General features: G+C 37.8%; 1 protein-coding gene across 1 annotated transcript; it reads right to left on the reverse strand.

The window, feature by feature from the left end:
* Positions 1 to 890: 890 nt before the first annotated feature.
* Positions 891 to 69043, reverse strand: LOC121365227 (hedgehog interacting protein). Its single transcript, XM_041489233.1, has 13 exons — positions 68777 to 69043; positions 61584 to 61779; positions 54356 to 54512; positions 53330 to 53531; positions 19996 to 20147; positions 19382 to 19555; positions 18422 to 18565; positions 17422 to 17543; positions 15241 to 15364; positions 14756 to 14886; positions 14081 to 14162; positions 4419 to 4567; positions 891 to 2031 (listed from the first exon to the last, which is right to left on the reverse strand). Exons 1-13 carry the CDS (start codon positions 69041 to 69043, stop codon positions 1838 to 1840), a joined length of 2094 nt encoding a protein of 697 aa, XP_041345167.1. The 3' UTR covers positions 891 to 1837.
* Positions 69044 to 144179: the final 75136 nt, after the last annotated feature.

Genomic DNA, 144179 nt, shown 5'->3' on the forward strand with positions numbered 1-144179 from the left:
GCAAAATTATGCATGCACTTTTTAATGCAGACCATTGTTCTCTGAGCACTTAACCAAGATTTCTCAACCAATTTCCATTGGGCATGAGGTCACTCGAAACCCAGGCAAACATATATGGAAGGCAAATGTAATTAATTGTCTGTTCCTCGGTGCTGGAATGTGTGAGACACAGAAATGCAAGTATCAGTTATGCTGTAATTTCAGATTTAATACTCACTAAATGAACACTGACAAATTCCTATAAAGGAAAATTTGTTGCATGCTGCTGCCCTGGAGAGATGATTTTACTACTGGAATGTAACATGGTGAAAGTCTTTTAGATCTGTTTGGCTAAAGTGTTGTCAATCTTTGACGCATGAGCAGCTGCTTCTAAGGACCACAGGATGTGCACACTGCGGCTGCTCTGCTTTCTTAGGCAAGATTTTGTAAAAGCTGCAGTAGGTAGTTTGCAGGTAGTGCAAAGGAAACCTGATAGCTGGTAAGCAGTGAACAAAGAAACTGCCAGTAGAGCCAGAGATAAGAGGGCACCAGTTCTGCAGATACATCTAATTAATTAATACCTTAGAAAACCTGACTACAGCACGTACACCACATTTACTGATACATTTACAAAGACTTGGTTTTCTGCTGGCTCTCCAAGGAACACTTGGAACTGCAATAGGCAAGAGCTGCTGTAGGTTTTGTACAAGTGACACGACGTACAGGCAGCCCGTGCTCATGCGAGCCCTCGCCCCGGCACGCCCCTGTCAGTGTGGCATGGGCAGAGTCTGCCTGTGTATCACCTCTTGCACTGTCCTGCTACAGTGAAAATCACTTCATGCACACTTGAAACACATGCTGCAATTTTATTGTGGACGGTGGGCATTTGCTTTTTTTTCCTCATCCGGTGTAAATGAACACAAAGTTGACACAAGGGTACATTTCTAGATTAGATCCACAACACATTGAAGCGTGTGTGTGTTTGCTCTCTCTTTCCCAGTCTTTCCAATTACCTTGGTGAAAAATGTAACTTTAGTATTTTACAGGACATGGTAAAGCTGTCTCATCTAGGTGATGTCTATATTATAAAAATAAAATAAAATAATATAAATATGTAACATGAACCCAGTGCCCATCGTTAAATAAAATATATGATAAAAAGCAGACCTTCTAGGATGACTGGTTTTGAAATATGCGAATATAATTTAATTATTAAACACTTGAAACAATCTTGATATTAAGCTGCGATAACCAGATTTTTGCATCTATGCTAGATAAAGAAATAACATTCTGTAATAGAGTTACATTGATGAAAGTGAAGGTTACAGTCTTACAATGAATTGCCTAGATAGGAATGCATTAAGCAGTTCTGAAATATTGTCTCATGATGGAGTTCAGTCTACCTCAGAAACTGTTACAACTGGATTTTATTAAGTCCAGCAGTTTATACAGCGATGTTTGGAAACTGCTTTCTCACTGCTATGATCAGATAGGTACAGGAACGAGATTTCTGGGATGTCAAAGAATCCATTAAGACATCAGGAAAGTCCTTTGACAGAAATGTGTTTTACAGTGGAATTGCTTTGTAAACTATTTCTCATGAAGAAATAAATATTAAAAAAGATTCCACTCTCTGCAAAACCGTATTTATGATAGCGGCTGCGTGTGTATGTGTGCACGTATTGCAGGAATATTTACACACATACAGGGGATTTTTCTGCACATTGGTGGACATTACACTTAAATTAATAAAGTAAATCAAATCACCGGTGTTTGTTGCAGGATAACAGTCTTTCAAAAATGACAGGATTCAAAACAAATGCCCGTTGAAAGTGGAGTTTCCAAATAGTCCCAGAAGCTATACAATGTAGCTGGTTAGATCCAGCAAATAGGATGTCATGTCTAGAATCTGATCCAGAATACCTGCCCTTGTCACTCTTCGGATGTTTCTGTCCACTTGTTCACACTGGGGGCCGAGATAGCCTTTTTTACATAAGCATTTGTTGGGCCTTACACAGACACCTCCATGTCGACAGGCTGGGTCACATTTTGCTGTGGGGGAAAAAAACAGCGATTTTCTTTTGTTTAGACCATCACAAACCAAGAAAAGTACAGTACACATTCATTTAGAGCTTTTCTAACCTTGTAGTGATAAAGCATATAAACTAAAAACAACATAGAAAGGATGAAATATTAGGAGTGTTGAAAGCATCTTTTCTAAAGTTTTAGAGTATTAGGGGGAGGAAGTAATTTCGTATATCTGTGAGGACATTTCCTGGGAAAGACTGATAAACTCAAATAACAGATTTTTTTGAAATGTCCAATTCCCTTATTCAGGTTTCATTTCAGAATCTCAGGCAAACTCCTTTGTATACTCAAGAGTTCTGCACTACACACGTGCCTTAGCAAGGCATACTACACCTGAGCAGTGCACCCAATGCACTCCTTTGGCTTTTGAATCACTTAATGCTGGGACCAAAATTCCTTTTGGAGAAAAAAGAGCCAGAGTGTTTTTATTTTTATCAGTTATATAAGTTTCAAAGTTTTCCCCTCTCTTTAGCAGACGCCTGACGATTTATCTATAGAATTCTAGGTTAATCAGCTTGCTTCAGTCTTTCAAATATAGCTCCTATTTTAAATTGTAGCCAGTGTTAGCAAGATTAATAATCAATAACTTTAGTTGTGGAAGTATTTTCTTCTGGAGTAGTCACAGGACTGTGATATATATAATGTACATAATATATCTTTCTTTTTCTGCAGGTGTTATGCTGCTTAATATCATCTATTGCAATGAACTTTAATATGGATTTATGGATATTTATACTACTCTAAAGAAATGCAGGTTTTCTTGATTCTATCCAAGAGTTTCTTAACTACATGAAAAGGAAACTCTTATCTTGTAAGGTAATTTTTCTTATTTAAACTATAATAGCATCTTGAGGTTCGACTTTGACCATCCCTATTAACTGTCGTGTGGGATACAGGGAAGGAAGATCCTCAGCCTACGTATTTTCTGTGGCTTTCTTGCTCATTCTGTCCATCAAATCATCTATCATAAAGCTGTGATTTTTAAAACAAAACAGGTTATTCAAGACCAATTTATATTCACGTTGGAGGCATTTTTAACTTTTATGTTCCACTTGGACAAAGGCTGTAGAATGAGCCTCATTCTTTAAATGCAGGACGGCTCTGGAAAGTGAGGACAATTGAAGTTGGGATGTTTGGCCAGATTAGCTCATCCATTTCTCTAACTGCCTTCATTGCTGGGTTGTAGATGGTCAGCTCATGAATCTTTGTCAGTAAGATACTTTATTAGTGCTTTATTAATTTCATTCCAAAGTCACTTCTGCTCATCACTAAAAACCTGGAGGTTGCTGAAATTTACACTCCAGCCTGTAAGGACTTCATAGCTGATACTGCTTCACCAGAGCCCTCCTAAGTGCCCTTTCAACCTGAATTATCCATGATCCACTGTGGGATCCTTGTTTTCCCTTAGTCCTTGCTATTTCTTTGAGTTCTACTGCCACAATATTAACTATTAACATCTCTTTGTGTGGGCATCTGGTCAAACTCACTGACCAAATACGCCCAGTCAGGGGACTCTGCTGATGCTGAGGAATAAAATCTTTGTAATAACATCTCCTGGTACCCAGGCTGGCTCTGGAACATCTGCATGGGCCAAAATGACACAGCTCTGAGACAGAACCACAGCCTCTGAGATGGTGATGGCACAGCTGTGACACTCTAAGCTTGTTCACCTCATCCCTTGGCTGGCACACCCATCATCTTAGTTCAGTCACAGTCACTTTTCCAAGTGACTTTTAAAAGCTAAAGCAACAAGATGGGACTTGATGAAATCACTGTAATAATGGATCACATTAACATTGATTATTTGCTGTTTTGTGATATGTTGTACAGAGAATTCTCTTCAACAAACTGGAGCCATTTCGTTTGGTAGGATCAAAAACAAGAATGTGCCAAAACTAAAAAATATGCATTAAATTAGTGATGTGCAAAAGACGCAAAGGAGACCTACAGTTCTTCTTTACCATCTTTTCTGCCAAGTCACCTCTCTTTGACACTGACAGTGATAATAGTGGAAGTGGAAGGTGAATGTCCAAACACAGGACATGTAGTGACTGCATCTACTTTCATTTGAAAATCTTGGTGGAAAAAACAAGAATATTTTTGTCATGTTTACACTATCAATTGCATTCTGCACAGGCTCACAATGCATTAGATGTTTTAGCAGTTGCATTCATCTAAAGACTTACTGTTCTCCTGCACCTCATGAAATAAGTATTTTCTAATATTGTCTTACAACTGAAGGCCAACATATTGGTCAACATATACTGAAAATTTCTCTGAGCAAATAATTAAAAGCCAATTATGACATGTCACTGCTTTTTTCACTTGTTGCTGTGAATCTGTATACAAACCAGTTCTGCAGAACTCTCCTTCCCAGCCTTGATTACAGCAGCATTTTCCTGTGGGAGTGCAGTGCCCATTCCGACAGTGCCTTGAGCATTCAGATGTCAGTATCTGTGCAGGCTGAGCTGTTCTTTTGCATTCTTCGGGGACTAAAGGCCTGGAAAAAACCATGCAAACCAAACAAAGAGTTAAAAGTTGTGATCAAAAAGAAAAATTTTGATTTTTAAATTAAAGGCCTGATTCTCTGTTGTATTATCAGTGGGAAAAATCAAGAGATTTTTTTTTTTTCTCAGAAAAAGAAGTAAGCCCAAAGATGATATGTTACAGGAAAATACAGTACAATTTGCTATTATTTTATGTAACTGCCTTCAGAGATCTTCCACAAGATTAAGCAATAGTCCTTGAGAATTCTTGAAGCATGAACCTGCCAAAACCAGCTAATTGAATAGGAGCATCATGGAAAATTAAGTTAATTAATGACAAATACAAAATTACTCATTCTGTAGGAAATCATCTTAACTACTGCATACATATTAAGCTTGAAATGAGTAGAAAAAGATTCTAATAGTTTAGTGGAGAGCTTAGAGAAACCTTGGCTAAGTGTCCAGCTAGAATCCAAACAAACCAAAACAAAATTCTATGAGAGACTAGAATAGAATAGAATAGAATAGAATAGAATAGAATAAGACATTGCTCATTATACTGACATCAGTACTAACACCCCAATTTTATGCAAATAGCTGGAATAGCAGCTTGTGCACTGATTACTCTGTCACATATTAAATTCCTAGACTGATACTCCTGTGCAGAGGAAAGGATAGTTTTTGGGGTCTGAGAAAGAATGGGTATGATGGAGGCGTACAAAACGGTGACAGAAGAGAAAGTGGAAAAAAATTTGGCATTCTTGTTTATCTCCCATTTCAACATCAGAAGAAATATAAAGGGAAAAAATAAGCTAAAGAAAATAAAATTAACTAGCTGAACTTGTGACTACTAAGATATCAAAAGATAGATATCTTAGATGATGCCCATGTTCTACTAGGATTTTAAATAGATATTTCTGTGTGCAATGGCATCATTCAGAGTAATATTAGATAGGGTAAAAATAATTTTTTAAATATAAGCATTCATAGCTAAGTCCCTCACTAGCTGACTGGGCTTACATTTTCCCCTCCCATTTCGACATGCATCTTGTTAAAGGTTCACTACAGGGTTTCTTGCATTTTTCCTTGAAACAGAGTAAAACAGTACAGACCCACTGGTTTGTTTCAGCACAGCACTTTCTCTGCTCAGTCTTAATTACTACCATGATTATTTAAACATCCACAGACAAGAACTGGTTCCCCAAAGATGTTTAGGACAGAAAGAATGTGTAGGTGCTTCTTTAGCATAGCACCAAGTCCTGATTTCCAAAGCATTTCTGAGAATCAGACTGAAGGTTCTGTATTATTTAAGGGCTTTGAAACATATTTTGACACCTTTGGTGCAGCATATTTGAAACCCTTTCAGTTTTACTGTTTACATATTTCCACAGCTGTCTTTTAAATAGAATGCATTATTTTTTTGACCTGTAAGGAATTCCAGTTCTTTAATGAGCAATGAGTGCATTACATATGTTCTGGTTAAGAAAGTTCCTACGCTTAAAAAATTATAAGCAATATTCACAAGCAATGCTGTTTTGGAAATGATTCTAGAAAATAATATGATTTTCAGTGGAGACTTGTTCAAATTTAAGGTAAAAAGATCTGTCTTCTAATTCCTACATCTGGAAGAAAAATCTACATTTGAAATTATTTCTGTATAGCCAACTGCACAGGATGCAACATTCTTTATCTGTCACTATTTAAAGCTCATTTATTTCAAGTTACTTTAAATGGGAGGCTTCTCTTTCTCTTGCTCAATCACAAGTACAGTACAGTGTTTAGCAGGAAACATAACCTCAGGCTCCTTGGAGCATCTCTTGGAAAAGAGCTCCAGTGGCATATCTTTAGCAAAGAATGACCCTTAAGTCACAAAGGTACTTTACTTGGGAAGATAATGATTTATTTTATTAATAGATGTGCAATATTTGTCTATGATAGTGCTATGATACATGGTTCTTTTATGCAATTAGGAAGGCAGAAGTCACACTTTTTTGTATCAAGCTGAGCATGGCTGGTCACTTTTATGATTTAAAGTTTTCTACGGCTCTTGGTACTTGTGAATATAACCTTGCCTTTTATTCTACCATCAATCCAGAACCTGCACTCATCAGCCTTGGATAATATTTATTAATGGTGGGGTGGAGTAGAAACAAAGATGGAAAAAATTCCAGTTGGCAAGGTGCCTTAGGAGAAGAGGAATACAAATGCAGCTGCAGCGGAATCCTTGCATGTGAGAATCGCTGGTTTTCCTGAGCTGTGCTCTGGGAAAAGCCACACTTCTTTCTCAGGATTCGAGTGCTGCTCTGGGACCAACACATGTTGAGAGAAAGCCTCTGCCCCACAGCGCTCACACTTTGCATTCTTAGGGCTTGGAAGGGGTGGAAACGTTCAGGCTCAGCACAATGGAAGTGAGTCTCACAAAGATAGCGTAAGTCCTGAAACTGACTGTTGGGACTTGATCTCTCCCGCACTTAGACAGGACCATGATTTTGTTTATATAACCAGTGCTTCGCTGTGTCTCCTGACGTGGAAAATGGAGGGGAATAGATGGAGCCACACTCCAGGCTGGAGAGAATTTTTTTCCTTGTATCCCTCAATCTATAAAACTCTAAAGGGTACAGCTTGATTACTCTTACAGTAAGCACTATTTGGTCCGCAGAAAGTCAGCCAAAAATGTAGCTGATAATGACTATTTATATGGTCTGTACAATTCTAGTTATCTTAAAGAGCTGTTCATATATACAGTACAGTACAGTATATCTTTCTTGTTAAAACAGGCTTTCATGAAACTGTATAACAACTCTAAATGTATGGAACATGGAGGAAAAGTTGTACTGGGGGCTGGGGCCTCGCTGGATCCCTTCGCTGACGTGTGTAGTAAGCCGGGAATTCTTGACTGTGCAATGTGTAAAATAATTTTTGCTGCCTTACCATAGCTAGTAGTAGTAGAAGAAAGCTGCCTCTACTTTTTAGAGGCATATAAAAGTCCAACATGCTTTAATAGATTAAAACTCATTCTGGCATAGCTCAGGACTTCATGCTTTCATGCATCTCTTCACAGCTCCACTAAACACACAGAGTGAGTTAGTTGCTGTATGTGGTATCTGTTACTCAGATGTGCATAAATCCATGCAAATGCAGGGGCAAGCTCTGCAGTAAAATAATGGTACTGAACAGAAAACAATTCCTCCACCAGGCTTTTGACACAATATAAAAATTCTCTACTTCCCTACTAAAGCGAAGGAAAAAAAAAGGCATACAAAATTCCTGGATGTTCAGATTTCAAAGAGGAGACACTACTGTAGAAACCTTGATATAAAATATATGGAATGGTATGTTTCAATTACCTGCACATGAGATTTAGGTATTAGAATGATACTTAAGTATATCACCAACATTTGTGCATCAGTTGTTGAGGTTTTTTCCTTTATAAGGGAAAATGTCAAGAAAAAGTAATTTTGTTTCACTCCTTGTCATAACCTGAATTTACTGCTTGTCATAGAATAAGCATAGCATCTCTTCAGGTACAGCTTCTAAAATTAAAAAGTATACCTTTAGTCCTGGGAGAGATGCCAAAAGCTCGTTACTTGTCTCCAGATTTACTACATGGGAATAATGTGGAAAAAACTCACGGCTTTTAAGATTTAAACTCAGCAGCATATCAAATTTATTCTTATATGGTATACTTGTTCATGACCTCTAGTCTTAAGAAATTCTGTCATGTTTGAAAACTAGTCCCTAGTGAAGCCTGTATCAATGTTAATAGCTAAGAGGTCAATGCAACTGCTAAACAGTTTGTATTACTGTCAGGGTGGTCATGAAAACAACACCTGCTGCATGAGCACTTGGCAGCTGGGTCAACAGGCACTGTGGGAATTTATCAATTTAGGGGGCCACTTGCATAACACTTTGACTGATGAATTGGGAACGACTGGCTTACTGGGCTAAAGCTGCTCTATTATGTGTGACTTTCTTTAGGATGGCAGAGGCTTCCTGCAGGCACCAGAAAATAAGCAAAAGATAAACTCAGCTGTTTTTTTCCTTATACAGCGATAAAAAGTGAGAATTCCTTAAGAGCCAATGCTAGAAAGACTTTAAGAAAAGGGGAAAAAAAATATAAAACCAAAACAAAAACTTTTACAGTCAGTGAGCTGTGATGTGATTGAAAAAAATCCTTAGGTTTTTCCATCGTGGCTACAAAGGAGTTTTTGTGAAGTACTTCTGTAAAGTGAAACTCTCTAGACTGGTATTTGCAAAAAGCTCTAATTTCTCTTTAGTGTCTCTTGTGGGAATAGTAACTGCATGTGGGTAGGTAAATGAGATAAGACTTTTGCATGCTCCGGCTAAACTAAACATAATTAGACATTAATTCTGGCTTTCCATTCCATCAAATGACTTAAGGGATAGTAACTTTCTGAACAGAGAGAAATCATATGGCCCACCTGGGTTGGTGAGGGCATTCACCAGCAAAATTGGCTCCTTCTACAGAGAGTTTCCAGTAGGAGCTTTGGAGTTTATCTATAACCCATCAGAACTGAGTGTCTTGATGCAGATTACTCTAAAACTGTGTGTTTCCATTTCCACAGGAATTGAAGGCTCAAACAGAGCTTCACTTTCATAAATGCACTTCTTCTGTCATACCACCAAACACTCCTGACTCACGTTAAAAAATCAAATCACTAATGGTTTTCTAAAGAGCCTGAACAGTGTCAAAATGAGGTATGACCTAGATATTGTCCCTTTGTGTCTGAAATCAGTCTGTTTGGAAATGCTTTCCGACAGCGGAAATCCCGGAAGGTGATGATGGAAAGGATGATAAGTGGAATTATATACTCTGGAGGGGCATGAAAGAGGAGTGAGATGGTTTGAATCAAGTTCAAGTTTCAATCCAACGGGAAGCGGCTATTCCGGCTGTTGATATGAAACACATTGAAATCCAGATCTATAAGGTGTTACAAGGAGAGGAAGAGGAAATCTTCTTCTGTGTGCAGGAACACTTGCTCAGGCTCTGCCCTCCTTCATAAAAATCACCTGCTGGTTTCAGTGAGCCATCCTGGTCAAAAGTTACTCATCCCCTTTGGAATCACTGTATGGATGGTGGCAAACTCTTAAAGCTTCACAATTAAAGCTTCATAGCACATCTTTTAAAAAGAAAACTTTTGCATTGTCTGCCACTTCTAGACGCTTCTCTGGACATCTTTCCTTTTATCTGTAATTTCCTTAGAAATTAAAGTGGTCATATTGTAAGTACTCTAAAAGAAAACTTACAAAGCCTCTTTATGACTGTTCTTCCACCATACAAAGTTTATTTTCTTACTTCTTGGTCTAGTAATAATGTTTAAATTACAGAGTGTATGGACCTATCAACAGATCTTACTTATTGAAATATTAATTTTCGCAGTTGGTTTTCTCCTCTCATCATGCTAGAAAAAGGATTGCTTTTTCTTTTCTAATGGGTTTGTCTCATATTTTCTCTATTATTGACTAACTGGAATCTTTTGAGCTCTATACATTTTCTACATCACTGTTTACTTAGTTGATTTTTCTTTTCAGTTCATCAATACTTTTGTGATTGATATTAGTATGTATTTTTAGAAACAGAAAACATGACAGAAAAGTTATAAAACAGAAAGTAGAAAACTGAAAAATAAAGAGGTTTTGGTGTTTGGTCACAAAAACAATTTATAAAATGCTAATATTTGCATTGACCTTCAGGATATCTGACTAACCCTACCTTTTAGTTGAGAAGAACATAAGTCTTTCTCCCTGTATCTCCTCACTAGTTCCAATACCTGGAAAGTAGTAGTAATGGGTTTTTTTTATAATGGTCAAACAGTGGAAATATTTTTCAGAGACAGTTTTAACTTAAGAATGTCTTTTAACTGCCAGTTTAACTAATGTGCCCAATGTTAGTTTTATGTGCCTGTAATTTTTAATGTTTCCCACATCTCCTCCATCTTCAAAGCTAAATATGCTATTGGCTATACTCATTTGTCTATGGGATATTTTTGGTAATATGTAGTACACCTATATACTTCACATGCTTAGGACTTTTTTTTAATCACTTCATTGTCTGTGACCTCTCAGGCACTAATGTATTATTATAACGACCTTTTTACAAAGAGAAGGATTATTTAACTCAGTGCTTTTAGTGGGGGTCTATTTAGTTATTGATATGAAGTATTTGGAAGAACTGAACAAAAGTTTTACTGTGGTACCTGGAATTCTGTATTTCAAACTGCTTTGATAATTGTGGGATTCAGAACCTCTGTGTTGATCATGTTCATTAATTTGTCATATTCACCTCAGTTTAACACCTCATTTCTGTTACACTTGAAGGATTCTTGTAGGATGGGACTTTCCCATTGCTGAGTGTTGAAGACTAATGCAAAGAGGTCTCTGGATTACCCTCATCTTCTGATCTCCTAATGTTTTAACCTGCCCATCTAATTTGATTTCTTTCTGTGTCCAAGTAATAGATTTCTGTCTTAAGCTACATTTGAGACAAGAAAAATAGGAGTCATGATTATGTTTGATTCTGCAGTAGTTTTCTACAAGGCAAAAGGACATGGCCTCAAGCTGTGCCAGGCGAAGTTCAGGTTGGAGATCAGGAAGTATTTTTTCACTGAAAGGGTTTTTAAGCATTGGAATGGACTGCCCAGGGAAGTGGTGGAATCACCATCCCTGGAGATGTCCAAGAAACACCTGCACATGGCACTCAGTGCTGTTTAGTTGACAGGGTGGTCATCTGTCAAAGGCTGGATTTGCTGATCTTGGAGGTCTTTTCCAACCTTAATGTTTCTATGATTCTAAAAAGATCAAAAGAAATAAAACCCTGCACCTTCATGTAACATTTATTTCTTAAAATAAAATAAAAAAATTTGTAAGCTTGCAGCAGCTTACGAATGACCACTAGGAGAAGAAGGTTGGGTTTGCATGGAATTGTTAATTTCCAGCAAGCGACTTCTCTAAGGCATGATAATTTTGTTCTTCTATACTGCCCCAGACATGGAAGATTCTCTTTGCAAATTAACAGGTCTGCAAGAGACCACCTCTCACAGGGGTTTTTTAGAAGTAATGAATTTATAAGACATGACAAATCAATAGTTGCATGATTTTATTATTACCTGTAGCATCTTTACTTTGTGTTCTATGAAGCTTAGTGTGGTAGGGTTTATGTGAATATTTGTTGTATTGGTGTGGTGCACACCACGAGGCGAAGCAACAAAATATTAACATGGAAAAGAATATTATCTTATAAACAACAATAGTTTTTACTAAAACTTTACATGAACATTTGCCAAAGCCATGGAATTTTTAAGTTTGCATGGGTGGTATGAACTTAGCATGGAATGGTAAATACATCTGCAATGCTCCGTTGTGGAAGTCACTCATTATCCTTCTCTTAAAAGCTGCAGTGGTGTGAGACTGAAAGACAGCAAAACTCAAAACTTTGCCTAAATGAAAATTATCCTGTGCTTCTGAGAAGTGTTACCAAAAATTACATCCCTTTGCCACAGTCTGTTTAATTTCAACTGTGTGCCAATTTACAAAAGTATTTTATAGTTTTCTGGTTACTTTCACCAGTAACCAAACACAGTCTTGACCCTTTTCCATGCACGAAAACAGCCAACCATGAGTGCAGCAATGGGAGGTCTGGCCTTTCAGGTATGTCAGCTGAAGACCACCCTACTGGAAGAGGTAACAAGAACAAAAAGCTGAGGTCAAAAAAGGCTGTCCCATGTAATTAGATACTAATAGTGGATTTAGGGTGTAAAATTCACTTAAAACCATACACCAACAGACTAAACAATCCCAGAAAGAATGGGAAGTTTTGTTCTAAAAAAATGTCTTCAATACCAGAAAGCATAAATAAAACATACATAATAACCTTGACTGACAGACAGCACCAACCTGCAGTAACATCTGCTTCCAAATTATTTGTTGTAGTTTTGGAGTAGTACAATTATAAAACACTGGAAGTCCACTACCCCTGAAATTCTACTCTAACCTATAGAACAATGTGCAACCAGTGTCATCATTTTCTTGTTGTATTCCCTTGTTATCCCACTAACAATGTTTAGAATTTAAGTCTGACAAGAAAATAAATTCCTCCCTTAAGAGCAAAGCCAAAAATGAAAGTTTGACTGTATCTGATACCCATGGAAGAATATGCTGAAGAAGATGCTGAACAAATAGGCAGCTGCTTTTGTAGGGTACGATGGGGTCAAAGAAATGATAAAAAATAAACTTCACTTCTGTTGGCTGTCTCATTGTGTGTTGATTTCTGATACTTTTGCAGGATGGATGTGCTATTTTTACATGTCAGAACCTGGTCCGATAGAGCAGCAAGATGCATCATGAAGAACGTGGTACTTCCCCAGCTAAAGTGAGTATCTATCTGCTAGTCATCAGCTCTTATTGCTGCTGGGGCCCTTGGGGCATGTTGGGAACTGGCATTTTGCAGTCCTTTCAGATTCCTTAATATTTTCATACATCCAGCTGCTCTGCAAAGATCATGCCTTGAGGAACTTTGGCTTGATAATTTTCATTTATCCTCATTTACAACTGGTAAATTAGTCTGAATAATTAGAGCAATCCTATTAATTCCATGTCTTAGAAGTCACTTGAGTGAGATTTGTAAGCCCTTTGGAAGCAGTTCTTTACGAAATTTAAAGAATTTTGTGTATTTCTGGCACAGAGTCCAAGGACAGAGGATTTCCCTCCTTGGTGCTCCAAGCTTGCTAAGGGAGAGATATGTAATAGAAGGGGTATGGAAGGAGTATGTTCGATATTAATAAGCAGTGACAACTCACACCTACTGAAAACTGAGTTCTCTCTGTTATTGTTCATTGGTGGTATCTCCTGTACAACAGAAGAGATATTTGGGAAAGAATGAATGAGTCCCTTTGAGCTTACTGTGGCCAAACTGACCCTGGCTAGGACTGACAGGTTACTTTCTGTAGTTGCTTTTTAGTACACAGAACAGGTTTTGTCACCCAGTGCTGATCTTTGGAGGCAGCTCCTGTTGTGCCTTGTTCCATCACAGTGGCAGGTGAGGAAGCAGCAGCACTGGGGAGAATTCCAGCATCTGCCTTCCACAGATGCTGCATAACTTTCTGTGGTACTTACAAATCATCTGGCTACAGAACTACCAGGAGCATCTTCTAACAGTAAATATGGTTCCATATTAAATAGGTCTACTTCTCTATGGAAACATGCTAAGAATATACATCTAGGTGGGAAAATGGGCAGCTTTCAGCACAATGTCAAAGTGTAAAAATTCCCAGAAGTTAGTGCTGGTTACCCATCTGCTGTTCTGACATTCACTTCCTAGGAGACAGTGAATCTCTTCTGCTTGCTGCTGCTGGAACATTTGCTTTTAGGAAGCCCCATGCATCGGGAATTTTCCTTTTTATTGAACAACAGCATTGCATAATTCAGCCACAAGAACAGAACTGCAGTTACCTTCTGGTTTTTAAGCTACTGAGGGAAAGGCTGATCCCAAAGAAGGGTGCAATACTCACCTTTTTGGGTCAACGATCTTGTAGAGTTTTCCACTGTGAGGCTGTGTCATACTTTTACTGCTTGATAATATGTAAATCTCACCTGTTAGGGAAAACAGTGCAATAAATTACTTCTCCTTTCCTAAGATGTTAAATACATGACTTTTGTGATCTGGTTGTATTTGCCAAATGAGATTTTTAAAAACTTCAGAAGAAGCACTAAAATATACAACAGAATCATTTGCTACTTGAAAATTTATATAAGCACTTTCCCAAAATTGATGCTAAAATGTGAAAAACATTCTATCATGAGAGTTTTTTTTTTCATATAGTATGGAATTGATTAAAAAAATTAAAATGGTGAGGAAGGGAGAAGAGGGGTCAGTGTGCTCATGCAATATCTTTGCCCTTTAATTCCGTAATGCTGGAAATAAAAGCAAGTATTTTATACATTGTGCCATAGTGAGTGCCACAGTTCAAGCATGTGAGACACACTAACGATTTTTGCCCCTTCCAGCAACACATTCTCTTCTCAGTTCTTCCTACAAGGCTGCTGAGGATGTAGCTGAGAGCACTGTAGACAGCATTGGCAAAGGACAAACAGGCTTCTTTTCAAACATTTACTATAATTATGAATACTGCTGCAGAAATTACTGATAAGCCTTATAAATTAGGAAAAATTCTTTTAGTACTTACCCAATTCATCTTCTCCAAATCCCAAGACAGGGCCTGAAAAGAAGCCTCTACATGAGCCAGTGTTGCCAAGACAGAGGGGTTTCTCTTGCCACTGTTTGGTTGCAGGACTCTGTTGCAGTGTTAAAAAATTTCTACATTCACAAATACATTAAAAAAAAAAAAAAAAGTTATATTACATTTTGAACAGAGGGTTTTCATTGTCCAGATAAATAAGTAAACACTTCCTGCAAGTAGCTTCATAGATACATCTGTGCAGTTCCTTGTCTTACGACTTCCTTTTCCCAAGGATTAGGTATGTTCTGTATGTCACCATTCATTAGAATGCTGTCCTATTTTATTCCCAGATCTAATCTGCATTACCACGCTGCTAAACTGGCCAAGTGACACAATATACAGGACTGTTGCTGTGGCTTTATACAGGCAGCTGAGTGACTAAATCCACTTCACAGGCATTTCTGTTTAGGAGTGAGCTGTGCAACACCTACCCATTGCGGTCTCCAAACACATAACTTCCATAGAGCCTCTCCGACTGGCAGCCCCGATACACAAATCCACCAACCAGGGAGCCGCTGCTAAATGGTTTGAATTCTAGAAGGGAGGGCTCACTCTCTGAAAAGGAACTACCATAGCATTAGATCACATGCATTTTCATATTGATGCACATTTAGGAAAATGTTACTGCTTCAAGAAAAGAGATTAATTCCATTTAAAGATTCTTCAGAATTCAAGATGTTTTGCCAGAAATGAGATGTTAAAAAAAAAAAAAAATCATAAAATTACAACAAAGACTGTTTGTGAAACAATCCATTAGAGATTTCAAAAGGCCCTAATTGCTTTCTTCTATGCGCACAAGCTGGGAGAATAAAACTACATAAAGATTAGGCTGGACTTCCACTGAAACCAGTATGATTACTGCTATTAATTTCTACATGTCAATCCAGTCTGCAGACTGGATCTCCTGAACTTCAGGAACAAAATAACCCCCATTTACTGTAGAGTCCAGTGCAGAAATTCCAGTGATTTTCAGTAGAATTAGTTTTGAAATCCTTTCAATGGTTTGAGAAACTTTCCAAGGCACAGTTTTAAACATGGTATGTGTGTTATATCCCATAAAACACTACTATTACTGGCTGTACCTTCTCATGGTAATTTATTTTATGTTGCTATAGTAGTTGCAATTCCTATACTTTCTCCCCCGCTTTTTTTATTTCACAAAACCACAGAGTTTAGTCCTATCAAACAATTCTTCAAGGAAGTTCCAGTGTACATGTATCCTACTGATGCAATCAAATACCACTTAGGGTACAAGCAGACTCCATTTGACATGCTAGTTGCATAATTTTAAAAAAAGCCACAGCCAGTCAACCATTTTTAATAGGATTTTTTTTTTTTTTTTGGTCAGAGGGCTATCTGCAAGCCTTTGATAAATGCATTTCCCAGATTGTTCTACATGAGATACAGCTGAAAATTTATGGGGGAGAAAAAGACGATGAACTCTTTTTATTGTAGCCATTGACCCACAGCCTAGTATTAATATTGGCAAGCTGCTGTGGATATACACAATATTGCTTAGTTTACTCTGCAATAAGGATGCAGTCAAAATTCCATTGGAGCAGTGGTTAACCAAATATTATTCTTTGGTTTGGCTTTTATAAAATGGACACAGAAAATCCATGCAATAACTGCAGTAGTTCAATTGCATTATGCTGTTGCATACTGTTGTGCCAGCCAGCACAGCTGCTTTGCTTTTAAGGGAAGTACAGGTGGGAGAACCTAAGGATGTGATTAGATAGGGAAATGCTACATTCCAGGAGACAGGCCAGTTCTCAACGCCTTTACACACCGTTGGCATTTATCACATGTTACCATCAGGAATTTACAAGCTGCTAAATGGGCATTCAAGGCAGGTGATAGCTCAGAGGAAGTGTCACCTGGCTTGCCTGAACTAGCAAGGGATCTTGGTGAGCACCTGAGTTAAACATCAAATTGAAATTGTGACTGGTAATCATACTGATTCAGAGAGAGCATGAAGCACTTTAATATTCTAAAGTCCCTAATTGAGTGTATTTATCTTTTTGTAATCTAATCTAAACTAGTAATTTATTCTGAAGTAGCAGCATAGTGCCTTTTTCTAAGTTTTTTATTTTTAGTAACATTTAAACAGAGCTCAGTCATTTCCCTGTTTGGTTGTGGTCTGCTGTTGTCTATCTCACTTTTTCCATTATAAGAGGCACATTACATGAGGTTTCCATTCTCTGTCTCAAAAGGTTATTTGTGAAAGACTAAGAATACGTTTTCATCATTTCCTGATATTCCAAAATATTCTCTTTATGAGCCAAAATATGCAGCAACAGTGAGATCTTTGACAGACTAGCAACTGTCAAATTTGTTAAATCTTATTTACATGATACTCTACACCAACAAGAACAAAGTTGAGTCATTTCAATTTGGTTTTGGCCTGCATCTTTTATCCGCTTCTACATCGAAGATTTCTTTTGAAAAGATAGACATTTCTCTTCTATCTCAGATAAGTTGTCTATCCTATCTATGCTGTAATTTTCCTATCATGGCTATACAGGCCTTTACATATTCTCTTCTACTTTCTGTTTATTATTCCATGGAAATAGAACCTGACTGTTGCCAGCTTTAACCTGGATAGAACTTACCATAGTCTTTGCCCTTTATTATTTGTAAGATCCTTGCTGAAGATCTGTTCTTTCCATTTGAATCTGAACAAAGTATAGTTAAATTGATGTTTACATCTGTTGGGTGCCGGTCCACAGCACACCTTTAAAACCACAAAAAAAGAGAAAATCCATGAGTTCATAACATATAACTATCAATATGAAGCATTACATTTTAAAGCATTATTATTTCTTTGTGGTACCTATTGTTTCATTTGAGGGACCTATTTCATACTGAGCCAAAACACCTGAGAAATGCATTGAACTTATATACAGGAGATAGTACAAGTTTCCCATTCCCACACATTTCTGTGTCATGTGAAATAAAACTATTTTTCCCTAGTGATGTAATGTAGTCTGCAATATAGCACCTGAAAAGAATAATGCCTTAAGCTAAATGAACTTATATGGTGTAGGGATTTTGGGCTGTTAAAAAGTCCTATAATCAAGTCCTTATCTGAACAACTTGGCTTCCTATTTTTTTTTCAAACCAAGACTTTAAAAGTCACTTCAGTACTACCACCCACCTAATTTGCTGAATTATGTGTTGTTTAGTTAAAGCATTGTTCTCCTCCTTGCTATTGTTTAGATATCACCAGATGTTCTCATTTGTTTTCCACGTGCCTTTTTTCCCCAGTCAAGATTTCCATTTAAGCTGTACTTTACCAACTTTCTGCTTTTTTAAGCTTTTTCTTTCACAAAGGTAGTAATTTTATTACTAATTAAAGCTAAAAATTCTGTACTTTGTTTCTGTCATTTTGGTCTTGACTTGTAGTAGTTTTGCATGCTCTTCTCTTTCCCCTTTGCCAATGTACATTTGTTTCTAACTGTGACATGTGTGGAGGTGGAGGAGTGGAAGATTCAAAAAGTTCACGAGTGCTTTTATTATTGAAATATTGCCACCTATCTGAATAAAAAAAAAAGCCTTGTTAAAAATAGTGTCTGCTCCCGAGTAATTTCAGTTTAGTTGAAACTTACTTACCGGCCTGGATTGTGGAGTCCATGTGCAAAAATCTCAGGAGGTTGGTTGGTGCTGTTGAAGTGTGGGTTGCTCCGTGGGATGGAATAAGGGACATTGCACAGGTCAGTATTGACATCAAGGCGCAATACAGAACCTGTAAAATCACTGAGAGAGTTGGAGGGTAAAATAATTGGGTTTTTAAAGGTGTTTTACTGGTAGATTTAATCCACATAATATTAGAGTGAACCAGCAAAATAAATGACCCACTTTACTGATTAATCATGTAGAGATGGATTTCATGGTGGATGCAAGTCCAAAGAAGTGTAGCAGAGCCTTTCAGAGATTCACTTTGGCAAATATCTTGCCTTGTTATGTGCAGACTAAAATGCCTCTGATCATGTTGTTGGGAAGCAACTTGATCATAAGAACAACTTTCCAAACACCAAAATTGTTTAGGGCCTCAAATATAAGGTAGTAACTCTTTTATACTGTGTGTCATCTAGAGTAACTGGATATAGTCACTTTGTAATTACAAAGTGCTTTTTGCTCACACTTTGGATCCTACTCTTGAATTCAATGATTTCTAGTCACAATACAATCCAAAGACTAAGTCTATAGAAAGCAAGTGAGAAAAATTGGTATTGTTTGAATGGAGCTTACTTTTTTGCAAATATTCAGAACTTTCTTATTACATGAAACAGGAGAAACTAAAAAGTTTTAACTTACATTGGTGATTGGGATGGAGGAAAGGAGAAGTAGAAGAGCACACTCTTACCATAAACATGGAATGAGGTGATGTTGAAATTAATTCCATTCCATAAATTTAAAACCAGGTACTACAATTGCCCTCTGGTCTGGGTTTTGAGTATACCCTTGTACTTAAAAAATATTTTAAAAACCACAGGAGCACCTGCAATTCTCCTGAGCCAAACAGGCCTTGGAGCACAATAATAGAAGTTTATCCACTGGTAGTTTTTGTACCTTAAACCATCCATCTCCTCCATGTCATCTAGAGTGATCATGCCATCTCCAAGAAAAATGTATAGGAAACCATCTGGGCCAAACAGCAGCTGTCCTCCTAGATGTTTTCTATGTAGTTCTGCTACTTCCAAAAACACTCTTGCTGTCCTCATGTCAACTTGGTGTGGATTTTTCCTGCAAGTTAAAGATATGAACATAGTTTTCACAGTTCACTATCATTGTTCTTCTTTCTGAAAATACACTTGACTTATTCAAATTATACTTTGAGATGTGGATGTTGTAACTGGGTGGAAAAATGCCTAACAGTTATTTCTGAGAAATTTCAATTTTCTAGCATTCACAAACAATTACTTTGCTGCCTATACATAATAAGTAGGAAGTAATTATAATTAAAAATGACAGAATAACTGAAAAAATCTCAAAAAGAAAAAAAACCCCAAAACTCTGCACTTACTGTCATTCCAAAACTACTAATAAAATCCACAATAGTTTTTCTGCAGGTGCCCAAGTTTATACATTGTAAACCTCATATCCCTTTTAGAAATCAGAAATACTAGGGTGCAGAGGTTGCTGAGAAATACAGAGTTTGTTAATTTTAGACTTCTTACTGATACCTGGATACTGTGTACTCTACGACCCTAAGGATGTGGTCATGAGGTCCAATAGCCCACCGTTCTTGGTTGGTGGTATAAGACACATAGAGCTTTCCATTTTTCTTGTAATTGGGGTGGAATGCAAGGCTTAACAGTCCTCTTTCATCTCCTCCCTGCAGTCAAATGAAAAACACAAAGAATTGTGAAGTTAATTATGTTCTTTATTGTGTTTCAGCTGGAACCCAAAAAAAAAAAAAAAGTTTCTTTCTTGTGGATAATCTTTGCCCAAACTCTTTTATTTCTTTCCTGACTACTGCACAAAAAGGATTATAAAACATTTCACTTTGGGGAAGTCTTTAAGAGTTAGAACAAGACAATTGCCTTATGTAGTTATCTATGCACAAGTCTGCTACGCCACTTTTGTGGAGTGATTTGTGTACGTAATCTTTGGGAAGCCATGAAGACAAGTTTAAGTGCTGTGAAGGATTCTTTGCTGGGTTACTAGGTTGCTTGTAATTCGTAGAAGACGAATAAAAAGGTCTATAATCAGCAGTCACTTCTAATCCAAGTATCCAAAACCTAAAACACAGTGCTGGCTGCCAACTCCCACTGTCTTGGCAATATGTTTAGAAAACAGTTAAATTGCTTGTGTAATATGTAAACCTTTGTTTTACCCTGGAGGCAGCAACATCAGTTGTCACAACTATGGTGGTCTGTTCATCATAGCTGGTGTACTGTAGGTAATAAGCAGCCTTGGTCTGTGTGCAGAGAAACCATAGTTTTACATGTGGTCCTTCACTGGAAAGGGTTTTTGGGTTGTTTTTTTTTGTTTTTTTTTTTTTTTTTTTTTTTTTTTTTTTTTTTTTTTTTATATAGAAATAGAAAAATCTCAGAACAACTTGCTTTTGTTATTATGTTTGCCATGAAGATAGTACAGTTCTATATTAAACATCCAATCCATGTAATGTACTGTGACAATGCAAATACCCTGTCAACTTAAATAGAAGGCTGTTTTCTTTATGGCTACTAAAAAGCTTCTAAAAATGTATGTACTATTAATATGCCTGAAACTGTATTTGTATAAATGAAAAATAAAACTCAGAGTCATTTGTTGCTCTTGAGGCAGTACAGGGAGCGAAGCTGAGGCTCGGAAATAAACACAGCACATAGTTAACAATTCAAATTCAATTGATATGTGTGATTACCCACAAGGTGATAGATGTTTTGGGGTTTGACTCAGGACTTGCCAGCCCTTCAAAACTAGAACCAGTGACTGTTGTAGATTCAAGTTCTCCAGCTCTGCACCCATAAGGAGACAACGTTTTGCAACTCTAACCACACCCAAGATAAGTAATTATGAAATTTGAAATTATAAGATAAAATGAAGCTTTAAAATGTATTTGCACTTCAGAGTGATGGATGGGCCTGTCTTCCTGTTGAAAGTCATCCCACAAAGGGCCTAATTGGGAAAGTGCACAGCTTTAATTTATTTTAATTCAACATGATTGCCGTACTTCCTTTTTAATCACAACCACCAAAGGGAAACCTGAGTCAGAAATGGAGATGTAAATAGGTCAAGAGATTTCCATACAAACAGATTTGTACAATGAAATCTGGATCCTGCTAATTTAGAGGCAGACAAAATTTGCTAGTTTGTTTGCTAGAAAAATTTAGTTTCAGGGGGTTATCAGAGAGGTTAGTTTTGAAAGTCTAGTGAGAGCTGCCAAATCAGTTGCAGTCATCATGGATGAAGGGACTGCCAATCCAGCTCTTTCTCCTTTACGAGCCAAAAATAATTCTGCAGCTGAGTCTGAACTGATTGTAGATATTATTGTTTGAGTTTCTAAGAGCTTTGACCAAGTTGCTCTGATAAAGTCTGAAGCAAAGGGAGGCAAATCAGTTGCTTTGGGAACAGGAAGGCATATTTCAGAGATTCCTGAGGAATGATTCTATCTGTTGTGCCCAGACAAAGACAGTCCTATTTCTTCTCCTGAGAGATGAGTTCAGCTCATTTAAGGGCCCAGGAATGTCAGTGAGTCACTCTAGGTCTGCCATGCAAGGTGAGTTATTGAAAGTATTAGTAAGAAAAGATCTTTTTGTTACTGAGCTGAAGATTTTATTTAGTGCTTGATGCCATGGCAGCCATCTCAGTGTGAAAGCGAAGCTGTTGAAAGCATAAACAGGTGAAAATTAAATTAAGAGATTTTAATGAAGCACACATGAAGCAAGAATTTGAAAAATGAATGAAACACAGGACCTGCAAAGTAGTAACTATGGCAAGCTGCATTCGTAGGATCAGGATCATGACTTTTAGTCATTGCTGTCCTCCATGATTGTTAGAGAGCAGTGTGTCACTTCATAGATTGTTTCTATTGCTTCTTGAAAAGTCACACTGCAGTTTTTCAGAGTCAGATAGACACATTTTGTTCTAAAAAGTCTATTTACTCATGCAGTTAATAAAAACTTTGTGAATATCCCTCCAAGATACTGAAATCAGTGCAGCATCAAGCCATTAGTTGGCTCATGTTCAAGTAGAAATCCAGATGAGTTTTTCCATATTTAGTTTTCCTGGTTTTGGAAACTGATTCTTCATATGTATTTTCAACTTTATCACTAACTGGCAAACCTGTTCTTCCCAACCAAATCCCTGCCACAACTTCCATAGCTTTTAAAATGCCCTCTATGTGCCAGAAAGTATATAGTTTTCTGTAGTGTTGTCTCATATGCTGCGTGGTAAATGGAGAGATAACCCAGCAAAATCCCTTAGGAGTAGTAATTTTAGTACTATCAAATGGAATAATTATGAACAAAATCTCAGACCTTCTCTATAGAATATTCCTCTCTTTTATTTTTTTATCAAAGGACTTTCGATAGGAAGCCAGCATCCCAGGCTTTACACTCTTTCCTGTGGATACCATGTATCAAATCGGTGTATCTTTTTCTTGGCAGCTTAAAAGGTTATTGACATCCTTTTCTTTGAAAGCTTCCCTTTAGACGAAACCAGCACCAACAAACTGTAGATGACAAACCAGCTTGTATGAGATTCTGCACTGCACTATTTGATGGAATAACCATTAATGTTTGTCAGTTGTATAAGGAAGGGCAAGAAGAATGAGACAAATCTTTGTATTCCATTGGGATGTCTGTTGAAGACAAAGAATGATGGTTGGCTGAAATGAGTATTAATTACTTAAACATACTGTGGACTGGGGCCAATGTGAAATCTGTGTCGTAACTAAATCTGGCAGCTCCCACTTTTGATGACTGCCTGTGCTGCTCTGTAGCTTGAACGCTCCCCTCTCCTGTTCGTGGCTGTGACACCCTCTCTACCAAGAATACAAAATCAGTTTTTCCAAAACTGATTTCCTTGGGCCAGGAACCTCAGACCTTTAAACCCCAGTTTGGTTTAGTTTAAGACCACAGCCATGAAAATAATTTAATCATAATTCCATAAAGTCAGTATAAAGCCAAGTAAACATTAAAACAAAGTGTTTCTGTATTTTTCATTTTTAAAGGGCTGTTTAGCTACGTTATGTCAGTTCTGAAAGTATATTGCAGCAGTATGTATTCTCAACTGAAGGATATTTTTGATAGTTCTTTTTGCATTGTAATTTCTGCTATAATATATTTACACTTGTAAAAATGTTAAATAAGTGCACAAAATTATCCACTTCGTATTTTGACCTAACACAAAGAGAAGTAACTTGCCTGTGAATACTGGATGTAAGGCATGTGAATACTGGATTTTTATAGAATGGTGCTATTTTCATGTAACCACTCCTTAGTTGGGCTCTGCTTCCAATTTGCGTGCTTTCAAATGTACTCTGGTATACCTCTGGTATTATAGACAGAAGTTTTATTATATTATTAAGACATTATACTTTTTCTATAATTCAGAAACATATGCTGCACTTATTTTTAAGACATGCTGCCATTTAATTATGTCAATATATGTGTTATTACATATAGTAAACACAGAGAAACACACAGGAATGCTTTAACTGGTATTTTAGATTATTTAATTTAAAATAGATCATATTGTAAGTATGACCCTTAATTACACATCCTTAGTAGTAATTAATGCTAGTAAGCAAAACCAGACGTGACCATTTATTTCCATTACTCTGTGTGGTTTAATAGTAAACAATGTAGGTAGCATATTCCAAGTTTTCCTTTAAAATTGATTTTGAAATGCACTCTTTATATAATACTTGTAAAATAATGGTATTTATACTTAACAGTATTAAGATGATGGGTGTGTATATATATATAAATATATATATATATATATATATGGTATGTAATGGTATTTATACTTCACTTTTTGCCTGGACAAACTCACTCTCATGCTGGAATGGAGTAACAACTTTTTTAAAAAGGGGTTGTGCTTAAAATACGCAAATTCAACACCCAATATTTTAACTCTAATATCTTTATATCTTTTTATTTTTTTCATCTATTCTTATAGCACAAATGCTGGGTAAGTTGCTGAAGTAATATAATCACCTTTAATTTAGCTTATTTCCTATGTAATAAATAACATAACCAATATACCTTACCAAATGTTTGATCTTAAGGAGTTTTATTTGTAAAAAGCATGGGTGAAGGGTAAAATCTCTTATCAGGCAGCACCATCTGAACTCTTCAGAACGAGATGCAGGAGGGCTCAAGATCAGTGTCAGGTATTCTTCTCAGTGGGAAGTGTTTGCTTAATTGCCATGTTTTGGAAATTTGGCCCCAGCACAGGACAGAAACGTGACTCCAGCAGAAGCAGAAGCCTGCCCAGGTCTGCCGCAGGGGTACAGCCTGCCCTTCCAGCTGCACCACCTATTCTGAGCTCCACAAGAGGGAATTGCCCCTGACTGGTGGAAATACAGCAAACAGGGAATGAAAGGAGCAGAAGCTGTCTGGGCTGCAGGAGCAGAGCTCCGATGAGACTCTTGGGTGTTGAGGACTCCAGTGCTTTGCTATCTGTGGGGCCTGAGGCCTCTGGCAAGGGAAGGATTTGTAACATAAGACATTCACCTTAGGGGAAAATAATTACACTGATGTCATGGCTCAGTATGGGCTACATACTAGACCCTATCTCCAAAGCATTTCCTTTTTCCTCTTGTGTTGCAGAGCTTCACTTTTTTCCTTGTTGATAAAGGGCTTTGCAGTTATCTAAGGATTTTTTACAAAACATTTTAATTATTTTTTACGGATTTCAACAATGCACTATTTTAATACTCGACTTTAAAATAACTTTAGGTAAAGGAACGCCTTACAATTAACTTTATACATGAGAAATACTTAAAGGACTGTACTCTGGCTTGGAATTTAAGCACAAAACCTACTGAAGTCAGAGGTGCTTTTTATTCAGTTAGGTGCAGGGCAGGATTTAGCTCAAAATGGCCAAAGTGCATCCATCACAAAGTTTTCTGTTCTGATGTTTGACAGCACTAGAATTTAAAGCCTAATTCTTTTTTTTTTCTTCTTATTTCTGTTGCAGCAAAGACAAAATTTTGACATGGGGGGATAATTTTTTCTTTTCCTTACCTTCACAGTCCTTTGAAGATACCAGTCACTAAATGCAGGACCTTTCACTTCTAGTCCTAGTCCTCTGTACTTATTTTTTTAATTCCTCAACTCCAGATTTTGCTGTTCTGCTGGGCAAGTCTTTAGTTTAATCCAAATGACAATCCTCGTCCCCTGATAATACAATTCTTTCTTCCCGTCCTCCTAAAGAAAGTACATGAAACTTATAAATGCAGATGCCAACCCAACACAAACCCACAGCTTGCCTCCTTCACACTCTCCTGGTACAACAGGAATCCTGCTTTCCCAACTCTCCCAGTTATTGGTTGGGAACAGCTGAAAGCTTTGAGACTGCCCAGAGCCAGCCAATAATTGAGAGGTTTTGGGCAGAGTGACACAGGGCTGCGAGTGTGCTTGCAAGGAGGTGGCCATGAGCCCATGTGAGGTCTGCATCTGGACTGAGAAACTTTATGTACTGCACTGCTTTAGGAGAATTGGAATAACAGAAGACAGTGGAAATCAGTCCCGGAAGAGGGAGATTCAAATAAAGACCAGATGATTATTGCATTCAGTAAAGCTGGCTCAGGAAGGTGTGAATTACACACTTTCCTGCACCACAGAGGCCTCTTGAGCTGTAAGCAGCATTTATCCTCTGGGAACACAGGTGGTGATTCCACCTCTGTCCCCAGCTGGATTTATTTTCAAGGAAGCTTTACATTCCACCAGCAACTCAGTGAGTGGTTCACCAGCGGAGGCCACTATGGGAAGGTAAAAAATAAGTATGCTCCTTCTCAGTTCCCTGGCATGCCTCCACATTCTGGTCTTTTATTTATTTATTTGGCATATCTGCTCTCCTACACTTTTCCTCTTCAGCATTCTTCCACAGCAGACTGTCTTTCCCTGACAGGTTTTCTGCTGCATTGGTTTGAGGTCTATTGTGCTGCAGAATTGGCCTTCCAGGAAAGCAGAGAAAGCTTCCTTCCAGTGAATGAGAATGCAGTAAGTGTTCAGAAATTTACTGACCATGAAAATCCTTCATTAATAGGGGAGAATAGGCTTGATGACCTTTGTATTTTTTCCTCCTCTTTTCTGTTGCTCTGAAGCTTTACCCACCTTTCCACACCACTTCTGTGACAAAGGCAAATTTAAAACTCTCTTTCAGTAGGCAGTCCAATAAAATTGGCTCAGATGATGCCCCACAGAGAACGGACTACGTTCCATCAACATTCACAAATACATGACATGATGACAAGACACCAATAATACTTTTTCCCAGTCACCAAAGCTTTACCTCTTCCAATCAAGAATGACTTTTTAAAACCTACACCTGTTTTGATGCTATCTGACTTAATTTTTCTGTAAACACACAAACAACACAAATTAATCTTCTTAGTGACTTGCTCTTCTTCCAATGCTCAAATTTGACCATGATCCTTTCAGCCATCTGTTCTGGCATGGTTTTCTCATGCTCTCCTTCCCTCACTATGTATATAAAACTTATATTTATTTTTCAGTAGCATGTTCAAATACAATTTTGCATTTTGTTTAAAATACAGATTAATGGCGGAGAGTTGTCAAAAGACTCTAAGAATTACAATTCAAAACATAAGTTGCTTTTTTTATGGCATGATATTTCAGCCAAGCACTGCTGTCATTTCTGTCCTTCCTATGGATAAAAATATGCTATGGAAAAATAAAAATCCTACTACCATGCAAAGATCTTCTTCAGCTGCTAATTTTAATAAATGTACACAAAAGTCTACAGCACTTTAAATGAGCTATAAGACTTTTCTGCTGAGAGAGGGGGAAAAAAGGATGTATAGTGACACAGAACAAATTTGACAGTGCTTATGTAAAATGAATGAACCTACAACAAATTCTATACTCTGATAATCGAAAACAAATTCATGCTGTTTTACCGTGACCACTTTATATGGAAATTTAGGGATATAATTCAGAACAGAATAACAGTAATTTTCATACTCTCTGCATTAAATTAAAACCAGAAATGTTGATCTGTCTAATTGTAGGCATTAAAAATAATTAGTTTCAAAAAAGAGGGATGCAAATGGGAATATGCCATGGTGACATTACCCTTACAAACAATTCTGCCTTTCTCCTTTGGCTCCCAGTGCTGAACTGTCACCTATTAGAGCAGGTATTTGCTTTTTCTGGTTGCAAAAGGAACGGAACATTCACATGAGCTATGTATTTAAATACTGTGGGGCTGGGAGAGAACACAGAAAACCACAGCCAGCTTGGAGGAAAAAAGCTTTAGATTTCCACTTAGATTTGTCTCCATGTCCTTACTGTTGTCTGTATGCTAATGGATATTGAAACTTGCTCAACAAGTACCAAAAGTTGCTAACAGTCTGCATCTTGCAAAATAAATGGTTAAAAGAATTTTGAAAACCACCCCTTCAACAGGATACCTTTTGCCAGAAATTAATAAAGGGCTAGATACACTTCATTCAGTCCACACCATTTGTATTTCTTTGCCTAGTATTACCATGATAATCAAAATAACCTGAATTAAACTGTGGCCTTTATGAGCTCTGTCATTGTTTTGAGAGAAGAGGCAGTTCCATGGCTTATCAAAATGATGCTCATCTGTCCTGTAAATATAAAGGTAATCTCCTCCATTGAAGGTTATTTCTTAAGCAACTTTCTGGCTTTAGTCACTAAGGCTCTGAAGGTACTTCGGAAAGGCTTTAAAGTAATTTCTGCAAGATATTTCAAATCTCCTTTTCTTCTTATTGTAAGAAACTGGAAAATAGCACTGTCTGAATGGATTTTAGTAGGGGAGTGGGAGACAATCTGAGGGATAGATGTTCAAGTAGCATAAAGAACACAGGAGAGAGACAGGAAGGATAAAAAAAGGTTTACTGCAATTGGTGCCTATACAGCACTTATGATCTTGTCTGAGGTTCTCTCCTAAGGGCAGAGACCCCACGTAGAATGTGAGGCTTTGCCTGCAGGCCTGAAAGATGGGAACATGTCACTGTTTTTCAGTGGCCAAAAAATACGTGTGCAAATCCTAGCAATAAAGCAAATGCAATTCTGCTCTCTAATATCCAAATAACTTTTGGACTCTGGACGCATGGAAAGGCATATTTCAGCCTCTATTTGGCATCAGCATTCAGCATAGTTTTGATAATAATGTGTCATATCTTCAAAGCAAATGCTGGTTGCATGTGTTGCTGGCTTTCTCAGAAATTATTAAGCTAAATATAATAGGCAAAGTCAGACTTTGTATTTAGAAGCTCTGTAAATGTTCTTCAAGATTTTACCAGCAGACATACAACAGCACTACTAGGATGAAGGCTAGGCCACTCTGCTATGCCTTCTTAGTCCAGTATTGAAATTGTTTATGCCTACATTCTTTGTCCATTCAGCTGTTCCAAAAAGTAAACAGTTTTGTCTTATTGGCACAATGCAAACAGAAAACCCATTTAGATGTTCAGTATCTGCTACTGAGTTTTAAGTTTCCACATGTGAGTGTGAGCACTGGAACTCTGTTATCTAAAATCAAACTCCTTGAAATATAAGGACTGTCCTGGTACAAATGCATCCAAAAATAATGAAAAAAAGGCTATGATTGCATTTTTTCAACAAAAATCATGCATGTGCATCATGTTTGTACCTGGGTCAGAAACACATTTAAGCATTGAACCCTCACATTTCTGAAAAGATACTGAGTGGCAGCTGGGAAGAAAAATGCGTTTGCATTCTCTGACACTGCCCAAGGATTTTTCTTCCCAGTTCTCTGCCTATCCCATCAACCTCCTAGTGCCCCAGAAGCTGAGCAGCCCAAGGGCAGAAAGGCCAGTGAGCAACTTACCTACACTGCTGCAGTTAAGCTTGGTTTTAAATACTGCCTTAAGCAATCAAATTATTTTAGTTCTTTCAGTAAGTCTTAAGAAATATATGTATTTTGCCAGCTACCTGAAAATGAGGAGTAAATAAATCCAGAGATATCCAGATTTTTTCCACAGACATTTTGTGAACACCAGAGAAAGTTAAAATAATCAAGTATTTGTTTGTGGATCCCTCATACAGGTCTTGTCTTTACCTCTCAACTAAAATAGTGAGAAAAAATATTAATATTTTGAAGAGAGACATGAATATTTTTATGAAATGTGCCAAGTGGAAAAACCAGGGCGGTGGAGGATATACGGTTTGCTCTCCATGACTAGAATCTGTATATAAGAGGAGAATGATGGCAATCCGCAGCCGTGTTGACAATTCAGACATACAGGAAATACCCTTGTAGGAAACTAATACCATCTGGGTTTGGCCCAAGATGTGTGAATGAGAAATACGTTTCTTGTTGAGAATGCAAAGATAGTTTTGGACATTGCAAAGAAGGAATGTGTTAAGCATGCTCAGTTGTAAAAATGAAATAGGGTGAGGCACTGCATGCATATGGAATAATTGGAGGAATATGTTTGTGTGTGTCAATAGCTGATGCAGACATAGAACTTCAGAACTCATTTGTCCTAAGACAACCAGTAAATTACTAAGAAAAATGTCTTCAGTACAAAAGGCTGGAAGCTCTCTCAGTAAAGACAGCGTTGGAAAATGCTGATTTGTCCAAGCCCCCGCTTTTCCTCATGGAAAGGGAGGTTTGCTTGTCACACATGTTGTATTTGGGGGGCAAAATGTGAAATAGTTCTGAAATTCTTGGAACATCCAGTTCTAATACGTGTAAAAGTGGGAATTTTGATTATTTCAGTGAGTTGTTTTCAGTTTAGAAATTAGTTTTAGTTAAAAGAATGTCAACACTGAAATGAAATATTTCATTTGGCCCTTTCTGAGAACCTTTCAGTCCACACTTGGTGAGAGTATGTTTTCGAAATCTCAGAATATTCTCACTCCTCTCTATCCTGTTCTGGCACTAACTGTCTGAGATTTTAGTGTCTGTTCTTGGCATAGGAAGGCTCTCTGGTTTCTAACTAAGCCATTGCCAGCATTCTGAGGTTCCTGAGACTCGCTGCCTGCGGGATGGATTTTTGCCTCTCCCTTGACACCCTCATCTACTTGTGAAAGCCCCAGCAGTGCTGATTTTTCTGTTATTTGTGAGGATAATGAATGCCTTGCATGGGTAGGAAAAAGTTCCAGGCTCTCTTTTTGGTGCACATTTGCCTTCTGCTCCAGACTAGCCTTGAGTACTATCATCCTTCCTCTAAGTTCAGGCTCTAAATGCTCTTTTTGAAGAAAATTATTGAGAAAATAAAAGGTTTGCTAGGCTTTCATGTCTGTCAAGGTTCTGGATTAACCCTGTTCCAGGCTCAAAGATACTAATTTTACAAATTACCTGTTCCTTCACTGGGCAGTGCTCATACAATGGCAGTAAAATGGCTGTTATTGTATTTTGGTCCTAATTCGGTTTTGAGCAGATTTTTTACATGTCTGATTTCTCACTGTTAAACACTCCTGGAGATATCTATTTAACATGTATTAATTGTTTTAGTGCTTATCCAGAAGTCTGAATGCAAAAGAGGGAAAAAAGAATTTTCATTATTTCATTTTCAATTCTTTTTTAGTAGGGATTGAACTTGCATAGCACCTGAGACCTTTAGACAGAATGACCAGAGTCAATTGAACCAAAAGTTACTAAGACACTGCAGGCACACCACTGGGTATCTTGGATTGATGGGCAACCTGTGCCAGTGTCTCTTCACCCTCACAGTCAAGAATTCCTTCCTCATATCCAATCTAAACCTGCCCTCATCCTTTGCCAGGCTGGACACACAAAGCACTGCTTTCACTTGCATCTCCTGTGGAACGTGCACATCTGCCTTGCACATCTGCTTCTCTGGGGAGGATTTATGACTGTGCAGGGCTTGGATTTTCCAAGCTGTTTATGCTGATGTGTTATGCACATATTCACTACATACACTTGCGTCCAGCATTTAGACAAACACAGTTTTCCTTGGCCTTGTTGGTTAAATTCTCATCAAACGTCATTGGTTTTGTAGCCCAAAAAGTGGAACATGAGTGGATATAAACAGTGCACACATGCTTGATTTGCATATCTTAAGGCTTAAATAAATGGTCTTTGAACTATCTAGAAGGATTTATTTTATAGTAAAGCATAAACTAATGTTGTTATGCCTGCAACATTCAATTCCACTGTTGGGGAAAAAAGGTTTTGAAAACTGCACTTCATGTATGTGCCCTGTGTATTTTTAAAGAACTCATTAAATTATGGTTGTACTACGTATTTTAAATATTGACATTTCTGAGTGGGGTTTAATTTTTATTCTGCCAAGTGGTGTAAATTCCTGTTTGGATTCTGAGGATTTCAGTGGAGGTGGAAAACCACTAATAATTTCTTCTTGTTCACGCAACTTATATTCACTTGCATGTTTTAACTTGAGGCAGACCTTTTCTGTTGATGCTGATAACACTGCTTTGAGTGTAAACCAAACTCTTTTGGAGTAGGAAACAGTACAATTTCCTCTAAGTAATGGCAATGATCATTACCTTAATATAAAATTTTGTTTCATAAGGCCCTAATTCAGCAAGTATTTCGGCACATGCCCAAACTCCACTGATTTTTTTTTTCTAGTGCAAAATAGGTTAACATGAGGTAGCCAATTCTCTCCGCTTCAACATTTACTTGATTTTTGGTGTCAGTAAATGAGATCTGATACAATGTTGATGAGGCAATTTATCAATCAAAAATGCTTCTGATTGAGGAGGAAAAAAATTACTGGAAAAAAGTGGATAATTTTCTTATAATTAATCTTACCCTGAGATTTCATAAAGATTGTTTTATGGTCTGTAGCTAACGTGGCGGTTATGCAGCTAAAGGCATTATCTTCACATCATTATAATGAAACATAACACTCGTATCCTTGACTTTATTAGCCAGGCTTCATTGGTATCTGACATATATATTTCCTATTATAAATCTAAATAAGAACTTACACTGACCTGCATTAGACCAAACATTAAACAATTTACTAAGATTACAACTTTAAAAAAAAAAAAAAAAGAAAGAAGTCTTTTAGACCACCAAGAAACAACCATAAATTTAAGGAAATATGAGGTTTCCACCATGTGACTTCCCCTGCAGAGTTATGCAACAGACTGCTGTTACTTAAAGGTCATACATAAAAAAATTTATGGTACATTTTTTAAGAGATTTATGGTGTTTCTATTTATACAACTTATATGTCAACAATTTAAAGGTATAGTATACTAAAATAACAAATTAAACTCTAATCCCTTTGAATCCTTGGATAAAATAGAATGCTTTAACATTAAGTCATATATGAAAGGGGTTTAATAAATGTACCTGTATTAACTGATGTGGTATGTGTGATGTAATGATTAGCTGTTTATTATCTATTACAGATCATTTGCTTGTTTTTATCTTGAAAATCATTTGTGAATGGGGCTGGTTAGGGGAGCATTCCTTGGAGCATACACCCATTACATGGTGGTGGAGCTCTCTTAAGAATTGCTCTGCAAATCAGTCTCAGAACTAACTTTCCTTTTGTGCTGAGCTGAATGATGCCATTGATACAACCTACACCTCTTGTTTTGGGATATCTCTGAACTCACATACACAACATTTATGGAAGATGTTGCTGGATTTTCTGGAAGTAAAACTTTGTAATGCTGTATGACGGTACCAAGCCTTATTTGCTTTGCACTGGAGTTAAATAAGAGCAGTTAGACACTCACTCAGCATTGCTAAGGCAAGAGGGTGGCAAAGACTGAGAGGGGGCAATTTCTCAAAAGCTTTACCAGTGCGACTTTAACTCAGCCACGGGAGTCACATTGTGAACCTTGCCTTTGCACACCTAATGTAAATATATCCATGTGGGAGTTGAGACTGACAGTGCATCGCTTTATGCCAGAAGTCAGAGCTAAATATGCAGATCTGGAAGGATTATTGATGCTAAATTCATCCTTGAATTTTACATATTAAATTAATTAATGAATATGATGGCTCCATTGGGACACAGCATTTAAAGTTCCCTGAAGTGTGTAAGCACTGTGATACCATAAATATTAATTTCTAATGAAAACAAGCCTTCACAGATAAACAAAGGTCCTAATATGTATAACATCTATGAACATGGTGAACCATAAACACATTTATAAGACCATTGCCTTTGAGGTCAACCATAAACACAGTGCTGAATGGGACAAGAGCATTTGGAGAAAGATACTAATATGGTCATGGAGATTTGTGGTGTTGTGGCCTCATCTTGTCCTCAGTAAAGAGCCCAGGAATGCAGGCTGGTGGTACTAAGTTCCTAAAAATAGGGAGGGGAATTCTCCACAATTCCGCTTGCTGTGCCACCCACCAGGTTTTAGCTGTGGAGTCCCTACTGACTTGAATCATCATATCTCATCCCTTGATGACTCTCACAGTATTCCTGTAGGGATGCCCTTTGTCTGGGCTTGAGGAACGTTCCTTGCCTTGCTGTGGGAGACACTGTTTTATTGGTGTCCTTGGCTGCTGCTGTCTCCAGCTCTGAAGATAACAGAGTGCCTGAGCAGCCCTGCAGAGCTGGAGCCCATCCTGTAAGAGGTCCTCAGCAAAATGACCCAACAGACCTTTGCAAAAAGTACTTATGCAACCCTGCATTACCGGGTTTCTTGCTGTAAAATAGAGCTCTGTGGGTTCTGTGGATTTTGGAAGTTTCCGAAGTTGTGGCACCCTGTGATTTGTCTTTGCTGACTGCAGGAACATATCGCTATTCCTAAGCTGGTCATCACCCCTTCATCAGCATAATTCATTCCCAGAGTAAGAAGCTGTTGTAAAGAAATTAGCTACAAGTCTTCCAGCAGAGTTTATAGGTTCGTAGGCCAACCCAAGCGACAATTAATTTAAAAGAAGATGTGATCATTTCCTATCTTTTATGAGCATCAAATAATTTTTTTTTTCTTTTTGACAAAAAATATTTGACATGTCAAAGGAGTAGAACAAGAGCTGATAGTATCTATGGTATTTTAAAATACTAATATCTTTTATAAATAAGAAAATCACATAGTGTTAGAAAAGAATAACAGATATGGCATTTTAAAAGCTGTTTTTCTTTATAACTCTAAGTGTAGAGTTTCAGAGAGAAAACACTAATAAAAATTAGTCAGTCATCATTATGATGTCATTCTCATAATTTCCCTTGAAGTAAACTAGCAAGTACAAATAATATTTGTAATGTCTGACATCATCTATGTAGCTTTCCATATGCTCAGACTTTAGGTTAAATTTAGTGATGTTTCCCATTTGTTAGAGAGAACACCTTCTGGGTGGAATGGATTTCATTAAGAAAATCTCTCTGAAGTTAAGCCATCTTTTGTAACTTGTTTGAAACAAAACAAAACCAAACCCCAAACAGTCCAGGAATGATAGGAGTACAGCAGTAGCAATTTGTCAAAAATGTGATTGTCTGTAAGAACCAAAGTTTCAGTCCCAAGTCTTAGGTCTCACATGAAGAAAGGAACCATGCACTTTGGTGTTGCTCTCTCTTAGAAGAAATAACCATCATCATAATTCTTTTAGGTAGGAAATAATTTTCCCTTCCATGTGACAAGTGCACATTTATCACAGTTGATCTGCAAAGGTTTCTTGGAATCAAACTTAAAAAAATTTTAGAGGAGTCATGGACTCATTTTTTGTTGCTTCAGCATGACTGGCTCAGCAGCATCCTTGTCCTTAGACAAATATCTGCCAGTTGAGTTAATTTGTAATGGAATTATCAACTGGGATTATATCTTTCAAGTCATCTTTCAAAGATATGCAGTACACAAATGATGTGGACCCATTTAATCCAAAGACCCCTGACAGCTTTTTCAAATAGTCCATTGCATTACTTAATATAAACTTGAAATTTAAGTAAATATTATTCATTATTCCTGATTTTGTTGTTGTTGTTGGAAGACTTGGGCATCTGTTTTAAATTATGTCATTATTTACACTTTTGCATTTGTATGGACATTAGCTAAATGTGACAGTTATTCAAATTCAAAGTAGAAAAAATTACTGGAGTTGTCAGAATATTGTAATAGGCTGATATATTATTCCTTCATTAATGCCAACATTTTATATTACCCTCCCTTCCCCCTGCAAAAGGAATAGGAAATTCACACATTTGCAATCTATACTTAAGTGCTGAATGGAACAATTCCTGAAAGAAAAACAGCTAAGATAAACATAATTTCTTCTTTAGAAATATGAAGTATGTAATAATTAGTAGAGCCTCACTAAAGCTACAGAAACCATATTCCCTTAGGAGAAAAAGAACAGTAACTTCTGAAAAAAATGACAGGCTATACACAGTTTGCTATATCTGAGGAATAAAAATGTAACTGCTTACACATATTTAAAAGTGGTAAATTCACTTCCTCTAAAAATTCATAAACTCAGAAATATTTCCTTGCAATTGTTCTTGGAACTGATAGAGGAAAATCTCCCAGGGACACACCAAATGTAATAAGTGTAATATGAAAATTGGCCTTTCTGCTCTGAAGATTGAAACAAAGCAGATATTCTCCAGAACACCACCAGGTTCCCCTGCTCCCTGCCCATATGGGCTCTTCCCACAGTCTCCCTGCATGAGGGACTTATGAGCCTTGTCAAAGCTGACTGTATGGAAGGAATGTGGGCTCAAACATTTGCAGGCATGCCACAGAGCCTCAGCAATCCAGTCTCTGTTAATTACAACTAATATTTCATTATGTTGTGGAATTTTCAGCTACATAGCTGTGTGCACACATCTTAGTATGTCGTGTAGCCAACGCTTGCAATTAAATTACAAGCCTTGCAAAGTATAAGAGGTGTATTGAAAGCTGAAATTAGTAGAATAAAGCACTGCAAGTAGGTTTTCAGCTTTTTAATTTGAAACCTTCAGACTTCTTGATTGCAGGAAGAAGTCTGAGAACACAAATCAAACTAAAAAGTAAGGGGGCAGTGAATTTCCACTCCCCCTGTTTTCAAATGAACTTTTTAAGCACGTGGCTTTTAAGCCAATTTCATGATTTTGGAGTCTGCCGCATGCGTGTGTGTACGGACAGGACTGAAGGTACTTTACATGGCTTATTTAAAAATAACATCCTAACCCAAGCTATAAATCACAATAAGTATTTAATGCCTTACGTATATAATAAATATTCAAGTCTAAGTATCTGGTTACAGCAGTGATTAAGAGATCTGAAAATCAACCCCTTAAAGGACAGTCTTCAGTGGAAATAGTGTGAGTGGCTCTTTCACACCCTTCTGTGCACATCTGCAGTTCACAGCCATTAAGTCAGCAACATCACAGCATCTGTTATTTCTGAACTCTAATGCACATCCATGCACTTGGCAAATTTCATTTCAATACTGCTGTTTGAGGAATTAAAGTAATTCTTAAGACAAAGAGGAGCCAGCCTGATATGAAGTTCTAAACTTTACAGCGTTTAAAGCAGCTTGATGGGTTTTATGGTGGAAGAGGGACTGGAGGAAAAAAAAAGATATCTTGGGGAGGCTATCTCTGGATTCTAGTTTTTAAACAGAAACCTTGACCTTCATTATGCTGGGGAAGAACTACCTCTGACTGGATAGTCCAGCCAGCAGGAATGAATCAGAACTACAGCTAGAGATTCCTGCAGACTTTTTCTTTTCCAAATCCCATTACATTTGCAACAATGCAGGCAGGGAACTGACTGGCTGGGGACAGCTCTGCTGAAAGGGAGTGTGGGGTCTCGGCAGACAGGGAATTGAACATGAGCCAGCAGAGCCCTGGCAGCAGAGAAAACTGGGCTGGGCTGCTTAACAAGAATACAGGCAGCAGAGAAACCCTCATCCTCCCTTCTCCCTGCACTCAGGAGGCTGCAGAGAGAACACTGCACCTGCAGTTCTGAGTTCCACAGCCCCTCAGCACCAGAGTGGTGTCACCACCACAGTGTGAAGGGAGCTGGAGCATTTGCCCTCTGTGGAGAGGCCACCAGAGCGGCCTCCTAGACTTTAGACTCCTCTAAACTTGTTCAGTCCAGGGAATAGAAGGCTTTGGGACCTCGTTCCACAAGAGGGGTAGTTAAATGTGGCAATGAAATTAGACAATGACAGCCCCAATGTAATTGTCCTCTGTGAGAGTCTGTGACTCTTATGCTTTTTGGCAAAACATTTCTGTGGCAGGTATTGCTGGAAAACCCTAATAAATTAAAAAAAAAAAAAACCAGTTCAGGCATCTAACCTAAAGATTTAACCTCTCAAGCTACTTGTTATGTTGTTAGGGATTTTTTTCTCCTTTTTTCATTTTTACTAGAATTTTACTAGAATTTCTGCTCTGGACCTGAGAAGGTTTCCAAACAACCTTCGTAAGGATCAGGAGTGGAATTCTGCACTTGATACATGACAGGGACTACAATCTTTTATTTCCATATCCGGGATAATGCCCTTGATCTATATAGAGCAATGAGTCCCTTTTACCAAACAATATTTAATTTCATGCAATAGCACAGCAGGTCTCTGTGAGCAAGGGCCATATACCTTTTATGTGCCTCTGAAGCTGCCTCTCTGAATTTAATTGCATTATTGTATATTGTGTCAAATATTTTGTAATTTTGTAAACTTTCCCAGAAGTGTATCTTGACAATTCCTAGTTACTGTTGGAAATGCTTTTTATTGCATCCAGGTCTGATACAAACCAGCCTGTGCACGTGAGCCTGGTAGCCTAAATGAGTTATCAAGTCACCAAGCTTTGCAGCATACCTCAAGTTTCACACAGAAGCTAATTTTGAGATGCTTGGTTCTGTCCCACGCAGGAAACAAGAGCTAACACAATGTTATTTCTGGACTAGAATCTGAAGCAAAGATTAAAGGTGATTGTTCAACAGGCTACCACATCAGCAGACACAGGACCTACCTGCACCCAGTTTTAGTGACAGATGGCCTAGTTCCCTATCAGGAAAACTACTGGCTGCTGTGTTTTTGTAAACAATTGGATAATAAATTATGGTAGCAGAAAAGCTACAGGCAAATACTTCATTAATTGGTGCTGAATCGAAACCATCAAAGCAGCAGCATGTAATAGACAAGTGATTATGTTGCTCAAATGTCATTCCTTTCAAGTGTGACAATTCCATTTGCTAAACTTTTTAATCAAAGAAAAAACAGAATGAAAAGGCAATATTGCCTTTTCTGAAATGTATTACTTCACCTATTTATTCTAGATGTTGTTTTTTCCATATTAAATATAATTTTAGATGCTGTCAAAACCCTTTTCAATGCTATTCTGCTCAACTGCATCTTGCTGTACTGCTGAGGATGCTGCTGAGTTAAATAGTGACAGTGTTCATTACCCAAATATCTCTTTTAGATACTGCTCAATACCTGCTTTTTATAGTTGGTTAGATTTTTGGAGTTGTCATTGACACTTCTTATATTTTGTTCCAGGATAGAAAAGAATAAGGTCAGAGAGCTCTCTGTGTGTTGAAAGATTCTTCATGTTATATTGAATTACTGTGCCATTTCATTACTTATATTTAAAAAAATTTCTCTAGACTTCCTTCCAACGCACTCAATCTTGTATCACCAGCAAATTCAGACACTTAGTTATGAACTTTTCAAAGTAACAGCTGATTTTCTGGAAGCAATACAAGATTACACATTTTAAAATTATTTTAAAGATATGTATTATTTATTTCTGCTATTTGTTTTTCACTCCTAATTTAGAAGTGTACTGGAGATATGTCCAGAGGCATTGGTGTAGTGCAGTTCTTTCCTGAGTGCAGTCAGGACCACAACAGCTCATGTTGTTATTGCAAGAGCAGCAATCCCTCATACCACTTTCTTCAGAAACACCAAATAAAAACTTCTAGAAATATAAATTACTTTTTCTTCCTTATCTTACAGATTCTTTGACAGCATTCTGTTTGTGGCAAGAAATCAACATTTAAACAAGATGCTTTTTTGGGCCTAATTTCCCGATTCTCCTAATTTTTCATCTAGGATTTTTTTGTTCTTCCTTCTCTATTATTTGCAGGATGACCTTCAGAGCCCTTTTAAAGCCAGACTCAAAGATGAAATTTTGTAAGAACAAACAGCACAGCTTCATTACCTTAACTACTCTAATTTCCAGTTGCTTTTGAGCACTAATTTTCAGGGTAATTTATCCTGGTTCTTTCTATGATTTCTCTTCTCCCTCTTTTTTTTTTTTTTTTTTTTTTTTTTTTTTCCCCCCCCTTCTCATCCTACAGGTGGAGAAGCAGCAGATGTTAAACACCAACTATAGGATGTGCTTTTCTCAGTTTCTCTTATGGAAAGAAATCAAGTTGTATTTTTTCCTTTTATACTTAATTGGTCCTCCTAACCAGCCTCTGCCAAAGATCATCACCTAGCTTGAGGAAGTTCTTCTATCATGATGTCTTTAAAAATTCTCTGTATTTTTCCCTATTTGTCCTTTAAATTTCCTCTCAAACCTCAGAATGTTGTTCTACCATGAATATTTATGGGAAACTCCTACTTACTCTGTCAGTGAAACAATGGCAGGATATAACCCTTACTCTGGAGTTCTGAATTTATATTCTGCTCTATTAGTGCCACTTGAGTTGGATTTCCATTTTATTATAGGATTATTATTTTTTGGGGGCCTGAACATTCCCTTGCACCTCGTGATATTTCTCACCTTCTTGATTCCTGATTGTTCCAGTATATACGTATTTTCCCTGACTCTAATAAGGTACTTTTAAAGAACCTCCATGCTGCTTCTATGGATTTTAATTTCCTAACTTTCCCCTTCAGGCTATTTCTAACTTCCTCAATATAAAAATATTCCTTTTTTGAAAAGTACTTTAATATTATTACCTTATGGTAGGTTCCCACGGGAGGATGTTGAGCTTAATTATATTATGGTCGCTTTTATTTAGTGGCTCAACCACGTTAACTTCCTGAATCAACTCATATATTTTGCTCAAGATCTGCATCAAGACTAGATTTGCCCTCTCAGTATTCCATAGAAATTGTGATACCTTACAATTGAAAGCCCAGGATGATGCCCAGTAATGTATCTCAAACAATCAGTTGTTGTTGTGCTGAGATTCAGCTGAAAACAATCTTTAGTAGTGAACTATATAGTAGTTCTGAAAAGCAGATTGAAATATGGTTTGTCTTTGAACTAAATCCACTGCTTCTCTGAACTTATAAACATGACTTTGAAAGAATGTACACTGTTTTCCTGATTAGAAGTCCCTTCTCTTTTTTTTCCATTACTCATTTATTTCAACCCCAGTTTTAAAATCTATCTCATTAGAAAAGCATTCTTAATAACAGAAGTTGAAACAAATATAGACACGTGTATCCTCATTCTACACAGAGCTATTACTATTACATGTTATGAGAACACAATATTTGGTCTGTACTAGACTCAATTTCTTTATTATTTTAAATCCCAAACTGATTATCTTAAATCGAACTTTTCTTAAATTTTCCAAGAAAGGTTTGTTTCATTAATGTTATAATTTATGGTTCACATTTCTAAAGAAAGCTAAAAATAATTTCTAAAATAGTGTGTCTTTCTGACATAAACACAGCTAACTTACGTTTTTTCAGTTTCCAGGATTGTTTCACTTGTACATAGTGGTAAAAGTATCCTGCTCTTTCCATTTTTCTCGTACTATAAGAACCAAGAAAGCAGGAATTTGTTTAGCTCATTGGCTCCATTTATCCTGAGCCAAGACCATGATCTTGGAAACCCTGTAACTTGGCTGAATACAGTACAAAGTTCTTTGCAAAAAGCCAGTGCAATTAGAACAACACAGTGTATGTTCAGTCTCAAAATTAAGACGATAAAGTTTCAAACAGCTAGAACTGAAACAAAGTATCATGGACCCAGACCTTTAATCAGCTGAACACAAATCCTAGTTCCACTAGTTTTTGATCAAATGAAGAATTGTGTGCTTGAGGACAGCATTAAAAAACACTATTCTACCTTCTTGTAAATGGGCAGAATTCACACAGAAAACAAGGAAACATAATGGAAGAAGTGCAAGTTTTGTGCAGTCCAGCCTTGGGAGCTCCTCTGAATACCCCAGACAGAGTGATACTATAACACAGCAACAGCCTTTGCACTTTCTGCTTTATCACTGCTTACTGCTCAGTGGCCATTTGCTTACCAAGATCATTTGCTAACCAAGTCAGCACATTGCAGACACTGTTTTAAAACTCAGTGCTTCAGTTCTGAAGCCCCCTCCCTTTTTTTTTTTTCCAAAAACCTCTCCTTTGCTGCATATTTAGAACATCTAAGACATGCATAAGACATTCTCTTCACTTTTATGAGATCATCTGTAATTTCTACCTTGATGAACTACAACACTTAAGGAAATCAAATAAATAAAACTCACTACCAAGGACTGTAGTTCATGATGCTTCAATTCACCTAAATTATTCAAGGGTTGTTGAAGGTACATTTTTGTTTTATAGAATAAAATAATTATCAGGCTTTATTGGAAGTAATTTTAGTTCTGCTCATATTGAAAGTAATTTTCTTTCATGCATTTTGTTTGGGGTTTTTTTTTGACCATTCATATAAAGTGATTTCAGAAGTTACTAGGTTAGTAAGGAGCAAATTCAGTTCACTTCCCTTAGTCATTTACTACCTTTTTTTCCTTAGAATACTTACTCCTGGAAGTTGAAATATTTATGCAGACGGTAAAATAAAATATATACACATTGATGAAATGTATATGCATTTTATAAAAACAGAGAACTATATGGATTGTATAGACGTATGTTCCTTTTGGTTATTTATTTGTACTGTAAAAGATTAATAAACTATTTTAAAAGCGAAAATTTTTAATGGGCAATATAATTTGTAAGGATAATGTATCTCTACAAGAAGTGTTAAAAGTTGCAAGTTACAAAATGCTGAGTCACTAAACTACAGAAAAACCACAGTTTTCAATACTTCTGCTTCAAGGACGACATTACTTTCAAATTAAGTAATCCATTACACATTTCTTTACCAAACATTTGCAAATAAAGGGTTTGGTCCAATTGTACCTGTGTTCCTCCCAGCCCCACAGGCCTTTGGAGAAACATGGATCCTTTCTGTGAAATAGTTTTGGTTTTTCCCACTGAGGGAGAACTAGGAGAGGGGTAAAACCCCACAGGGGATGATTTCTGTGAGGCAATTCCCTAATATTCCCTACTTTGGGATTTGTCTGCTGCTTCAGACTCTGGACATGATGTTTGGAACTACCCTGGGTTTGGCAGGGCTGTGATCTGTAAGTCACTGCAGGGGCAACCTGGAGTGATCTCGTAGGTGGCTTGTTAAGGTTTATTTGATTTTCTGGTGTATTTACACAGGCACACACCTGCTTGTTACATCAGAGCACTGTGACTTCTTGCTCCTTCCCTCAAAAAAGTCACTGGAGCAATCCTGTCCTGATAATATTGTCCTGTCATATCTTGTAAGGCCATTATGGGAAAGGAAAGGAAAACAGCAGCAATGGAAGTTTCACATCACCTCTCTTCTGATGTGAGATTCTTTTGATTTGATGAGATCTTTGAAGTTTTAATAGCCCTAAGCATGGTCTGCTACTTGATAAAGAGAGTCAGTAGCGTTTGGGCACGTCTTCAAGAATACCATTTTACATTCATTACTAACAATTAAGCATCCAGCTTGTTATGGTATGTATTTTCTTTAAGGAAGAGCCCAAGTAAGTACTTTTCTTGTGTAGTTTGATATTAAATAAACCTCTTCTCATTTACACTACAGCTCACTCAGATCCTACCACTTGTGTGTTGTCTCTGGGCTGTTAGAGTGATTGAGAATCCAGCTGAGGGAGATACACCAAATTTTTAAGAATGCCAAAAATATAAAAGTTTTTGGGTGATTTACTCCCTCTTTTATTTCTTTTCAAGGCGTTCAGTTAGCATAAAAATTATGATTATTACATAAATTAAAGTTGTTGCAATTCAGCTGTAGGGATTGCAGTCCAAAGCCAGTGAAGATAGATCAAGGTTTTAAAAAGTATCTGCTGTAAATTAAAAACAAATGGTTGAAAGTATTTTGCAGACCTCTCTCCCACAGATTGTATATTCCATTTTCCAAATTAAATCTAAGAGAGAATATTGCTTTATTGAGATTTATGGAATAATTTCTTTAAAAATTCCAGCAATATGAGAATGTAGGCAGACACTGACAATGAAGAAAAATAAGTGTCAGCTACTAAGTGGTTTCATCTTTTGGAGCTTTTTATGTTTTTGGTAATGGGAAAAATTAGTCTGACTGCTTTTTAAAGCTAAAATTATATATAAACCATTAATTAGGGGCAGATCATTTGTCCAACTTTTACTGCAGAGGGGATAAAATGGGTGGAAAACATGATAATATACCAGTGCTCCTTGGAGGAAGTGTTCCTCCCTCAACCCAACTTGCTGATCCTGTCTAAGGAATAAGACTTAAGAGCTTGTGAGAAAATGTGTGTAAGAGGATATAAAAGAAAATTATTCTGTGGCAGCTGGGGGAAATATATATAGGAATAGCAGTTGAGCTGTATTAACTATGAAAGTAAATGTGTTACTCAATTTTTCACCTCTTTCAAGACAAACACAGGACCCTTTTTCTGTGTGGCACAGTACAAGGGATATAACAAAAGGAAATCCTAGCTCTGACGGACAGGAAAGCACAGAGAAGAAGTCCCAGGAACACCAGACTGGTTTTGAGAGCTCCAGTGTGTCATGGATTCCCTGAAGGATTCTTAGGACCTCATTACAGTTTTTGGGGTGTCCAAGAGCTTAAAGGGATGATGAATCCTGGAGCCTAAGTGGACTGTTAAACCTCCTCCCATTAAAAAAAAACATGTGGTTGAAACTGTGTTGGCTAAAAACCATGGAATTTTCTGCGTAACTTTATTCCTTCTTTGCCATTTTGTGTTGGCTATCATGATCTGCCTGTTATATTTCAGCAAAAGCAATAATTTCCTTTTAATTAGATAATTGCCATGTTATTCATTGGTTTTGATTACTTCTAAATTCAGCCTTTCGTTTTAACAAATGTAGTTTCAGAAGATCATGGACTTTAACATTTTTTAAACCGCTAAATGTTCGAAAAGGATTTGTACATATAACAAAATTAAAGTAGGGATTATCTAGCACTGTGTGTGGGATACAGCTATAATCTATACAGAGCATGGAAAAGAAACTGGCATTCTCAATTGCACTGCACACATCTCAGTAATAACAGGGTATGAGGCATACAATTTCATGGAACACCCACAATGAAAATTATTCTTTCCAAACAGAGAATTGTTTTGGAATAAGTTAGGTTAATTGGCACCATGGGATTCCTCTCAAGGAAACACAGAACATGAAAATCTACACATGTGCATGTAAAATGATAAAGTATTATCTTCTTTTCCCTCTCAGCTCCTCAAATCTGAGACAAGCTACCCAAAATCAACAGAAACTATTATGTTTTGTTGATTCAAATTTCCTCAGAATAAACTGGCAATTCTTCATCTGGTCAGCTTACAACCTGAGAGCCATGGCACTGTTCCACAATGGCTAGCTCAAGTATGGTTATCTAGTGCAGTCTCTCACACAAAAATAGAGGTCTCTATGAGCTTTTGGCACATGCTTTTTAGATGGTAAGAAACTTTATTTTCAACAAAGCTATATGGTGCTAAGGTACAACTTCTTTCAAAGGCCTGTTGTGTCCCTATTAGGATTAGAACCAAAGTCTGCAAATGGTTAATGAGAAATCCAGGCCATTTCACTGTCATTATACAATCTTTGGTTAAAATGCAGTATTTTACAGTTTCTGAACACAAAGTATATGAAGTCCTCACAATAGCAACGTTGCCCTCTCAAAAATGACAAAGAACTTATCACTGATTGAGAAAAAAAATCTTCCTTTTCATGAAGAAGGCTAAATTCTCATGTAGACTGTTGTGTCTGTTTTGTTACTGTTTAAGGTCACTATAACCAATGGTATTCTACATGGTTTATCTTTACAATGTCCTGATTTTTTCACATTTGGCCATTTGCACATTTTAACCATTATTTCTTTCAGAGTTTTCTGCTCCAATTATGTCAAGACATTTAAAAGCAATTAATTGTGGTGCCTAGTGGGCAGGTCACAGGTGAGGTGTGGCCTCAAAAATTATGTCTGCTGTGCCACAGGCTGCTGCTCTTCTGACCTCAGATGAGTGAGAAACTCCCATGTCCTGTGACCTGACATCACTTCACCTGCAAGACCTGTGCTGAAAAATAGTCTTCATCACTTCCCTCTGCAGTCTCCAGGAGAAATCTGAGGTCTGTCATTTTTGCAACAACACAGGCAATGTAGTGTTTCAGTTTCACACCAAAGACATGCTGGAGTCCCCCTTTTCCTACAGTGAAAGAGGAGTTCCAGGACACCCAAAAATACCCCAAATGTATCACTGTTGTATGTTAATAATTTCATTCACCTTGCCACCCTGTCTGTGCCTATGCACATGTCTTACATGGATTTACTATTCCATTACCCTCAGAAGTACAGGAACAGGACAGCAAATAGAGATTGCACTCAACACTGGTGCAATTAATTGCAGAATGGAATGAAAATGAAATCTTGATTTGTTCATCATAGAATATATGTCATACTTATGTTTTGTGCCTCAACATTGTTATTGTAGTGGACTATCCCCATTCTTCATATAGAGATGAGAGCTTGGTCTGGTAGGACAATGAGGATTTACTTTCCAGAGTTTTCAGTCTGTTTCTGAATAACTGTGAAGAATTGCAGGCCCATTGGGTTGAAGAAGGGAGAAATTCAGATAGGACCTCTCAGCTGTCCTTCCAGTGCAGCCTGGAGAGAAATACAACCTTCCACTCCTCCCCTTTCTCTCCCTACATCAAAATAATCCCTTTCAGGACTAACTGGTCAGGAATTTAGTAGCCACTGTAAGTTTGGCATTCAAGGGAGCAGAGAGCAAATAACCTTTGTGAAGAGAGCAAAATAGTGCTTAGTGAAGGAGAGCACAGCTTGTTGTGACATCAGGGCAAAAGTTCAAGAAAGGTTCATTGATTTCAGCCTCATCTATGTAAGTGTTCAGAGGAAAATAAATTGAAATTGCTGGACTTGGATGGAAGGATTAGCAGGAATTATGTGAATCGTGGGTATTCTGTCAGTAACATAAATCCTGTGGATATCAATGTGCAGTCTGTGTGTTAACTTAGATCTGTCTGTGCATCAGCAAGATGCAAGAACAAATGTACACATCCAGTCAAGAGGAATATGTGAGAAGTTTTATCAGTGACAGAACTGAGCAATTCAGCAAATAACACAATCTAATTTCCACACTAAGTTTTAAATAGATTTTATCCCTGGCTTACTCTAGTTTTCTGTAGCCACTCCTCACTGCAAAGACAGCACAACCTCTTGTAATCTTCTTGGAGCAGGCTTTTCCAGTGCTGGAGGTAGTGGCAATTAAAAAAAAATAATTATTTGATTATATGTTGAATGACCTGAATAAAACATATTCATGTGATTAAATATTACAGAATCATGGAATCATTAACTTTGGCAAAGACCTCTATGGTCATTAAGTGCAACCATTAACCCAGCACCACCATGTTCACCACTAAACCACATCCCTAGCGCCACATCCACCTGCCTGCTGAACACCTCCAGGGGTGAAGATTCCACCACTGCCCTGGGCAGTCTGCTCCAATATCTTGACACAAACATGAAGGCACAGTAGATGTTCCACTACTAATCATGCATTCCAGCAGAAAGATGCCTGTGGTGACCAGATGCTCATTTGATCTTGAGAAACTCTGGAATAATTGGCTCAGAGCAGCACAGTTAACATGTTTAATGCCTGACAGTCTACCCTCATACTCTTATACTGGACATATTAATTGCTGTGTTCCACAGCAGTCTTCATGGCATCACAGAAAATTCCTGCCTGAATCACTGGATCACTCATTAACAAGATTCTGCAAACTGAAAGCACTTGTGCTCTGATTAAAAACTACCAAAACACAGTAAGAGATATATTTAACTTTTAACTCATCTAAAGGCTATTACTGGGAAATTTGCTGAGCATACACTTAAAATAATTGTCAGATATTTCAATGGAGTTTTTTTTCCCTGCAAAGAGAACTGACTGTTAAAATATTTGTAAGGAATTAAGCAGGAATATAGCATTTTAAAAACTTTGGGAATTAAAACCTCACATAAAGTAGTCTTACTTATTATTAGTTTAAAAGCAAGATGAACTAAGAAGGTGACTATGGCTTAATATTTAGGGGAAGTTTCTGCTTAAGTGTTTCTGACAAGGAAAACCATAGCCTTAGATCAGAAGAAGGTGACAGAGGTCGACTTTAACTCAATGGTGATGTCTGATACCACTTAACTGAGATTTTCTGTCCCTTTTCCCTTCCCTCCCCTGCCATGACCTTTCCTTCCTCAGAGACTTTGCCTTTTATCATGGTATTCCCATGAGATGCATGAGAAATATTTTATTACTATCTAAAAAAAAATTATAAATAACTGAATCTCTACACATGTGCAAGTGGTAATTGCACAGTGGCAAATTTAAGGACACCCATTTTGCAGGGATTTCTGCTCTCAGCACTGTGTGAGGCAAAGTGCAGCCGAGTGCAGCCATTCTTGCTGGCTGCACAATTTATGACCTTGTAGCCAGCAGATACACACCAGAGCTGCACCAGAGCTTAGTCACAATCACAAAAAAAAGAAAACAAAACAAAAAGAAAAAAAAAAAAAAAAAAAAAAAAAAAAAAAGAAGCAATAAACTGAAAATAACCTAAGGATCAGAGATGACAAGCAAATGAACATGAAGCCCTGCTGCAATTCTGTACCTAAAAAGCTCATTCTGTTACTGGATTTATAAGTAGAAAACGACTTTCTAACTACAGGCACTTGATTTTACCATTGGCAGCAGTAAACTTGGCTACTTTGTACAGTTCTGAGGTCCTTATTTTTAAAAGGATTTGGGGAAGCTGAATGATTATAGGGAAGGACCACAAAAATGATTTAAGGATGAACAGTTGCAGCCCTAGAGCTACTTAGCTTTTCAGAAAGTATCCTGAAAGGTGATTATAGCATTTAATTCCCAAGAGAAGTGGTAAGTTCCTAATTTTTTTGTAGTTGCCAAACCGTACCTTGATGCCTTCCCTTCTGAACAATATATTTTAGACCAATACAGGTTTTTGGGCTCAGGAGAGAAGAAAGTAAGTGAAAATTGATGTAATAGGTTGTGCTACATTTTATGGTGATTGCTGCTAACCTAAAGGTTCCCAAATCTTAAGAAATAATACAGTTTATAAGATAAAATACAATCACAGGAGTATGAAAAGTTGGAGAACTGCTACAGCATTGACTATTTTTTTGTAAGTTAGATACAATTTTGAGTACCAGGTGACTGGACTGATCTTGTAACAACAGCATATTCAGCATTGTTACATCTCAGGAAATCATTAAATCCAAGTGTTTGGAATTTTTTAACACTTTTTTTTTTTCCCTGCTGAGAGCATAATGAGATAAAATTGTATTTGCATGATACTTTTGGAGCCTTTAATTTTTTTGCCTAAATTTTGACAAGAGATTCAGACACATCAGGTCTAAACTTTCTAGATAATTGATTAAGGTCTCCTTAAATGCCACTTAAAGTGTTACCATTATTAGTTCAATAGCTTCTCATTTCAATTTTCTGCCTCTTTTCTACTTGGCAATAGTTTAAAACAGAAAGAAAATAAAAGCAGTGAAAATCAGACAAAGAAAAAATGAGTTCTAATATTTTCATTAAAAATTTGTCTTTGCTACATAACTTTGAAGGAAGAACTGTAAAATGTTGCTCTGCAACTAACAGCTCTCTTCACCACAACACAATGGAGCAGTAAATCACCAAAACAGAGAAAGCAGACTTTTAGTTTGGGTGTAATATGAGGGTTTTTTGGTAAAAGGTTCATTCTTTTCTTCTGTATACACTCAGGATAGTTCACAATATTAATGGGTACATTAATATATTACAGGATGGAATCAGTATTTTCTCCACTACACTGGGCTAGATATTCCTAAATAGTTGAGGCAGGTATGGTCTAGATTTGAGTTACAGGTCCATGTCTCACTCATGTCCTTGCTCAACTTTGAGGCAAGACCAAGGTACATGGGTTTTTCTTGTCACCACATTCATGAAGAGGGGAGGACGTGACAGGAGTGGGTTGGCCAAGTGTCCACACACTACAATACTTATGTAGCCAGGGTGACATAAAATGCATTGGAGAAGGCCACAGATGTTGAATTAGCAAATCGTTGATTAATAACCATTAATGGCTTCCAACAACTAAGTTAAAAAATAGAAGATCAAAAAAGCATTCCTGCTAACTGTGCTGTCAAAGAGTTTTAGAAATCGGGAGACGTGCAAAGAAAAATTGGTTCTTAAGCTTTTTTAAAAATTTTTTTAAATCTTCAGGAATCCTGCATCTAATGTTCTCTTGAGTAGGGCCACCAAGAAGCATAAGTCACTATCATCCATTCATGGAATATATCTCTGTTATGAAATGCTTCTCCACACTTGTGCTAATTCCTTCTGAGATACTGGCAGCAGATAAAATTATTGCTGCTCCTTTTTAATTTGAACTCCTTCAAATTAAATCATGTAATTGTCAGTAATTGTACTGCAGCAACAATTTTCAAGCAGAGAACCTCAGTGACTTCAATGAACATTAAAAGCTAATGGACCAATAAAACTTAGGCAAAGAGTTGTACCACTCTTCTCACTTACTTTCTATTTATATCTACAGACCTTCCCAGGAGTGATGGACAAGAAGCAAGCCCATACAATCCTACTGATGTGCTCAGGGCAGCAGAGCCCATGAAGAAGCCCTACAAAGTTGCTTAGAGCAATGTTACGGGTTTCAAATGAATTTCATCAACACAGGGACCAGGGACCATTAGAGAAACAAAAAGGCATCTTTTTAGGAGGGAAACATGACTCATTGTTATACAATGCAATCGCCTCTCTTCCTCTGTTTTTGTATATTGTCTTTCTCCTTATCTGACTGCCAGTGCTGTAGTGAGTGAAATATGTTAGTGAGATCAAAACTAATCTCCAGGATTATTTTTATGAAGGAAATATATCACTTCAGTTTCTTAGTTATATCAGCCTCAGGATAGTTTTAAGTTGATTCTTTGGAACAGATTTGCTACTTTGTGACAATGTAATGATTTTATCACTGCTAAATTTCCTCTTGACATTAAAAAAAGAAGACAAAATCAACCACCACTGTATTATTCCATCTACTGGTATTATAAACATCTTAATAGGATAGCTGTCCAAAATTCTTTTCAGAGGCATCAGTTTATATTACCTTTGATTCAACCACAGCTGCATTATTGGCATGGTCATTATCATTATTCTGATTATTTACTGAGTACAATATATGTCTCTAAAATCTGAAAAAGTATTTTTGCTGTTTTGACTGTCACTGGAGTTAAGTATTTGTTTGTATTTCAGGTAGAAAAAGAAAATAGCAGATGAGGCTGTTTTCAGACACTTGAGTGTAAGAGAGAAAATTTTTACACTTCTTTTAGGGAAAAAAAAATTGTTTGCTTTTTCTTGCTATTATTGCTCCGAGGCTGGAAAACAGATGAGTGGTTTTTGTTTTCTTCAAAGTGTGTACATCCAAATTCTGGCACTATACATGGTTCCTAAGTGAGCACAGAGGACACATTCCATGATGTTTGCACTGTGCCAGTGGATGCGGTGTTTTACACAGCGGTTTGTTGAGGTTTTTTGTAACTGCTGACTGTTCTGCACTGCCTGCTGGAAAATCATCTGTCCACAGAGTACTACTGATTTCTACTATTGAAGTGTGTAACAGGTAAGTAAAACCAAGTACTCTACCAAGTAGTGACAGTGCTGCCATTGCCACAGTGATCTCCCATCCTTATGGGTAAGGGACCATGGACCATGATTACTGGAACTAGACTGCAGAGGATAAATGTAAAAATGTTTAAGAACCCTTGTTTTGAAACTATCATTTAGGTTATATGGGGTTTGGGGTTTTTGATTTATTTATTATTTTATGTAATGTACTCATTCCACAAATTCTTTACTCTTTCTGTTTAAGAGCTGGAGTCCTGCTCCTAGGCACATTCCCTTTCTCCTTCCCTGCAAAGTACATAAAGCCTCCATTCTTGCCAGCCTCCATTAAATACTGCAACACAATTATCCTCAGTCACTGGACTGTTATCTCAGGGAATTGAATTAGACTTTCTAGCTTAGAAACATCAAATTATTTACACAAAATGTTATAGTTGAAACAGATCCAGTGTAGATCATTACATGATGACTTTTTAAAAAGATCAGGTCACGGATTTAAAACAGAACTGAAAGTTGTATCTGATCCTGAGGGTACCTGTTGGGAGTCATATCAAGCAGGTTAGTGCCTGTTCAGAAGCACGGAAAATCAGTTTTCCATTTAGCCTTGTCTTCAAGTTGCAGCTGTAAAAGTTTCCTCAAGAAAGGTTTCTCTGGGACCAATAACAGTTCTGGGGAAATTTCACTGTCAGTTTTCCACGAGTACAAGTGATCAGAACTTTTGGTTAAGAAATATGAAACAGCCTTAGATGGCTGTCCAAAAACACCCCTGATTAGTCCATTCTGTTTGGATATCTTGAACATAATGGTTATCTTCAGGGGCAGAAAGGGAAGCATTCAGCAAAATACATAATCATATAAAGTAGGTTTTTTTTTTTCCTGAAAAAGGTGCAATATGTTTCATCACTCTATTTTTCAATACACACTAAAAACCTCTGAGATTTTCACTCAGAAAAGTCTATCCTAATTGGCCTCTTGCCCTTACAGCTGAAACAAAATTATCAGTTAACATGTGCTATTCATTTCAAATAGATCTAGTTTGTCACAATTATAATTTAAGATCCCTCTGTCAAGAGTGTGTCAATATAACTTTCATCCTTGAAGGTTTTTTGATACATAGTCCTGACTGTTCTAGGCATAACCTGATTACAACTTAAAACTTCTTTATATATCTGAATTTTACTTGCATTATCACTCTGAATTGTGACAAGAAATCAACATGGAACAACACTTGACAGCATTCCAGAGGTAAAATATCTTCCAACAGACTTAAGAGTTTGGTACTTACCCCATAACTAGATGTAACTTCTCACCTCCACCTTCCAACATATTCCCACCAGTGCCCATTCCCCACTCACTGCCCCAACCACAAAAGTGTTCCCAGTGGACAGGAAGGAAGCTGTTCAACCCACCAACCCTCATGTCTGAATTTAGAGAGTCAGTCACTTTTACGTGCCACTCCAACCCACACAGTTTTAAAGCAGCCTCCCACCCAGGGAAGCTTGTGCTACATTTGGGATTGAGCCAAGAGGGAATGAGCACTCCTGCTCCTCTCCAGGGCATCACTGAGCATTCCCAGGCCCCCTCCTGTGTCCAGCTCCCTGGGCATCACAGAGCATCTGGAGGGCAGGGGAGGCCCTAAGCCAAACTTGCTCCCCCTGGCACCACAGCAAAACTCATCTGAATTCAATGGGATGGAAATGAGCCCAAAGGATGAAAATACAAAGATAGTGCCATGGAATGCTGGTGCTGAATAGTTTCATTTTGAATTTAAAGTGAGGAAAAAATGAAGGGAAGAAAATAGTTTGATAAGAGTTACAACACGCTGTTTTCCCCTCCCACTATGAGTTTTCACTTCTTTGCCAGAAAGAACTGTGGTGTCTCTCGTCGTTACTCTTTTTTGTTATTTAAATTTAATTAATAACTAAAAAATATTCTTCCCATTTCTCCCATATACATGCTAAAATATAAAAAGGTAGAGGTAAGTATAAAATCCAACCTTTATTCCACTTTGAACAAGCTTGTGTATATCCAAAAAAGGTTCCTTGAGTATGTCTCCTTCGGGAGTGAAAATCTTCACGTATCCTTCTTTCTCAAGGATAAAGAGGCGATGGGATCCATCCCCACAATGTACTGCTCCGACAGGCTGCCTTAGTCCACTCACAACCTCCTGAATACAGAAGCAGTTGTGCTTGTGTTTTCTAAAGAAATTTAAAGAAATAGTGAGACATTTATTCTTTTTCGTAACCATGACACAACAGTGTCCCTAAAAGATAAAATTGTTGTTGTGCAATGATATTAAAAACAGGTTTATAATAAAACATTTTTAATATATTAATGTGTACAAATTATTCCCTTGAATGTATGCAAGCACATAATACAAAAAATCAGCTTTAACTTCACTTGAGGAAAATTTGGTCTGCATACAAAAAAGAGAACATTAAATAAACTTAGATCCAAAATGTAGAGCAATGGGAGGGGAAAAAAGTTGGCAAAAGAAGAGAATAACTTAGAAATACAGAATTTTGACTATAAAATAAACACAGTAAATTTCATCACTTGGATAAAATTTGAATTCTAATATCCAATTTAAAATAATGACTTATGATGGAATAATCTAATTTAATTATTTTCAGAAAAAAAACCCCACAAATGAAATAAACTGAAGATCACAACATAAACATTTTAGTAATAAACTTATTGTAGGTTTTTAGTAATATTAAATTTAGGTACAGATTACTTCCCAGAACAATGAATGATCCACGGGCTGGACAATAACCAAGATCCACAGGGTGGATCAGAGCAGGATTCTAACACCTTTTCAGCAAGGCAAATATCAAATGGTACTGAAGTGCTGAAGCTGGTGTAACTTTCTCTTTTGACGTACTCTAGCAGCAGCAAAAGAAATTCACATCTGGAAAACACAGCTGCTCAGAATAAGCACACACGGAGCTGTTTCACTGTGAAAACCACAGGCTTTGCTAGGGTTTTTTTTTCAGATTAAACAGCATTTATCTTTATGAACCTGCTGATCTCTTCCTCTTTGTCGTATTCTTCCATGTGGTCCAGGGAGTTAGAAGCTGGCCCTCGCACTTGTTTTCTTGGAAAATCTGGAAAGCACACACCACCATCTTTTCTTGCATAGTAATAGCAAAACTCATCAGCTGTAGTTTGGAGGAAACCTTAAAAATGCAAAAGAGCATACAAATATTTAGTGTGTTGTCATGTCTGCAGTTTTTTGTCATCATACTCGTCTTTAAATAGATTATAGTGGAAAAAGACATTTTAAACAAAGGGCTATCTGCAAAAAGAGAGTCTGCTCTGAGTAAACACAAATGTATAAACACAAACTGAGCATTGCCTTTCACAGTTTATTCATCTGTATTTGTATTAAACCTCATTTTCAATGTGCTTAAGTTTCATTCAAAATGACACAATCGTTCACTCACTAAAAAATTAAGAGACAAAGTTCAGAGTTGAGGCTGTGACGCACTTCCCCCTAATTTTAACCCTATCAATCAAGTGTAGTATCTGCTGTAAAATAGCCTGAGCAGCTTCTGTTTAACTTTTTTAAAATAACTGATTAGTTCTAGTCAAAATCTCAGTGAAGACTCTGATAAAAGACATGCAGTAAAAGTTTTGTGGAATGGTGCCAGCAATGGACATTGGTTGGAGAGGTGAGAAGTGGGAAGTAGTGCTGAAAACTGTACCACGTTGACATCCAGCTGGCCTCTGGTTGACTCCCAGCATTAAAGTAGCTGAGCAGTGTCCCTTGGTGAAGTCTACTTCCTCAGCCCCATCCCCTGAAAAGGGGATATGTCTCATGCTGCAATGGATGAAAGGTGGTCCTTAGGTTTTAGGTGAAAATGGGAAGGACTTTGAAGACCCAAAGAAACACAAAGTTGATATAATGGGGAGCCTTTGAAGAAAAACCCTGCCACTATTGCTATTACTTTCTTGCATTATGTTTAAGGACATTAAAAAAAAATCTATTTTTGTTCACAAACCTATTTCTAGTCATTTCAATCTAGGTTTTAATCAGGAGTATTAAATTTAAGAGGACAGAGTCTGGCTAGTTACAGACGTACCAGAACATTGTCGAGATGATATGTCTTAAGTTACCTTTGTTCCTGTTTGCATTACTGGCAACTGTCTTAGGATGTACTATAGTCCAGGACATAACTCATAGGATACACAGAATTAGCACTTAATTGGAATTAGAGGCCTAATTTATGCACGGCTTTACCACTTGTGAATAATGCAGTAATCCATAGATCTTTGCCATAAAACTTCTGGCTTACAACATACAATAAGAACTGATCAGGGACAGCTGTGTTTCGTTGGAAAATGCCAATTTCTTACAAGCAAAGCTTTTTCAGAAACATTATCAGTTTTGACAAAATGTTACTTAACATGATGTTTCTGGTCCAAGCTCAAACTTCTGGTCTAAATGAAAAAGACAGAACCAGACAGCAAACCTTGTATCACTATACTCCAATGTCTTGTAATTAGGGTGTTTCATTAGGAAGAGGAATATTCAGGTCAATGCCCCTCATCTGTCAGGCAAGAGTTTGACCCTAAGTCTCCCATTTCCCAAGTAAATGTCCTAACAACGACTTTATTAGCTATCCTGGGGTGGTCTCTCTGTGGCTTTCTTCATGGAAAATTTCGAAAGAGTTCAATTTCTTCCTTATGTGGAATAGGAAAATTTTTTGGATCCCAGAATTCTTGTGGAGTGAAAAGCCTTTCCCACCCAACTATACTTCTTTTCATATATATCTTCCTTTAAAAATATTGGAAAAAATGACAGGACAAAGCCTGCCTTTGATTTCTATAAAATAATATCTGGAAACACATGGTAGTGTGTTGTGGTGTAAAAGTTTAATTACCATGATTTGGAGCTTCAGTAAATTTCATCTCTGAAGAGCTGCTTTTAATTTATAGTAGTTATTTAGAGAAAATGGGAGATGTAATTTCAAGTGGAACAACTGAAGAGGAACTCTGATATAATCATAGAGTAGTATTCCAAGGCTTGTAAATACAATGCCAAAATCAAAGGTAATCTAAAATCTTACTGTTGAATTATTTGACTTAAGAATATAGGGGTATGTCTTTAATAATTTATTTCTCTAGGCACAGTGGGTCATTTGAAAAAATGCAATAGCAGATTAGAGGTGTATGATTACTAAGAATTTCTAGAATTTTCCAAGTATACAATTTACTAATCACTAAAGATGAACTTCTCTTGGCTTGAGTGTTATCTTTAGTCAGGGAAACCCAGAGCAGGTTGTGATCATGTTGTTCACTCATGTCCATTTCAAATAACAATCAGATGCAAACTCACTTGAGCAGCGCAATGCCTTTTCTTGTATGTAAGACTAATCCCTTTGCCTCATGAAATATTTTATCATGCACTAAAGTGCATGCTGCACTGCAGTTGCCTTTTGCTGTTTAGTAAACCCTTCAGCAGATTCTGGAAAGGATAAGGCTTATGGAGCATTTTCATTAGAAATGCTTGTAAAAAAGTGGAGCTAGAATTAAACTATGAAAAATGTTGCATTACTGGAAGGAATGTGACCTCTGTAAATACAGTTTCACCTGTGCATTAAGGGCGGAATTTTGCTATTTTGTTCTATAAAAAACAGTAATTTAGGAAAAATGTCTTATATATGCTCCATTTAACATACTAACAGCTTCACTGAGGACATTTAGAGAAACATTTGCTTCTGCACTCCTATCTGCTTGTAGCCATTTATTATCTTCTTTCTCATGCTTAGATTGTAAGGTCTTTAGTGTACAGTTTGCCATTTTGTTCAGAGTTTGTACAGTGTCCAGAAGAATGGTCCCTGACAAGTGCCCCTAAGCACTAGAATTGTTTGGAGAAAAAGAAAAAAAAAAAGTAATAGGGACTGCAACCCTTGGTCCTGTGTGAATTTCTGTACTAACTAATTTATTTTAAAAAACTCATACTTATTATTACAAACTTCCTACCAGCTGTGTATTCGTTGACAGAGCGGTGCCTGTGTTAACAAAGAAAATTGAAATCACAAAGGATGATTAAACATCATGTTTAAGTGTCAGATTTTGCACAGGCTTGCATTTCTATGCTAAACTTTCTGTCTTGCAAACAAGAATCCAACGACAGGCTTTTCAGTTAAGGCAGCTACAGTGAAGGCTTTCTGTGTTCGCCTTTATAAAACACTGTGGGAATAAATTGCAAGATTAAAAGCCTTTTCAAAGGAAAACTGCTCCCAGCTGATCCCCACCTCCTCTCTCCACTTGTTTTGCAGCCAGTTGTTCCTCACACTGTATCTCCCTTCCTGTCCTATCTTCACCAAATTTCACTTTGCAGGATTCCCTGATTTCCCATTCCCTTTCCTTTTCTCTTTGACACACAACTCCAGTGCCATGGTAGCACATGTCTCAGTCTTTGCAGCAAGTCAAAGACTTGGCATTGCATGCAGGATTGAGTGTCATCCGCTCATCTGAGTAAACCTGCAGAGCCTTTGAGGGCATCTGGATATCAGGCTCACCTGCTTTATTTTTGCTGTGACCTTGAGCACAGAGTTCAACATTGTGTCAAAGCAGCCTTTACCTTTTGGGGATTTCTTTTCTGATTTGTATCTTTGACTGCTAAATGTGAATTTGTTCACAAAAACCCCACATTCTCCTCTCTTCTCAACAGCCAGTAAAAACCAAACCAAAGACCAAATGATTTCAGACAGATTGTTTTAAAATGTACTAAGTCCACTGGTAGCTAACATAATTTCCAGCTGGTTTTCAAATGACTGGTGACCCTCTTCTGCTCAGACACTGCAGGTTCCTGCACACAGGCAGGGCCAGGGTTGATCCCCTTCATGCTCTTGTTACCAGCAGCAAATTTACCATCCACTACTATTTTTCTGAAGGTTGACTATGTTGACTGTGACTATTAATCAGTCATTTTAGAACTTCTGGAAGTGCTCAGTGAGTTGTAGAATGTCTTAGAATTCCAGTGTTTTGGGCTAGAATTCCAACATTTTGGAACACCCTGTTTGGTGCTTGAAAAATCCTATCAGACATCTGTTCTGGTAATGTCTGGATTCAGATCTGGGCCTGGATCTGATTTCACCCACAATCATCTGGAACCCATTTCTTCAAATGAAAATAATAGAGGTCAGATAGCTCAAAATCTCTCCCATGTCCTTGGATGGCACCATGGCTGTGGCACAGGTTTGTTCCTTAGAATATGCCACTTCCAATGGCATGGATCAAGTTTCTGATTATGTCTAAAGGCAGAATCAGCTGTGGCTTTCTTTATTAGCTATATTAGTAATAAATATTAGACAGTCTTCCCTTACGGAAAGGGAAAACTTAAAATTCATATTGACTGAAGACACTTCATTAAATCACTTAACTCCAGTGTCTCCATCAATAATCCCTTAAACCGAGGCTTGTAGTAAAGATTATATGAGAAATAATCAGAACAGTTATCTGGAATGAAGCAGAGAAGCTCTAATCTCAAAGTCTTTGTGAAACATTACACCCTCCTGCTCATCCACACAATCCTAACAGCTTCTGATATAATTCTGCTTGAATAAAGAATAAGGGCCACCTTTTCTCTCAATATTTCTTAAGAAGTCAGTAGAAGTTCTGATAAAGTCATAACTGGTGGGCAAACTGCTGTCTTCAAAAGAGTTAACGAAGGATCTGCTAGAGTTTTCATCTTTGCAGGAGACAAAACATAAATGAATTTTTGAAGCTAAGTCATGAAAAAAACTGATGCATAATTTCCCAGCCTTCTTGGTTAAGATGTACTGCTAACATTTCAGTCCCAGAAAAGATGCTTGCTGTCTTAAAATGTTAATAATATTTCTCATTTGCACAGGGATAAAATTATTTTTGTAGTCAGCAATTTCCTTAATCTCTGTTGTATTGGTGTTCAGAAACAATTAGCACTCCCTAATGGAGGAAGAGTAATTATTCGACACTTTAACAAATGCACAGTGAATCATTGCCAGAGACCTTGGGTTTGGGGGCCTGCTAATTTTCAACTCTTTGTAAAATCCTCCAGGCTAAGCTGAAAACATAGCTTCCACATTTTCTACTTTTTTTCTTTCTTTTGCAATAAATATTATTACAGATATACAAGTCTCACAAGGAAAACAGAACCCCCAAATAAGTAATTTTAATTACTTATGTTTAAGAATGTACAAGATTATAGAACTGCATTAAAATCCTATAGGCCATCTTCTTAAAAAGAGGGACCTGAATCTTAATGAATACATTTGGGAAATGCTAGAATAGATATCCACGACCATGAGTACCAGTCAACTCACCAAATTAATCCTGTTGGTGGATGAAAGCAAGCAACAAGTTTTTGTTAGTACAACCTATTTTCAGGAAAAGTATTTAAAACAATTATTAGCATCTGATTGATGTAGGAAAAATCCTATTTTAACTGATGCTGAAGTATGTAAGTTCTTTTCCTGCAAAGCACAGTGCTCTGCCCAGTGCTAAAGTTATGCTTTCATCTGGTTATCTTTCAAGGCAACCTGGGTGGTCACAAAAAGCACTTGACATCTTGATGCACTTCAGCAGTTTTACATATACACAAAACTTTGTAGAAAAATAAATTTGTCATTCGTCACCACATATGTTGATCTGAGGAGCGAGGTTCCTGTGGCTGTAGCTCCTGTGCTGCTCAGCCCTTTCTCATTCTCCCTCCCTCCCTCCACCTCCTCCTTCTTTCCTTCTTTTCCCTCTCACTTTTTTCAATTAAATAAATTGTTTCCTCATAAACACAGAATGTCACAAAACAACTCTGAGGGTCTCGTTTTGCAGAATATGAAAATCATTTGTGCTAGCTACAAACTCATGTCAAAAATGTCTTTGTGCTGACTTCTTATATGAGCCAAACATTTAGAATATCTAATCTGTTATCGCTGTTCAGCAGGCAGTCTTGGCAAATATGATCTATTCTGCTTTGCTTTGGGGAATGTGATAAAGAGCAAGAAACAGCTGGTTTAAGAAAGCCTTAGAAACATCTCTTAGTTTATAAAGACAATAATAATATTTTCATATTTGAATGGGTTGAGATACATGTTAAAGCACAGTAAAGGGAAAAAGTAAGTCAATTCAAAATGTTTTCTCAAGTCAATAAAAGAACATTGCAAAAAAATCCCTGCACTCTTGGGGTTTCAGAGAAAACAAGTACACACTGTGAACATGCAATTAAAAAACCGTCCTCCAAATCCCATCTACTTAAACTATCCCCTTTACTCAAATATGTTTATATTATATTACAAAGCTGTGTTCATACATTAAAAGTGACTATTCACAAATTCATTTTTCATCTCATTAACAAGTCCTTTTTTCCAGTCTGTGTTGCTAGTTTAAAGAAAAAAAAAAAAAAAGAAATCTTAACCTATTTAATTATTTTCTCCTGTGTGGCATTGTTTATAAGTAGTGTTTGGACAGGGAAAAAAGCATAGTTTAAAAATGACAGTCTTAACCATATAAATAATTTACTATTGGGAATACCAAAGATGTTATTTAACATAATAGTGTCTTAAGACAGTGTTTCTAAAAGAGCCATCCTCTGCGGTTATTTTGTTGATATAGTTACAAGTGATAGCACACATTTGGTGACTGCCTCAGACAACACAGGGCAAACTCCGCTTTTGGCTATGTCCAGCTAACTCCACTGAATACAGTGAGGAAGTGTTAGGTAAGTTAAGAATTTGCTTGTTAACAGCACGCTGGAAGTGATTCAAAGATCACAGAAGTCTATCAAATGGGGCCCTTTGATTTCAATGGGTTTTAAACCCTGTGGAAAAAACATCAGTTTCTAGGGTAACAAAACCAGAAAAAACACTTTACTCATCAGCTTTTAGAGGCTACAGCAAAAAGCCATTTCTTGCATTTTAAAGCAATCTATCATTTAGAATAGCCTTCTGGATGGCCAGCTGCTTGTTTGCATTATTAGAATGAATGCAATAATATTTCAGCAAAGGTAAGAGTTTCACGTGCCTTTGACAACAATCTAACCATGTGTGTTTCAGGGTGAGTTTAACAGGAGGGTGGCAAGAAAGCCCTCAAAGTATTTATCTCCCCACACAAGATGTGCTGTGAAGACATTCTGTCCCTGCTTGAGCAAATTCCCCTGGATGTCAGTGGGGATTTTTCCTGTTTAAAAGCTGGATCTATAACTGCTCAGGCAATATCAACATATCAGGACATCCTTTAGCCCCATACTTTGTTATGAGTTTTACCTGGTATGTGGCCTCTGCAGGTGTAATAGAATTCTTTACAATAGTCTTTGCACAGGTAGGGAAGCATTAGCTCTTTTTCAGCAGTTTCCCCTTTCTCAGGTGAGTGGAATAGGTTCTGAGCGTGAGGTGAGCAGTGTGCACACTTGATTTCCTCCAGTAGCTTCGCACATTCTGTGTTGTTGGTAACAGAAAGGACCTGCAAGCCACAAACCAGAGACAAGTAAACCTGTGACCTCTGTCCCCATCCTCCACAAAGACAGATTGCATGGCCTAACGCCACAAATAATGCTAATGGAACCAATACAGTTACTATGAACACATCGAGTTTCATGCAAAAGCTATTACTAGGAAATGAGCAATATGCCATTGGTACAGTGTGAATTTAATTTCTCTGATTTCTTATAGAGGGTTCTCACAAAATCTTCCATAAGTATAGATTTCCTATCTGAGCTTGCTTCTCAGATAAGAATAACCATACTCAAGTTATTTTAAGCACCCGTGCCCGCCATCACATAGACAAACTCTGAACTAGAGGAATCATTTATATAAGAGGGACTTAGACCATCAGGCCCACCCACTTCTCTGAAATACCTAAAATCCTAACTTGTAAGGTGGCCTACTCAAGTGTTTAGAGACTAAAAATTAAAATTCTCGCATCACAACACATCAGGAAAACCATGTATTTGTAAAATAGGTGTATCTGAACAACACAAAGCCTGGCTGCGGAAATGACTACTGTGGAATTCAGCAGGTGCCATGGATTTTTCATGCTTTAAATGCTGCTCTGCCTTTTGCTCTCTCTAAGGCACACTATTTGGAGGTGGGAAACCCTGTATGTTTTCAGACATATTTTTCTATTTTAAGTGCAAAAGTAGAATTTGCAATGTCTTGTTTGTGTCAATGTGGAAACTGTAACTTTGTCCTGAAAAAACCATATATTATGGATGTACAGCACTTAAAGAGGCACGAAACCACAAATGATGATGTGTTTAAGTAAACACAGGAGCCTAAGTAGTCATCAAATAATGAAAAATAATGGAAAACAGCATAGTTGTCTTTATTAGCTTTTGAATGCATGTACTTTATTAATGTATTGTTAACTACATGGATTGTTTTTTGGTCATTCATCCCAATAGTGGGCAGTGGGAAATGTGTTCTCTCCGTTGAGAGGGTCTGAATCTGACCAGTGCAAAACCAAAGCTCAGGTTCTTTCTACTATTTATATAACACAGTTACAAACAGAGACTGTAAGACACTTATGTTAAAAAATATTGATGTTGTAAATACATGTATTGTATGAAATTTGTAAATATTTGCAAATCACACGTTTGAAAATATTGCTAGTTTTTCTATAGTTTGTATCTCTGGACTCATTTACGGAAGGACTTTCCAATGTCATTCCCTTGCCATGTAACATTATAGGGAATTATCTAAGTTGCTTTTGATAAATCAGTTATTTAGTGCAGGAACACTCTGAATATGCTTCAGTTTGCTGTCTCATAGGTCAGCTCTCTTCTAGGATACTGTACTTTGATAACACAGGTCTGAACTCAGCTTTTTATTTACAGGGCATAATTACATAGACCTCAAATGCTTGAGAGAAATGCACTTTCAATTGTTTAAAACAGGTATGTATTCAAAATATTGCACAATATATGGCCCATACATTTAAACAGCATCCTATTTATAACAACCTTAATTTAGAAGGCAATCTCTATCCAGGAAAATTTAGTCTTACCATACATATATTGTCAAAAGACCATCTGAAATGTGCACTAAAGTTTAGTGTTGGAAGTTGGACCACTGATTAGAAGAACGCCATTTGGCTTCTACCCTTATTGTGGATGTGCTGCCATTGGCTTCAAAAAGAATTCCTCCAGGTTTGCCAGGATCACTAAATGCATTAAATGTTCTGTTCTTCAGACTATCTGCTGTCAAACTATCCTCAGCTTCATAGCACCTGCAGGTGAGTAATGTGATTAACATCTGCCTCATATAGTTTATTATCTCACTTCAAACCTTTCTTGAGAATATAATTATCCCACATATTTTGTAAAGGGTTCGTCTTTTTTTTTTTTTTTTTTTTTTTTTTTTTAAGTTTTAAGACAGCAATCAATCAGACAGAAATGACCCATGCATGTTGCATGTATAGCAAAAGGTTTGCCTTAATCCTGAATTCTTTTGGGAATTTCTTCCATGGCCACAGGTTCTTCTCTCCTGAAAAAATTTAGATTCCTTTTGCCCATTTGGGCCATAGCAGTAGAATTCTTACCCTTAGTCTTCTTTCTTGAGTTTCAGATGTTGTTCTAGATATGGTAAATCTTGACAACAAGAAGTAAAAATATAATGATAACTGCTATAAACTATAACCAAAATATATAACAACTAAAACTTTCCACTTGAATACTGCTGAGGATTGCACCCCAGGTAGCAGAGAAGACAACTGACATGCTTGCAGCAATCCATGCTGCTGAGACAATGTTCTGCACTAGCTGAACTTCCCTAAGGGATGCTATGATTGTGATACAGGGAAGGAAGGGCCTGTACAATCCAATCAGGTCATTGGCTGCCAAACAGGACAAAGTCTGAGGCCATCAGGGGTTGAGCAAAACCACTATACATAAATACTACTTTTTAAGATCATTATCATGTCACTTGTCTTTGGACAAGTGGATGAAATGACCCATTTTGGTGCTTCCATCAAAGGGCTGTGAGTACAGACCCTTCAAAGTACTTGCCTACATGCAGTAGTACCACCTGGTTTGCAGAAGTCTCTGAAGTTTTCATCAGGGAGTTCATCTCAGACTTTCTTGTGGTAACAGTGTGATGGTGTGTTTAGAAGTACAAGTAAACACAAGGTATTACTAGGTAAATATTCAGTGTGTTTATTGAATTAACTCCACAGAGATGCAGACAGAAAACTGTACTTCTACTGGAAGACTCCAGAACACATTGTGAACAGGGGGGGAAAAATAAATTACAGGATGGCAAAGCTAATTTACTGTTTCTTGTGGAAAACGTAATTGACGTTGCCTGGTGATACAGGCTTGCCAACATTTCAGTCCTCAAAGTTAAGACAAAAGGATCCTAATCCCCCTGAGCAGCTGCTATCCAGGAATTAACCACAGGAATTCACCCCCTCATGTCATTTCTGGAATGAATCTTGGTCATATAATAGCTAATCAGAAGATTAAGGAATGAGAGTCAATCAATTATCTGAAAATCAAGTACAATGTTACTTAACTTTTAGAATGCTCAAGCAAAATAGGGTGGTAACATTTGCTCTGTGTGAGGTCTGATGTGTAACTCTGTATTGGCTTGGAGATAGGACAAGTCTCTATTCTGAATTTCAGTAAATCAATAATGTATTTATCCTGGAGTATACTAAACCAGTTCTAAGCAGATTCTGAAATACTTATTTAAATGAAGCTTTTTCTGTTGGATGTCTACTTTGAAAATGATCTCAAAGTTGACAATGGCTTTGGACTTTTGAAGAAATGTAAACTAATTTCCTGCTTCAATTTTTAAAGTCGTATGTGAAACCATCAAACTGCAGTGGTTTAAACTAACTGCTCTCTGGAAAATATGTAAAACTTCCAAACATTTATTGCAACATGCCTAATAATGATTATGCCTGCTGCTGACTAATTTACAACATCTGTAAGATCACCCTTTAATCTCTAGCCACATGAAAGTAGAACGGGTAGACTAAAGGTAAGATAAATCCTGGAATGCACAGGAAAGCACAGCATACTAAATTGGTTTATCAACAGAAGGAAGAGTGCAAAGAAGAAGGAACAGAAGATGACACAAGAGACAGAAATTCTTTACCACTAATATTGTCATCTGTTTTCTGTAAGCCGTCATATCTAGTTAGAGAAAGGCAGTAGAATTTTGATGCTAACACAAGGAAGAAACCAGTGAAATAAGTCATTGCATTAAGCCATATTTGATATACAATCATTTATGTCTAAAAATCATGTGCTGACGAGATTGTTCAGCTGTTGAGTTGAACATATGCCTCTTCTGTATTATAGTGCTGGATTATGTCATTAAAGAGTTCAGTTTCAATTTTAGGGTAATATTTAAATAGATCATTGTACTAAGGCAGCTGTTAAAGGGACCCCAAGATGAGTTATTTGTTTAGTTGGATGTGTTCAACAATAGCCTTTGTTCATGAAAGAGCCAGAGCAAACAAATGATTGTAAAAGGGCACACTTGAAAACAATTACTTTTCACCCATTCCTTGACAGCCTTGGCTGTGAAACCATCCAAGGTAGAGAGGACTTCTTTGCCTGTCAGGCTGTAGGCAAACTTTTAGAAAAATTGATATCACAATGTTTGGCTGGGATGTAGCAGCCCTTCATAAACACGGGGATATTGGCAGAAAAATAAAAGAGTTAAATGTCAACAACAGGATGCAAATATTTTACTTGAGCCAGTGCAGTGTTGTATCTGCTCTTTACGGTAGCTCCGTTATTGTTCCCAAAACTGTAGGTGGTGTTTTCATTTATAAGCACAGATCAATAATTTGGTCAAAAATTCTCATAGACCCATCATCTTATTAGAATGTCTACTAAGCATGGTCAATTAATTTTTTTTTTTTTTTTAAAAGATGGCAGTGCTCAGATTTCTGTTAATGGCATGGCCTCTCCATCATGTAGGTAGTGGATGGAGTTTAAAAAAGCTGGTTTGGGAACTGTAGTAGAACAAAGTTTAAAATAACGTGCTTTTAGAAAAGTTACATTCAAATGTATACCATAATACTTTGCCAAGTCTTCTACAGAATGACCACCTCATTCTGTCAACTATAAATTACGTATATGTTGACATGTTTTTTAATAATATATCTTTATTGCATATGATAAAGCAGACTTGTGAGTTTCATTAAAATTAATCTTCAGTGAAAAAAGTCTGATTTTACAACCCTGTACAACATTCCTTTAAAAATGTAATTTATATTAAAAAAAAACCCCAAAATTAAATGGGTTCAGCAGCTCAGGAATAGGTACTGTGGTCACTTCCTCACATTTACATCAAGTTTTTAGTACCATCAGTAAGAAAAAAACCACACTGAAAAGGAATTAAAAGATATTTTAAAGTAATAGTAAGAAGAGAATAAACACTTCAACTGCCTGGGGATGGAAAACTAACCAAAGTTGAACTTCCAGTTTATTGCATTCAACCAATTACCACAAGGGTCTCCAAGCACTGAATAATCTCAGTAGTATATATGCCACGGAGACACTGCAAACAGGGTGAATTAAGGACATATTTTCCAGTCCTTATTATTTTTTTCTTTTTATTTTTCTGGGGTTTTTTTCCCCCAGCTAGATAGTTCAGGTTATCTGTGTGTGGTTATAGTTTAATTCAATCATCACACAGGAGCCTAATGACACTGTCTCTAGACAACATGAAGAAATATATCTGCCTTGAATCTCAAACTGCTGCTGCATATGGTATGAATAAAGAGAGATCTGCAGCTGAAAACCTGCAGTAAGACAGTTCTCAATCATCTGGGAATAGAGGGGGTAGGACAAATGCTCCCTCAAAAGGCATGAACATTTGGACAGAGCTGGGGACTGAAGGAGAATGATGTTCTCCAGTTTCACCCATTAGTGAACCAACTAACAAACACAATGGTGTTGTTGTTATTCTTTTGCCATAAGCAACAGGACTCTGTGTGTGGGCAGCAGTTTAGTGGGGAGGAGGATAAGTCGACCCCTTTTTGTCCTATTGATTTTTTCCTATTTGCATGACTTGAGCAAATTAAATGATGCAATATGGCTTTTTGTTACAAAACAAAGTGAGAGATACCACCCAGACACATATGTTGATTCGTAGAAGCTGTTTACATGAGAATGGAGTGAAATCTACCGTGAACTGAGCATAAAAATTCGATTCAGACTGGGTATTTTTTTTTATTATGCTTGGGCCAGCAAGACTGAAACACAAGTTTTCCAAGAGTCTCTCAGACCTTGACAACTAGAGAGTTGTAACTGAGGAATTCTTAATTAAACCTAAAGGAGGATGAAATGTTTAAAAAAACCCAAAAAAAAAACAAAACCAGAAACAATTTAAAAAAAAAAAAGGAAAGAAAAGGAAAAGTAATAATATTTTTTAAAGGCACCTGATTGTTTATTTCATGTGCTGTGATTCTTAATGACATTATTCCGCAACTTCCCTCCCCGTACATACCCCCGGATGCAGCACTGGCCAGCACAGCACAGCTTATCAAACACAGTCCTGCCTGGTTAGGTACCCACGCGTTTGAAAATCTAAGCAACAGGCTGATAAGCAGAATTTAACTTGCTAAAGGATGCAGAGAACTTGACAATTTTAAAAAATCGGTGAGCAGAGGAGGTGCTTCCCTTCACATGACCGCAGCTTGAAATTGGGCAGAGAGGCTGCCAGGTAACGTGGAAAGGCAGAGAATCTCACGGCACCTGGTGAGACACCGGCCCTGGGCGAGAGCCGGGAGTCCGGGCTCCACCGCGGACACTTCGGGGGGCTTTCGGCGCTGACACTCTGAACCGTGAGTAGCACACGGGCCCCGAGGCGGCCGGAGATCACGGAATGTTGGCACACCGGCATCAAGCCACCATCCAAGCCCCCTCCCGAAGTAAGCATGTGGAGCAAACTGGACACGATTTTTCACGCCAGGAAAACCCCAACCCGGATGGCACCGCCGGGCGAAAGCACAGCCCGGCCCCTCCGCTGCCGCGGCCTCTGCCGGGCGCCCGCCCGGCTCCTCCGCCCTTCCCCGCAGCCGCGCCCGGGCAGCGGCGATACCTGCGGGCGGCCCGGCCTCGCTGCACGGGGACGGGACCGGCGCCGGGGCCGCCGCCGGAAACTCGGGCGCTGCGGACAGAAAAGTAACTCGGCTGCAGAGCCGGCGGTAGGGCCGGCACAGCGCTCCCCCCGCGGGCTGCCCGTGTCCCCTCCGGGCGCGGAGCTGAGCCGGCTGCCCGCGCCTCCCGAGGCAGCGTCAGACCCACACCCGGGTCCCGCTCCCGCCGCGCCCTCGCCCCCCGGGCGGGAGCGGCCGCCCCCCGCCGCGGCATCGCCCCCTCCACCCGCGTCGGAGCGCGGCAGGTTCGCGGCCGGTGCGTGGCTCGGCGCAAAATAATAAAAGAAGCCCAGAACACCAAAAACCTCCCGCAAAGCCCGGCGCAGCCCCAGGTGGTGCTTACCTTGGCTTCGGCGTGCGGCAGACCCTGCGCCTCGGAGCGGGAGCAGCAGGACAGACGGGGGTAGAGGCCGCGGCACATCGCCTCCCCGCCGCCCGGCGCCTCCGGGGACAGCACCCGCCGGTCCCGCTTCTTCAGCCGCCGCGGCGGGGTCCCGTTGAGGCACCTTCTCCTCCGGGCGCCGCTCTCCCCAAACTTGGCATCCCCCTCGAAGAAGCACAGAACCACGGCCACCAGCAGCAGCTTAAACGGCAGCATCTTGAGCATCATGCCTGAGGGAGCGTGTGAATGCACCCAAACCGGGGGTGGGGGGGGTGGGTGGGGGGAGAAGGAAGGAGGGGAATCCCACTGACTTTTCTTTGCACTTCAGATCAGGAAACCACCTCCCTCCCCCAGAAGGGGAAAGTCTGGAGGAGAATAATAACAGCAGCGGTTAAAGAGCCGACCAGCTCCGGTCGGAGGAACAGCACCTCGGCCACCCCCGCTTCTTCCAAAAAGGTGGACCGAAGAGGCAGGAACGGGGGGGACCGAGCCCCCGAGCCCCGGCGGGAGGATGCTCGAAGCCGGCGAAGTTGTGCGAGCGGCACAGGTTTTAGCAGCTGGCGCTGCCGCGCCGAAGAGCCGAGGCTCGGGGCGGGCCGGGCAGCGGGCGGCAGCAGCAGCCCTCCACTTGTCGTCCCATAGGAAGGGTGTCCCCGCGGCGGGACTGTGGCGGCGGCCGGGCCGGGCGATGCCCCCTCCGCTGCTGCTGCTGCTGCTGCCGGCGGCGGCGGCTGCGGCTCGTCCGGGCTCTCATGTTTCGCTCCCTCTTTTCTTCTTCTTTTTAAGCGGCGCGCGGGGAGGTGCTGCCACCGCGCGCCCTGCACGTCACCCGGCGGCATCCACCGGCCGCGCGTGCCGCCCGTGGGGGCCCGCCGGGAGCGGGAGCGGCGCGGGGGCCGCGCTCGGCTGGAGGGAGCGGCGGCGGGCCCCGCCCCGAGGAGATCCCCCGCCAGGGGGTCCGGCTGCCCCCTTCCCCCCGAGGCAGCTGGAGCCGAGCCTCCCGGAGGGCCAGCGCAGAGAGGGAGGGAGGGAGAGAGGGAGGGAGAGGGGGCGGGCTGCTTCCCCCTCCCCTCTCTCGGCGGGAACCGGTGGGGTCGCGGCGGTGCCCGGCGGAAGGCGAGCTCTGTAGGTGGGTCCTGTGCCCCCGACGGCCGAGGCGCCCGAGGCAGGGCTCCCTCGGGGTCGGCTCGCCCACAGCTCGTCCCCAGCGCCACGGAAGGTTCCAGAGGCGCGGGGCGGGCGTCGACGGCGGGAGCTGCCCTCAGCTCCCGGTGGCGTTTTGCAGCGGGGCTTCACCGCCATGGCTGCCTCGAAGGTGCCGCGAGCTGGCAGACCCTTGATGCGCGGGCACGATGGCCGAGGAACAGCCTGCTGGGACGGCCGTCTCTAAAGCTGTGAGGGAGCATGGGGAGGTGAGCGTGGGCCCGGTGTGCCGAGAACGGGAGAGCTGGGTGAAGAGCAGGAAGATCCAAGTACCTGGCGCCTGCTGGCAAGAAAGCGCCTGTGAGAGGCCAGGACTCAATTTCTGAGTTAATTTCAATGTCAATTTCAATTGCTTAGCAATCCAGAAAGGGAAGGCCAGCAGGGGTGAAATGGAGGAAAAAGATGGAAGCCGAGGGTGAGCCCTCAGAGGTTGCTGAGGTGCAGCTATAGCCACTGACTTGGAGGCAAAGGGCAGCTGCAGAACCAAAGTCAGAGGTATGTTTACCAGGGATTGGCTGCTCATCCCAGAAACAGGAAACATTGGCATGCACCCAAAGAGTTCCCTTAAGAGGGAGAAAGGGAAAGAAGTATTGCATTAGTTCCTCACGAGCACTGGTGTCTCTAAACTGACTAGGCCCTGTTTTTCACCAAACAAAGCGAGTCTCTTCATATTTACACTTGAGCTCTTAAACAGCCGCACTGAACTAAATAGGAGTTTGGCATGGATAAGTAGCACATCAGATGAATTACTGAGTGGAGAGAAAGAGTCTTTCCTCTTCCTTCAAGTGCATTTTTGAAGGCAACTCATGATTACTCTTTGTCTTGCCACTGACTCTCATTTGACTGAAGGTTTTCCCAACCAAGGCTTGAGCCACATCCTCGTGAGTAGGGAAGGCCTGTGGTGCAGCTTGGGCTTCATCAATCATGTTGGTGAGTGAAATAAGGGTGTACTCCTGACATAGAGTATCCTTGCTTTGTAGTTTTAGAGAAGAGTTCTGCTTTGCGATATACAAACTTGTCCCATAAGCAACCTGACATGGCAGAACTGTAGCAGTGCAGTTCTATAACATCAGCTGTGCCTTTTGCATTACTCAGGGGTATTGCGTAGATTATTCTGAAATGAAAGTGATATACACTTTCATTTATATACAGCAGAGTAACAGTATCATAATAAAGGCACTTTTTTTCCCAAGCAGATCCCTCACAGGGGGTTACACTGGCAGAAATGTAGTGGCCTAAGGACAGAGCAGGAGGTCTGTGTTTCTCTTCCCCTACGTAAGCATAAATACCTGTTCTAGTTCTCAGAGGAGGTGAGTTTGGGGTATATTAATTACAGAAAGATTTCCCAAAATGGACTTTAGATCAAGCTGCCAAACTAAGAAAGAAGCGACAGTTTGTGAAGAGCTGTTTCTACATAGAAATTTTACTTGGATCTATGATGAAGACATTTCCCAGAGATTCTGTGGAATATACTGTTGACCTTGTATAATATGAAGTGTTCAAAACTTCAAGCTCTATAGTGATGGGGTGATGTAAAGATGTATAAGCAACCTTGAAGAAGGTTGAATGTTCTTTAAAACCTCTGAATAGAAATTGCTGATTCTTGGGGTTTTGTGCAAGAAGACCTGATTTAATCTAATGTTCCTTTCCACTCTTTAAAAAGTACAAGTTGGCTTCTTTTCTAATGAAGTATTTTTCTTGGTTGATACAGAATTTTATTTTAATTTTAATAATGCAGAGTTAAGATCAGTATTAGTATATGCCATTTCAGAGTGTTAACTTCAGGTGACTTCCAGCTCCTGATAAACAGAGATAAGGGAATACTTATGTAGTAAAAACACACACATAGGAAATATGGATAATAAACATGTCAGTTTTTTAAGGCCACCTGGATTCTGTCACATGAGGCTCATTACTAGAAATAATTAAACATGATGATGCCATAAGTGAGCTGAATAAATTCTGTTATTTCTTCAGATGTGATGAGAATCTTTGTAGGGTATAAGTGAGAATCTTTATAGGATATTAGTAAGAATCTTTGGGTTACAGTGCAATTATGTGTGAAAGGGTTAGAAAATTTTAAAAAGGGAAGCTATTTCTGCCACACTGTTTGAATGTAGCTGGATTTTCTTCTAGATTTGCCTGGGAGATAAACAGACTGTGCTTAGTTACACCATTATTTTTTTAATTACTTGCTTAATTAATAGGTGTTGTTATGTATCTAATGATATGTCCTTGGGTACCTGTATCATGTGGATTGAATGTGTCAAGAGTGTGAGGCTGATTGTGGCATGCACTTGAACTTACTGTTTCTCAAATTATTTTATGTTATACATATTTTGCAAGGGGATTCAGCTACACCAAGAAACTTGCTTTCAGGTTGGAAGACCTGTTGGACATCAGGAAGAATTTTTTCAGTGGAAGGATGGCTAAAGCATTGGGACAGACTGTCCAGGGAGTGGTGAAATCACTGTCTGTGGAGTGTTCAAGAAACAACTGGATGTGGCATTTAGTGCTGTAGTTAAGTTGGCGTGATGGTGCTCAGTCAAAGGTTGAACTTGATGATCTTGGAGGCCTTTTCCAGCCTTAATGATTCTATGATTGTAGGTCCATGGACTCCCCAGCAGTGTGAACAAAAGAGGAAATGCGTAGTTACGTGTAGCAGCTAGAGTCAGTTTTGGGAAACACAGTTATCACAGGAGTTTACAGATAGGTGCAGAAGCTGGGCAAAGTGATTTCATGGCATTGGGTTTGACAGAAGCAAACAGTAGCATCAAAATATTAATAAACTGCCAATAGATGTTGTTTGATGGCACAGATTTACATATTCTTGGGATTCCATGTGAAAGCTCACTTTCACCTCACTTGTGAAAAGCTAAGCCCATGTAGTGTGAGATGTGTCTTCATCAGAGCTAAATTCCGACCTTCCACATAGGTGACAAATACCTGGCATGCCATGAGGATGAATATTGCAGTGTTGGAGCAGGCTTAGAAATTATGATATTATGAAATTACAATATTCTGAGAAATTATGGCATTCCAGATCCTAGTGGGGGAGCATCACCCCTGTGTATCAAGAGCACAGCTAGATAAAGCAGGTGGACTTCAGTTCTAGGGAGAGTAATTCTGTTCTTGTTGTAACTGGAATTTGAGTTGAACTTCTGAAACACATTTATTTTGTAAAGAGAAAAAAAAGCTTTTTTCTTTTTTGTCAGAACCACTTACTTGAGGGTGAAATCTCTCCATATCTCATTACCATTACACTTTTCACTGAGTCCTTGTGTATACTCTAGGATTTCTTGTGAAGCCAGTGATTCCTTTTCAGTCTAGGTAGTTCTCTGAAGAGCAGGGAGTTGGGCTTGGTGATCCTTATGCATCTCTTCCAACTTAAAATATTCTAAAATTTTGTGGTCTTATTGGGATTACTCTGTATCGTAGACCAGTAAAAAATACTCAGCCATGGATTCTGTGCTGTAGATGCTCAAAACTACAGTTCCATTTCTAGATTCAATTATTTTTTTAAAAAGCACCTTTAATTTGAAATTTTGAATGTTTCATTTAGAGAGGAAAGCAGAAAAATCTTTCTAAAGGTCACATAGTTTGTTTAAATTACTTTGAAACAGCACCAAGCTTGAGAGCCCAAGCTCTGAGGCTTCTGCCTCAGCTGCAGCTCCTGAAACTTCAAGTTCCCATCTCCCTGTTTTCTGTCAGCTAGATGGACAGAGACAGAGGAATCTGGAAATTTGGAATGAGGACTTGGGCAGGAGTTTCAAGGTTTGGCTGTCTGGGCTCCTGTGCTTCTGGCTTTTTTTGTGTGAAAGCCCAACTGTCCTGAGAGTCCTATTAGAAGTTGAGAGTTTTTTCTGGCTCTGGGCTGAATCACTGGGGCTGGGGTTCCTGTGGCTTCAGGGCAGAGAACTGAAATATCAGGAAACTCTGACTCTGGGACAGTCTTAATGGCAGGAGTTCCCCACAGCTGTGAACTCCACAAGTCCAGTCACTGAAGCAGCTCCTCTGGTAATGAAGAAGGAAAATGGTTCCTGGAATGGTTTCATTAAAGTGTTTTGTGGTTAGTCAGAAGTTTATAAAACCATGATATTTTTGCTTATATTTCTGTTTTGTGATGTAACAGAATTTTTTCAGTTGGTCAAAACATTTCTGGTTGGTTCTCCCCACCCTATACTATAGTGCACATAATTTCATGGGGTTGAGAATAACATGTTGCTTGTCTTTGCGTACCACAAATACAAGGTGTGAAAGCTGGTATAGCATGAATGAACAGGCCTTGTTAGGATATTTTTTTATGGGAAAATAGGTGCCCAGACAGTCACAGAAAGGTTTTTAGGGTATGCCTTTACCACAGATTTCCCCATGGCTCTTAGAAATCTTCTAACCCAGCTGAAGCCACCTGGACCATTTGAGTCTGTAAACTAATGGGTCTCCTCTCTACACAAGACTTCAAAAAACCCTGATTCCCGTCTGTGTACAAAAGCAGTATTGGACTGACTTTAACTCCACTTGATTGGCTCATCAGGGATTAAGACCTGCAGATTGTTTTAGCACATCACAGCAGCTGCTAACACAAACCTTCAATTACGTGTGTTCAGTTTGCAATGAGGGCTGGTCTAACTAGGAGGCAGATAAAGCAAAGCATTTTGTGAGGGAATGAAGACTCAAGAGGCCCTCTTGCCTATAGCCTGCATACTTTCACTACCTGCTGTAATTCACCTCAACAGCGGGTCTCTATTTATCTGTGTTACAAAGAGACAAAGGAAGCTGCTGTGGGAAAAATCTTTCTTTCCTGGCAGGGACTGTGGTAATCCCGCTCTGTACTGCAGTTTACAAGCCACGTGTATGTTGTGCCTTGCTCCAGTGTTTGAAGTATCCATAACTTGTTGTAGGAACAATTTGCATAAAATGTCAACAGGGGAACTGTGATACTTACCAAAGTAATAAAGGTCTTTCTGAATAAGTGATATTGTGCATGCCAGAACTAAATAATGGACTTAAATATTTGTGCCTAGTATTCTTTGTAGCCTGCTGAGTGTGGGGATGGAAATTTTCCCTTGGCAGTGTTAAAAGTAAACTGTCAGGAGGCTCTGCTGTGAGCTGCCCAATGACTGGGATGTCAGACAGGATTCCACAGGTTTTCCCAGTGCTGATGCAGTGCATGTGCATTTCCCTTTGTTCCACAGATCAGTGTGAGTCAATTCCTATTTGATGTGGAAGCTTGGGGAAGTTCTTCATTGTAGCTTTTGTATAACACATGGTAAGGCACCATGTACAGCATTGCTGCATATCGGGCATATATGCTACATTAACTTGAGGCTACTTTACAAATGATTAAAAAAAAAACCAATTTTGCTCATGCAGATGGAAAATAACAGTGGAGTCAGCAACCATTGCCACATATTTTTCTGGAACAAGATGTGTCCAATTCATATGTGTGATGCAGCTTTCAGAAAGATGTCTCTAGTTCAGTACCATAATTTATCTTTTGGAAAGTAAGGAGTTCAGCTCTATAACAATTGCTTTTTGGTGCATTGTTCTCACAGCTATCCAGGGCCCTGGCACATGAGGGAAGCGCTGTACCTGACACTCATCCTCAGCCCCGTGCTAACAGCCTGCCCCAAATCAGTCATTCTGCCATGTTAAGCCATTCCAAGCGGTGCCAAATGCTGCCTTGTGTTTCTGGCATCACACATGAGCTCTGCAGGCTGGTGTGCACTTCTGTGTGGTGTCATACTTACATCATGCCAGTGTTTCCAGGTGCCTGTCCAGCCTCCACTGACCTGTGGTTGCGAATTTTATCCTCTCTTTTCTTTACTTTTTTCATCTTGTTTCCCTGAAGAGGGATTGGGGACATTGTGTTACCAGCCTGAATCCTGACCAGATGAGATCAGCCTGGAGAGGATTAAAGTGGTAGCCTGAGTCCCAGTAATGTAAAGAAAAAGCTGGTGGAAGCAGGTGATTTTGTAAAAAGCTAATTCTTACAGAGGGTGTTCTTTGGGAATCTATCACTCAGTTTGCCCTGCTTTGCCCCCTCACACTCCTGTGCACAGCAAATGTCAAGCCTATGGATTTCAGATTATGTACAATAGTGAAGCTTTAACCAAGAAGACCATGCTCAGGTTCACAGTAATTAAAAGGGAATGCCAGCACTCATTTGGGCAGTAGCTTAGGATGTGGTCATAAAGCTGCTTCAGCGGCATGGAGTACTGTCAAACCATCAGGGACTCCCTGGTTCTGCAGCCTGATACCATTCTGCCAGGAATGTGGTCTTCACAGACAGATTGGACTGTAAATTCTTCAAACCTTGAGGTAAAGAGTCCATTAACTTTGGTGAGAAATAAATCTGAGTAGGTGGTGGGTTCACACACAGGTGGCAATGTGTGAGTAATTTCTTTCATTTGACTGTAAGATGCATGAACAAAGAAGATCTTTTGGATAAAGATGTAAACTGATGTGGATGCCAGATGAACTTTGACTGAACTTAAGGCTGAACCACATTTTAAAAAATAAATAAATTACCCAGGATAAGGAGAGACAATAGCAGATGCTGGAACCATCTGTTCCTAGACAGCTCTAATAGAAAACTCCTTCTAGTCTATTGCATGTTTCTTTCTCCATTAAATAGTAGAGTTCTCCCTATGAATGCAGTCTGCCTGTAGTAGGATATGAACAATAATAGCCTTGATTTCCAGGTGAGTTGTCCTCTATCCCAGAACTTCCATATGCAGCCTGGCTTCTGCAGCATTTGAAATTCTGCATATAATCAAGTGATTGAGTTAAGCGCTCCATCCTAACCTTAAGGCATGTATTACAATCACTATCAAATGAACTTTAAGGATGAGCTGTACTGCTCCATGTAATTTGTTACAGATGTGAAGGAATCCCTAATTTCCCAAGGAATGGTCACTGCAGTCTAGATGTTGTCTGAATGAGGTAAACAGACTGCACTTAACCCTTATGACAGAGATTTGGTTTTATTTTGGGCAAAAACGTGATTTAAAGTCATCAGTATTCCAGCTTTTTAAATTTTCCTACTCTCCATATAATTTTTTAGAATAGGGCCTAAATTGTAAATCAGAATCATAGCATTCCAGGGACTGTACAAAATTGCAGACTATTTTCTGTGTTTGGGACAAGATTAGTAGGTATAGGTCACCACTCAGATATAATATTGACTTTCATGAAGGATCAATTTTTTGAGACCCATCCAGTAGAATAATGATACTTAGTGATTTTAATATGGAAATACATTGTTTGCAGGACAATGTCTATGTCATGGACAAGTTGTTGAATCTTGCTAGCAAATCAGTCAAGTATCAGTGAGAGTCAGATGAGTTTCTATTGCCACTCAACATTTTTTGGAAACTCTGGGGTCAACTGTGTGTTCACCAGGGAATTCTTTGTTCCAGCAGTCTTTTTTTTTTTCTAATACAGAGTCTGAGATGTACTTCTGTGGAACTGTTTATGATAAACTTATCTGAATATATGTAAGGAAGGAAGGCTCTGAGGACATCTGAATCTGTGCCTCTGGCAGCTTGAAGGAGCAGAGGGACTGTGTGGGTTGTTCTCTCTGGACCTCTGTTTTTTTTAGTAGAACCTCATACCAAATGTTCAGTTCTTCTGGGAGGTTTGTGTACCGCTCCACCAAGCGTGGCTTTCCAGAGGGTTTGAACTTTAACACCAGGGGCACTTGCATGTCTCAGGAGGAGGTAATCTGTATAGACAAAACTTTTGGAAACACTTCTAAGTGACAGCTGCATGTTCCCTGAGAATGCTGTTGTACGAAGAAATCAGTGAACTAGTCTGGAAGTCTGCACAATCAAGTTGTTTTGACAGAGCCGAGTGGGCAGGTAATAATTCTAGATTTTCCAGTATTTTTGGATACAAGATAGTGTTTTAAAGTTCTTATACTGATTTGAACAAGATGTTAAAAATGTAATTTCAAGACGATAACATAGTAATTGTGAGTTATGTGTCTTTCTGCTTTCCTACAGGGAGGGAGTCATGTAGGACATAAGCAGGATGCCTCTAGAAAAATAACTTGATGGGGTTACAGTCCTGTGCTTCCTTCTTACTGATCCTTATTTTAGAGATTTCTGGAATAGGATTCCACACTGTATCTTGCGATCCATCCAGTAGCATGAGAGAATTCTGAAAAGGTGTAACATTTAAATGGGTTAATTATGATTTTTTTTTACATCCTTTCTCAATGCAGACATCAATTCACTCACAGATGGGTAGAACTATGTAAATATCTTCTATTTGAAGAATGTTAAGATTTATGAATAATAATAAAATGAGACCATAACTGAAAAAATACTGAAGAAAAAAGGAAAGAACAACAATTAGTGATAAAATAGAGAAGGAAAAGTGAGTAATGAAATCAAGGTTCCTTCACATATGCATTATCCTCTCCATTGTGGCTTGATCCAGAGCCCATTCAACAGGTTCTCCTGAATTTCATGTCATAGAATCATGGAATGGTTTGGGTTGGGAGGGTCCTTGAAGATCATGCAGTTCTAACTGCCTGCCATGGGCAGGGATACCTTTCACCAGACCAGATTGCTCAGAGCCCCATCCTGGCTTTGAACATTTGCAGGGATGGGCAGCCACAGCTTCTCTGGGCAACCTGTTCCAGTGCCTCAACACCCTCACAGTAAAGAATTTCTTTCTAATATCCAACTTAAACCTGTCCTCTGTCAGTTTAAAGTCATTACCCCTTGTTCTGTCATGATCCTCCCCTTACTGTGGAGATCCTTCTCTTCTGGACCTGAACTTCACTTTATTTCTTGTGAGTGCAAAGATGTCAGCTAGCTATCTATACAGTATTTGTTTACTTACATACTTACATTTCTTTTTATACTCACTAATGTTACATTAATATGGAATATTTTCAGTCATGCATTGATAGGACAATAAAATTATTTCATATACCACTGTACTTTTAAGCCATGGGGAAGCCATGGGTTTTGGTCAGCTCTGAAGCATAAACCATTGCAGTGTGTTCTGATTCTTACTTGAGAAAACAGTTCTTTTTAAATCTTTCTTAGAGAAAGATGCTCATTTCAGTGACCTTACTTGTACAATGCTCACAATCCTTATGTACTTGTTTAAGGAGCCTTGTGGAAATGCAAAGCACTTCCTAAGTGCCAAGTACTGTTTATAATAGGAAATTTTTCTTCCACTCCCAAACCTAAACTCTTCCCAGAAAATTATTTAGCCAGGCTGTGCTGTAACTTTCTGTAGTGTTTAAATGAGAATAATGTTTCATTGCTTCATTTGGCTTGTAAGATACAGTCTTTGTGTATGGCAACCCACAAAATAGAAAGGAACACTGCAGTTTGTGTTATTAAATTACTGCATATAATAAGCATGCATTTTTTCATTGGTATCAAGGGCTCTGAGAAGCTGTTTTGGCATAAAGCAACAAAAATTGAGACTTTGTGCTTTGTCATACAGGTTTGATGCTTTGTGAGTCACAATTTATAAACATTATGGAATATTTATTACTGTCCTGATAGAAAAGAACTGAGGATCTGTTGTATCAATATATGTCAGAAGCACATGAATATTAAATGAATAATAAAGATTCATTCTTTTTCATAGTTACAGTTTTACATTTTCAAAATAAAATGTAAAATATTGTGGAGATGCAATTTCTTGAATTTGCTTTGTTTGTGAAAATGCAGTTTTCCAAAGAGCCGTATTGGTTGATTCTCTTATTTGTTTACATGTCTGTAGAAAGGAGACAATTGGAAATGATGAAATCACTGCTTTACAGGTAGCCAACACCCTTGGCTGTGTGGATTTTGGCTGAGATGGTGAGGAATGCTGCAACCCAAGTGTGATTCCACCGCCAACTCCATCAATGCTTCATACTGAGAATGGGTAATTAGTTTTCATTAAACACTTTAGCTGACACTGAAAAATATGAGTATTGCTACAAAACACTATTTGCGGGATCTATATTGACATTTTGGTTCAATGTGCATCAAAATTAATTTTATGTTCACATGGTGTCATGGGTAAAACAGTGTCTGAATCACCTGCTTCTGGAAATTTACTTACTGCAGTCATGGTACTGGAATAAGACACGAAAGAGAAAGCTGAATACAACTATTTAAAAAAAGTTCATTATGTAAGTTAGTTCAATATAACTCTGGTCTTTTATTTTAAGCCTGTTGGAAGTTAATTTTCTGTTTGTATTTTAAATGTATTTGTATGTTGCCTCACACAGTGACAATCTGCATTTGATTTTGTCATTTAATTAATATTACAGTAGTCTGTAGAATAACATTAGAGTAAATTTTAAGTAAACTAAGGAAATACAGAGATTGTAGAAGGAACATTTATTAAGGTACTGTTGTATATGGAGAAAATGCTTCCTTCTATTATTAAATTAAACATCTCTGGGCAGTAATTGAGACTTGTTGAACTCTGGTGTGAACTCTGAGCTATAGATAATATGCTAAATGGTGATTTCCTGGTTTTGTCTTATGAATAGTTCTAAGTAAATTAGTAAAGATTTAATCTTATTTTTTTTAAAAAAGAAAATGTTAAATTAATAGGTTGATTCATTTACTTATTAGTTGTTTGGGTCTTAATGTAAATTCTAACTTTGTGAAAGGAAAACATAAGCCATTGCTCTCTGTAAGATTGAAAATTCCTAAATTATTGAAAATTTGCAGAATTCTTTGCTTTTGAAGTGTGCGTGCTATAAGAATTAAAGAAGAAAAAGCTTCATTAAAACCTGTAGCAGAGTCAATTTTTTGTCCTTGATGTTTGAAGCACAGAAATTCTGTGCTGGGACTTCCTATGATCCTTTTATGGCCAGATTCAAGTCCCAATTGTAAAGGAGAAGAGGAGGCCCATTGTCTGTTTATCTCTGTTGATTTCAGTTTGAATAATTTCTAACTACAAATCTGCCCCAGGGTCTTTCTGTAAAGACCCTTCTGTGTTATTCTCTTTGAGAGGCAAAAAAACCATATCCAGAAAACAGCAACAAAATGCTTTGTGCTCCATCTTGTGCATTATCATTTTAGGATATTAAAGTGTAGTGGCAGTTTGGTAGCAAAAGAAAGGAAGGTGGTCTGCCAACTAAAGCAGGATGCAATTTCCTTCCACCCTCTTAAATAGTCTTATGATGTCCTTTTTGTTAGCCTGCCTCTGTTGTATTGAATTAGTCTTCTCCACGTTACTTTAAATTCCAAATATAGAAATACTGTTGGTTCTCATAAGGCAGAGTGAACCAGAAAAAGATTACACTTGTAGCCATGGGACTTAAAAAAATATAATAAAAATGAAACCTCGTGCTGTTTCATTTGTTAACTTAAGACATTTGGTAGATAGGCATGACCACTGAGAGGTCCTTTCTTTGGTGACACTTCAGAGACAGCTGCCCTGAAAAGTGGTGACAGAGATGATTTGGAAACACCTGAGATTCTGACTCTGTCTCTGCCTTAACTGCAGGCAGAGTGCACCAAATCCAAAGAACTCTGAAGCGATTCTTCTTCAGTTTGTTGTCCTGGATGCTTCTCATTCTCTATGTCCTGCAGGAAAGGAGTGTCTCTTTTTTGTTGTTGTTCTGTTGTTGTTGTTTCCCTCCCCAGCTCCCCACCTACCCCACAGAACCAAGTGTTACTCAGGGGAATTCACCTTGCCGAAGAGCAAGACTTTTCAAGGCTCCTGGCCTGCTGCACAAACACAGGCTGCTTGTGTTGTTTTGGCTAACAGTTCAAGTATCCCAGCAAGTCCTACTTAATAAGCTATCTGATAAGGCTTGATTGTGCTTCACTGTGTTTAAATTTCTTGGGGAACTGTTTAGATGATGAAAGTGCTCCAGTTCCTGCATTTGTGTAAAACTCCAAAATTATAGAACACAGCCTTTAGTGTCTCAAGGTCTCAGATGATTGAAATACCAAAAGGATTTGCATATTGAAGTATTTTACTCAGTATCTCAATATTAGCATAGATGATACATTGTGTAAATAATATCTGCTTATACTTTGCTTTCTGTGCTACGTTTTGTTGGTGACTGTTAAATAGAGTAGTCAGAAAGCAATTTTCTTCCTTGCAGTGCCAGAATCTACAGAAGGAAAAGGTCATGTGTAGATCACCCAGTTTTTATCTCAGCAACAGAGATTGTGCCTTGCAATTTTGAGACATTCTTCTGATTTGTTGAGCTCTAAACAGTATTATCAAATTGTAGGTGGTGCTATTTCTCTTTGGCATTATATTCCCATTAGTGTCTTTTGAAAATTATGTGTCCTCACAGACTGACAGTGTCTTAACATTCATCTGGAAAAAAAATCTGCATTACATCTTAACTGATCCTGGGTAAGTTGTGAAGTATTCTTGCTGTTATTATGCAGTGACTTTCTCCTATCTAATTGCTCATCCTTACAAATTATAGAATACAAGCTTCCATTATGTACTTGGCCAGAACCTTGATTTTTCAGAGCTATTACTTAAAGGAAAAAAAATTCAAGCAACAGACTATACTGTGACAAATAAGGAATTCCAAAGGATATACAGGAAATTTGCTGAAGTTAACACATTTCAGACCTTCAAAATGTCATACTTCTGCACACATTCCTTTATCTCACACTGAAGATATCCAAGTGTGGTTCTAGTGATAGCATTGTTGTAGCTGTGTTTGTTTAGCTTTTTTGTTTCAATTTAGCTCTTCCTTTCCCTTCTGCCCTGGCATTATTTTCACTACTGACAGTGTTTTTACTTAAATTCATAATTTTGATAATTCCAACTGGACAATTCTGTTTCATTTACTTATGGCACTTCATGTGAAACAGTTCTGCCTTCATTTCCTGTTTATTTTTAGTTGCTAATTTTCAGACTTTCCATCCCCTTGGGTTTTTTTAAATCCTGTTTGGTACAAACCAGGGTGGTCCAACTGGCAGCCCAAGGAACAGTTCCATCTGGCCTGCTGCATTTGCCAAGGAGGAGCTAGGAAATGCCCGTAAGGGCATGTACTGCTCTCACAAGCACATGTTATCTCTTGCTCAGATATGTAACTGTGCTTGAAGCCCAACTGTTCTGTCGTGTCCACCCGGAAAAGGAGACTGGCAGTAAACATTCCTTTTCCCCAGCACAGCTACTTGTCTCGGGGGCTAGTTGTCCTTTCAACAATCTTCAAAGAGGATGCTACAAGTGGGAGCTGCCACCTGTCCCTAAAAGAACTAGGCCGTTGTCATTTTTCCTGGTTAGATTGATAAATTAATAGACAAACTGACAGAAAAACTGTGCTTAAGCCCCAGGACATTAGGAGATACTTAGAATTTTAATATCAACTTCAACAAAGCTGATGTTACCAATTAATGGATTATTTCAGGCTTTGCATCTGCCAAGTGTCCACTGTCAAGTCACTCTGTCTTTTTTCCTTCAGCAAGATGAGCATGATGGTAATAAACAAGCACTGTGCATTAAAAGCACCCTAAGAACCAAGTATATTTAGTCAAATTGACAATATCATTTCAAAGGGTTTCATTTGGTTACTTGCAGGTTTCTTTTCGCTGGAGAATCCTGTGCTTTCAGATGCAGATGGGTGCCTCACTTGAAATCAGTGCATCTGCCAACATGCAATTTCTCATAAGAAATTATCTCAAAAGCTGAACTGATCCCATGTACTCCATTATGTTGTAGAATAATTGCCTTTTTGTAGCAAAATGAGCCCAAATAAGCATGAGATCTAACCATTGCCTCATAAAACAATTATATCACATCTTTTGATGTGTATTCCATTTCCATTAAAAATATTTATAATATTGAGCAAGAATGGGGCAGACTACAGCTTGGTAAAAGGCTGAAATAAGCAATCAGAAGCAATATACGCTAATATAACATGTACATTTACAGTTACCATGTATCATTGTGTGATGATAGCAGAGCTCTGTGGTTTTATTATTCTTATTCAATATACTGTAGCACATAGAGGTATCAAGAGCATATAGCAAAAAAAATCTTCCCTAATATTCAGTCTTAGTTTTATACTTATTCCTTTTAGCATTCTGCTTTCCTTTTCAATTGTAGAGAAACACCAGATTAATGTTCATAACTTACCTCTTTCCTTAGTTTAGAGTGTACAGCAGCACAACTGCTCTAGTCACTCTGTGCTCATTTATTTTAAAATATTTATTCTGTTTATTGTCCTACTCTGGGCTGTAGTGTTCCCCATTATACCAGGCATCTCCAATTTTGGTTAAAAGCACCCCTTATTTTTGATACAGATCATCTCCCCCGGGTGTTTTCTTTTTTTTTTTTTTTTGGTCTTGATTAATCTCCTTTGTTTTCTGTCTCCTCTTTGCCTGTTCTTTCTTATTGTCTAATCTTTATGCTATCTATGGCTATGGTGTTTTCCCCAAGTTTTTCTTTCCTTTCTCTTCTTTTCTCCTTTCATGCTCAGCTCTCTTTTTACAGTGATTTGCCCCTGTCTTCCTTTGGTGTATTCACCCCTTCCTCAATTTTCTTCCCATATTCTTGAGTCTCATAATTCTCTTCTGTTTCTGCTCTGTTCACTTTACTGCACTGTCCTACGCCCTCTTGGTCTTCCTTTGCGTTCCCTAATGTTGTCTTATATTTGGGAGATGACTGATGATGACAGAAAAGTGGAAGGGAAGACTACAGCTGAAGTAATTTAGACATATGCCAACTTCCAGAGAAAAGTTTTGTTAGGAGTAAATAACTGAATTGAAGCATCTAACAGGAACAGCAACAAACCCACTGATTTCTTATGGGTAACTATTCGTAAGTGAAACTGAATTTTACTTGATGATTCCATCCGCCATAATGTAGAACTATGTGATGGCATACTTAACAAGAGATAAAGTTTAAGTGAAGCAAAACATAGTTATAGTTATTAGGTATATCTAATAACTATAAATATTTATAAATATTTGTAAATAGTAAATAGTTGCAGGGTTCATGTCTTTAGAAGTGTTCATGGAGAGAAAAATGGAGGATAAGGCACTGGAGGATAAAAGAGGGGCTGGTGAAAGAAATAAAGACATAAATCAGATGAAGAAACTACACATGATGTATGAAAAGATGGTGAATCAGAGGCAATAAAGACTGGCAACAAGTCTTTGGAGCTGGTTGAAAACCAGAAAAAGTAGTACAGAACTGAGAACAAGCAGTGATAATTCTGTTACCACAATGGAAAAAACAGGAGCAGTGGAAATGGCAGCAGAACCAGTTTACTGGGTACCAGACACACACTATTAATTAAAGCAATTTCAGGAGGGTGCAAAGCTTTATGGATAAGACAATGAAGTCCTAGGAAGCCAATGGGTTTGAAAAGGGGTATATTTCATACTGGTAAATTCTTCCTTGTTTGGCTTGCAAAAAGTATTCAACTAGAGGAATTTAGGTCATAGCTACCCATTGAACAGTGGTTTGTCAAAATTTTTGCATCTTACTGTGATACAAAGGTTGGGCCTAGATTTTTCTATTTGTATTCATGTTTTGTAACAAAAATTTATTCTCAGCGTTCTTATCCTGATTTAATGAAATCACAACCACAGGCAGAATATAGTCAGTCACGGACATTGCTGGAGTAACAGTCCTGTAAAAGAATCACAAGCTTCTCAATTGCTATATGTGCAAGGACTCAATTTCCAAAATAGAAGATCATTTTACTAGCTTTATCAGCAAATCCAAAATTCTGGTCACCCCTTACTGGCTCCCAATGATTATGATTGGGTGGTGTGTATTATAATAGTCTGCTGCTTGCTGAAAACAAATGAATCCTCTGTAGTATCTCACATTATTCTCAGTGAACAATCAGATAGCATAACCTTTGTTGCCGGAACTTTTTTTGTGCTTGAAAACCACATTTCCTGGAAGTCTTATGTTAAAAAATGGTATCACACATCTGACAGGTTTTGTTAAATTAAAACGACAGAGGCATATCCTTAAAACACCTACAAGGTGTGCAACATTTTACAGAAGTTAGATTAGGGATGGCTAGCATGGCTTCACCAAGGGCCAGTTGTGCATGACTGAGCCTGCAGCCTTCAAGGGTGGATTAACATCAGTGAACAAGGGAAGAGCTATTGATGTCATCTCTCTGGACTTCTGCAACATTCTTGCCTCGAAATTGTGAAAGACATTAATTTGATGGAAGGACTATTAGGCAGATAAGAGTCAGTCAATGGCTCGGTGTCCAAATGGAAACCAGCAATGAGTGGTGTCCCTCAAGGGTCTCTGGCACCAATGCTGTTTAGTATCTTCACTGTGTCCACGGTATTTGCATATAAAGGACGAAGAGCAAGAAATGTTTTATATGCTAATTGTTTTCAACTGTTGTCTGAAGGAAGAGAAAAAATAAAATAGATGAAAATGTTTTCTTTGTTCAAAACCAAAGGAGCATTTCATCTGGGACTAGATTGCACGTTACAGGTTCACTACAGGAGTGTTATTTTGACATGTGAATTACTAATTTTATATCAATTTAGGGACAATGAGGGAGAAAGAACGGGCAACACTGTACTTTGAATAGCTGTGGGCACTCAATCTCCAGTCTTACCAATTGTGGTAGGCATCAATTTTCTCAGTGTCAGAGGGAATCATGTATGTATATCCCTTATTACTACAATGCATGTACCTAAACAATTTGCATGACAGTTTAATCTGTTCAAGTCAATAGCCACTTAATAGAAAAGAAAAAAAACTTTGCTTAGCTTCTAAGCTGTGAAGTGTCTGAGGTAAGTAGAACTGAGAGTAGTTAAAACAGCCCTTTGATTTCCATGTTATTTTGTCCCCTTACTTGCTATGAATTAACGTTTCCTTGAGGGCATATAGGGAGTGAAATTTACTCCAGCATAGTGTTGTAGTCTTTTTTTGCAGATGATGAAGTCAGAGAAAATGAGCACAATGTAGACTCGTCCTTTTTGTTTGAAGTATTGATTCTATTACACAGTCATAGTTGTAGGGAAGAAATGAAGGGGATTCTCTCCCACAAGTGAAGCAGATGTCTTACTGAGCCAAGTCTGAGATTTTGTTCTTTGTAAGGAAGCAGAGGGAATGCCTATTTATGGTATTTTGCAGCTACACTGAAGGAAATGTTCTCTTCAGATTATGTTGAGTGGCTCCATAGTATACAATGGTTGTGGTCCCTCTGTTGAGCCAAGAGCCATGTAACCAACATTTACACAGACTGGGCCTTAAGAATCTGATCCTCAGATATGAAGACAGTCCTTCATGAGTTTAATATTCTGGGAATTCAGGATTCTTTGGAATATTTTCTTCTGTCTGAGTCACATAGGTTACTAAATCAGTTGCTGGTTGTGCTTTTCAAGTTAAGTTCTGTGAGGAAATGACATGTAATTGCAGCTGTCCAAAAGAGACAGAGTTGAAATCCATTCTGTATCTCCAAAGTTATTCAAGGTGTAAGTAAAACATGTTTTAGTTTTGTGTTCTGGTGCAACAGATTTTAATGGAGGGCAAAGACTTAAGGATTCATCTGCTTCCCAGCTAAACATGCTTTAGAAAAGCAGAGACTCTTCTCTTGGCTACTTCTGAACTGACATGAAAGCTGGGGGTATTTCAGTGCTTTTAGGTTCCTGTAGCCCTCCATCCTCATTCCTAGCATGCACCTGTTATTTACAGGAATATCAAGCAAATTCTGGGCATTAACTTTATTTTAATTAATTCAGGAATTCTTTTTCTTACTAGCCCTGTTGGGCAGTAGGGTGTTTTGTCCCAGAGGGCACAGTGTCTGTCATTCAGGCAAGCCTGTCTCTCCATATATGGAGCTGTGTTGCTCCAGTTAAATATACCTCAGTTGAACTGACAACACAGCATAGCTTTGTGGTTGCATAATCAATGTTTTCCTCTTTTGCTTTGTTTGTGACCTCTAGCCCTTCTTTGAGTAACTAATTTCCATGTGGGATTTTCTATGCAATTGCTGCTATATCAGATGAGTTTTCTGCAAGCAAGAATTAATATATTTTGTGAAATGAGCTCTATTCTATGCCCCCCCCCCCAGAAATAGCTGTGTACTTGAAAGACTGAGAGCAAATCCTGTTTTGTCATGAATGCCTATTCCTCAGAATGCAGGAGACTTTAGGCCTGATTGCTCATACGGTTTTGAGATGCTTATAGAGCTTGAAGTGTGAAAAGCAGAGATCTTCTTGACTAATGTCACTGTTGTAAGAATTCAGGTCTTCTGGCAGACTTCAGAGGCAGAACAGTTCCAAGAGAGCAGTCTTCCATTACATGAGTGAGACTTTGCCTTCTCTTCCCTCACCTTTCTCCTGACATAGGCTGCTCCCTCAAGGGCTAGAGTGCTATTCCTTCCCTCAGGATCTCTTCTTATTCCGCTCAACAGAGACTTTTAAATTCACATTCAGAAGAGAAGAGTAATCTTTGATTTTGCTTCATTTCAGGGTACTATCCGCCTTTTGGAGGAAATGAGGCAGAAGTCTAATGACAAATCCTTATTCAGAGCTTAGGCCTTAATTGTTTCCTAAACACTATACTTCCTGACTATTGATTAAAGCAGGAATCCCAAATACATTCATGTTAAAAAAGTAGGTTTTTTATGCACACAGGAAGCAATTAAAGGTCATACAAGTGAAGTTAATGCTGACCTGTTTCAAACTTTGAGTAAGACTTTGCAGCATGTGTCATATTTTATCTATATTTTAATGTACCATCCTATCTGACAAAGTAGAATGTAGTAAAGGAAATAAGACATTCCTGAAAAATAGAATTGTTCTTAGCTGGAGCTACACAGGCTGCTGTCTTGGTATTAAATAGAAATTTTACTGACCTGTGGCAGAGGCTTTTGTGTATCTTCAAATGAAATATTTGGCAACAGCCATAAGCTGTCATCTCCTTTGTGGGTTGACCACAGTGTGGAGAAGACTCATGCAGTTCAGCAGTGACTTTCCCAATAGGATACCTACAGCAGAGGAATCTTAAAAACTGAAAACTATGTGTCCTGTTCCAGGTTCTTGTGGGAAGTAGTTGTACTTAGTAGTACTAAGTTGGAATTAGTAGTACTAATTAATATTTTTCATACTTTTCCCAGCAGTTTGCCCCTTCCGCTTTTCTCCTGTCCAGTCTTCCCATACACTTTTCAGTCACTTTTTTTATGAGCACTGTGTCTTCCAACCCAAGTGATTCTTTTTCTGAGCTGTGTGTATAACAAGAAGAACATTGAGAACACAGGAAGACTGTTTGCCTCTTTTCTGTTCCAGTGCCCAGTGCCATAATTGTTTCTGGCAGCCATGAGGAGCTGTTGCAAGGAAAAGCTCTGTTCAGTCTGGAAGACAAAATGTGAAAACAGGCTCTGTAAAGAATGTTGCTCGATACCCTCTAGCAAGCTTTCATCGAGCACGTGCAAACTCCTGATTTTTCTCAGAAGTTTAGAGCATGTCTGCACAGGGTGAGACTGCATAGTGACAGTGAAAAGGATCCTGCCAAATTTTAAGTCCTTTCTTCAAAGAAGGAAGATTGAAGACCCTCTCAGTGAAACAGCTGTAAGAATTTTTTAACACAGGCAGAAGTGTATAACGGAGCTACTTTATTGGTTCTTTTAAAGAAATGGGGTTAAATCCATTAAATTGAAGTGTGTAACCGCACACAGATTTAGAAGACTCCTAGAGGCAGCATTATTTGCCTGACGTGACAGAAAGTTCCAGATTCACCTGTAGAACAGGATTTCCTAGAAAAAAAACCCAACCTTTTTGGGGGAGCCAGAGTTGTCACTAAAAGTTCTAAACACATATATCTGATAGTCTGTGTGAAATAAAGGTTGTCAGACAAGCTAAAGCCAAACTGACACTTGGTCTCATTTTAGCAAAGAAATCAAAAAGGAATGACTTACCCCTCTGTTCAATAAATGCAACTGTGAATGAATTTTTGCATAGCAATGGGACCACTTTGCATTTCTTGAAACCTCTTTGGCAATTCATAGTGTGGCTGGCTTCAGTATCTGAAGAGAGCGTGTTAGATCTTGAGTATATCTTGAGCTCCTCTTTCCTCAAGTAGTCAGGTAGCACTTAAATGATTTGTTAATCCCTTCCATGGCTAGGGACTGCTCTGAAAGCTACCTTTAATAGCCAGGTTTATTGAGGAATGGTACTGGAGAATTTCAGAGGAAACAGAAGAGCAAGCCACTGCCTATCTGATTAATGGCTGGGGAGAATAAAAGGACAAATTAACAACCTAACATCTTCTGCTGGCCATTCTGAAACCACACTGTCATTCAAGAAGAGACAACAAACAAGAGCCCTGCCTAAGGCAGGCTGGATTGTCAAGACCACTACCTCATCCTCTGTTTCTTCTTAGAACAGTGCTGCACTACAGTAGCCCTAAAATGTATGAAGGGTGGGAAACAAAAACTACTGAACTTTTCACCACATCATGACCCAGGTTTTCTCCTCACACCCATGCAAATTGTATCCAAATGTTTACTGTAACCTCCTTTGGCTCAGACTGTTCCTTTTCAGTGTCATATTCTTTGCTCTGTGGACTCCAGGTTCCATCAGCTCAGTGTGCAGATGTTTCAGGAAGTAATTAGAAAGCGATGTGCTCATTACTACCATGTAAATTAGATCACAGCTCACTCTCCAGGTAATTCATATAATCAGGCATGAATTGCCTCCCTTCCTCAGGTCCTTAAGGAAAGGTATCATTTTAAATTGTCTATCATTAGTAAGTTCATTTAGTTTCTGTTTGACTTTGATATGTTTTTAGTGAATTAAATACTATTAATTTGAAGAGAGGTTTTAACTCTCTCTGGTGAATTAAAGCCAGATTCTGGTGACTAGCAGCAGCAGCAATCCGTGAATTACTGACGTATACATTTAATATCTCCCTTGAGAGCAGGAAAGTTCTTCAAATGTTGAAACTGGCTTAAATAATTCAAATTCGTATGAGTGGTGAAAATTCTTTGGCTAATAGTGTTAGCCTGATCACTTCCAGTTTAATCTGGAATATTTGGAATAGCTGTTAATAGTATGTTGATTGATTTTAATATCTTATTCAACATAATGGTTTGCAACCTGACACCTTAGAACTGATTAAGATTCTCAGCTTGATGTAAACAAGTATATTTTCATCAAGCAAAGTATACGTTCCTTCACATACCTGGTTTTGCTTGTTGCACTGAGAGCTAGCAAAATGCCTGCCTATTTTTCTTCTCTGTTTCTACAAAACCTGTTAAGGAGGGTTAATATATTTTTCCAGTGAAAATGCTACTTCATGATCACTTTTACTAGGAATGAAGAAGAAAGAAAAAAAATGAATTAAAAAAATGAAAAATAAAGGGAGCACTGAGATTGGGTTGCAGAAAGCTGAGTTTTAAGTTCCTGCTCTGACATTAAAATAAGGACACTGACAACTGATGCCTTTTGGCTGTTCTGGACTCTGTCTTCCCTGCTTTTATGTGGGGAAACTTTGAAACTTCTGGGGTTAACTCTAATGTGGGGAAGAAATATTCTTGAGATTTCAAAATTTAAGAGGAAAGGATCTGCTTACCACCCAGATACAATGTCAAGAAATAATGTGAAGCACAACAATTGTCAGCAGCAATCATTGGAAGTAATTTCTTGTTCAGGTTTGAAACTTCAAGTTCTTACCCACAAAATAGGTTATTGATAGGATGGTCCTTCTCATTCATTTAAAGAAATTGAGTTATTTAGTTTAATGGTAATGGAGTCCTTAGGAATAAGAAATGGAATTTAACATGAAAACTGTTAGGTAGTGCAGCCAGTACATTAGGATTTCATCTCTTTTTTTTCTTAGACCCATCTATTTTCTTTCTTTGGAATCTAAAGATCTGGTATCTCTGTACCTGAATATGTGCATGTATGTCTGTCTCTGCAGAGAGAAATAAGCAGCTCTGCTCTCACAGCCATTTGATTCTGGCAGTTCATATTCGTGTCAAGGCCTGCAGTAACTTCTACAGAGTCTCTTATTCTCCTGCCATTTTCTTACACAGCCAAGCCCCACTTTTCCTTTCTTTACAAAGTAATTGTTCACCTTTCTTATAGACACAATCACATTTATATATTTAGATTCCTAAAATATTTGTTTTTGTATTTTATTCCTTGAATTTTGTATTTCCTTGTGTTTTAGTGTCCAAAGAAAAAGTATGGTGATACCTGCCCCAATTTTAATGAAATAACCCAACAATGCACTGGTGTTAGGTATAGTAAGGGAAAAGTAATGCTTAGTGTGTTTATAAACCTTAATTGTGTATGTGATCAGGATTTCATACTAGCTATCTCCAAAATAAATACACTTCTCAAGTTTATAGTAGCAGCAAAATGGCAAGTGCGGCCAAGTCAAGAAGTCTTTGTTAAATGCAGGCAGGACCATAGATGTGTAAATTAGACCTGCACATCTAGCACAATGTAAAAGTACCCAAATACCTGTATAAACAAGCAAGTCTAACCACTGGCAGAAATCTTGCTGGGGAAACATGCATGTTTTCCAGACTAAATAAGCTGGAAATAAATATGTTTGGCTATGGCCATGCAGCAGGATGTCTTCTTGTAGGTGGCTTAAAGTGAGCTTGGACATCTCTGCACTTCAGTCTTTTGTACAGTCCTTTCTGTAATGTAAATTAGCAGTGTCATACCACCCTTAAATGTTATGCTATTGCTGTGTAAAAAATGATGCCTTAGAAGATTACATTCAGAAAAGGTACAGTAAATAACTACTGATAAAACAAAGTATAATTTATTGTGAATTTTGATCAGCAATCCAGAACACTTTAAAAAACAGAGTTAATGACATGCAGAAACTCTTGGATGAAACTATTCCTATGAGTCCCTGTAAAGGCATAGCTATCAGAAAGCTTCTAGCTTCCAGGATTCTATACCTTTGCAATTACCATAGAGGCAAAATCAAATTCAACTGCAGAGTGATGGCTTTTGACATGCAAAAGTTTTGAAGCTTCTGCCCTGTAACAGAATATTTTTCTGATAATTTTTGTTGTTAAAAATATTTTATAGTGAGGTCAGTCATTGCTAACTACTTTGAGAACCATTTTTTTGTGTCTTATAATGCCATACATGATTTATGTCACAGTCTTTAGTTAGTTACTTAAGATTGCTTAGTTCCAAAATGCCTTTTAATAAAAATGACAGAGACTATCACCTTCTGACAGGCAGCATGTGTCATTGAAATAGAGGCAGTCATACAATAGCTTTAAAAGAGGAGTGCCACAGCTGAACAAGCAGCTTTTATGTTCTTTTTTTGTTGGACCCCCTCTGGGAGTAAGGGGTAAGTTTAGTTTATTGCCTTAGTTTAGCTTTCAGTTTAGTGCTAAACTAAAGTTTTCTGGCAGCAAGCTTGACTAGGATCTTGGTAAGATAATCTTCCTGAAAACACAGTAGAACAAATGCAGTCAGACATGGCCATACACAAAATGTAATAGACATAACATGCTTTGTACACTGTCTTTGTTTTAATGTTTGAGTGTGCAGGTACTTGTACCTATATGATTGCATGTATAAAACTTGATTTATGTGTGAGGGTGCTCATGTGTATGAAAAGAACCAATAATTTACTGATGGATTAATATGCAACAGAAATAACTACACTGAAATCAAAGTAGTGTAAAGCAGTGCAAGAAGTGAATCACACCTCCTCTAGATCAAGAATATTGATCAAATTTGGTTTTATTGTGAAATATATTGCGTACAAACACAGGCATATACGCACATAGCCTTGTGTTAGAGTTCTCAAATCCCAAAGTCAAATCACAGGACTTAATGTATTACCATGACCTGGGCAGCTTGATTTGAGCTTTTGTGTCTGCACCATGTTTAATTACATGACCTCCAACTTTTTGTTCAGCAGTGCTTGAAGCAGACAAACACATCCTAAAATTTTACTTTGCTGACGTGGGCAGGCTCACGGGATTGAATATTACTGGAGTTCCAGAGTTCCACCTGTGACAAAATCAAGTTTTTAGCTGTGTTCTTCTTTAGGTATAATAACCTTGAACTGAACTTCTGCTTTGTACATATGTATTCCTGCACTGTTTGAAACTGGATTTGATCTAGGTTCAGTCATTGGAACAAACAAGTTTGTTTTCTCTTTTTTCTTTTTGCTGTTTTGAACCCCCATGGAAACACAGAGGAGGAGTTGCCTTGTTGGAATGCAGGCTGGGAAAAGACAAACATATATAAATAAACTGAAGGAATTAGGACAAGAACAAGAGAGGCATGGACAGTGGGCATAACAGAGCTTCAGTAAGGGATGAGGAATGAGAAAAAGCCTGGGAGGTTTTGATGGAGTAAACTTGGTCCCTCATGTGTTTACATTTAATTATAAGATTACACTATTTTTCCACAGAATTCCTACCTCATGCAGGATGCACTTAATGAGCAGCTATTAAATATATTGCTTTGCCCTTATCATGCATGGCTCCAAGCCCTTCTTATTACAGACATTTCAAATACAGAATTATTATTTTTTTTTTTCTGAGATTTTTGTAAGGCCTCTGTCACTCTTATCTTTTTAAGTGGGGTTATACCAACAAAACTAATTCCAGTGTTTTCTAAATTTTCAGTGCTTCAAGTCATAGTCTCAATATATCAATTTTTGTTGTGTATAATTACAGATATGCATTCATATATATATATATATGCATTCATATAATATATATATATATATATATATAGTATGAGCAACAGACTGATGTGTATTATTGCAGGACAGAAAGCTGCTTTAATTTTCATTTTGTAAGGACATAAAGTTATATGAGGGCATGAAGAACTCCGGAAATGACTGGCAATAAAAGAAAGCAAAGCTATTCCTTACTAATTTTAACCATTGTGTTACATCACATAGTTCTGCAGCAGATTAGTCATCACACTGAAAGGTTGATGGAAATAATAGTGAAAAGCTCTTGGCGGACTTTGAACATCTATGACGTAATCCAATAGAAGTGACAAATGACTTCTGGCATTTAAAGGTGAAATGGAAGAACTACAGCCAGAAATCTGACATTTCTGACTCTTATGGTAGTTTTTTGGGGTTTTTTTTTGCTTGGAATATTTTAAAATTCCTTATTGCTATATGTTGATAACAGTGCAGGTTCTAGGGGTCTGTTCATAAATTAGGTAGAGTACAAGGATATCAGTTATAGTAAAGTAGTTCTGTGATTTTAATGATTTTTAGATAGTGTAGTCTGGAGAGTCCATAGGAGAAATAAGCAAGATGAAGTTCTTGCTGGCATGGCTAGGAATGTGGTATTTGAGGGAAGGAAGCTGGTGATTTCTAAATCTCATCAGTGTATTGGGACAAACTTCTCCTTAGAAGTATATAATATCTGACAATAGTCATTACGATTCCTTGAAAAAACTTCCACTGGTTTTTCAGCAGAGCTCTGCAACAGCATTTTGCAAGACTGACATAAAATTATTGACTGGCTCAAATAGTCTCAAATCCACGTTAAGCATCATATAATTAAGAAGAAAGGAGTAAAGAAGAGCATTTGTACTTTATTTCTTTCAAAAATAAAATAGTTTCAACAGATAGGAATAATACATTTCTAGAAAATTACTGCTATGTGTCCTAGGCAACTGCCTAGGACATTACCTGATTACATTACCTGATATCTTTATTGTTTTACATATGCAACATCCATTTAGGTTTACCTGTATGACCTTCAATGTGGCTAAAAATTACAGGAACAAATAAAACAAAGCATATGAACAGTGAAGAAGTAGATTAAACTTGTACATGAATATATTACTTATTGCTGGACAGATCAAAATAATATATCTCAAATTTATTAAAAAATGTATGACTAGTATGTGTACAGTAACAATCATTTTTGAGGGACCTGACACAAAATGAGATTAAAACTTATTTAATATTTTCATTGTGTGATGAAATGGCAATACAGGTATTTTTGTTAGGTTAGGTTTAATAACAAATTATAAATGTTAATGTTTATGAAGCAGAAAAGAATAGATGAGGGGCAAAAATTTATCTAAAACTTCCCTTGTTCAGTAAGATCCCTTTTTCAGTAAGGCAAATGTAAATTGTATGCACTTTAATAAAGAGGTGATTCAATGCTTGATAATGTGATATGTTAATTTCTTGTTTGCACATATGAACCATATCACATCAGCAACTATTTACTTGACTATTTAGTATTCAAAAGTGCTTTGCTGTTGAAGATGGTGATCAGTATGTTCAGCAAAGTTCCATGTGATTTTAGGGCTGCAGTTTCACAGTTCGTGTAAATCAGTTTAAATCTATTCTGCTACTGTCCCACCACTTTTCCACTCCAGGCAATGGGTTAGAATGCCTTTCTTCTGCTGGCACCAACATTCAGGCAGCTGGGTAATTGGTTAGATCAAAAAGCTGATCTGCCTGAAAACTAATTAATTAATTTTTATAGTTTTCAGCTGAATAGAGTCAATCCATCTGATCCAGTGCTGGCAAAAATGAGGGGCCAAGGGCTTAATGAAATAGGGAGAACTTTCCCTTTTGGTGGCAACATGGCCATGGATTGTGAAAGAAACTAGCTGTGAAACTGTGCCTGAATTGTGATCAACAGCATGGTCTACAGAGGATGGAGAAATAAAAAATGAACTAACAAGTTGTAAATGGGTACAGCATAATCAGTGTAAGTGTTGTAGGAAACTGAAAACTCTGTTTTTAAGTTAGTGCACTGTATCATGGAGTGAAGAGGGAGTATTTCTTTGTGGGCCTACTCCTGTTCTCTTATGAATCCATAGAAAAACTATTGTGTTTTTAATATAAGATGGGTCATTTTGTGTTTGAACATGAGTCAAACTGAATGGTTGAAAGAAAATAGTAGTGACAAATTCACCAAGAGAAAAAATCTTCACTGAATATCCATAAACCACTAAAATAATGAAATATAGTTATTTGAAACTTAATGTATTAACAAAATATTTCATGAATTTGGAATGTAGTGTGGCTTGGTGTTTGAAAAAAAGTATTTTAAAGTTTATTTTATTTGGTTACTAACTATCATAAAAATTATACAGGATTACTACTGTGGTCTAATACATGCTATAATTCTTTTAAATTCTGATTTCTGATGCAAATGCTTGGTTTTGTTTTTCATTGATCCTTGTTTTAAAATTAGTTTCCTGGGCATAGTAGAAGTACTTGTGGAGACAAATGCAGTATAGATGGTACCACAGATAGTTAATTTCTTCATTGACTATAGCTTCATGGATGTAAGGAGGTTATAGTATTTATTTATCCCAGAAAATTGCAGCCTGCTTCTAACCATCAAATTTCCAGGAACATTGGAGAGGGCACTAAAGAGTCAAGGTTACCACAGTGTTTTAAAAGATAAGGTATACATTTTTTTCAATATTGTATTTTCAGTATAGATTTCAGCATATTTTCAGTATAGCTGAGTAATTTGTTTTCCTAGAAAAGATTATTGAAATTAATATTAGGATTCTCTCTTTAGCTAGTTAGGTGAAGGTTAGTAGTTAAGTCCTGCTGTCCAAGTCATCTACCTTTTTTCCTCTTGACCTTAATCCTACTTCCCAAGGATGCAGAATTCATCTAATTCAGATAGCCTTGCAGAATTAGATTTACAAAGTCCTCTTGCCTTCTAAGTTGCTTTTCTCACATTCAGTCTACTCTCCCCTGCCAATTTAGCCTTCTGTCCTCCACCCATCCCTGTTTTGATTCATTTCCCTCATGCCGTGTGCCTAAATATTGCCCAACCCATGTGGAAAGTCCTTAATTCTTGTCAAGACAGGGTCATGGCTAGCCCACCCAGGAAGATCAGAACCATGGCTCTGAAACTGGAACAAGGCTTGCCCACTTTATAGCATAAAAGCCATTATTCCCTCATGCTCATCCAGGCCTTTGGGTCAGCAGACAGTTGGAGCAGAGGCACTGAAGGCATGTGTTAGAAGAGATCGGATACACTGAGAAACAGCACCAGATTTATCAGGGACACACAGGGGACGATGCAGGGGGCAAGTGGGGTAGTGAGACTGACTGTGAGACTGTGCCAAGAGCAGTGATGTTAGAGGTGTGGGACAGGAAGGGTCAGTGGGTGAACTGTGCAGGGGAAAGAGGTCTTGGTAAGTTGGCCAGTATGTTTTCCCTTAGTTAAGTCTGGGCATTTGCAGGAGCTGGGGAAACAAGCTTGGCAGAGGACCAGCAGGCCACCTACTCCAGCTTTCTTACCCCATGGGGGAGGCATGAATTGAAAAGAATTACTGAGCAGACTGAGGCTATGCAGGGCTCAGTTGTGGAACAGGCCCACCCTCAGTTCTGTGATGCGTTTGGCCGCCTCCATCAAGTCTTTGATGAGTGTTGTCCTTGGTCCACTGGATTCTTTAACTGTGCAGCCTAATAGTCCATTGACCAATCCATGGCCTGTAGGGCACTTGGAGAATTTAAAAGGCTAGCAAATAATAAGAGGAACAAATCAAGTGCCTTGGGGATTTGAAAAACTGAAAACTGACCACACAAGAATTTTGAGGAAAGGCAACTTTTTGAGGATGGTATAGACAAGCAGCAGGACTTGAATAAATATTAGAAAAGTCCATTAATCCTGGCTGTGCCTTCATCAGATGACAGTGGACATATGGTATGTGTTGTTTGTCCCGGCTAGATGGTGACAGACAGGAGTGTGACAGACCCCCTTCTGAGTTCTGCAAAGTCCCAGCTACCAGTGTGGAAACAAAGGAGCAGCACCATTGGTCCTGGGGTAGAACTGGGGTACCTTTATTCAATGGTAAAACTTCCCTTCTCAGCATCCCAGGACCCCAGACTGGCAGCAAACAACAGCTTGTATACAGGGGCAGGTCTCAAGGGAGGATACAATCTTTAACTAATCAGGAGAATTGGGAGTGAAAAACAAGGCAGGGAATACAATGTATAATCCAATAAAGATTTTCAAGGGAGGAAAACAGCTTCAGTGAACTAATAGAGCTTGGAGAAATACAAAATTGACAGGAAAGTTTCTTGAGGGAAGGCAGGTTCAGGGAAAGATTGACATTTAATGAAAGGAGGAGTGAGGAAAGTTCTGGGGAAAGGGCAGGGACTAAAAGGACAGCACAAGAAAATTACAAAATTACAAATCAAACAGTAATCATACTAATAAAATGAAGAACACACCACTACAGGTATGAATATAATTACCATCTGTAATACCAACCTCTATTTTGCATACCTGGGTCTAGTTTCTGGTATTTGTAGAATCTGTTCCAGCCCAGCCTCAAGATATGCTTGAGACAAGCACAGTTCTCTAATAGCTGACATATTTTTTAGTGCTCTCCATGCAGCAGCCATTTCTGACTATTCTGCTACTCTATTCATCTGCTCTCAGGTAGCAAAAGTATGTTATGCATAGCAGGTTTATTTCTTAGGCACATTTTACTAGACAACAACTTCTGTGACTTATCCTCATCAGAGCCTGAAAATATCATCCACCAAGTACTATCGTTCACAGCACTTGATGGGCCTGATGGTCTCAGAAATCTTTTCCAACCTGATTGATTCTGTGATTATGTCCCTTCCAACCCAAACCATTCTGTCATCCCATGACTTATGATAAATGGCTAAACACCTATTTTCTGCAGAAGAATGGGAAGAGGCAATGGGCAGGCTGAGGAAGCTGTCATGATTTGTTAACTTGCCTGTCTTTGGATTACATCACACAGGCCAAACTTTGTGGCTACCTACATGTATGTTGTTTTACAGATATTTCTGGTTTTATCTGAGAGAAGGCATATAAAGCCTGGGAAACACTCAGATTTATGTCCTCAATAGTTTTTGTAGGTGGGCTTCAGTTCTGTGGGATGAGAAGTCTAATTTCTGAAGTCTGGTCATCACAGTGGGCTTTACACAGAGCTGCAAAGATCTGGTTCAAAGGTAGTTACTTCATTCCAGTCAGGCTCTGCTATTTATTCCTTTCCAGAGTATTGTGTCCTGTGGCATTCTGGCCAAGTAGCGTAAGTTCCTGTGACACCCTTCGAAGTCCTTAGCCTGTCCAATGATTGCCATGAAATGTGGAATTAACTGGACCATCTGGCCCTAAATATTTGAGTCTCCTACACGGTATTTGTGACCTGGAATAATCAGAGAAGTTGCTTTTCTGGCTATGAAGTGGCTAAGCTCAGTTTGCTGTCATTGCTATTCGACAGACTCCTTTATAGACGTTAATTTTGGTCATCTTATCTGTGCTTTGTGTGGAGGATGTTCATAGGAGTTTATTAGAAGTCTATTTCAAGAAACCTCCTAATCGAATGACGCCATGTACACCAGAGATCTGGTTGTTTCCTCTCAGAGCTCACTATCTAATGCACGCAGTTCATACAGAATTACTACAGGGAATGAACAGCAGGAACCAAAGAATGGTGTACAGGGATGTACACAGGAACTGTACATTGTACAGATCTAGAAAAAGGCTAGGTAGAAGAGAGAGTGTTCACAGCTCTGCTCACAAGTAGAATGCATGAAAGATGAACGTATCAAGGGAAAAATGAAATGCATTCAAGGAGCCTATAGAATAAATTTCCTTACTAATTAGGAGAAATCCTATTGCTTCAATCTACTTATGATAGAGGATAAGTGAAAGGCACAAAGCACTTCTGAATGGACAAGGGCTGGGTGAGATGACCTTATAACTGCCAGCTGCAATCTCTCAGCACACACAGTGCAGCAATACTGGTAGGAACTGAAGTAAGAAGAAGGCTCACTTCAGCTGTTCATGGCTGCCTCATTCCTGTTAAAAGTTGGAACAGAAGCACTTGTAGCGTGAAGGTAGTGTGCTTGACCAATGTTTGTGGCATGCCCACTGAAAGTACCAAAATAATGTTGCTCTCTTCCATTGCAGCAATTTGTAGTACATTTGGTTTTTTTACTGCCTGATGTATTGAACTTCTCATTTGTTTTATTTAGATGTAAGGTGTGAAAAATATTTTAAGTTGTATTTTAAGCATGATAGTTCTCCCAGTTCAACTTGGAAAATTTATTTCAGTCCCTTTAAGCTACGCTCCAAGATGGAAGCTAAGAAGTGTAAAGGGCTTTCTTTTTTCAGAATTAGTTTTGAGACATGAATTTAATGTCTTCCATTCTTTGGCATTTGCCTGGAGCTTCTCTGTTTATATCATAGGATACAATGCTACTGTTTTAATTTTTGTCTGGAAAAGTAACTCTTGCTTCTTTTGACTGAAATTGAATTGGTGAAAATTATTGCTTATAAAGTCATGCATTTACTAATTACTGATGTAGATGATAGAACAGTGTGCCTCCAATTTTCAGGAGCTTCAGATATAGTCATGTCAAACAGTAATAATACAGTTTAAGTAAGTAATACATCTTGAAGCCTGTTTCTCTTTTCATGGCTAGGCTTGATTATTTTCAGTAAGACGCTTGCTAAGGCAATAGTACTGCAACATCCAGGATTTTTATAATTTACTCTTCATGTTATGTTTCTTAAGTAAATTGCAGTAAGAGAAAGTGCCTTAAAATTTTTGATTCCTTCATTTTACTGGGAATGCTATTTTAGTATGAATGCTAAAACTTTTAATATCTGCTTTCAGAAAGAGTATTGTGTGACAAACCAAACTATTTAATATCGTTTGAGACACCATTTCTATGGACAAAATTTAAGATAAATTTTTATTTGGCTCCATTATGAACAAATGGGCTTATTGCTCTACAAACTGTGGCAAGACATGAACTGACAGTACCATGTTTTTGACATCAGTAAATGCTGTAATTGTGTTTTAATCATGTCCCTGAAAACTTGGGTTTCTGAAACATTGGCATTTAAATACAAAACAAATGGTTTCTTTGAAATACAGCATATACTTTTGTGGATGACAGGTTGGAATTAAAATGAGGACCTTCAGCAGCATAATTATCCTGTGATCATACAGTTTTAGTCTTTAGTCCAAATAGGAGCATTTGTACCCAGGTGGCTACCTACAAATGGTACATTTCCAGTGTACAACATGGTGCTAACTTCCACAGGTTTAACCTAAAAGCACTGAAAAAAGGAAAAAAAAAGAGAGAGAAGATTTTAATCACCTTAACTTTGATTATGTTTTCAAGCCTTCTACAATGCAGTTGTCCAAATACAATATAATTGTCCAAACAAAGCAGAATATTAAAGACAAAGATTTAAATGTAAATTAATAGCCAGAAACACTACTGCCAAATAACAAATATAATTTTTTCATCCAAAATAAGTATGTACATACACAATAGATGCCTGTGTATGTCTTTGAACACAATTTTGCAACTCTGCTGAGTCTTTTCTATGATATTCGATTAACCAGTGATATATAGCCACAGGAATGGCTTTTTGTGTGAATTATAACATTGAATGGCATTGTCTTATCCTCTTTATAACTAATGGTATTTTGGAGCTGTCTGGGAGGGAGGAAGGAGTGGTGTTCTGAAGTGCTCAAAAATTGTAATTCACATTAGACAAGTTGGCCCAAAAACATGTCCAACCTCTGAGCTCAAATAGAAGTTTACACACTTCAAATACTGAAATAAAATACATATGGAGACCTACCCGAGTAGATGAAGGGTAGACTTCAGCAACACATTCTATATGTACCAAAACATGGAAGAAATCCAGTGGCCAGTTACTGTTCTTCATTTTGGAAAAGTTACTTGACTAGTCATTAGACAGGGCAAATTTATATTTTAAGATGGATTTACTGCACCAGATGTTTTCAGGTGACTAGTGACACTCATTTTTGAATGTAGTGGCTGAGATTGCTGAACACATTTACTTGACATAAGAAGTATTAGTAGAGAAGTATTAGTATGTCTTGACTGTTACCAATATATTTGTAAGGCAGTTGTGAAAGGACAGGCCAATCAAATGTAATTTTTATCATATTGGTGTTTTCTGGTGAGAGGGAAAGATTCAACAGATGTGTAAATATTGTAATGGAAGGAAATGTGGAGAGGGTAACTTTTGATATTTGCCTCTGTGACAAATTTGAAGAAAATAAGTTGTTTAGAAACATGACAACTCATGTGAAATCCATCATGTTTGCCCAAAAACATTTTATTGAAATAGACTTAATTGTAAGACAAACAGGAAAAGTCTTATGATTTTCATTTGCATTTAAACACTAAACCATATTTTCTGTATTCTTAACTTTTCTGGTTTGATTCCTTATTCTTTGTCTGCTGGTACTTAACTGGAAAAGGTGTTGGTGGTTTATTAACATTGTATGTAATGCATTATTGGTTTCAATGTTTTATAGTATTCTGTAAGAATTGGGGTTTAAAAACACAATATTTGCTTATAAGAGGTATCAGTGGAAGAATCTGTTTCAGAAAATAAATTAAAGGATGTGTCAGCTGTACCATTTTTTACACATTTAAAGATTTTTTTATAGGCTGTTGGAAGTACAGAACTAAAATACATAAACAATTAATAAAATATGGAATATACCATGGATGCACATCAGTGAAACTCTGTAAAATGTTAGAATGAATTATTTTTTTGCAACTTGGTGTGACTTTTGCTTTGGAAATCATGCATCACTTTTCTAGTTTTGACTGAAATGAGGACCACCCTCAAGCTTAATTGAAATAAATCCCTTAGGAGGCTCTATTTGTCACTTTGTTGTAAATTTGGTGGCTAAAAAGACATAACAAAATATGCAAATTAGAGATGAAATAAATTTTATATTTAAAAAAATATTTAATTTGGAGTATTGAATTAATTCATCATTGACATCTGATTCTTTGAGGAGACTGAAAATGACTTAAAAATAGTTCTGAAAAATTGCCAGGGAGCGTGGTACTAGAAGGTACTACTTTAGTAGTTTTTTTCATAACAAAACACTTCTGGAGAGACAAATACTGTTAGTAACTTAAACCTATTAATATTTACCAACAAACATGACTCTCTTCATTTGTTTCCTTGTATTGATAAAGGTGAGCCTCTATGAATAACAATCTTGTAGGGAAAAAAATTATCTCAGTATGTTTGCTGGTCTCTATTCAGAAGAGTTTTGAAATCTGAGCCAATCACTGTCAGGCAGTCTTTAGATTATCACTTGATACAGAGTGTGATGTTAATCACTTGATACAGAGTGTGATGTGTATACTTTTATGACAAATAGTTTAAAAAATATTAAAAGTATGACATCACTCTGACTAAACGTCATGGAGATGTTGGTAATAAGTTGTTCCAACTTCTGTATCAGTTTATCAGTGTGAAAAAAAGGGTTTTTTGGTTGCTGCTACATACTGTTGATCCATAAAAAAGAAGCAAATTTTGAAAGCATTAAATGTTAATAGGAAAGTATTTTTTAAATGAAACTTTACATTTTATTTCCTTGTGTCAGCACAATTTGGTAGATCTAATTATTTTTTACTGATCATGTATGCATTTTGTATTGTTTTTTTGTCATGCCAAGGAGATGAAACAAGGTTTTCCCTTGTCTTTACTGCTCACAAAGCATCAGTGTAGCAGGAAACTTGAAAGAACGCATGAAAATGAGGAAAAGCACTCAGTTCAGGTGTTTGGATCTTGTTTTGATCCTCAGAAATGTCCAGAAGATGCAGAAATTCTTGTTCTTTGTTGCTCAGTAGCAAGAGAACATACTGTACCCAGGCTGCTTTCAGCTTGCAATGTGGACTTAGTGTAGTTTCTTCTTCCTTCCCTTGCTCATCTTTCAAAAGTGCATCACAGTTCATGAGAGCATTCTTCTCTGTTTTTTGACAATTCACAGTTAGAATAATTTTCCTTTGATAGTCCACCAAAGCCTTTCCAAGAACACGTGTGAAATATTTAAATGGATGTTCCATGTAGAAGTACTTAAGGTAGGTATTTCAGAGTACTTTCAGTGGTTTTTGGCTCTGGCTGGATGCTGTCTTTCTGCTATGTGCTTTGTCATTTTTTGCATGACACTATTTTTAATGGCAGTGTGCTTATTGTGCATTATTGCTTGCTTGCAAAGTGCAAGTTTTGCTTACATTTTTGATCTGTCTCCCATATGGTCACCAAGGAAAAAACAGATTCTGTGCATGATTACTTCAATTAAATATTAAAAGGATTTAGTAGTTCAAGAAGTAAGAAGAAATGCAGTTGAAAGAAACAAAGACAATTGTATTTATGTGTTGTCATGTACACATCTGGAATAACTGCATTATAAATATTTTTTTTGATGGAATACCTCTTGAAGTGCCAGACATGGCAAGAATGGTTGTAGGAGCAGGCTGCTGGAACAGATACAGTCTTGGTCAGTGTGGTAATGGTCCTGGGTGTGAAGAGCGATAACTGTTAAGGTTCTAGGCCTACAAAGTGACAAGTGGCTGCCTGCTTGTCAGACAGATAGGCAGTGGTGGCTGGCTTTACAACATTCCTAAGAGACAGATATGGCCTGGTTTAGGAGTTTGAATTATAAAACGCCCTTGAATTCTCTGATTAATTCTTTCAGTATACGAACTTTTTGAAGCAAACCCTCCTATTTTCTCTAGTGGCTTCCCATTCATGTATGGGACTATCTAATTCCAAATCAACTCTCAGAAAAAAATCACAGTTGCACTCCATCAGACATTGCTCCAGAGGGAGGTGTAATGTAAGGCGGTTGTACTGCTAGGGAGAGGTGATTGTGAGAACAATGCATCTCCTGGGATGTGTGGTAAAGAGGCATTTTACTGTTATAACAGCTTGCAGTCATAATTTTTGTGATATTTCATGGCCTTAATAAAGTGGCAGGATTAAGCTCTTAACCATGTTTTTGCTTTCTTTCTGTACTTTAAAAGCAAAGTAATAGACATAGTGATATGTTCAAATTACTTGTAAGTAAAACATCAACCCCATCAGTTAAAATTAAATAACAGCCATAACTCCTGTCTGTTTGTAATGTGTAAGAGCATGAGAACTAGTAATTATTTGTTCTCATGTATAAACTTATGTTTGGGAAAAAAAGAGTTATAGTTACACTGTAGTGATTTAAAAATTGTTATAATGTTTATGTTCACTGAAATTGCAACAGCATTCTCAGGCAAGTCATTAGTTTTTAGAATTTGCAGTCAGTTCATCCCTGGAGTACCCTGCATATGTCACCTTTTTTTTCTGGTGATGAAACATTATTTGGTGGTTTATGTCAGCAGTAAGTTAAGTTCCTGTCTATTTGCACTGCACTGACTGGTAGCTGTTGTCTAGATAAACCCAGCAAATGTATGAGGATGAGCTTTGCTCCTTAACCAACTTAAAACTGGAAGTCAGTTTACTTGCCATTCCTAGAGTCCCACTAGAACTTCAATGTATTAAAACATAGAAATAAAGCTTTATTCAATGGATTTACCATTTGGACTCAAGGATCTCAGAGTTTTCCAGCCTAAATGATTCGGTGATTCTATGAATCCTTTTGTTACGAGCTTCTTAAGGACAAGCCTACTTCATTGCCAAAAGCAAGGCAGGGAGATTAGTCAGATCAATCAAATATTAAAATACCATCTTGCCACAGTTGAGATGAGTAAAAAACTGCCATTGAGGTAGACAAAGTTTCTCAGGGGAAGAGTGCAACTCAAGAAATGGTGAGGAAGCCAGAAGTATTTCTGTGCCTTGCACCATGTAGCATATAGTCTGCTTCAGCTCCAGGTTTCTAATTCAGCTGGGCTTCCAGAGTTTGGACTTGCACGATCAAACCAGGAAGAATGCAACTATATTTTACTGAGGCAGAATAGAAGAGGCTAGAAGAGAATTAGATTAAAAATGTTCTATACCTCCACGCTTAGCCACCTGCACTTGTGACTCTGAGCACTGGAAGCTTCACAGCTTCTGTTAATTTCATTCTATTTTAGAACTTCCCCTCAATAGACTATTTTCATATTTCATTGGTTTTTTTGATAGAGTGAATGAAATTACAGACGGAGAAATACTGATCTTAAAAAGTCATTAAACATTGGATCCTTGGCAGTTGGATCTACATTAGCAGACTTGTATTTATTGGGAAGTGATTACATGAACAATCCCATTATTTATTATTTCTGCATCTTTAAAATGCTGACTAGCCTGCAATCTGCCTTCTTAGAAATCCTAATTATACAGTAATTCAGTCCGTTTATAACATGTTTTCAATTTGCACTACATATTCTACTGTCAGAAAATATGACATTTGGTTTTATGGAAATATTTAAATCACAACAGCAAGCTACTGCACTGGAACTCTGGCTTTTGGAGACAAGGATGGGCTGGTGAAATTGTTCTCTCATAAATGGGACACTCAGAAGAATTCCCAATTGATTTCCATAACAGATGAGTTAAGTCAACGTGGAGAGCATCTGAAATTCCATTGTATTTTAGCAGCACTTGTAAAATGGAAGCAGCATCTAAAATGCTGATGAACGGTGTTCAAATATGGATCTAAATCAACATTTTTATTTATTCATGCATAAATTAAATATATCTATGCGACTCAGAATTTATCAAATTATTTGTGGCATTTTAACATATGTGCTTTTCAAATATGTGTTATGAGATCAATTTTGGGAGTATTTTTTATAAGACTAATTTTTGCTCACACTAATTTTCAATGGAAATACCTAAAGAATTCCTATTGTATTGTATTGCAAATGAGTCTGGTTTTTATAATGGTGTAGGGTTTCTTAAAAACCTTGTGATAGCTAATAAATGGGATGGGTAGCAACAGCATGCAATATTGCCAGTGTCATTAAAGCAAGGCCTTAAAAATAGGTACCTGTAAACAAGGTACCTGTAAACAAGGGCCAGGCTTGACTACTCTCCCCAAATCCCATCAGTTACTGTCACTGTTGAAAACAGAACAGTGGGCTGGATGGACCTTTCCCTTGCCCAGTGAGGCCTTTATTTCCTTATGGTCTTATAGTGTTATCTGCTCACTCTTGTTGCTACAAATATATTGTTCAGTGTATTTTACTTCATACATAGACAAATATGATTGTATCTTGAGATGCTGTTTGAGTGGACTTACAATATCAGAGAATTGGCATACGAAATGTCAGAAAGTGATTGATTAGCTTTGTATGACAAATAAGGTATGTTGAATCTGCAGGTTTTTGTGTGAATTTTTCCACTTAATTACATTTACTTACACTCTTCATATGCTGTTCTTGTACATAGTGATGCTGACTGCAACTCTTCAGAAATGTCCAGTGAGTTTGCTGTTTTAAACCTACTATGGAAGCTAGACAAAACTCCTTTCTGAGCTTAGGACATACTTTCCATCCCATGTTTATTGTACAGCAATGCAAAATGCTACATTGCTGCCATGTGAAGTATTACCACTTGTTTTGCTATTACCCAGCCAGGAAACTATGTGGTAGATTGCTGTTGTACAACATTGGGAGACTACAGCCAAAATTCTCAGAACCCATACTTTGTGGATCGGACAATAGAGGTTTTCCTTAGGGCACTCAGTCATTTCCTCTTTAGTCCATGTAAAGAGCTCATCATCTCAACTGGCAGTTAGTGCTGGGGGAATTGGTGTGGCACTGTCTCAGAGGCAAGATTTACTTGGCCAGTTTTTACCTCTGAGATTACCACAATTGGGAATCATGTGGTGATAGGAACAATGGAAATTGTCTGACAGACAAGCAGGTATCTTTATCTATATTCCTATTTTCATACTGTGTATTCCTTTCGCTAGCATTTTACTCCTTGCAGTTAATCTCACAGTCCTGAAGTCACTGCCGTGAAAACTTCCCTCTGCCAGGTTTTACTTCCTGACAGCATTCAGATAAATACAAAAAAAACCCAAACAAACCCACTTAAATTTTATATTTGTAGTAGCCTCCTTAGTCTCATTTTCATCTGATTTCCTAATAGCCATTTATTTCTGAATTTTTTTCTTCAAGTCTCTTAAAACATCAAAAATTTACACCAATGATGTGACAGGTTATTGTTCAAAGTCTCACTGATAGTTCAGAGTATTTTGAAGTAAATTTTCTTGATCCAAATAATTTACCTGATTGGAGCTTATATCTGTGAACTGTCCACATCTGAAACATGTCCTTTTCTTACTAAAACATCACCATCACATACCAAGTTTTTTTGTCATGTTAAAATTAATATCAATATGGAGAAAGGTAGGGAGAGAGCTGAACTGAAGTTACAATGAAAACCAAGAGTTCACCAACACCATGCTAAAATATTTCTAGAAATATTGTCTTCTTTCAATGGTCAGAAATCTATAAATCAGGAATCTAATTCAGATGATTCTGTGTGATCTCAGAAGAGTGCAAGTTTTCAATGTCATGATGCTGATATTTAGAATCTTTTCAGGGACAGGATTTAAACGTTTTTTAAACATTGTAGAAAGCTTCCCATAGTAAGGATTTGAACCCTGTTTACAGTTCAGGACTCAGGAAACTCCAGTTCAGTTTCTAGATGTAGCCAAAGCAGATGGGGCCACTACGCCAAGACATAACGAGAATCCACACTCATGATATCCAACAGGAAGCTCTTTGCTGCTAATGCCACTGTCTTACCAAGGCAATAAAGAAATAGTACATAATTTTCAAATACAAAATCTGTCTCTCCAGGCTGCCCTCACACACAGAAGTTCTAATTTCAGGTGTCTCGTCTGAATCAATACCAAAGTAAGTTCCCTAATGCAGTGCTTTTGAAATTAGAAGGCCATATTCAGTTTCCCCATGAAAAGGTGTGGAACTGCGTCTCTTTAGAAAACTGCTGATTTGGATTTCATCAGACCTGCAAACATATGATGTTCATCATATGCAGTTATTAACTTGTACCAGCAAAAGCAGGGGGGTTAATACTGACCAAGCTCTAGGTTTGATTTGCCTGTGTGCATCTCCTTTCAAGTTTCTCTTAAGTTTGGCTCTTTACTTTGCTGCTTGTCTAAACTTTTAAGTGTTTTTGAAGCCAGCCACTGTTTAACAATTGCCACATTTCCTCCTACAGGCAGCTCATGTTTCACTTGTGGTTTAACTAATCCATAAGATGTTATTGGTTACAATGAGTTTGTCAAAGCATTAGTATTTGACTTACTAATGTCTTGGAGAGACAAAGAAAATCTCATTCATTTCCAAAACTGAGTGCTACTGCCATAGAAACTCCATAAATGCTGGTAGTCCCGTCCCTATGGCAGGGGACTATCAAAAGAGAAGGGTTGAGAAAGGGAAATATTGTTCTGGAATGAGATCTCATGCTGCATCACTGCTGTGGTATACCATGAGAGAGAAACACAGCTAAAATGCTAACAGTGAAAGGGTGTTTTTTTTGTTTTTGTTTTTTTTGGTTTTTTTTTTTGGGTTTTTTTTTTTTTGGTTTTTTTTTTTTTTTTTGAGAACTTTTGGCCACAATAAATTTGGGTTTGGAACTGAAAAAAAAGAGGTGGAAAGAGAAGACATGCATGCCTAATACTGAAGTAGAACTTGTTTGTATCTAACATGTTGGAGAAACTGTTTGAGAACAGTTCATTCTAGTGAAAATATTACTTTTGTAAAACTGCCAAGATCAGTGTTTTCTCATTCATGAATCAGAGTTCTTTGCTCATTTGTGGTTGCTTTCTTCTCATCCTCTTTCCTTGCCTACTGTCCTTTTAAAGCAAAAAGCCGTCCACAGTTGCCTAGCTAAGCACTCGCTCAAGTATCAGTGGTGAGGGTTCTACAGAACAAGTCAGCAAGGCCTGATGTGCTCTTCTGATTTTTGTAGTCCACACAACTCTTCGATTTTGTGAGGATATGCTGGGGTTCTTTTGCAGTTATTTAGTTCTACTGCAGAAGAACTTGTCTGTCTTCTGGTAAGAAGTGTGGAAAAGGTGTTGAAAGGCTGGGCCTTGCTGCAGATGTGGGCGGTCCAGCACAAGCAAAAGCACAGTGTGAGCTTTAATTCCTGCCACCAGCTGCAAATTACGCATGGGATCAAAGACCAAGTGAATGTGTACTTTAAAAATCTGGAGGTGCTGGGCAAAAATACAAAGGTAACACAAGTGTAGGTGTCTCCCCGTTAGAAACTGTTATGTAATGACTAGATGTCATTTGAATTATGAAAATATTGGTCTGTCACTACAGCTATCCAGGGATTACTTTTCTGAGATGGATTTACTGGTTCTACCTAATTCTGTTCATATGAAACCTGAAGAAGCCTGACAATTACATAGTTGTGGATGTTCTGTGCAGGAGAATATTGGCCATTTCATTATAACAAATCCAACTAAAACAAAATTATAGCTACGGAAGGAGGGAGGGAGGTAGGGGAAAGGAAGGCATTATTCCTTACCACAAAACATTCCTCTCTTTCTCTTCCTCCCCTAAGCAAATTAACAGAGTAGGTTCTTTATGCATGCAGGCCTGTGCAGGAAAGTTACTGAAGCACTGACACAGAAGGAAATCATACAAGATACTGTACCTGGTTCCAGTAAAATTTCAGTGTGTGGGTGGCAGGGAGCTTAGTTCCATGTGCTTTCCACCCCACAGGCAGCTCCACAACTTCCTGTTGTGGAGGTTTCTCCTCTTTCCTATGTGGCTTTGTGCAGTAGGCTTGCCTTTCCCTTGGTTGACGTTATTTGCAGCCTGTGTACAGTAAGTAGCCTTCTGCAGTTTGCTCATCCAAGAAGGCTGCATATAAATTTGACTTATGAACTCTGTAGGGTGGCGTTATGAAGAATTATCTCAACTAAGAATAATTTTTCATTAGTTAAACAGGAGATGACATAGTCTCTGACTTTTTTCCCCTGGACTTTTCAATATGTCCCATTCAGGAATCAGGACCAAAGACAATGTTATTTTAGTTCTTTTTTGGAATATATTTACTCACTCCCAATGTGTTCTGTTCTTCTTAAAGTGACACGTGTTTACTCAGAAAGAAATATACCAATCACTAAAATGGTATATTTTCTGCTTTTATATGAAGTGGTTTTTGGCAGCCTGAGAGAAAATTTTGAGACTAAAATCTGATCTCACAGTCTAAGTAATAGGTCCTGGCTTTAATGATTTACAAGCATAATTACATACCTACTCCCTTTGCTTCTAAGTTTTTAAACTAAGGGTCATCATGAGGGCAAGCTGTATCTTGCTGAAACATAGACAAGTGTGACTGAACTGTTAAATTTATACCTTTTTTTGAATCCTCTTGATTTATTAGGGGAGAAGACAGCAGAATGAATGAAAATATAGATCAGAGCCAGGACTTTCATCTTTAGTATGGATCAGATCTGGATAGCAAGATGAATGTTTTGTGGTTGAATGACCATCAGGGAGTAGCAAGAGCAATTAAGTAGCTTGATGTAATGCACATGTAAGTAATTTTTTTAATGACTGGAAGCCTTAAGTGTTTTGACCACTAACATGGAGAGGTGCAAAAGCCTGTTTGATGACATAGGACATGGATAAAGAGGATGAGGAGTTACAATATTTTATATATATTTATCTTTATCTGTCAGTCATCATCAACAAGCATTCAGATTCTGTTGACACAGCAGTATTAAAGTTGTTTCAGCTTCAGTAACATGAGTTTGTTTTACATTTCAAGGGATTTAGCTAAAAATCAATAATGAAAACATAATACATATTTCAATTTACCATTTAAGTTTGACTAGTACAGGTCAAACAGCTTTGTATTTTATTGCCTTGAATATGTAGAGTATATTACAGTGGGATATTTCATGGTTAAGGCAAACGAATGTTGTTCAAATTGAAGGCAATCACAACAAATTTTTATAATGTAAGTAGCATCAATAACTCTTGAATAGGCACAGATGTCAGTTGCTTCATTTACCACATAGTTTAGCCAGGATACTCAAGTTAAATAACAATTTGGCTGACCTTGAGGAAACTATTTAATAAGTTTAAAGAGCAAATGTACAGTCTTTCTGGACAAAATATAGATATGATTTGAACATGTAAACAATACAGATTATATACTCTTCTACCATTTATTTTACTATCAGATTTTTCACTTGCTGTCTAACTGGAATCCCCATTTAAATACAGAATAATAAAAATACCAACCTCTGGTTTAATGGTGATACTAACTGTGAGCTACTAAGTCTATTTTTTAGCCCATTAAGCCTTTATATAGTGTAAATAGGCTTTATACTAAATACTTTGGAAAGAATGAGAAAGTTTACAGATTTTGATCCTCCGTGCAAATCTGCTTGAGCATTTTGTTTAGTCACAAAATAGAGTGCATTTGGTTGGTCCAAGTACCAGGCACATGAGTCCCAACTGGCCAATTTGTGTGGGACTGTGGGTCTTTCATCTACATGCCTCATTCCTGGCCACTCTTTTTTCCCTTTATCCAATCCTCAGTGAGCTGCTGCACATACATTAATTGCCCTGAGCAGACAAGTAGTCTTTTCTGTTTCTACCATAAATGCCACTCAATGAACCAGCCACTAGGTCATGCTCAAGTGCAATGGAATCTTGTTTTTCCCTCCCAAACATCTAGCATCACCTCACCCTGACATCAGCTTCTTTGAGGCCAATGAAGTTCTTTCACAAATACTCTTATTGTGGTTGGTATAGAGAAAATGTTTGTAGATCAAAATATATTAAAACTATAAACATTTACAAAAGCAGAATGTAGAGGTAATTGTTGAATTTATCTCTTTTTCACCCCTAAAACTTCTCTCATATTTTTAAAATTGCTTATTTTATCACTATGGAATTAAACAATTCTGTAAAAGGCCTCCTAAGATTCAGCCTTTCTGAAACCACCTGAGGGATTGTACCACCAATACTTTCTCCTTCATGAGGACAACAGCAATTGAAATACAAAATTCTTTGTCTTTCTTCATACACTTTCATCAACAGATCATTATCTGTCTTCAAACTTTGTTCAATTAAATCTTTTTTTAAGGAGTGTATTTAAGAAAAAAATTAAATAATAATAAAGAGTGTTGACTATGAAAACAGGTTTAAATGTTTATCTTCACACTTCTAGTGTCAGTACAAATTTTAATTGGAAAAAAAATCAAGAAAAGAAGTTGCTAAAATGCTGTGAAACAAATCGCAGAAGTTTCTGGGAGATCTTCATGCAGAAGAAATTGTGGATTTTTTGGGTACATTTTTTGAGTCACTACTATGAAAAGAGTCTTTCAGATGGAGAAGATCATCAGACATTAACTTCCATTAACTTCATGTGTGGTTTTTTAGCTTTTTCTACAGTCTATGAAAACTAGAGAAGACTAATTTGCTTTTACATAAGATTCTTTCTGATAGAAGACCATTAAATTAGCATAATGATGCCTTAGCATTTTAAGCTTATTTGAAGTATGTTGCACATGTGAAATGACTGAGAATGATTGGCTTGAACAGACATTACCTAACCCAGCAAAGTCTGTGTTTGTGGAATTTGATGAATATATGGAGAAATACATTGAGTGCAGCACTCTTTCCACTGGCTTAATCAGTCCTATGGAATTACCTCACCTTGATGGTTCTTCCTCTTGCAGCTTCCCTTTGAGAAATTTCCTTTCCTTCAGGCAATAGATCAGTTGTGACAGTACCAATCTCTTGCAGTGACTGCTGCCTTGCTTTGTAGCTTGTACCACTTATTTTTGTGGCCTGTTTACACTCTGTGACTTGGGATGCAGTCTTGGGCACAGTAGAAAAGCAAAGCCAGTTAAACTGGTGTTCTTTGTTTAAGGCATGGTACAGAACTCTAAACAAGTCGTGGAAGAGGGAACCAAGAAACAAGAACCATCTAGCAAATCAGGTATGAAGCTAGGATTGGAATTTAGGCCTGCTACGTCATTACTTTAGGTTCTTTTTACTGTATCATCCTTTTTTTTCTGAGTTCTGGCTGATCTTTATGAAACTGTGTTATTGACATGCAGCTCCTGGGCCAATACATTGCAGAGTATCTGGAATTGAACCAAAGTACATCAGAAAACAAGGTGAGAAAACTGTTAGGTAAAATGATGAGTTAGTCATATTTTTTATATAGGTTGTGGAAAATGAAGTTTGTTGTTGGTATTTATCTTCCAAAAATTCTGTAAAGGCCCTGCTGGTTGCTAGGAATCACAGTGGAATGAATATTTGTCTGACTCACTATTTGTTTGAGGAATGGCTGCTCAGTTTCTTCTCAAAGGGACATTTCACTGATCTGTATTGGAGACTGCAGGAAAGGACTTGAAGAACATTTGAGATTCACCTATTAAGGATGCTAGCTAGACACAGGACTACTGGGAAGCTGATGCTTAGGAAAAGATCAAAGTACTTAAAAGCCAGCAGCTTCTGAGAGGGAGGATTACACTGAGACCTGCAATAAAACTTTTCTCTGCCTGAGAGTTTGAAAAGGAAATCTGCTATGACATTAATTTAGTCATTACTTCTTAGCTGTGAATAATAACCAAAAGTTTATGGAACAACTCTAAAGTGACAAAGTGTGGTTGGAGACTGTGTCTTGAAAGAAGGTACAGAATAACTGCAAAACTCCTAAACCCAGCAAATATTCCATAGGCATTCTTTCTACTCTCAGTTACACTGATTTAATTCTGCTTAAGTTGGGGTCGGGTTGAATCAAAATTTTGCCTGTGTTTTAAGTTTAATCACAGTCTTACCTAGGATCTCAGACTGGGGTAGGATAAATCATAGTGTAAGTGCCTGTCTCTCTGAATCTACTAGAAATGGAGCTTTGCTTGTACATTTAGACCAAATGCAGTTACTAGAGTTTGGTGAGATAAATGCCATTCATAATGCAAGAACACATTGCATTGACACAAGGCTGTCAAAGGCTTGTTATTATCACTGATTGGATTACAGTAGACCAGACCTCACACCTTAGAGGGAGGATTTTTTGTGTTTTGTTGTATGCTTGGTACTAAATGTATATGTGGTATTTAGTAAATACTGTCTGAGTCTGATATCTCAGTAAACTGCTACTGTGTTACTAAGGCTTTTGGGTTTTAGTGCAAGCAAATTTGGATTGGAAAAAACACATGCTTTATTTGCTCTTTCTACAGCATTTCCTAGGGCAAATTACTGTAAACATATCAAACTCAGTATTTAGTTAGTAATGCCATTATTTTAAGCGCCTTGCTTAATGTTCTTTTTCACATCCTAGCAGCATCAAGGTTAATTATGTTAATTTCTGCATTCAGTGCTCTCAAGCAACATGCAATAGGTTCTCTAGAAAAAACAGATGTGTAGAGGTAAATCTTTTCACCACCTTACAACAACAACAGGGTCCTCTAAATGCTTTGGCAATGAACATGAAAGAAAAACAATAGCTGATCCTGAAAATACCATTACCATTATTTATTTTGAAATTGACACTGCGCAGTTTTCAGGCTAACACCCAGATTTAGCTGTGTATCTGAGATAATCCAACACATACACAAATCAGCCTAAAATGTCTTTTCCTTCATCTCTGTTATATCCATTTAATTTCTTGAAAAGGTGAAGAAAACATAGATCGAGAAAAAGAAATCAACTAAGGAATTTTGTTTATTATGATTGGACAGCTGCAGTTGGTCCACTAAGGATCACTTTATGTTTTATTTTGATTAAGGAGATACCAGTCTGCCAACCATAATTTGTACAATGCTGCTATTGCAGATGAAAATAGATTACCTTTTTCAGCTGACAGTGGTACTAATTAAGGTGTCATTGCTAGGCAAAATTTTCCATCTGTGACATAATCAGTAATGGGATTTTTTTTTTTTATTTCTGCATATTGGTATGTTGCCAATTTAATAATTTACTCTTTGCTGAGACTTGTAGTGTCCCCCATAACATGTGTGAGGTTTAATTCTAGTCATATATTCAGTTAATCACATATTTAGTAAATGGTGATGAATAATTTGTACGGGCATTCGAAGTTAACAATTTTGCTGAATCAGGGTTAAAATTTAATTTTTCACCACCTGACTTAATTGGAGAATGAATATTTGTCCAAACAACATTTGTTTCTCTTTTGATAGGAAAATAAGTCTTCTCTTCTTTTTTTTTTTTTTTTTTTTTTTCAAATTTCCATCTTTATATTCTTGGATCTGCAGTCTTTGCCCATGTGGCCATGTACCTTTCCTAGCCTTTGCACTGTCTTTTCATCCTGTAGGAATTCATGGACATCATACTAGTCTTCAGTTTTTTTCTCACTTTATTCCTGTTTCTCCATCTCAGAAGAGTGATACAGAACAAAATTATACAGTCCTGCCAAAATCATGGCTACTGAATACAGTGCCTGTCCCTTTTGCCTGTGGTTCTACTACTGAGTTTAAAGTATGAAAGAGAAAAGCAGAATGCCGTTCTATAGCCATCATGTAGATTATGTCATGTCTCTGGATTATGCAAATTTATTTTATACTGGGGAATACTTTCACTGGAATGCTCATACATCTATTGAATTAAAGAAAAAAAGCAAGCGATCCACTACTGGGTTTCAAACAAGAAAGTAATATTCTGGGCTTAATTTACAAAGGCCTAATGTGCTGTTCCAGCACCTCTTACCCTTTGCTGACTTTCTCCAAATAACAGGAGCATGTGAGACAGAAGTGTTGCAATGCCCATTTTTTCTTTATTAAACAAATCTGAGCAGAAAAAAGAGCAGCACCTGGCCTCTCATGAAGGAGAAACAGGGAGCAGCTTGAAGAGTTCTGGTTCTGGAGTTTGCCTGGATGGAGTTCAGGTTTATTAATTTCTGGGCCATGCTCCAAAAATCATTTAAACGTACATTGAGCATATGAAAACTAATTGTTTTGGGGGAAAAAAGGACAGTAGGATAGGCATGGTGTGAGACACTCTAATGGCCTTTACTAATTGTCAGCTCTAAGGTAATATTCTGTATAATACATATAATAAATAAATTATATATATAATTATTAACATATTAATAGATTGTTTAATTATTTATATATTTAATTATAATAAATTCTGTATAATACATATATGTAAAACAATTGTTTATAAAAAAGGCTCTAAAGAACAGAGGTGTAGTATTGATGCAATTCTATATCCAGGCCAATTGAGAGATAAAGCAAAAATACTCTCAGAAATCAGAAGTTTTTTGATTGCTGCAGTACCTTATAGTATTTTTCTAGGAAAGTGTACTTAAAAATACCAGTTTTTAAGGTATCAGTGAAGCCAAATCATTTAACTTTTACACCACTACTGAATTTAATGGAAGTTTTGCCTTTTTTTTATAGGATATAGACTTTACAGATGTTCCTCGGTTTAGCAAAATTCACATTAAGAACTGTGAGTTTTGTATCACTGAACACTTAGAAAAGTAATAAAATTGCAAATTATTATTTAAAAGAATAATAACATGGGATTCTGCTATGTGTAGGATGCTATTTTTTTTCAAACTGCTAGACATGCTCTTTACCTGAGATATTTCCAATAAAATGTAAAAGAGAGATATATGTATTGGTAAATGAAAAAGGAAAGAAACACATGACTCGCAAATATCATAATACTTTCATTTCTAGAATTTCATACATCAGGCACTGGACTACATGGATTTCAACAGTGTATTTCAACCAAAGGGATCAAAGTTCGGAATTAAAACTAACTCCTGCTTTAATATTTTCTGTAGAAATACCTGAGGTTCTCTCTTCAGCACTGGCCAAGGCCATTTAGTGATGCACCAACTTAGGGGTGTGAGTAGCTCCACTGGTGCCACTAAAGTCAAACCTATGTTTGCTGCCTTAGGAGAACATGCTTCTAAGGCAGTGCTGATGTACTTAGATTTGGAATTTGGATAGTTTAGATGTAGTCTGGTTTTGAGGTATTTGTACTGTGAAACAGCCTGTTTCAATACATGTGTTTAAAGCACACAGCTTGTACACATGGCTTACCCTTATATCCCAATTTTAGGGATAACTGAAATGGAGCCACTGTCACTGTTGTCTCTGCAGAACTGCAGTGTAATGTAATTTTGCAAAGAAAAATGCTGTCATGAGGAAGTCTATTTTTACTTGCCTTGTGCTTACAATTCTTCAGGTTCTGGGACAATGTATCTCGCATCTCACTTGTACTTACTTTATGAGATTATTTGCTGTGGAGCTGCAAATAATCTCACAAAGCTGACACAGCAATTTAAAGTCAGTAATGTGACAGCAGTTTTACAACAAATATGTGAGTCTAGGTTGCCAAAAAAGCACATAACCAAGAGATACCATGCAGCGGTGAGATTTTCAGTGGAGAGGGAATGACAGCTGTAGCTGGAAGCCTGCCAGGATGCTCTCTTCAAAGTACTGCATCTGTCCTTGCACAGACTGCTGTCCTTGGTTGCAGCAATTGCAGGGAGCATGACAGACACAGTAATCTATTTTAAGTTTATGGTCACATTTGTGAAACCCATCAGTTTTCAGAAGTGGATGTGATTAAAGAGACCAGGCCCTGCTTTTCTTTAGATGTTTGTGCAGTTCATTGCAACTAACTTCAGTAGGGTTGTGAGGCAAGACCTGTGACATGACACGAAAAATATTCACATTACAGTCTTCCTCGCTTTTTATTAAGAATGTGCTGATTTCCTCCAATCTTCTGCTTTAAGTCTACTTGTGTAATTGAATTTATGTGTTTATTGAGTTTTGATGAAAGTATTTTGCAGTCTTCAGCTCTGTATCAAACTACTGGGGATCTATGTCTCAGCAATCTAAAACAATTATTGCATGCCATCACTGAATACAATCTTTAGCACTCAGTCTGCAATACTGACTGCTTTGGGCAAGAACTCTGACTTTTTTTCCACATAATTTTGAAGGGGGATCTGGTCAAAAACAGCATTTAAGAAGGAAGGCATGCTAGCTGTGGTTGAAAGAGCAATGGAAGTGAAATAACATGTCAATAAGGGACTGTTTACCAGAAATAATGTGTCATGTATTGTACTGTTTCTGTGGGGGAAAAAACCCCATGAGATTGACCACAGTAATTTTTCATAAGTTTAGTTGGAAACAAGGGGTTAAATTATCCATTATCAAGAGATTAATTGGGTTTTTTGGCTTCCAAGCAACACTATGGTGCTCTCTTCCTTTTCCTCTCTAATTATACCAGTATTAAATGTTGACTCTGTACTGTCTGGATGCTGTCCCAGGTCATGTAGTTGAAAAGCCATGGTGTATCTTCAAAAGCTAGGTTATTTCTTCATTGTGGTGGCATTGTGATTGTCCAAACAGGTTCCTTTCATTCAAATAAAGTAGTACTGACTGCCACCAGGCATTCACAACAGGAGTTGTGAAAACTAAGTTAGATCCAATGAAATAACTCAAAGAGAGTAAAAAAGAGGTTAAACATACCTGGAGGGACTGAAATTAAGGTACTGGGTTTGAGCACTGTATGCTTCCCCTTTTGGGACCACATCTCTCAGCCAGCAAAACACTGAGAGCAACAGTGGTTGGTGGTTATCTCAAAAAACCCAAAAGCCTTTTAATGGACCCCTACCAACAACCCAGAGCAATGTACATACTGAAAATATCTACACTTCTAAAACCTCAAGTATGAGGAAAACCCAGGAATGAAGAGAGTGTTCCAGCTAGTTCCTGATTGCCATTAGATCTATTATCACTCATTATTGCCCACCCAGTCTTCACTGTGCACTTGACAATTTCTTTTTAGCATTCATACAACCACATGCAAGAGTCAAAACCACAGATCACTAGGATATTTATTAGGAAAGTAGATTCTTGAATAAGAAATGTGATTCAAACAATCTTCTAGCAATATATTATCTTGACCTCTGCATATACTTTTGCCAATTTTATGACAGAGCAACATTAAATTGAGTGGGTGGTGTAAGCTAGGAAGGATTATACAGGCCAGAGGGAACAGATCCCATTACTGTTGTGTTCCAGATATTTCTAATTTAAGGGTTTTCATAGGACAATAGTTTTGAAATAGTACACACAGTACTTGTTTACAGGAGTTATTGGACTTCACTGAAACATATGCTCAACTTTCCCTCTTTTTAAATATTTTTGTTTCTTCATCCCAGATTCTGTAAAGAGGCCCTAGATATGTGAAGTGAGTTATGCATAGGGTGTGTTGGAAGAGCCACATAGGGTGTGTGGGAAGTCCTCCATCTGAGGCCTTTCAAAGCAGGTTCTTCCACAGGAGAAGTGTGGTGGGCTGTGGGAAACAGAGGATGGTGAAAGGGAGCTGGCAGACATATATTCACATGGAATATATTAAGCACATTCCAGTTGCTCCTCTGGGCTTCCCCAATAGCTTGAACCTCTGCATCTGACTCACTTGGTTTTATGACCTCTTATTGCTCCTCCTTTTGTGCTTTTGATATTCCTTCTCCTTCATCATGTCTTTGTCTGCCCACACAATTTGTTTCTTTAATGTGCTTCATCTTTCTACTAGCTGAAAGCAATGTGCTTTCCATCCACTGTTCATACACCCTTCTCCTTTCCCCTTGCTCTCTGCTGTTCCCTCTGCAGAATCTCAGCATGTTGGTGTGGTAATGGGTAGCTGTGCAGTGCTTTAATATTAAATGCCTTACCACATGGGTGCCAGCTGGTTCTTGGCTTATCTTAGTGTGATTTTAAGTATTATAAACTCTAATGGGCTTCCCTTTGACATTCTGAGTTGAAGATCTTCCCAGATTCCTTCCCTGCATTTCTGTCGCTCTGTTTTTCTCAGAGTACTGAATAAATGGGTAATCCTGCTCCACATTGGAACTGTGAGATGCATTTCAGAACACCATGCGTAATTATGTTTGTCATTCCACAACATTTGGCATGCTGCTGCTGGTGGCCTACTTGTTGACAAGTAACAGATTTTGTGACAGGCCACACAATATACCATAAAATACTGAGTATCAACACTGGGCAATCAATCAAACTGGCTTAATAATACAAAGAGATTATTATTTGAGGAATACTAAGTGTTCTTAGGAGCCTAGGCAGAGATGAAAGTGGTTTTGCAAGCTCCACTAGACCAACAAGGACTACTGTTGTAAGAGAGGGGGTAAAAGAACTTCTGTGTTAATATCTTGTCAAGGTAGGTAGGCAAAACCCTACTTCCTGAGGGAAGGAAGGATAAAAGTGGTTGGTCTAGCAATGAACAAATCAAACAGGTGAACTCAGAAGTGAACTTACACTTTGTTTTATGCTTTTTAGCCACTGCTGTGTGTTTGCTAAAAAAGACAGGGCCCAGGGAGGGAAATGTTTGGACTATATTCACTGTAGAAACAGTGTGGGAACTAAGCACTTCTTTTGTTAAACCTTTATTAAAGCAGGATGGAAATTAGTTGTGGTCTCTTAGCTAAGCTTCCATACAACTCATGTAGCCCTTAAAAGATACCATTTTTCAGTCAGCTAGCTGACTTGAGAACCAGCAATACATTCATTTTGATCAAAACTTTATTTTCAAAGATTATGTATTTTATAATAATTATGTGCTAAGAACAGCTTCTTACACTATGAAAGTTCACATGGCTCTTCTGAATAGAACATCTTACAAACTTGACCATGGTGCTATATTTGGAGTTATGTCTAAATTATGCAATGGGTCCTCTAGTGCCATTTTTACAGTGCTGTCTGTTCTCACGCTTATTTTAAGGTAAGCTTATAATATTCACAGTGCAGTCAATAACCTTTTTGTAAGATAACATATGATTTTTGCCTTTGCAGGCAGTAAGTATTTAAGAGAAATTTTTAACCTGAAAGTTCAGGAAAAACCCCACAACACATCAAACAATAAGAAATGGTGGAAGGTGTAATCTTAAGTTGGTGGATAAGGAGGCTGAATAATTCATTTTGCAGTAGTCTCTGTGGAGGGAAGAGAAGTGTTAAGTATGGAAGATGATCACCATTGAAAAACGATGCCTGTCATTTAGTCTGAACTACAAATGTGCACAATGATTTCTGCTGGACCATGCTCTGACTCACTTTTAATGGGGAGAAATGTGCAAACTGATGGGGTACTAGCCCAAACTCTGGTCTTAGCAGCAGAATGGAAATAACCAACACCTGATTTTCATCATTCCCTGCCTTGCCTTATTTTCCAAAGATTATTAAACAAGATTTCCAGCTCTGAAGAAATAGGTTGGTCTGGCAGTTGCATTCTTCAATTTTGGTGAAAGCAACAGTCTTTTTCAGGGAAAACTAGAGGAAAAAGACAACTGCTTGTGGCAGTTGGAAGGGAAGGAAAGAATGTCAAAGGTGAATGACTGAGGGAGAGAGAGAAGGAAATTACTAAAAGCAGGCAGGAAGCAGTACCAGAGGTTTTAGTTTATTCCAAAACCCTTTTTGGGGAAACAAACTGTTTTCCATTTTTCGTGTAACAATCCAAAAGCCATATGACCACTCTGTAGGAAGAACCCATGACAGTTCCTGTTGTTTAGCCAGGGATGTGTGACAGTTTACAGAAGGAGGATATGCATATTGGGTCCAAATGTGCAAGTTGCTGCACACTAATATTGCTGTGTGTAGCATTCTGGCTAAGGAGGAAGAGCACAAATTCTCATTACAAGGTAATCTTTTATATGCCCCATTGTGCAGTCTGCACGAGGCTACAGTGGTCTACAGCAGTCTTTATTGCAATGTAGTAGAGTCCATTTCATTAATATTATTAAGATCATTAAATTCCTTTGGGAAATAGTAAATGCACACAAGGCACAAAGGTGTTAGACACAAAGGAGCTAAATCCAAATGGAGCCCTGCTCCAGATGGATGCAGCTGATAGTATAGACAAATAAAGCCTAGTGGTAATGAAAACTCTTGGTCCAACCTAGTAAAAATGAGGCTAAATTCTGTTCAACTACTAAAAGAAATAGAACTGTAGCCAAAAAGATCCATTAATGACTCCATTTAAACTCAGGTATAGACTTTGGATGCACAAAAAATTTCCTATTTTTAAAAATTCATAGTTCTCATTAATATTATTCAAATAGAAGTTTTGCAGAATTGGTACCTTATGTTGGTATCTGTCTTGCTTAAAACTTAACGTTCAATTCCTGATAAATAAGTGCCAGTGGTAATTTTTGCCTGGCAGTGTTTTAATTTAAGATTTATTTAGAGGTGACCAAGAAAGAGGAGATTATACCAGAGGAAATCTGAATTTTTTCAACGTCATTTTTCGAAATTTGATGAAAATAATGAAGAACCAGTTATACATTTTTAGTTCTGTGCTTTACTACAATGGATTAGAGTTCTCAGTGAGAAGGCCTTTTCCAGATTTCAGTGTTTTTAAAATCACTATGTGATAAATTATTTGAAAATGCAGCTCCTTAATTTAAAATACCACTTTCTTAATATTGAAATTGAGCAAAATTACATATCCTCATGGCATTTCTGCTATGGTTTTCAATTAAGTTAAAGTAATATCTCCTGAGAGAGAAAACAGGGTCTGACTCATTTATGTGCACTTGCATGTTAGCCAGAATGTTGGGGTGTTACAAATTTTTCAAAGAATATTATTCATTTGATATTTTTAGAAATATTAAATATTTCAGCATGAATTTACCCTAATAAATCTTGGTCAGCTGGCATGGAAAAAAGGTCTGTGCTAACAATTACATTCACTCAGTATTATTCATGCCTGCTAGCTTTGAATAACAGAACTCTTCAGGATTTTTTGAACCAAGTTCCAAAAGTGTTTATTGGGATGCTGGCACTGTGAGGCAGGTGTGTGCTTGCTCTGACCTTGATGACACATACCTTTTAGAAAGCCTGAAATCTGACTATTAAAATATTGCAGCTTGACCATCTGGCTTTTAGTGTTTGTCTTAGATTCTCATCTCATTTACAGATTAGCACTGGATGCCCGTTATGGTGGTGTAATGGTGTTTACCTTTTCCTTATCTGCTGTGAAAAGTGGAGCTGGATTTGTCCTTGCTATTTCCCTGGGCAGTCATCTGTTAAAAGAGAAAACAGAGTTCACCCATGAGAGGGAGCATAATAAAAACCTCTAACAAGGACAAATTTGGAGACTGGTGGTGCTGAAATATAATTCTTTTAACCACACATTTACATTGAAGCTTTGTAAAAATGGAGCAGCTAATGCAGGTTTCTTAGTATTATTCAATCTCAAGCTATAGGATTACTTTGTTTCTTATAAGGTTAAATTCTAGAACTTTTGCTTCAGCAGCCAGTTAAGGGATTTACTTGTAAATATCCAGTTTCTCAAAGAAGAAGTACTATAATTTTATAAATAATTTCATGAGCAGACAAGTGTTATTTTAAGAACAGTAATCAAGTCAGCACTACTGTAACCTCAGTAATAAAGGTTTAATCTTTTTAGCCTGATTCTTGAAGGTTTGCATTGACTTTTTTAAATGGCATAAATTAAGCCAATACATGCCTGGCAACAAAAAATACAACTGTGCCTAAGTTACAGTAGGAGATGTAAATTATTTGTTTGCAAATCATGTAATACAAAGCCGTCTTTCTAGCTTTCTAAAAGTCATTGTCTCTTGAGGTTACTGGATGTACATTAATAAAGATTAGCAAGGATATATGAGAGAAGAGAATGTCAGAGCCAAATTCAGTTTCCAGAAAGATCACCCATGAGAAACAAGTTGGCAATTGGTTGGTGTTTCATGTCAGTATTTCCCCACTGTTTCTTTCTGTTTCTTTTATTGCAAACCTGCAGTAAAGATTGTTTTCTTTGGTAGGCATAGGATTTACTACTGCTGGTAAACAGTTCAGCAACCCAATATTAAAATTATCCAAAAATGTTGTTATTAGTAGTTTCAAGTATTTTCATAGTAAATAACATAAACAGAAGCTTTCAGTATGTAGTTTTGAATGAGGACAGGAGAGTGATGCGTACCATACCAGTTCTTGAGTAGACCTCTGACAGGAAGTTTGAGTCATTTTCTCAATGAAAACATGAGTGTAACTTTGGTGTCTTTTCCACCAAAACCAGATTTTATGCTACTAGACCATAGTTTGTTTGAGTTTTTTTCTGTATCCTAATAAGTGTGAGGTTTTTCTCAACATAAACTAATTTTGTTGGAAAGGACTGATTTGATGTCCGAGTAGTTAGGATGTTCTCTGGGAAGTCTAAGTTATCAGGAATCACAGAATATTCTGAGTTGGAGGGGACCCACAAGAATCATCCAGTCCAACTCTTGGCCCTGCAGAGGACACCCCAGGAGTCACACCCCGTGCCTGAGAGTGTTTTCCAAACACTTCTTGAACTCTGTCAGGCTGGTGCTGTGACTATTTCCCTGGGGAGCCTGTTCCAGTACCCAACCACCCTTTTCTGCTATCCACCCTCAATCTCCCCTGACACAACTCCAGACCATTCTTTGAGGTCCTGTCAGTGGTCACCACAGAGATCGGTGCCTGCCCCTGCCCTTCCCCTCATGAGGAAGTTGTATGTTCTCGCTTCAGATTAAATCAGTGGTTTGAATCGGTGTGTCCGTATCCTGTCTTAGTGCAAACTTGAGGTTTCTGACCTTAGATTTTGCTGGAAAATTCTTCTTGGCCAGGATTTAATTTCCTGGTGAAAGCTCAGTATGTTTCCATGAGAAATTGTTGTTTAAGTGCATGGGCATTCTCAATTAGAAAACCAAAATTTATGTGAGGAGAGGAGAAAGGAGAGTAGGAAAAAAGAAGTCTTTACTGATTCTATGTATTGTTTATCTCTCTGTGTGATTCTTTAGGGTGTTTTCCCTATCGGAGTGTGCTGAGTTCTTCCCCATGGCAACTCACTAGTCCTCTTAGGAGTTTGCACCCCACCTCATGTGCTGCTTCAAGGTGTGATGAGTCACAGAACATAACTTGGCCTGACTACACACACAGGAGTGGAGAAAACTTTTAAATTTGTAGATACCTAGTTTTGTTTAAAAATCTGAACCTCTCTGGCATGATTAAATGATTCCCATAAAATACTAGTGATGATAGTGGGGAAGAAGGTAGCAGTTTAGGCTTTCAGGGCAACCTGGATTTATATCTTGAAATAGCTACCAATACTTGGCAGTAACATTTGACATTTTAGTTAAATTGCTACTGACTTCTCATCTTAGTGCCAAAAATTCTAGAGTGCTTTCCCAAATGGAGATGAGGAAATTTGCAGACTATATTCTTAAGGCTTTTTTTCTCTTTTAAGATTGTAGGACAGGATCTTTTCACTTGTGGCCTCTTGATTAAAAGCAATTGGACTTTGGCCATTTTGCTTTTCCTCTTCCTAGGACTGCCAGTGTTTTGCACACTGGCCTGGCTTGTTGCTGGAGGTTTGCACAGTAGGTTGTTTTTCTGCCTGATGCCTGTATACCAGGGTGGCCAAACTTTTTTGACGTGTTGGCTGCAGAGTGATTTACAGATCAGGGCTCTGGCCAGCAGCAGTGCCAGCAAGGCTGCTGTTCTCTCTCACTGACACATTGTGCTGCTTTCAGCCACAAACTCTTCGCTTACCCTTTTGGACTTGTTATACCTCTGATCCCCCATTTCCCTTTGGTGCAAAACACTCCATTTGGCACAAAACACTTTTGCTCTCTGTCAGGCTCTGCCCCTATCTCTGTCTCAAGTAGCCCATGAAAATGAGAGAGCAAACAGAAGCAGCTATCTGTGACCTACCTGTCTCGGAAAGGGGACACAGAAGGGAACAGATGCTGAGTATTGTTCTAAAAATGTTTGCCTTGCAACATTGTTCTTTGCAAGTCAGAGATCATTCTTGAAATATGCAACCCACTAAGAAGGTTGGCATTTCTTAGACAAGTGTGTGTTCATGGAGCCTAGTCAGAGCTGAGTTCTGAGTCCTGAGTAACTGTGTCATTTAAAATGCAATATGGTAAGTTAAAAGTCATTCAGTAATGCTTTCATGAAGCTTCATGAGAACAGGTAATTGCATCTAAAAGAAGAGAATCCATGGTCATAACTGAGAGTTCCCTGAAATCACCCTCAGAGTGTGCAGCAGCAGCCAAAAAAAGCCAAATTGCTGGCATTATCAGGAATGGTACTGAGAACAAGACAGAGCCTAACTGTAAAAACCCTGTGCTCATGTGCTAAGTACTGTGTGTACTTCTGACTTTTGTGTTTCAAAAGCAGATAGCAGAGATGAAAAAGGTTCAGAGGAGGGAAACTTAAAAGGTAGTGAAGATGAAACATCTGCCTTTTGAAGAGCAACTGAAATACTATGTTTGAAACAGAGATAACTGGAAAGAATTATGATCAAAATTTACAAGACATGAAGGTGGTAGGTAAAACGAATGCAAAATATTAATTAGCTCCTAACGTGGTACTTCTACAATTGGAAGTCAGTTGTTGAAACTAACAGGAGACCCATTTAAAATGGATAATTCCTTTCTACAAGGCAGATAGCTAATTTTTGTGTGTACTTTGACAGAAGACTGTGGAGACAGTATAAATGGGTTCAAAAGGGTTTAAAAGAATTCATGAACATCCAGTGCATAAACAGACACTAACCAAAATAGACAGAGGCACTCTTTAACATCCCTAATCTGGAAATTTTGATTATTAGAGAACAGGGATGACTGGATAAAGATCAGGCTTGTGTATTCTCCCCAGTCAGCATCTTCTGTTGCTATTTTTCAGGATCCCAGGCTAAGATGAACCATAGCTTTGACCCAGTACAAAATTCATCACATTTTTTTTTTCTTTTTAAATGTAAATGGTAGTAACCAGTGATGAGAAACTTTCAGCAATGTATTACAAGTTGTAGGCACTAATTGTGGTTAAATTGCATATTTCCTAAGTTGATTTAACGAAGAAGCTAAGTTGCTAACCAGAATGCTCCTTATATATTTGTCGATATTTGATATTATATCTGTCGATTAAATAGCTGTTGATTATTGATATTATATTTACATTTGCTGTAGAACACCAGGGATTTGCAGCCAGTAAGTCACTCCCATTGCATCCATGTGCCACTCCTGTTTTTATTATTGATCTTAAGTACAGAGAAAAATGCTCACAGAATAACAGAATAGTTTTGGCGGTTCCAGTAATTTCAAAGTTGCGAAGGGAAAAAAAGTTTGCTTATTTGAACTCCTAACCTTTTGCTCTGTAATTCTTGCATCAGAGTGTTTCATGAGTATTCTGCCCTCAGACATGTCAGAAATATCACCGAGATAGTCTCTTTTGCCGATATTTGATACTTCCACTTCCAGCTGAGATCAGAAAGTGTGGAGAAGTGTGATTTTTTGCTTGTTGGTTTCAGCTAACCAAACTCTTTGAAAGTTTGGAAATAAAACTTGGTTTTCTCTCAGCTTTGAGGCGAAAGAATAATTGGCATTGCACGTATTTTGAAGCCCCAGTCCAGGTAATGCTAGGGTTTTAGCATTTTTCTTTTATCCAAACAAATTTGTTAGTCTCCAGTAATGGAGAGCTGCAATAGCCTTACATGATATACTAAACTGCAGCAAAACGCACCTCATGGCTTCTATATGGTTTGTGGAATTTCTGTAAGAGGACAATTTGAAAGATGTTTTTACAATTCAGGCATTAATTGCCAGCATGAAATCTTTATCTTTGATTGATAAAGTCCAGGTTACTTCACCTGTAAGCTTTCCATAGAGGGCTTACAAACTAAATATCACAGTGAGAGTTTTGGGAAGATGGAGCATGGGCATTAAGATATTATTCAGTCATTATTGCCTGATATCTTCTGAATATCATTCTAAAAAGTATGCACTGTGGTGTGAGTATCTCTTCAAAAAGAATGTGCTGTGGAATTAATGCAGTTGAATACTGCCACTGATCATGCTGCACATTCCTTACAGCACTGCTTCCCTAACAGTTCTGCTGCTATTCTCTGACAATGATGTGCAAATGTCTGACAGCTCCATTGCTAAAAAGCTTTTTTATTTTAAAGTTGAGCTTCATCATCGTGTCTTCTAATTTATTGAGATATTTATTCATGAGAGGCAAAAGGGACAAAGTGAACAGTAGGCAGTGAGGAGCCATTTTAGTCTAGTTGCTGGCACTGCATATTTTATAAATTACTACAGGATCTCTCCACTGTATACAAGAAATAAGTTTCTAATTTAATGCCCTCTATATCTAAATTTTAAATTTGATGTTTCTGCTAGAGAAGTAGTTCCCAATAAGAGTCAGCTTTGCTTCTGTACTAATTTTAAAAAATTAGTTGAGGCTTTTGTGGGAAGCAATAATTTGAAAGTATTCAAAGAACAGTAGTTGTTTAGTAGCATTAAAATAATGAAAAGCTGTATGATTCCTTTATTTCCTGCTAAAAGAAGCTTTTCCCCTTTTTTTCCCAATTATAAGAAATTGTGATTTCCTTCTTCAGATGGAGCATCATTCAAATGCAGGGTAATTATTGATTGCAACATTTTAACTCTTTGGCACAGAAAGTGGACATTTGTTTTGCATAGGACAAGCCAGTGTTTAAAATATTTTCATTTGATTTGTACACTAAGATCATTTTCAAAGAAAACTGGTGAGTTTTATCTCTCAGCTGGAGCGTCTTCCACAGGTTTTCTCCCCTTTTCCTGGTATCCCAGAAGAGTTCTGATCTTCCTGGAGGTTATCCACTACATGCCTGAAAGAGATTAAGGTAGTCTGCAGGGATGGGAGATATCACATCAGAATTTATTACTGTTCAAAGCCACCATAAGGGTCTCCACTGAAGTCTTTAGTGTTAAAACCCATGAAAATTGCTGATACCATGGCAAGTTAAAAATGGTGTAGGTGTTTTCCACGCAGTATTCAAAGAGAAACCATAAAGATCCAGCAGCTGAAAATTCAGCTAACTCGCCTTTAGTTTTATGCCATGTTGAAGCTAGGTTTTAACTTGTCTTGTGCAACACAGAGATAAACTTTGGGTCTGTGTACCTTCTGCTGCTGTTAGTGAGTGAGCTGGCTTAATTTTTCTCCATGTCTCAATAAAAGATAACAAAAAGCTCAAGAAAATATCCCAATCATAAAATTTTGAGCAATGAAAGTTTAAAAAAAAAATACCAAAGAATTAGAAAGCAAAGGGATATGGTTTCTTAGCAAACACACCACATAGAGCTGTTACATCAATCTCATCACTAAATATCTTTACTTTGCTTTTAGGAATGTGGTCCATCTCCTTTTGTTGTGTCCCGAACATAGTAACCAGATGTAAAAGGTGTTGAAGCTTTTGTTAAACCACACAGTAAAATACTCTGGAAAGGCCACAATAGTGCTGAATTCCTTCTGATGTGAACACCTTAGTTCCTCCCACTTCCAAAGAAACAGTCCAAGGTAACTGTGTAAAATATACTTAGAAAGTTGCAGATGAGTTGTGAGACATCCTATGGATTTAAAGAAACAGGCCATTTCTCTTTTTGCCATTTTTAAAAAAAGATTCTGTAGTGCCAGATTGCATGTTTCTGTGTGAGTGTGGAGTTGTTTATTTAAAAGGGACTACACTGATAATTCCTCCAGATGAGAAGTAACTACACACACACACAAATAACACACACTACACATTACACACTTAATGTAGGTTTGTGGATGTTTTTTAGCTAATGAGCTAGTATTGATTCAACAGCTTTTACAGGAAAGGAAGAAGATTCACAGCAGCAGGAGTCACCACTGCCAAGCCATGTATCACAATAGGTACCACTCTGTCTGCATCTCTACATACATTTGTCTCTACATCTGTGTTTTGTTTTTCCTGGTTGACTCAAAAAATGCTGAAGACAGTGGGACTTCCCACTGTCACAGAGTGACTCTTTTTAGATTTCAGGGTCCATTCTATTTTTGCTGTGCAAAATAGCAGTAAGATTCTGGCTTCAGGAATATGATACCAGCTCTGACTGCCACTGGGGAAAGGTAGCATGTTACACCAGAGAGTCATCAGCAATCATTTGGAAGGCTGACTGCTGATTCTAATTCAGAGGGGTTTGTCACCTCCTAGGCTGAATCTTCACCAGGCTGCCCTGCCATTTTGAAGAGACTGGCTGTTTTCAGTGTGTCAGCTGGGAACCAAAGGGAATACTGGCATGTAGCTATTTGATTCAAACCAGCGAGACAGCACAAACATTCAGTATGCATTCCATCTTTTTGACAGTGGGTTAATGACCTTCTAATCAATTTTTCTGGTATTTTTGCTGGTCTTTAATTTCAGAGAAAGTATTTTCCATATAAATTATGAGTGTAATTTGTAGTGCTACAGTAACAAATCTAGGGCTATTTCCTTATGTCTCATCTTTTAGGAACAGAGAATTGGATCTTTTTCAGTTCTGTGTGTTGTTGGCAGATTCAAAGGTATGAACTCATAGAAACCAGTTTTTGGAACAGGTGCAGAAACCTGCCACTTTCAAGGCATTTTCAATTATGTTCTAATCAAGGATGTAGAAACCGAGGAAATCAGGCTGTAGGCTGTAATAAAGCAATAAATCCAAAATATTTCTATTACTTTTTAAAATAGGTTAGGTTCCATCTCTCTTGCCATCTTACCCATAAAAAACCCAAGTAGTGTTAATATCAATTTTATGAAGTGAAGACGATTATTTCAAATATAAAAAACCTAACACTGCCTTGTACACTAAATATGATAGTGAATACTGTAATATTCCACACTAAATTGTAGCCAAACAATCTGTATATGTAGATGTATGCAGTGACAGTGACACCAAAGACGTGCATAGTTACGTTTTCCAGTAGTTGCATGAATGCCACAAAGATAATACAAATTTGCTCAGGAGAGAGATACTCTTCATTTTGCTTTGTCTTTTAGAGAATGAGCCATTACAACAAGCCATTGATCTGATGTTTAATTTATAGTTCTATGCAATATCCTGCTTGGCAACAGCTTTTTGTTGAAGAAATAGAAATTTATCAACAGATGCCCCAACTTTGTATTTATTCTCCTATGTCTGCTTGATATGAACACCTTCCAGAAGTGATGCCTACATATCACAGTTTTGTTGAACAGTGAGATGCAATTCTTTTTACTTTAAGGAATCCTCAGCATTCCACTGAAGATTATGTTCCTTTAACATGGAGAAGAGAACACTTTTCTATTAATGTTTACTATTTTTCTGCTGGAAGTACTTCTTTCAAAGTCAAATAAAGTCACATGCAAGCTAATGGGATTCCTAAATTGGATTCTTCCATCTGATTGAAGTTTTGTCTTTATGACTCATGTTCTTTAAACTTGTATGCTCTTGTCAAGACCAGAATAGTTTGTGATTGCGTATATTTTTATAAACCTATTTTATAAATGTACCCGGAGATTTAAGGCAGAATCTTTTTTTAAAGTTCTTAAAGGGACCATGGGACATTTTCCAAATATAGCTTCTGTGTGCCTTTCTTATTTGCATCAAAAAGTTGATGGAATGAAGTGAACAAACTTTGAGACTATACAATATACAAACTGAAGAAATTTTAATTTCACTGCAAAAAAATTCCTGTAATTTTAGTGGAGCCAAGATCTTGTTCTCCTGTGCTTCCTGCTGGGCAAAGCATTTCTTTTAGGACATTGGCAGAATAAGCTCCTCCTAAATTCAGAGTCTTAAAAGCTTAGGTTTTCAATGTTTCCCTCTGGATCTTGCTTTTTCACAAGTTCAGAGGGGTCTCTGAAGTTCTAATTTAAGGCCATGTCTGCTTATAATTTAACCATATGTGTTAGTAGCTATAATACCTTAAAGGACACTTTAAGCTCTTAGGAAAGAGGAAAGGTAATAATTGCTGCCTTGTCTTTCATGGTAGTTAATGACAATGTAAGAGTTTCATCACTGATCATAACAGTGATGTATATTACGCTGAATCACTTAAAATGAGGTTTGTTTCCCGGTTTGAGGGTTTTTTTGGCCAATAAAATTTTGTGGAAACATGTATCAAAATTTAATATCAATGTACATGTACATAGAATCATACTTTAGATCTGACTGTTGTCTGGTCCAGTCCCCTGCTCTAAGCACGGCCAGCTTCCATGTTGTGCCAGCTTGCTCCATGCCTTGCCTAGTAAAACTTTGAGTACTTCCAAGAATGGACATTTCACAGCCTCTCTAAGCAACTTGTTCCCTGCATAGTTGTCTTCTTTTTAATGTTTTTTGATTTGTGTGTGATTAAGATTTCATTTTTAAAAATTTTTCTCTACATTTCTGTAAATACCCTGACTGGCTTTTAGATAGCTGAACAAGAGAAACCCTACAACTTGGCTTCACAGATTCAGCTCTCAGCCTCTTCTGTTGTGTCATGTGCTCCAGATCAGTTTAGTGGTCCTCCTTTGGACTCACCCAGTTTGTCAGTCTCGCTTTTACTGGGGGCCATGGACAATGTGATACTTCTATAAACTGTTCAATAAAAGAAATTACCTTCTGCATTAATACACTTTAAATTAGGGAGTTTCATCTTTAAATTATTATACAAAGGAGAAACTGTAAAATTTCCTTTATAATTTAATTTTTTTATTCTCATTTAAGAAATAACTAAAGTGAATAGCTGGATAATCGGAGATGTGAAATTAAGTCAGAAGCCCTGCTGCTAATTTTTCCATTCAATGACTAAGTAAAGTTATTTATTTTCTTTTTGGTCCCTAAAAAATCATCTCAGTGTCCTAATATTTACATTTAAGGAAATTCAAAAGCACCTATGTAAATTCTAGGTTTTGTATCTCTGTTATTTTCTAGGTTTCTTTTGGCATTTGATTTCTCTTAGTACTAATTAAAAGAGGCTAGCTTTTACTTTCTTTCATAGCATTCAGATTATTTTTTTTTATGTATACCTTCTCTGCTTTTTAATTTGGAAAATTTTTCTCCTTCTGATTCACCTTCCTGTGTACATTATTCAAGATGTGCTGCCTCCACAAGCAGTCTTACAGCAAACCACAGAACTCAGAGACATTTAAGTTACTGCTCACCTGTAAAGCTTACCTAAATCATTTTTCTACTAACTTAGGACCTTCACTGCAGCCTCAAAGACATGAGATGCCATGCTAAAGAAGACCCCAGTACTCCTTGTTGGCTTTGGAAGGTTCATTTCAATAGGGGTTGGCTGTATTAAAGAGCCATTTACACTTTGTTGTCAAGGAGAGCTTGCCAGGGGACCTAAAGGGTCATTAGCCTCCACTTAGCACCATGCAGTGTAGCAGATGCTTCATGACATGTGACAAGGAAAGGCTTTAAATGGAGTGTCAAGAAATCCCAGCCTCATCACTTAATTTTTTACTAATGTGTTGCTGTCTAGCAATTTTAGCCATTTTATTGATAGTTGAACTTTTGCTTATACATGCCGGTAGTGACAGTAGGAGGAAATTAAAGAAGCATTGCTGGGGACATTGCATGTTTTACTTCTGCTTTTAGTAATTCATCCTCCTACATATAGTGAGTTGGCCCTTAGATAAGAAGTAAACCTAGAAATGTAAATTCCTTGAGCTTTTAAAATTCCATTTGACTCCTCAATTGTCAGTACAGACAATTCAACTGTTTATTTTTTTAAATGCATAAGGATTTCAAGGGCCAGCATAACTGTCAGCTTCCTTTGTGCACTATAGTTACTAATGTGTTGAGATCCACAAGTGTCAGATATGGCCTGTTATGCACAGTTTCAAGACCCTTCCTCAAAGACTACATCATGGAATAGAAGGATAAATAGAAGGATACAGAGTCTAGTACCTGGGGTACTTGTTACAGAAAATGTTCCTTTGCAGGAATCTTGTGTCATTCCTTGTGTTTCAAATACGTATGGCATGTGATCTGAGGAGATACAAACAGCAGCATAGATTGCCTGAGGACATTGTAGGTAAAATTCTAAACCCACCAAAAACCAGCAGAAAGGAAGCCCTTAAAATGAGGTTCTCTGGACAGACAGAATGTGACTATCTCAGGTTTTACGTGATAAACAGGAAAATTTGTGTGTTTGTTTGAATTTAGCCACTCTTTTAACCATCATGGTGGCCCTACAACGTCATTTTCCTTCCTCTCTCTTATTTAGACAACTGTCTTCTGTGCTACATAAATCATCTCAGTTAATCTAGGAGGTGAAGCTTTCCAAGTAAGAGCAGCCACACCCTGAAGGCATGACATGTGAGACAGAATGCCTTCTATTTTCAGAATTCTTCCTTTCATCCAAAGAAAATCCCTCAAAAAGTCATGCCCAGCCATCAGGACCCCCTGGATAAATGAGAATTTATTATGTCTTTTTGGCACTAGAAAATACTGATCTCCATTCTGTGGTTATGGAGTATCCAGTGATCCTTGGTGTTCAGGATAGACAAATAGATTTCACTAGCAGCCATTAGCTATGGAAAGCCTTTATCCAAAGAGGAACATCTATGCCTATTTCTTATTTGCTCCATTTGAATGAGGTAAGTTTAATAGTATTTATTTATCTTTACCCTGTGAGAGAATGGAAACCTCTCACAGAAAAAAAAGGAGCAATATAGTTAACCGAGGTTAAAATTCCCACTCAGGGATCACTTCTCTCAGAATCATTGGGGTTTTACTAAACAAGAATTCCAAGATTATGAATACATCTGTCTGACTCTTTCTGAAAGGAAATCTTTGCACAGGTATTGAGTAGTGAACATATGGAAAGCCCAATGAAGCCCGTTTGTATTGGATCAGCTGCATGTGTAGATACCAGAGAGTTTGTACAGATAGAGATCAAATTTACAGATAAGACTTCCTTTCTCTTCTGGCTGTCTGTAAATCTCTGACAAATCATCAGTGTCCACTTTTTCTGCCCAGGCAAAACTTCCAGCTGGAAAAAGGATGTCATGGCTGGGAAAACGAAAATGTACAATATCTCAGAGGTCTCCTACTCAAGGTTCTCAGTCATTTTTTAGTGTGGATCAGAAAAAAACATAGAGGTAGTACTACACAGTACTTCTTTACGTGTTTGCAGTCACACCAGGTGTGTTTCATCTGATTCACAATCACAGTGGGACCCTGCAATTTGCAGCTTTGCAGACAGCATGCTGCTGTTTTCACAGCATTTAGCTGTGGTTTGGTAGGTAGAAGTGATCCAGGGGTAGAACTGCATTACTAAGCAGAATTGTGACTTGTGAAATAGAAATCTGTGAGTTAACAATGCTCATGAGCCAAGTTTTGGAATATATCAGGGTTATATTTTTCACAGTTCTTTTTTGAGGACGTGGGGACACTTGATGATTTCAAAATGAATTGTCTAAAATGATGCCTGCAGAGTGTACTACTTGTTTAAGAGATGCATTGTATTCCCTTTCCTTTTGATGTATATACATTTAAATATATTGAAATATGAAACATATGAATATATAAAGTATCTTTGGACCTCTCCAAGGGAGGTTTCCTAACTTATGCTTTCATAATAATGTACCTTTTCAAAATGAGGTAATTTTAAGGCAATTACACCTTTCTCATAGAAAAGATCAGTAACATTACTTGAATCACTACCTATTTATCCTTGTCTCAGTGAAATTGCTTTGTTTTAAAAATAGGCAAAGAAAATAAAAATAACAATATGTTGCCTGTTATTGGACTATACAGCTAGTCATAACCTCACTGCAAGATCCATTGTGTATTATTTTAGAAGTGGGAAGTGAAATAGACATTCCATAGGAAAAATTAGAACTTTTAGGACATATTTGCAAGTCTTTCCACATAAATATGCCTTGAATCCATACTCACCCTGTTTTTTTATTTCAGTTCAGGAATTAAATTCTGTCCTGGGTTAAACAAGTATTTTTACTGCTTAATTCACTGGTATTAAGACTCAGCTGTTATCACTTGTACCAAGACTCTCTTCCTCTGGAGCTGTTCTGTAATGGAAACAAGTGTTCACGATGAAGTAGGACAGATCCAGTGATTCGTGACAAAGTTCTGATGGAGGACAATAACTTCTTGCAAATACAGTTATTTCATAATGAAAAGAACAGCTATATATGAAAAAAATGGAGGAGCCATTCTTGTTATAGGAATCTGTAACACAATTAGAAGGAAGAAAATGTGCTTGGTAGAGAAACAGCAACAAAGAGAAGAAAAATCCATAAATCAAAAGATAGTGGGGTCTGCACAGGCTATGGAGTCGTACCTAACAACTGCCAGCAATGGAGTGCTTGAGAATAATACTGTAGCTGTTACCTGGTAAATGCTAAGAAAGCTGAGAAATGCAGAGATGGAAATTAAACAGCTCAGAGCACAGCCAAGAGCCGTACTCTGTGTATCTGCCCAAACAAGGGAAATGTACAACACTAATCCATTAAAAGCTCCCATAATGATAATAGCCCAAATTAGAGCAATGCTTTCTGACCTTTGGCATAAGCCCTGGAGCCCAGTAGATCTCACAGTATGAAAATGAGCTTGAGCTGCAAACTGAGCATTCATACTGTGAAGATGTGATTTTTCTGGACCACCTCCATTTCAGCTATTGGAGTAACATGCAGGAAGCAGAGAATAGATCCCCTTAGAATAACATTTACCACTGAAGAAAAAGAAAAGTCTAAGTAGATGTATTCTGTATTTTCCTCCTCTAAAGCCTCCATAATAGAAGAAAACAGGGGAAAAGCATGGCTGGTTCCCCATCCAGAAAGTCTGCAGGGTGTGCCATCAGATGACATATGTTTTCTTATTACCTAAGGTTTTAGCTTAAGTTTGGGTTTGATAATATTTTTATTTGTTTGGTTTTTTGTTCTGGAATGCACAAGTAATTTTAAAACTGTTTTAAAGAAGAAGGGGGAGTACAGTTTGAATTATTTAGTTTTTTCTTTTCTCTTTGCAAGAAGGCCTATGGAATTTGGCATCTTAACCCAGCCTTGCCTGATGCGATCACAAACACAGTTAAATTTTTATTAAAATGTTTTGAATCTTTCAAACATGATATTGATAACTGAAATGGAGCAAAGAGACAGTAGCATCTGGTTTTAATGAACATGGTCTGCTTATACTTGAAAGCAAAACCATGGAGGAAAAGACTGGAAATTCTTGTTCAGAGAATCAAAGTGCAATACAGTGTTTTTCAATACCTGACATCTGTATGCATGGAATGACCTGGGTGACTTCACTCAACCAATTGTTCATATTTTTTAGATTAAAATGCCCTATTTAGATCTGAAATATAGTTGGTGCTTTTTTTTCAGCCTGTTGTGTACTTCTTTCTTTCTTTTTTTTTCCCGTGTACTTACTGAAGCTCATTGCTTTGAGCTCTATTGTACCTTTTTGACTCGTAACCTTCTTTAATGCATATCAAACTATTTTTATTTAGAAGTGTGGGTTGCTGTTACTACATTGTAGTCTAAACAAACAGGGCAACCCTTTGTGGGGATTTTTTTCTCCTATATGTGTTAACATGTGGAATAACAGAATTGCCTGGAACAACCTCCTAAACTGCAGGCCCGTATAGAAGCCAACCTTGTCAGGGGAAATGGTCAGGGCAGTGTCAAAACAGATTTTGCAAGAGGCCTCCCTGCCTCACTGCCTCCAGCTCTAGTTTGTTAACAGCACTTCAGCCAAGGCTTTTCATGGACATGCTGCAAACCATTAGGATTTGAACTAGGGCTTGAACTTTTTTATCAGAGCAGTAGTGATAGAATGTACTAATTCAGCTTCCTGCATCTTTTCCTGGAACTCAGCTTGCTTATGTGAGGTGGGTGAACGTGTTTGGAAATGCAGCCTAGATATCTGTTCAGGTTTTGTACTACGTGCTCTTCCCAGTCAAGGTAGTGATGATTTTAAATGAATAATAATTTTTATAGCTCAACCACCTCTATTGCTGTCTTCACAGCTAAATTCTCTCTTGGATTCAGAGAAAAAAATCACTGAGGTTTGTAGCAGAACAATGTCAGGCTGTGAATAACCACAGGAAAGATGTAGTGGACACTTTTCATACCACAGAGAAATTTAACATGTGGTAAATGCATTTAACTGTGAAGAATACACCAGGTCCTTGAAATTTAAATTCTATTTACTCTACTAATGTCATTCCACTTATTTTAGCATAGTATCATTGTTATACTGGAATTTGAATTAAGAGTAAAAGTTTGGAAAAGAATAAATGCTTTTGACCATAAGCACTTACCATTTTCTGTATTTTGAAGTTTTTCACATAAAAGGCAGAGGATAAGAGCCCCAATTAGTTAGCAATACCCAAATTCTTAAAGTTTTCAGCTCTTAAAGCTTTAGTAAAGGTGGCTTTCAGTTACCACTAATAGCTTCTTTGAATCTTTTTGTTTTAGTCCCGAAGCTGAGAAATCAATGAAGTTGGCCAGTTTGATTAAATAGTTTTCTAAAGTCAAACTATTGTAAAGTTAGCCTTTAAAAACAAATATGCTGCATCGCCTCTGACCATTTACAGTTTTTCTTTGGCTCCACCAAGCATGTGGACGTCTAATCAGGGGATTATCAAGTAGACTAGAGAAATATAACAAAGTTCTGTGCTCTAGTAAATATTTGTATAGCACAAGCCTGGAGAAAGTCCATGTTATATTTTACTGTTGATAATTTAATAACTCTGTGGCACGCCTGAAATTGTACAGTAAATGTCAAGATGTGTCAAATGAGGTATCCTGTAAAATTTAATACCCTCATGCTTAAGATGATGTGCATGCGTGGGTAGGTAACACTGTCAGTAGAAAATATGTTTTGCAAGTAATATTTAGGGCATTTATTTGAATTTGCCAGGAAATAAAGTGAGCAAGAGCCTTCCAGCTGATAGTTAATAGCAATGACAATGTAAGTGACAAACAGAATAACTCATGCAGAAATAGTCCAGTCTATCAAATGATCATGAGGGCAACCAACAGATTTCATAGAACAGGCAAAAGATCTGTGATTTCCTCCTGCTACAGAAAATAGCCCATACAGTAAACAATTGATAAAATGAAGTGAATCTGTGTCACTTGTGTTTAAGGGATAACATACAGCACGCTGTCTGCCACAGTAGTTTGTTTGCACTGAAATTAAGCAATAGTGATTGAGGCACAGAGCATTTCCTGGGGATTAATGACCGTCTGAGAGAAGTTGATGGCCCAAGGAACATCCTGGCCATTAACCCCAGCCAGTCATTAATCCAAAGGAAATGCCCTACCCCAAGATCTTTATTACTCTTAGAAAATGAAAATGAAGAAAAACCAGTAAGGATCTAGGCATTTGTTCTGAAGGGTGAAGTTGTAGATCATTTAGTGCGTGCAGATTTTGATAAAATTAATACCTCACCAGTTATTATTTAGCTGGAGTGCTTGGTTCTTTCTAAAGCATCTTGGTATCATCTAGGCCTACAGAGGCAAACTAGAGAAACATTATGGGTTTTTTTCACCTTTATTAATCTTTTTCTCACTATGGAATGCAACTTATGGGCTAATTGTGATGTGATTTAAGTAAGGTGAGTGTGTACTTTAAGTAAGTATCTTTAAATAGTCTGTATTGTGTTAACAATCTAGAATAAGTGCTCGCAGAGCACTAACCAGACCTAGGCACTGACCTTGTTATATTTAAACCCTTCTTTTCCTAGTTTTGGATGCAGTGAATCATCTATACCTTTATAAGCAAAAGTAGTTGTAAGTGTGACATTATACCAAAAAATATTATTCAGAAAATATATGTATTGATTTGCTTGAAGTAAATTGTAAGTTAAGTTCTTGGATGTTTGATGTTTCCTCTGGGTTTTTTTCCTGAGCTGGAGAGCACTTCAGAAAATTAAAAAAAAAAAAAAAAAAAGAGAGATGTCTGTCCTTCAAATAGAAATTTATCTTAACAATCTACCTCTAGCCATCTCTAATAGGAGGAGAGAGGCCAGAATAGAAGTTTCACTGATGCAACTTAGTTTCATGTCATACACTAACCTGTACAGGCCAGAGATTTGTATACCATTTTCAGGGGTTTTGTGGGGATGTGCTATGGCACAACTGAATACTGAAAGATTTTTTTCTTGTTTTCTTAAAAGGAAGATGCATGTTGTCCATATAGTTCAAAAAATAAACAGTTAATTTGCAAATAAAAATCTCCATGTAGATGAATCCTAAGAGTTTGGCTAAATATGAGGAAAGCAAATTGATGAAGATAAAGGTCCACAAAGAATTTGAGGCAAGATGCCTTTTTTTTCTAAATTCCCTTGTAACTACAATACAATTTAAATTAATTTGTTGTAAAGATATGTTGTGCTTTCTGTATGTTACTAATTTTATGTCAAAGTAACATGAATTATGCATTATTTTCAAAAGAGAATGTAAAACTATACTTAGCAGTAGTTGTTGGAGGGTGTCCTGGGGGACTATAGTGTCTGGCTTACTGCCAATCAAGCAGAAAAATGAAATCCTATTCTTGCATTTTCATCCATATAAGTATGTATATGGGGAACAAAAATCTTCTAATAAAGAGCTCTTCATTCTAGCAGGCAAAGTTAGGAGTCAGCACAATTAGCTACAAAAGTTTTGACTTCAACTAAAGTGCTTTTTTGAGGAAAGAAGGTAAGTAACCTTTGGAGCAGTGCAAGAACAGGACAATCACTGAACATCTTTGAATTACACTTTATTTCTTCCTTCCGTCCATTTATTTCTAGAAGATATGCTCTTATTTTAAACCAGATTTATTTATTTAAACTCTGGAGAGTCCTTGACCAATGCTATTCATGAGATCAGACAGGATGATTGCAATGGTTTGTTGTGCCCTATTAACCTGCTCCTAGGTTGTTGTGCAATACTGAGAAAATTGCTTTTTCCCTATTCTTTAGTGTCACCATGTCTAAAAAAACCCCCATATAAATACTTATATTTTATTTTGAATTCTTCAAAGAGAACCAGGCATATAATTTAGGAATATTTTGATTAAATGACCTCTGTTGTATATTTCATTGATACAAAGATTTAGTCCTTAGTCAAACAGTGCTAAGAAAATGTTAACTCATAAACTCCAATGATTATAGTGCTGAAGCTATGGAGAAAGGTTTTCACATAAATACATTCTTCAGGTTAGTAGAATTTGCAGTGACTTTACAGGGACCGGGAATAAATGCTTAAATAAATATAATGTTGTACCTGAATATATTTGTCATCTCCTGTTAACATGGAAGAAACCATTCAAATCACTGTAAAGATACGAGGACTTGGTTGAAAACTGATGGAATTTGCCCTGTTTGGTGTGGAGGGTTCTTTCAGTTAAACTCACTGGGATTTGGATCAAGATCCTGTTTTGGAATCTTTACTCTCGTATGCATTTTAGAGGCATTCCAAACTAGTACAGATTACAGCAGAGTTCTTTGTTTTCCCTGCTTTATACTGACTGCAAAAGGAGTTGCTTCTGTTTGGGTACTTGACATCCCCATTATTTCCTTCAGAACAAGAGTTGTTGTAGATGTAGAAAGCTACATAAATCAGGTTTGTAATAAATATAGTTCAAATCAGTATAGTAAAAGTGGGAAAAATAATATAATCTTTCTAGCAAACTTAACTAAAAGTGAAAACAGCTTACTTATTAATTTGAAGAGGAAACAACTAGGTTCAATTTAAGTTCTTGTTCCTCTCCTACTCATGGTGCTATTTATTAGGAAAGACCTTCAAGTAGTGCTAAAACTGGGGAATGTGTGGTAAATGCTAGCTTGTCACTTGCAAATCTAAACAGGATATTCTGTATTTCTGAAAACACACAGATACAAAGGTACAAGCAATGTCATTCCACGCCAAGGACTGGAGCTCACTACTCCATCCTGCCATTCTTATGTTGTGCTTGTGGCACAGTAGGCTTGAAACACTAATTTTATTTATAGAAAGAGAAAGGCCTTGTAAGCCCAGAGCCAGAGCCACTGAGCATCTAGTTATTCAGTGGAGAGGGGTGAAGGCAGAGGTGCATGTTGAATTCCTGCCATGAGATGTTTGAGAGGTGAGCACTTGGTTCTGTTAGAGCAGCAGAAGTCCCTCTCACAGCATAACTTCAAGAATAACAGAAATTTCAGTAGGTTTCTTTGATGTTTGGTTTGTTGTGGTTTTCTTGGTTTTGTTGGGGGTTATTTTGTTATTGGTTTGTTGGTTTTTTTTAAATCCTCCAGTGGCCATGACAACCTTCAGAATAATTGAGCTGTCTATTACTAGTGCTCACACACTGGGCTTGCAAAGTACACAGTCCTTCTTCCATTATAGAGGACTCAAACTTTTCCTCTGCTGTGATTAGTAGAGGCCATAATCGTCTCAGAGGGATAAAGGGACACTAATTCTTCCCTTGAGTCTTGATCACTACAGATGAATTCCTTGGAGCAAGTATGGACAGTGTTGTCAGACTTGGCGATGAAGCCTTCCCTCTAGCAGCAAGAGACCCAGGAGCTTACCAGTGCTAGAATTATCTGTGGACTAATTTTTCCCCCTACAAATTATTAATACTGTTCTTGAAGCATGAGACAAAAGTCCAGTTCCACACCTTTTCCTGTTTTGTTCTAGGCATAGAACAGAAACCTTCAAACCT

The sequence above is a fragment of the Pyrgilauda ruficollis genome, unplaced genomic scaffold, assembly GCF_017590135.1.
Source record: "Pyrgilauda ruficollis isolate IOZ18807 unplaced genomic scaffold, ASM1759013v1 scaffold91, whole genome shotgun sequence".
Classification (NCBI taxonomy): Eukaryota; Metazoa; Chordata; class Aves; order Passeriformes; family Passeridae; genus Pyrgilauda; species Pyrgilauda ruficollis.

Coding starts and splice junctions, on each gene's coding strand:
- LOC121365227 (XM_041489233.1), bottom strand. CDS start 69,043: ATGATGCTCAAGATGCTGCCGTTTAAGCTGCTGCTGGTGGCCGTGGTT. Junction 17,544..18,421: donor GGACTCCACAATCCAGGCCG/GTAAGTAAGTTT, acceptor GTGGTTTTAAAG/GTGTGCTGTGGACCGGCACC. Junction 4,568..14,080: donor AAGATCGTTGACCCAAAAAG/GTGAGTATTGCA, acceptor GGTTTTTTCCAG/GCCTTTAGTCCCCGAAGAAT.